The following is a 119,553-nucleotide window of genomic DNA, read 5'->3' as shown; positions in this document are numbered from 1 at the left end:
CTCCAAGTCTAACCATCTTTATTCCAACTCAAACCAACATCCTCGAAACATGACCATCAGTAGCCATTTTTAAACTCAGAAATGGTCATCAGTAACCATCTTCCTTCGATTTGTAACTCTTCCAAGGATATTCTTTCCAAACGAAATCCCCAGCCAACAAGTTTATGATTGTTCAACTCGCACCTAACCATCATTTTCCAACCGCTACCACTTGACACGAATCTCATCCTAAAAGGACATTTAACTTTCATTCTATAAATGCCTTATGAGGAATTATTGCTTTCATATGCATTCTTCCTTTTTTTAGTTTCCTCCTCTCTCACAACTCATAATCAATTTACCTTTCCTCCCTTGCTTCCCATTTCTAGTATCAGAACGAACAGTGACAACAATAATACCATTTTGTTTACCAATAGTATGTGTCCACGCTAATACTTCAGATCAGGATGGAAATATATGTCATTTACAACATATAATGAGTAAATTATCAATATCATAGAGACGGAAAAACCTTTAAATTTTGAAATTATTACATAGAAAACATATAACGCCAATGGTGAAGAACTATGTAAAATTTGTACATGAATCTGTTGAAGACCTTGTTGGTTTTGGACAACACAAGTAAAGTATCATTCTGCATTACCACAAATTATGAATATAGGCAAAGTTTCCGGTAATACCGAACAATTTGAATTTTCCAAAAGTTTTAGTTGTTAACTTGAAATTTCGAAAAATTGTCGGTATGTTTTTGGTTGTTTCTAGACAAATACAAGAATTTTCAAAATTATTGGTATTTCTTCATCAGCAATTATGGTATTTCTGGTAAAAATTTGTTTTATCTACAGGAAATTTTGAATTTGACAGCCTAGTAAAAGTGACTTTTTTTAATAAGTATAAATTTTCTCTAGGTCAATAATAACAAGGACATTTTATCATTAAGGAAATATGTGGAGGTGTCGGGTATAAATGGCGGGTGACAGGTTAAATCTTCTTTATTTACACAAAATGAGTATTGGCCTGATATGTTAAAATACTTAAAACATGTAGGCAATTTATTTTCGCACCCTGATAGGCGGTTATCGTTTCCCAGGCCCTTGACGAAATGTCAAAAATGCCCATATTTCAAGAGATACATCTCCGAACACACTATTTCTTCATTTTTGCCAAAATTTATTTCGAAGATGCATCTCCGAATTTTTCTGAGGCTAATTCGGAGATGTATCTCCAAAAACACACCTGAAGCCATGTATTTTGACTCTGGTGCTGGACCGCTAATATAAGGAATAAGAGCATCGTGAATTGCATCAAAATATTATTTTCCCGTATAACAATGTGTAGAATTCCTTATGTCGAGATAATTGATAGATCTTCGGATTTTTATCTTCTCGCATTTACATTATTAATCACTAATAACAGAAGGATATTGCTACCGTAATTTCTACAATGTTGTTTCTTTCTGGCATCACAATTATACTTCATGCTTACTTTGACAACCAACTTCCTTTAGTTCAAGTAAGCTCATTTGTGTATTTAGCACCGGCGTTCATTATATATGCTAAAGAATATCGTAATCTTATAGAACATGTAAGTTCCTACTTCATTAAAAACGGAAAATTTTAATTCATCAAAAACACTAAAGGCTTTTAATCCTTCTTATTTCAATAGTAAAAATTTAGGCACTTTATGAGAGAACTTCAAGGTGCTATAATAGTTAGTTCAATATTCTAATCTATCTTGGGATTTAACGGCTTGATGTTTATCCTACTCAGGTAATAAGAAGTTTTACGTCATACCTTCATTCTATCCATCTTAAATATCTTTCATCGTGTGTTCAATTTAGTACATTTATTCTTGTATTAGTATGATCATGATGTTTTGCAACCTCGTTTAAAAGTTACTATGTGTGTGCAGTAACATGTGAGATAAAGATAGGCTTGATATTAGTCAATGAAGTTATACAAAATACTTAACTTTCATAAAAAATAATTATCACGTTTTCAATCTCGAATATCAATTTTTTACGATTTTACAATTTGTTGTAGATTAATCAACCTAGTTGGGGTTGCGCCAACTATTGTTGTAGGTTTAGCGCTCTTCAGTTACGGCTTTACGCAAGTTGGTATTTGCTTGAAAATTTATGATCCACAAATAGTATTAGTTCTATTATTCCCTTCAAGTGTATTTTCCGAGATACATCTCCGAATTAACCTCTCAAAAATTCAGAGATGCATATCCAAATTAAATTTTGGCAAAAAATGAGATTTGGTGCGTCTCACACCATAAGGGTGGGAAAAGAAATTGTCAGAATGTATTGTTGTCTATAGTGTGTACTTGGGCCAGTTTGGGTTGGGTTTGACCAAACCCAATACGCTATCCATATAGGACACTCTGGTTTAAGTGAAGTAACATAACCACTTGTTATATCAATGATAGGGCGGTTTGGGAAATCCACTAATTTTCGGATTGGGTTGGGTTGAGTTCAGTAGTGGGATGCCCAAATAACTTCTCAGTTTTATTAATATTAAATGACTAAATGATGAGCCATTTTTTTCATAAAACTTACTCAACATTTCATCTTAAAATAAGTTAGATAACTTATTTTTACTATCTTTTAGCCTCATAAAATGATAAATGATGACATCAACTAATAAAAATTATCGTGAAATACTAGCAAAGAGTGAAACATTCAAAATTAATTAAAGTTGCATTTGTAGTTGATCTGAAAGATTTTGATTTGAGTTTTCCTCTCACGTTTCCTAAAGGTTATTCTATTGAGCTTTCCAAATTCTATCTTCTTCTGGGACGAAGAGACGAGAACTTCTACTTTCAGAAGACGGTGTTTTTCGTCATTGGAGTTTCAAATAGTTTTCAGGCACTGGTTCACACATATCCATCTTCCCAAGTGATTCTATAGTAAAACTTGTGTGCTCAATGTTGGCTTTGAAAAGTATGTTATATTATGTGTGTTTCAAGTCTAACACTCCCTACGGTCCTATTTATAAGAGACGTGATATTTTTTATATTAGTTGAATATGACTAATTTTGGAATGTACTATGATACTTATGCATTCACTTATTTTTGTCACTTCACGCTGAACTTGACTGTTCATTTCAAAAGTATTATAAGATTTTACAAGGATACCAATTGCTTCTATAAATATAGGCATGTGTTTATTTCTTGTCATCCTATGTTGGCTATGGACCATGGACCTGATTTCAGAAGCCTTATAAGATTTTACAAGGATACCAATTATACTTGCATATGTTTATTTATTGTCATACTATGGTGGCTATGGATCATGGACCAGACCAGAGAATCTATGAAATGATTAAATTATAGCTTTGACCGAGATTTCAATGAAATACTTGATTAAGGATATGTTACTTTCTCATATGGAAAGAGATTGAAAGATGTTTTTATTTTTGTTTTAAGTTTATGCTATCTGAGTTATCTTGGTCTTTCAGGCTAATCAGACTAGTAATATTCTTGTTGATCCTAAACTTGGTATTCAAACTAGTAGTATTCCATGATGCATTGCAAATATCTCTTGTTCACTATATCTGCAATTTTATTTAACTTTCTTTTATCACAGGACTGATTATGAAGAATTATATATTTTTTACACATTATTAACACTTTTGTGGGGGGTTTTTAATCTTCGAAAACAAAATCCTTGTAGTTTAAGTCAAATCTGTACCTTGAGCTTTATTGTAAAGCCGCGTCAACAAAAGTTAACAATTTTTAACAAAATTTGACGGAAAGGACTAAATCGTTAAATAGTGTCTACGTAACTTGGTCGGTAAATTAACAAGTGTACTAATTTGCCAAAATAGTAAATGAGAAATCCCAAAATGAGGATCTCAAGGATTGAGTGATGATATAGGTTTCTCGTCTCACTTCAGTCAAACAAAAGTAATTGGGGTGTTTTTATTGGAGTTTCATTTCAAAAGAGTAAATAAGAGTAAGTAAAGCAGAGCAATTTAATAGAGTATAAAATAATTTGGAAAAAGAACGTTAGGAATGGGTGTTTGAACCTGATTTACTCCTAAGGCCTTAGTGAATAAACTTTTAAACATTCAAATTAACTCATATATCCATAGTAAATTACAAATGAAGTTGAGCATTTAATTATCAAGAACATGTCAGTTTCTATAAGATATTCCTAGTCCTATGTGATATCTAATATAAAATACTTCAATCAAGCATTATTGTTCAAAGTCCTTTCTAAAAGATAACTATAAATGAATTCTCAATTAGACTGAAAGAGAAAGCATTAAGCTCATATAGGAGTAAATTAGATAAAGATAAAATAGAAGTCACTACAAGTTTCAATTTAGAGAAAACCAACAAAGTCAAGAACATGGACATGCCCTAGCTTTGGGGGTTTGAATACTCACAGTTATAATAATAAACATCATAAAATTGTTAAACATTACAGGAAGCGAAAGATGAAGAGTCTTCAATGGCAAAAATATGTTGATCTACTGTGTTCTCCAACTCTTAATTCTTACTGTGTCGTCAAAAATTAAGTGTAAAACCACAAAATATCACTTCTTAGCTTTTAATAATTCAAAATTAGGCTTGTTTCACTTATGGGCTCCCATAAGTGTTTTGGGTCCTTCATACGCATATGGCTTCATTTGACGTTGCACCGAATTGAGTTAACAATTGATTGTGTGATTTACCATTCTGCAATTTATTTCTGCATATTTTACAGTCTGGTTTATTAGGTTCTGTCTGTCAACAGATGTTGTAACATCTGTCTTGACATCATGTTTTGATGTTGGGACATCAGTAGTGACAAGTTTTAAAAGTGCCAGAATTCCATATACGTGTAAGGGTCTTCTTCATGCATCTAGTGATACACATATTGCCACTCCTATAGGCGTATGATCAAATACTGCTTCTTTTTGCCTAGATACGCGTAAGGCAACGTATAAGCCTACTGAGCTCCATGCATACGCGTATAGGCATGTCATACATGTATGGGTAGATGTGCCTTGCCTTTTTCTCCTTAGGCTTCAGCTTTTGTGTTTTGGCTCAGATTTTTATTTGATCGATTTTCTCTTTTTCTCCAAATCTGTGGAACACATGAAAACCATCCCAAAAAGGTAAAGAAAACATCAATAATTACGGAATTAAATAAACTAGCCACTAAACGACTTAAACCATATGAAAAGTGCAAATAAATCACATATTTTTTATGTTTAAATGATGATAAGTACAACAGAAATAGTGACTGATCATAACCCCAATCTCAGCTTGTTCTTTGTCCTCGTATTAACTCAAATAAAGTAAAAATCTTTAAGGGTTTTATACCTCTTAGGCCCACTGAGGTCGATTGATCTTTCACATTTTCACTTGATGACACCGCTTCACATGTCATCTCATTGCACGCTCTCACCAAATCTCTCGGGTATTTATGTGTTTTCACTCAAAATTCACAAAATGCTAAATTATATCATATGTTTGAAAAAAAATATTTTTGATAATATACATTATACACCCTTTCTAAGATATTTCAGGATTATGACAAGTTTGAGTTAAGGTGGAATATATTTGGAAAAGTTGGCTAAAGTTCAGAGTTAATACGGCTAATCAATATGCTTACTCAAAGAAACTAATGCTGAAATTATTTCTTATACTGGATCCTTGCAGGTTCAATTCTAAACATGGATAGAGGACAATCAACCATTTAGTCTTGGAGGGTGTGGATCATTAGGAAATCATCAAAATATATGAACTGCAATACTCAACAGACTAAATAAATGGCTCGCATAAAATTACTCGATAGAATTTTTAATGAAATTACAACTCAATAACTTAACAACATCGGGAAATCATCAAAATATATGAACTGCAATATACTCAACGGACTAAAAATTAACGACTTGCATAAAATTACTCAATATAAGTTTTAATGAAATTACAACTCAAAATAAAATTAAAAAAACTCCGCAAAATAACTAAAAATAGACCCTACACATCTGGCTAGCGGTCTTGAACCAGATGATTAAATGAAATCTATTGATCAACTCATCATTCCATCTTGCTGCACAAATTGAGAAAGCGGGGAAGGCTATGATTATGGAGACGACTGCAAAAATTGGCTCAAATTCTAAAATGGGCTTTGTGGGATTGAGGTTGTGACTGAAATGGGCCTCCAATTTGGAACAGAACACCTCACCCCAAATACTAATTAGGGGTGGCAAAATGGATGGATTGGATGGATATGGATTGGATTGTTAATGGATGGATCAAACCAATCCATTAATCCATTACAATCCACTAAAATCTCTTAATAAAAATCCAATCCAATCCATCCATTAAGAAATAAAATCCATCCATTAACATATTTCAAATGGATGGATATCCATCCATCCAAACAAATAATTAAAAAAATTCTTAATTGTTTTTTAAATTTCATAAAAAAAATTAAATTTCCCAAAAAAAAAATATTGTTAATTAATTTTTAAATTTCATAAAAAAATAAAATTTCACAAAAAAAAGTATTGTTAATTATTTTTTAAATTTCATAAAAAAATTAAATTTCACAAAAAAAAATATTGTTAATTATTTTTTTAATTTCATAAAAAAATTAAATTTCACAAAAAAAAATATTGTTAATTATTTTTTAAATTTCATAAATAAAAATTAATATACCCATTATTTTTAAATTTCTTTCAAAAATTTAAATTTCACAAAAAATAATTTAAATATTCTTAATTGTAAAAAAACTCTCTCTCTCTCTCTCTCTCTCTCTCTCTCTCTCTCTCTCTCTCTCTCTCTCTCTCTCTCTCTCTCTCTCTCTCTCTCTCTCTCTCTCTCTCTCTCTCTCTCTCTCTCTCTCTCTCTCTCTCTCTCTCTATATATATATATATATATATATATATATATATATATATATCTTTTAAGGTAATGGAAAAATCCATTGTTTAAGAAGTAAACTAGACATACACTAGTCTGAAATGACATAATTAATGTTAATAAGTTTAGAAAAAGTGATACAAAATTAGTACAAACCTTTCGATTTCAATTACATCAAGTTCTTGAATTACAAAAGAGAATTTCTAAGTGAAACAAGATTCAAATTCAAGATTACATACAGTACTAGACTACTAGCTACATATCCCAAGTTGAAACATGTTGAATTCGAGTTGTATAAAATCAAAGTCCTTAAGCTACAAGAGAATTCCAACTGATTTGAGCCACTCAACAAACTTTTCAAAACATTCCCAAGCCGTAGAAGTTTTTGCTCTTTTCAAACTAGGGACTGAACTGTCAACTGAATCCTCAATTTGAATTGCGGGTTCATCGCCTTCGATAGACATATTTCCTGCTTGCAAGTAAATAACATGATCAAACATAGTTTCTTCATAAATCTACAGTTTCTTCACAAAATATACAATTTCCCTATAAATCTAAAAGCCTGTTCTTTACAAGAATTCAGTTTCTCCAATTCAATAAATATATAAGGATCTATTAAACCGTTTCTTTTTCTACCATTCTATTACAAGAATTACTACTTCAAAATGAACATAGAAAATAGATTCATTCATAACAAGCAGTCTAAAGGTTCACAAATCATAAAACCTGTTCTAAAGATAATTGACATGAAAGTTCTACCATAGAAGTATGTCTGACAATTACATAAATTAAAGTGGAGCTGATAGAAACCAACTTATAGAGAAAAGTAAATAGGAAAAATCACTTTGATCACAGAATGATAATTGCAGAACTTCGAGGGTCTGCACCTTCTCAATACCAAAATGACCTCTTTCCAATCAAGGCTCATATCTAACGGGAACCAATTCCAAAATAATTGACATGAATACCTTGTAATTCAGAAGCCTTTGTATGTACTTTATTACCTCAGCATTTGGATAAAAGTTAAGTAGCCAAAAAAACAAAACCATCTAAAGGCAATGGAAGAATACACTTTAAAAAAACTAAGAATAGAAAACAAATGCACAAATGCACAAACATTCTATGCTAAACTATTCTTAGTTTTAAGATGGTTTCCAATATTTCACAAATGCACAAACATTCTATGCTAAACTATTAATTACTTAACAAATCAGTCACTATAACAGAAGCAAATCAGTCACTAAGTAGTGCAGGTGCGAGTTCAAGCTAATGTCTAGCACCTGGGCCCTGTAGCGGTTGTTTCTTAAAACAGCAGCATCAAATGTAGCTCACTGTCCCAAGCCAGTGATCAAGTTGCTTATCTAATCCTTATAGAAAAGTTGCTTATCTAATCCTACTAGTATGCCATGTGATGCAACCATGATGTATGTCTTCATAAAGTGATAAATGTAGTTCACTTTAATATTTGTTTTACTGATATATAGAAAAGTTGAATATAATATCACGATACAAATTAAGACATAAACAAATTATAATGGCTCTAACTATTTGCATATTTGAATGTCACAAGTTACTTTGAAGATATACATCATGGTTGCATCACATGGCACACTAGTAGGACATGAAGCAGGCATATGCAATTATTTATCAAGGAACACTCTTAATTTCTAACAACTACTTTGCTACACTAAATACTTGTTGTTATTGAACATCCATGTAGCCTAACCAATTAACTATTCTAACAGCTCACAAGGTCTGCCTCTCAACTAACAAGGTCTGACTAATTGGTTAAATGCTAAATAACTTCTATAAATTTTATTCATGCAAGTCAGCATTCAGTGCAAAGCAACAATAACAGTCAGATGTGGCAATTGGTTTATTTTATACAATGTTGAACTACTATTAAAGACAGAATTGTTTGAGAAGACAAAAGACACCTATCTCAAGTTTAACATAGTTTGAATTCGTTTTTCGGCCCAATCATTTTAGATTCAAGGACAATAACAAATAGTCAAGAATATGTGTGACTAAATTAATTTTATTGAATCTATTTTCGAATCCAAAACAATGAGAGCAGAAACTCATCTGAATAAAGTTTGACTATAAGCTCACCGTATAATCAACTCTTAAACCCAACTTATTAACAATCATCTAACACTATACAAGGCAAATAAAGTGATATAATCTAAAACAACAAAACAATTTAGTTGTGACCACAACATATAACACGGGAAATACCAATGATATCGAGTAAGAAGCCATACCAATGATGTATGTTGAAGCTCTCTTGATAAAACTTGATTATTTACACCTGAAGCCACAACCGAAAACCTTGATTCCACCTGAGCAAATCAGCCACAAGAACAACGTTGAAATACGAGTAACTATCAAATATTTTATAGTTGATTGCGTACCTACTCATTCATGGGTTTTTCAGAAAATACTATATGTTTACCTTTGAAGTAGAAAACGCGAAAAATAGATCGACAGTCGCCGAAGAGAAATCTTGAAAAGCTAAAGAGAGAATATCCAGCAGAAGAGACAACGATTACGAGAATACGAAACGTTGAGTTGCGATGCTGATTTGAATTTGCGATGCTGAGATGAATTGCGATTGTAGCACCGAAACGTTGAGTTGAATTGCAATTGTAGCACCAAAACATTGAGTTGAATTGCTAGGTAAATGGTTTCATCAAGAAATTGGGGAAAAACAAAATTAGGGTTTGTAACACCCGGTATTTAATTAATTATTTAATTAAATACTTTCAAATTATTTCGAATTTAATTATTGAATTTGTGGAGTGTTGAGAATTGTTGACATGGGTTTTATGATTAATTAGTCGATTAATTAATTAATTGATTAAGTTGTAGAAATAGTATTGAAGAAATACTAAATTTACTATATGGACTTAATTAAGTGATGGTGGTAGTAAAACGTGGGGTGTGAATGTTAGGCCCAATAAGTTTAATGAAATTAAGTTAAGATAAGGATTAGGCTAATTAGAAGAGAAAAAGTCTTGGGGAATTGGTCATGGGAAGTTGTAGAGAAGAGAGAAAATAGGAGAGAAATTCATTCCCGTTTTTCTTGCAGCAGTCTCACTAAATCGAAGATCCCCGATTCGTTAACCGTTGGATCGTCGCCAAATTTTGTGGGTAGGTTCGAAACACCTATAGCTAACTTTTGACCGTTGGGATCTTCAAAATAAGGTCTGAGTTATGAGATATGATCATCGCACTGTAGCTGCATGTTTGGGAAAATTTTCAGCTTTTGATTCTGATTAAAAGAGGCAATGGTTGGGAGCTAAGGCTAGATGGCTTCGATCGGTAGAATTGTAGAACGGACTCCGAATACAAGGTAAGGGGTGGGGTTCTAACTCTATAACCGGACTCATGATGAATGATATGTGGGGGTTAAATTTGTAGGAAATTATTCCTGATTATTTGTTGTGATTCTGTCGTGTTGATTCAATGAAATTAGTTGTTGTTGTGGTGATAATTGTTGTTGTTTTATGCGAAGTTGAAGAATGTTTCAGTGACGATGTATACCTCTATTTATTAGTATAGCGACGATATAGGCTTATGCCTTGTGACGATGATGTTGTTTGTTGTGTGTGTTTGTTGCATTCATATTCATATGCATTTTTGGCGACGGCCTGGATTGGCAAATTAGTGACGAAGGCTTATGCCTTGATGCCTCTGTTTAACTGGCAATTGGCGATGGGGGCTGAAGCCCTGGGTACCACATGCATGTGCAGTTGTAGAGTCTCATTGTGTGTGGCATGAGTGTGATTTAATTGTGACGTGATGTGACTTGAGTTGTTGTTAAATTGTGATAATATGGAGTTGTAATTATAAATTGTTATACTAATGACGTGTTGTGACAGGTATTGTCTGGAAGATGAGAAATAGTTTTTATAACTATTAATATGTTGTTGTTATTGAATTTTGTTAATATAACTGTTCAGGTTAATTGTTATTATAAATGTAGTCTGAAAGCTGTAACGTGGTAATTTCGTATGATTAAATTCTAATATATTGTTTATCATGCGTTTGTTTATATTGGTAGATATCTCACCCTTTCTGAATGATGTTTCCCTACCATGGGAAATTGACAGGTACTCAAGATAGCTGTGGAAGTTTGAAGTGATTTTATGAAGTCTTTAGTTGCTGTTAGTCGAGTTGGTGTCTTGCTCTGATACGTAGCACTCGGGGGGATAAAACGATTGTTTTATTTATTAATTCTTTTGCTGAATTTTTATATGGTTTTGGTTTAAATTGTAACTTAAAGTTACCGTGCAATGATGCTACGACTTGAATTGAATATTTATGAAGTTTGTTGATTCCGCTGCAAGTTAATTATTGAATTTAACCAAAGTGATTTTTAGTAATGATTTGATTATCGTTTTAAATTTTTGTGCTATGTATCTATGAGGGAAGGCAAATAAGCCGTAACTGTTTTTGAAATGACGAATATGTGATACCTCAAATGGACTTGTTTGAAATTTATACTCTGATTTTATTATATTTTTCGGGTAGAATTTGGGGTGTTACATTAGTGGTATCAGAGCAGGTCGGTCCGTCCGGCCAATTTGTCTAATGTTATTTATTCCTCTGTACGCGACAAGTGTGTGAAACACTGTCGGTACTTGTTGCTTTCTGGTTGTTGCAGTAATTAGTTTGAGCGAAGTGGGGGATAAGCTTTGCTTCTCGGATGTGGTTCAGTTGTAAGTTTGCAAAGAGGATTGTTGTCTTGGTGTTTCGAAAACTGAATTTCGACGAAAGAAGGTGTCTCTCGAGTTATAAAAAGTTTGGGAGTGAGGAGATATGTTAAGAGTTGTTTGGAATGTTTAAGTTGAAGAAAAACAGGTTTTGGAGTGGAAATTCCGTAAGCAAAACGCAGGAAATTGCTGAATGTTTTGTGAAACTTCAAAAATTCATAACTTGAGTTCTGGACATCCGATTTGAGTCCCGTTTGAAGCGTTGGAAAGCTAACGAGATGAAATTTATTTTAAAAATGGTTCCATCAGCTTTAATAGAATTATTTGTAACAAGATGATGTTGGAAAGAGATGAAGTTTGCGTTTACGCTTGTCCTTGGGACCAGACTTGTGCGTTGGTGTCGCGCTGAACGTTAGTGTCAGAGTTGAGTGAATTGAAGGAGTAATTAATAGGTCTGTTGAAGATAAATTTTAAGAATTAGTGTACCATTTGAAAAGTTTTGGAGATACCGTAAAGAGTGTCGCGGCATGGCGTCGATGTTCGCATTTTCGAATGGAGTTGGAATAGTTAACAAGTTAGTAACGGTTATGTTGAAGAAGTACCGGAATGGTCGACATATGTGTAATCGATTTGAGATGTGTTAATTGGTTGTTATGTTGGATGGTTGGACGTGGAAGTGAAGTTGATGATGGTTGTATCGGATAAATTTTCGAGGACGAAAATATTCTAAGTGGGGGAGAGTTGTAACACCCGGTATTTAATTAATTATTTAATTAAATACTTTCAAATTATTTCGAATTTAATTATTGAATTTGTGGAGTGTTGAGAATTGTTGACATGGGTTTTATGATTAATTAGTCGATTAATTAATTAATTGATTAAGTTGTAGAAATAGTATTGAAGAAATACTAAATTTACTATATGGACTTAATTAAGTGATGGTGGTAGTAAAACGTGGGGTGTGAATGTTAGGCCCAATAAGTTTAATGAAATTAAGTTAAGATAAGGATTAGGCTAATTAGAAGAGAAAAAGTCTTGGGGAATTGGTCATGGGAAGTTGTAGAGAAGAGAGAAAATAGGAGAGAAATTCATTCCCGTTTTTCTTGCAGCAGTCTCACTAAATCGAAGATCCCCGATTCGTTAACCGTTGGATCGTCGCCAAATTTTGTGGGTAGGTTCGAAACACCTATAGCTAACTTTTGACCGTTGGGATCTTCAAAATAAGGTCTGAGTTATGAGATATGATCATCGCACTGTAGCTGCATGTTTGGGAAAATTTTCAGCTTTTGATTCTGATTAAAAGAGGCAATGGTTGGGAGCTAAGGCTAGATGGCTTCGATCGGTAGAATTGTAGAACGGACTCCGAATACAAGGTAAGGGGTGGGGTTCTAACTCTATAACCGGACTCATGATGAATGATATGTGGGGGTTAAATTTGTAGGAAATTATTCCTGATTATTTGTTGTGATTCTGTCGTGTTGATTCAATGAAATTAGTTGTTGTTGTGGTGATAATTGTTGTTGTTTTATGCGAAGTTGAAGAATGTTTCAGTGACGATGTATACCTCTATTTATTAGTATAGCGACGATATAGGCTTATGCCTTGTGACGATGATGTTGTTTGTTGTGTGTGTTTGTTGCATTCATATTCATATGCATTTTTGGCGACGGCCTGGATTGGCAAATTAGTGACGAAGGCTTATGCCTTGATGCCTCTGTTTAACTGGCAATTGGCGATGGGGGCTGAAGCCCTGGGTACCACATGCATGTGCAGTTGTAGAGTCTCATTGTGTGTGGCATGAGTGTGATTTAATTGTGACGTGATGTGACTTGAGTTGTTGTTAAATTGTGATAATATGGAGTTGTAATTATAAATTGTTATACTAATGACGTGTTGTGACAGGTATTGTCTGGAAGATGAGAAATAGTTTTTATAACTATTAATATGTTGTTGTTATTGAATTTTGTTAATATAACTGTTCAGGTTAATTGTTATTATAAATGTAGTCTGAAAGCTGTAACGTGGTAATTTCGTATGATTAAATTCTAATATATTGTTTATCATGCGTTTGTTTATATTGGTAGATATCTCACCCTTTCTGAATGATGTTTCCCTACCATGGGAAATTGACAGGTACTCAAGATAGCTGTGGAAGTTTGAAGTGATTTTATGAAGTCTTTAGTTGCTGTTAGTCGAGTTGGTGTCTTGCTCTGATACGTAGCACTCGGGGGGATAAAACGATTGTTTTATTTATTAATTCTTTTGCTGAATTTTTATATGGTTTTGGTTTAAATTGTAACTTAAAGTTACCGTGCAATGATGCTACGACTTGAATTGAATATTTATGAAGTTTGTTGATTCCGCTGCAAGTTAATTATTGAATTTAACCAAAGTGATTTTTAGTAATGATTTGATTATCGTTTTAAATTTTTGTGCTATGTATCTATGAGGGAAGGCAAATAAGCCGTAACTGTTTTTGAAATGACGAATATGTGATACCTCAAATGGACTTGTTTGAAATTTATACTCTGATTTTATTATATTTTTCGGGTAGAATTTGGGGTGTTACAGGGTTCATCTTTGGAGAGAACGTGATTCGTGAAATTTAAAAATTGAATCTGAAATGTTTTTCTAATTTTCAAATTTTTTTTTCTTATTGTGTTTTAACTTTTAACAAAAGAAATTAAATGTAATATATTTTTATATTAAAAAGTTTAATTTAATAAATGATAAAATAATATCCAATGGATTTATAAAATAAGGTGGATGGATTGAATCCATCCATATGATTTGACGGATGGATTGGATAAATCCATTAAATTATTTTTTTGTTTAATGGATGGATCGGATGGATAAATTATAGGATGGATATTGTGTTAATGAATTTTATTGCCACCCCTAATACTAATAATGCCCGAACAGTGGAGGCAGAGGGTAAGCTGAAGCAATGTCTCTATAGCATTGTGCAGTTGCCCATGTATATACCTCGTGAGAAAGATAGTGTCATGCCATGCTGAAATGGGCAAAAATATTTTGCATAAAGCCAAATAATCGTATATCCTACTGATGATGTTACAACTACTCAATTTAAACCAAAAAACCACAGCTCCTATACTAATAACCCCAAAAGAACAGGGCTAAAGGGTCTATTGAAACACTATCTCTGTTACAATGTGCAGCCACCCATGTATCTACTTCATAAATAAGGTAGTGTCCTACCATATCAAAATGGCCACAAAAATCTTGCATAAAGCTAAAACAAACTCCATAACCTACCGATGCTCCAACATCCGGGTCTCACCTACTCCTCTTCCTGAGTCGGCCTCTGTCTCAGTATTTATTTTAGTACCCATGATCTCTTTAACCCACTCAACTAACATTCAAATAGTACTTAAAAAACACGAGTTAACTTTATGGTTATAGGTATTAAAGAAGTGAGAGGGAGCAAACTGAGATATGCTTTCCTAGTATGCATCAGTATGAGATCTAGAGATTAGTTGAACTTATTACGGATGATGAGGTCAGAAAGGCTTTGTTTGCCATAAAATCTTCAATCAAAAATCGTGGGAAGTCATACATGTTTGCGACTTTGTTAAGAAGGTTTGGCGTAAACTTGGGAGTATAGAAGAGGTTAACAAGACGGCATGATTTAAAAAGTTGAGCAGCCCCAAAATTGTTACCAAAGTTTCGGCCAATTTCCTTACACAACACAATTTATAAGATTGTTTCTCCTTTTAAAACGGTCCTGTTCCAGGCACACCTATTCATGAGAATATTATAATCCCCAAATAGGTTATGACTATTTTGCATAAAAAGAAAGGTAAGAAAGTTGCTTTCACTATCAAGATTGATCCCACAAAAGCTTACAATAAGCTTACTTGGGATTTCATTTAGTATGTGTTGAATGAGAAAAAAATACCCATACGTGGCTAATGTTATCATGCATGTTGTGTTGAGTATGGACACAGATGTTAATTGGCATGGAGCTAAAGGTGAATTCTTTCTTCGACCTCAACACGGAATAAGACAAGGTGATCTTATATCTCTGCATTGTTTTATTGGCATGGAGCTAAAGGTGAATTCTTTCTTCGACCTCAACAGGGAATAAGACAAGGTGATCTTATATCTCTGCATTGTTTTGTGTACATACAAGCTTGTTTATACAAGAAGTGATAACAATTGGAATGCGAACCAAAGTGATAACAATTGGAATGCGAACCAAATGAGAAAACATGAACCTAAGATATCTCATGTTTATTACTGTCAAGAGAAGCTATTGAAAGTAAGTCAGATGTTATGTTATAAATACTCTTAAATGGTTTTGTAAATTAGCAGGAAAAATAGCATCCTCCTTTCAAATGATGGGCAGCGTGAAGATCCAATGCTAGGTAAAGTTGCTTCGGCAAAGAGTGTCATTGAAGCGATCTTGACTTGAGCTATGATGACTATGAACTAACGACAAAATGTATTGAAGAGATTCACAGATTACAACACAAATTTGAGGAGACACTCCTATTAAGAAAATTCATGCAGTAGAAGCGTAGAGTGATTAGAGGCATTTATATTGATATTGAGTGCAAGATCACTACAAAACCAGATGAAAATACTATAGTTTATGGAGAGCATTGTATATTATGATGCCCTATATTAGGATGGCCGGAGTTTGGAAAATAAGAGATGGTTGCATATGAACGCTTGGAGGGACAGTTGACAGCTTAGTATTTGTATTTAAGACCTTAACATTCATATCCTAAAGAAAATGGATGAAGGTGAGGGAAAAGGTGAACAAGAATGGAGTAGAATTGGCAATATTTGCATTGCACGATATACTGATAGCTTTTAACATTAATGATCAGATGGAAGAGTCAACCTGGGATAATATTTAGTAATTGAAGGTTCCGAAAAGAATCATCTACTACCTGTGGTTGTTAAGGCGTGGGTACGTGAGTGGGTCAACGTGGCATAATTTGGAAATGGTGGTAGCTAGGATCTGATGTTCCTAGCTTCAAGATACTTGAGTTAATTCAACTCCAATGCTACACAACGTGACTCTCATGATGGCCCTAGTTGAATGGCCCTAGTTGAATTTGATTTTGAGAGTTGGAGTTCTAAGGTTACACGAATTCTGAGGATGAAAATTATCACCAAAGTATGCTTACTCATATTCATCATCCTTAGAAATCAAGTTCAAACTCAATTCAATCAACCCCATCACGAAAATTCAATTCAATTCAATCAAGCTGTGCTGCATTGCTATTGAAGTAGGAACATCCAACCCTAGTTAACACAATCTTTCCAAATTAAAAATTATTCGAACACAGAACACAAAAACTACTGCGTTACTTCCAAACTAAATGAAAAAAAATGTGTAAAATAAGCAAAACCATCTTAATATATATAAATGGAAGGTTGTCATGATGGCAACCCTAGCCACGTGTCATCATGATAATTATTCCATAGCCATGTGTCATCATAATAATCTTTCTTAACAAAAACCCTAATGTGCCATTTACTAAATTGACCCTATATTAAAAATAAATAATAATAATAATAAAATGTAAATAATAATAATATAATATTTTAACAATACTATTAATAATTTGTACCTCTCAAATATATATATATATATATATATATATATATATATATATATATATATATATATATATATATATATATATATATATATATAAGGAGGGTTATATTTACTCCAGGAGTAAGTTATTATAACTTACTCCAAATCTAGACCATTGATTCTTCTCAATCTAGTGGTTAAAAATAATAAGTAATTAAATGTGGAGTGAGAAAACTATTACTTATTATTTTTAACCATTAGATTGAGAAGAATCAATGGTCTAGATTTGGAGTAAGTTATAATAACTTACTCCTGGAGTAAATATAACCCTCCTATATATATATATATATATATATATATATATATATATATATATATATATATATATATATATATATATATATATATATATATATATATATATATATATATATATATATATATATATATATATATATATATATATATATATACTTCATCAATTTGTCAAATCGTTCATGACATGGATAAATGCCACAATTATAATTGCTAGCATTTTCATGATACAAAAGTTTTTATAATATTTAAAATTTTATTTTCTTTTTTTCACTCCATACATTTATTTAATATAATAATAATAAGTTATTATTTAATATTTTGTAACTCTCAAATATATTTCAATTTTAAAATTTACTTTTCTCTTTTTCACTCCATATATTTATTTAATATATTGATTTTTGTTTATATATATTTTATGTTTATATTTTTATACTAGCTCACAAGAATAAACTGTATGCATAAGATCAATTTGTGGTTTGTAGTTTTAGAAGGTATTCGCAATAATATGTATTTGGAAGATATAGTCATTTATTTTGGTTTGTGGTTTTAGAAGGTATATATACTTCTGCTAGCTCACAATAATATATTAAATTTTATTAATATATGTTATATATATGTGTATTAGATTAATTTTTTAAATGTCAATTTAAACAAAAATTTCTATATTTTTCAATACTTTATATAAAATCAAGCATATAAGTTAAACTTATACCTATTTATTAATATTTTAAAATTCAAAGAAATAAATATATACGTACAATTTTTATTCGCATTCAATTTTATTAGATACGAATATTGTAACTTAATAATTTTTAATAATAAATGTGTAACAACTCTAATATTAATAGCATGTCTGATAATAATTATTGTTTTTTATTTATTTTTAAATAAATTTATTACGTGAACCTTTAAAATACTATTTTTATATTATCATTTATATGTGACTACTCACTAACTTATAACATTGATAAAAAAAATTTAATTAACAAATTAATTAATTATTATTTTATTAATTGGAAATAAATTTATAACTTACTCCTTTAATTGGAAATAAATTTATAACTTAAACCTTTTATTAATTATTATTTATATGTGACCATTCACTAAATTATATATTAATGTAAAATTTTAATTAATAAATTGATTATTTATTATTTTCATTAATTGTTAATTTTTCATCCATGATTTTTATTGTATATATAAATATGTGATTCTGAGTCATCTTCACTTTCTTAAAAAAAAACACTTTAGTTTTTATTTTGTATAATATTCTTTTTGTTTCTCTTTGAAATGTTAAGGTTTTGAAGATTTATAAGGGATACCTATTGGAAGGTCGATTCATATGCAAAAAAAATTTTATCGCTTTTATGTTTTATATTCCTTATTCATTTTCTTTTGATCTTCGACATCATAATTTTGAATTACTCTTTTGAAATGGATTGTGTTACAGAAAATAGTTTGATGATTCTAATATTAATTATATATGAATGTTGTAGAAAATAGTTTAACGATTTTTATATCATATATAAACAACACTATTGTGAAGCTTCTTCAATAAGGTATGTACGTTTAAATATGAATTTTAATGTGTAAATTATAAAATTAATAGTTGTGTACTTCTCTTCAATCAAACGGTTAATCATAGATGTTTGAAGAACTCTGAAGTAGGTGTTGAACATAGAACATGATGAAAAGGTAGCCTTTGAAATATTTTCATTTAGAAGATCTAATGATCATGTCGTTTGTTAGAGGTAGTAAAGGATTGTTTTTATCTTAATGCTACTAAAAAAATTTTTCGTTATTGTTTTTTCTTTTCAATTTAACATGTGGATTAACAACAAACAATTTTTTTTAGATATTTTGGAATAATTTTATAAAGGTTCGTTGTTTAAGTTTTTTTTTTTTTTATGCTTTGGAGTTAATTTGGAAGATGGAGGTGTCTTTTAGGATTAAAAGCTTCGGTTGGAGATTTTTTGCGAATAGGTTTCTCACAAAAGATCAATTGATATGGAGATGGTCTCTTTTTTTGTTGAGATATTGCACATTCCAATTATAGTTTTTAGGAATTTAACAAAGACCCGGTGTCTTTTATGTCAGAAGTTTAATTGGTTTGTAATATCTTTCTTTGATGGTTTTATTCCGTTTCATGTGTATCAATGTTGGAGAACCCTTAGTTCTCCAATATATAAAATTCTTGCTTAAAAAAAAAGGTAATGAATCACAAAATATTATATTTGTTTTTCCCATAAAATCAATAATATAACATATTTTTACATTTCAATAAACAAAAAAATATATCATTCTTTCGGTTCAATGCCAAACTATCTAACTACAATATAATAAAAGACTAAAGTTTATTTATAATAGAAAATAAAATGCATTATAATATTTGATAAATATATGGTCTAAAAAAGAATTTTGGAATTAATACTATAAATTGCTTTTGTTAATATACATTATAAATCGGAATTATTTTATAAAATTTTCTTAAACATAGTCTACTCACTATCTCATATATTATGTATGGAAGAACTACTAAAATAACAACTTTAATAAAAAAAAGTTATTAATAATAAAAATTATAATATAAATACAAAATATAGGATTTTAGATAAAATATATTAAAATATTATATGATTTCTCTTTAAGGATCAAATTTGATATATCAAATTTAAAAATAATCAAATTTATAAGTTAAAACAATAAAAATTCTCATACTTCTAAATATTATTCTTAATTTTAAATAGATAAAAATTAAATATAATATATTTAATATATTTTAAAACATATTCAATCACTATATTAAATTATATATATTTGTATAAAATATTTAACCTATATGTTTTAATTACACCCGTGCAACGCACGGGTAATTTACCTAGTTGTTATAAAATTAAGGTACGGCACATGGCATGTGCCAGAAAAGTGGCAACATATTACAGCCAGACCAACAACAAATTATAAAACAAAAAATGCCTCAGAGATCTTGGTGGTTAATATTCATCAATTGGGGTGATCCCATCAAGAGTAGCAAATATTTACTTACATCATCGGCACTAAAACAGTATTAATTCGTATTATTTGTTTAAAAATGAACATTGTGAAACTTCAAGAACTAAAATCAGAAATAGTGAAAAATTAAGAAAATAAAACAAATTGAAATCAAAACAGTCATTATTGTAGTCAGAAGTAGCTGATTATGAAATCATATATGAAATAAATCATATCAATCGTAATCCGTCAAATTTTCATCCTTCTACACCTAACTATACAATTATAGTAAATAAATGACAAAATAATTTCAATTAAAATAATGTATCAATTTTATCATAGGGAAAATCCTACTAAGGAAAGAAACCATAGAGATAAAGTTCTGAGTTGCACGCATATTTAATGCGTCCAACACAAACATTGATTTGGCCTAATTATAGATTCATTGACAGACAATAGATCATCAATGAAATTGCAATATTAGGCTTAAACAGAAAATTCAGTAAAAAAAATCGAAACTATAATATGAAAGAACTGAAAAATTCGAACAGATAAGGACTCAGAGTGTTGCTTTATGTGCTCAAAGATGAATCTTTCGACTCATCTCATACAAGAGGTGTCAGAATATAGCTATATTCATCATAGTCCCTGTTCAAACAAAAAAAAATTGAAATATTTGAAGAATTTTGAAAGAAAAATATAAGGAAGCTGATGCAGAGTTAGTGCGGCTTAGATCTAGAAATTGAGAGGGGAAGGGAATGCGATTTAGGGTTTGTTGATTTACAAAGAGACGTGTGGTTTTTATAGGCTTTTTTGTTGGAGTTATACGTTTGGGCTTTTATGGAACGATTGTTATTGTTGGGTGTTTGTTAATTGCACCAATGTTTCTTTATTAAAACCCCCCATACTTCATTTAGTATTAAAAAGTTTTACCGTTTTACCGGTGACTATCTTAATGTCCAATGACTCGAAGCAATAATTTTTTTTAGGGTTTTGCTAATTTGTACTTTTTGTCCACATATTAAGCACATTACAAATAGATAAAAAAAAATTTGTTAAAATGAGATATTCTTAGTACGTTTAGGGTTGTTGTGTGTCTAAGACTAAATTCGAATTTAGGATATCTCATTAACTTGAAAAGGATTTTTTTATCATCTCATTTAAGTGCTCATAGATAATAATTAGACAAGGTTAGTTGAATAAATCGTGTTAAAAGTTTTAAAAAATTAAATGTATAAATTTCAAAACAATAAATAATTCATTAACATGTGCACTATTTTTTTATATGATAAGTATGATTGAATAATAATGGATAACATATGAGGTGAAGCGAATTAACCTATAAAGAATTTAAGCTTTATCGATAAATTAAAGAGTTTTCTTTTAGAAATTGAATATATTTTACACTATTCTCTGCATGTAAATTAAAGAGATGAATTTGAAGTATTCGATCAAAATTACAATTCAAAAAGTATAACAATAGTTTATGAATTTACTAATTTTTAAATAAATAATAACTAAAAATATGAGGAGAAAAGTTATAATTTATAGAAAATTGCTTTTGCGCAGGAGAAACCGGTTTCCAATTTTTAGGAAACTGGTTTCTTGAGTAAAAATTGAGATTTTTGCACTATTGGGAGTAGGGGTGGCAAAACGGGCCGTGGCCCGCCGGGCCGGCCCGCGCACCCGCCAAAAAATGGCGGGTTGAGTTGGGATTTTAGGCCCGCCACTCGTCAAAGTCCGCCCCGCCAAAACCCGCCGCCCGCCATACCCGCCCCGCCAAAGCCCGCCACCCGCCAAAACCCGCATCTCCTTCAAAACTCACTCTTTTTTTAGTTAATTCTAGTTATTGCAATTCTTGATGGTTTATTTTATACATTTATTTATAAATATATGTAATATTTTTTAAGTAAATTTGTTAAAAAGTTGTTTTTATAAAAAATTGTTTTAAAAAATAATTGAAAAGTTTAATTAAAACGTAAAAAAGTCTATTAATATATTAAAAAAATTAAAAATAAAAATAGGCGGGTAAGCCCGCCGCCCGCCATCTTGGCGGGGCAGGCATGACTTTTATGCCCATTTTACTTGGCGGGCATGCCCGCCCCGCTCTTTTTTTAGCGGGCATAAGGCGGGGCGGGCGGCCCGTTTTGCCACCCCTAACTGGGAGTGCAGAAACCGGTTTCCAGTTTTGAGAAAACTGGTTTCCTGAGTCTAACAGAAATATTTCTAAAACTTGAAAAATTCACAACTTTCAAACCGTAACTCCGTTTAGGTCCCCGTTCGAAGCGTTAGAAAACTAACGAGATATTATTTTCAATAAAAATGTTTCATGTTTTGGAAATAAACTTAAATAGTGTGTGAGTGTGATTAGTTGTTGTGGCATCGGTGTATTTCGTCGGTGTTTGTACCTTTGTTAAAACTTTGAAAATTCGTAACATGAGCTACGAATGTTCGATTGGCGCGCCGTTCGAATTGTTGGAAAGCTGGAAAATGTACTTTATTTTAAAATAATTCTAGTTCTAGAATTCCAATTATTCGATGCGGTGATGGTGTTTTGGCGTATTCGAGTTATGTCGCTTTTTGTTAAATACTTGAGGATGCCTCATGTGAATAATAATTTTGAATACTCTATTGGTACTGGTTATTACTGTTGATAATAATGATTTATCGTGATTTTGTATGAAATTACTATGTAATGTTTTGTGGATGACGATGCATTTGGCTTTGTTGTGGTCATGTTGTTACGCATTATACATTCATGGCATAAGAAGGACGTATGTCCAGTGATGTTATGACTGATGTCCCGTGTTAGCCTTAATCCCATTGTGCGGATTGAGTGTGTTTTATGTTGTGCTCCAGTTCTAAATGGGAATTGATCTTATGTTGGGGATCTTTGGAGGAAGATGACTATGTCATCAATGATGATGAATTTGTACCACTGCATGAGTCAGTGATGTTGCATTTCATGACCGTGTTTGCATATTGAGTGACACAAATGATGTTTTGATGATGTATGAACTGTAAAGAATTTTTTCAGTGATGTTGGGAATGAATAATTAAATGATGATATTGTTGTTGGTAATTACTATATTTATTTCGTATACTTTTTATAATGATTGTAATTACTCACCCTTTCTGTTTGAATGTTGCCTCCACGTGGGTAACGCGTAGGTGATCAGGATTAGTGTAGGAAGCTTAGAGGATAGCTTTGACGTGTGTTTTATTTGCTTTCAGTAGAATAAAGGGAGTCTTGCTCTGATATGTAACATCGAGGTTGGGGTCGTTTGATTTTGAGAACCTTGTGTTCCTTGAAATTTTATGAGATTTTCCTGTTAATTGTATGATTTTCCTGTTAATTGTATGGTTTCCGTTTGGCTTTGGATTTTGAGAATGTTGTTGGAAAATATTGTAACTTGAGTTCTGTGACTCTGTTTGATACACGATTTAAAGTGTTGGAAAGTTAATAATATTGATGCCTTAAGAGGTTGAATGTGAAGTAATAATAATTATAATTATTTAGTAATACATTGATCGTCGTAAATGCCTTAATTATTGTTATGGAAGTTGCTTACATGAAAGTTGCAATTGTCGATTATTCTTGGTTTTGTTAGTTGTTGGTTATAGTGAGCTACTGGTTTGGACTGTTTTGATGTTGTGTTGAGAATAAATGATGTGTTGTAATATATTAAGTATGTTATGATATATTGAGTATGTTAAGTTGTGATTAATTGTGACTGTATGGTAATCTGGAAAGTGGATTACGAGAGTTGTCAATGCTTTATGTTAGGATCATAATGGGGTATTAACACATTGATATTAATGATATGATCATGCATCATTGAGTTGTGTCAAGAGGCATGTTCGCTAGTTTAGAGAGGGGACTAGTGGCTTGTCCCAAGCTCAGATAGGGGGCTTGGAGCTCATAGAAAGGACTTATGGGTTAAGAAAAGGGACCTGGTTCATGAGAGAACCAAATATTGAGTTGGTACCACATACATATGTTTCGAGTTGCATTACATAAATAAATTGTATGCATAATATCGATTTGTGTGTGATTGTTGAGTTGTGTATGAGAATGGGTCGTGTGATGTTGTATGAAATTATCTGTAGAGTATGTATGTGTTTTATATCCTACCTTGAAGTATATACCGCTTACTTTATTAATGTGATTTCTCACCCCCTTTGTTATTATCGTAGTTTGTGATCCTCTTTGGAGTACAAATAAGCAAGTAACTGAGTAACTGCTCAGAGCTGGAGGATGGCGAGAGGTTATTTTTCTTTTAGTTTTGTTTTGTGTTTTAGTTTACCTGTTCGGATTTGGAATACTCGGCAGGATGAACAGTTGTTTTCCTTTATTTGCATATGTTATTTAGAGAGTCGAATGTTATACTCTCGTGGCTGTGATAACTATGTGGTTTTGAGAAGCTCTTGCCATATTTTATTCGAGTTTAATAGAGTATTTATGAGACTTGTATGATTTTGCATAACATATTTACCTTTTTAATTCTGTTGCGATCATACCCTAAGTGAAGGTGAGCATGAGATGACATGTGTTGTATGCTTTAAATTTTGAATTAATGTGTTACATGACAGGTTGTGCTTTGTGATGTGTGTGACATCCTAATATGTTGAGCAATTTTACTTTGTTTTCTAATGTATTATTGAGTGGGGAAATTTGGGGTGTACAAAATTAGACATGCATAAACGCCATGACCTATTTAATACATGAATATAATGACTACATTTATCCTTCAACTAAGACTTTTAGCTACATCTACTTATCGTAGTTGTATCCGTAATCACATGAAGTTTAGCTTGAAAGTTTATTTTCCTTATTACTTGAGTAGTGCTTCCGCCTTCAAACTCCCTCTACTATTTTTTGGTTGTTGACCAATGCAAACCTACTCCAATTCTATAAATGGGTTCGCCAACAAAGTTGATATGGAATTTCAAGGATGGGAACTCTAATTCAAGATGTCGGAAGTACCCATCTTTGCTAAACTAAGTATTTGTTGGATCTACTCCCAATATGATATTGTCAACAATGATGTGTATTCAAGTTTGTTGCAAAAAACATCATATTGCTAATGTAATATATTTTCCAAAAGAAGGAAAAACCATACATGGCCATAAAGAGCAAAGTCCTGATAACATGGAAGTTATGATTTAAAGAGGAAAATCTTCAACACTAAGTAGGGAAGTCTTTCGTTCACTGATTATTTTGGAGTTCTCAATGGTTTTTGGATTGAGTGGGTTCAATATCAGAATTTGAAGATGGAGTACAACAAGGATATTTCCACCTTGAATACTGTTGTATACTGGGATGGGATCTTTGATTTCTTAGCATGCCTTAATCTTGAATTTGACCCTATTCAGGTGTAGATTTTAGGCAAGGAAAAATTTCCTGATCTTAATGAATTTTTTATATTATTCGTAGCGAGGAGACCCGTCGTCAAGTTATGCTTCATGAACAGTCTCAGGATGTGTCAACATTAGTAGCTAGCAAATAAGTAAGACAAGGACCACCACCATCATCATCCAAGAATGAAGGACAGAAAAACACTTAGAAAGGGGGGGATTGAATAAGTGTGTCTAAAAAACTTAGAAGATAAAAACAATCAACACAATGATTTTTATCCTGGTTCGTTGTTAACCAAACTACTCCAGTCCACCCCTGACAAAGTGATTTACCTCAACTGAGGATTTAATCCACTAATCCAACTAATTACAATGGTTATCCACTTAGAAACACTCTAAGTCTTCTAGAGTATCCTGATCACAACTTGATCACTCTAGGAATCCTTTTACAATCAATGTAAAATAAAGTTTACAAGAGTTTGAATGCTTCTAATAAAGCTGTAATCACAACTGTGATATTTCTCTTAAGTTCTAAACTTAACACTCACTAAATATTACAAAGAGTTTGTGAGGTTGAAGATGAAGTTCGTAAGCTTTTGAATTTGACAGCGTTTCTGTATATTTTGCGCAAGTGTTGTTTTTTCAGCTTCTGATGAGAACTTCTATTTATAGGCGCTGAGAGAAAATGGCCGTTGGGATGCATTTAATGCTTTGCGTGAATAGTACAATGCGGCATTTAATGTTTCACACTTTTGTCAACTACCTCGAGCCTTGCTTTTGCTGCTTTTACTGACTTTGCCTTTTGTAGCTTCTAACGTTCCTTTTGTCAGTCAGAGATTAGACGTTTCAGCCTTTCATCTTGTACTTTCTTTCTGGACTCATATTTGTAGATAACAACGTTTGAATATCAGAGCCACCAACTTTGGTGCAATGCATCTTCTGTCTTCTGACTTTGAAGAGCTTGAGCATGATACCATCAGAACTTCAGAGCTGATTCTTCTGACTTCCATTCTTCTGATGCTTTCCGGTTCATGTTCTGATTCTGCATGACCATCTTCTGATGTCTTGCCAGAGCATGTTCTAATGAAGCCATCCAGAACTTTCTGAGTCAGTTGCTTCTGAGCGCTGATTTGTGCATACTCTTTATATATTTCCTGAAATGGAAAATGCAAAGGATTAGAGTACCACATTATCTTATACAAAATTCATATATAATGTTATCATCAAAACACATAATATTGATCAGAACATTTCTTGTTCTAACAATCTCCCCCTTTTTTATGATGACAAAAACATATATAATTGATATGAATTTGTATCCAGAATATCAGATGAACAGAGACAATTACACAGATATAACATAAGCATATAATCAGAGTGTGTGAATATGTCTCCCCCTGAGATTAACAATCTCCCCCTGAAATTAATACTAGAAGAATTTATAAATAAAAGACTTCCCTGAGTATTTTTCCATTTCAGTTGAGACTTTCACTTTGAATAGAACTTCAGAACATTCAGAGCTTCTCTTCAGAGCTTCCATTTGGGCAGCTTCAGAGCTTTGAATTTCTCTTTGTGATCACTTGTATCAGAGCTCTTATGTCTTCAGTCTTTTATGTTTTTGATCCATCAGAACTTTGAGACTTCGTGCATTAGAGCTTCTGGGTTTGATCACAGCATTTCTTGCTTCTGGACTTGAAGCTTCAGAGCATTCAGCTTGCTTCAAATCTTTAAGAGTTTTAGAATTGCTTTTCCCCATGTATTTGCTTCTCATGTTGAGCTTTATCCAGAATGTCACATCCCTGCAAAAACTATCAAAGATAGAAAACTTGCAATATAATTGTTAGGAATGTTGAGACTTAAGTCCAGCAACTAATATAATAAATCAATTCAATTATCACATTTCTCCCCCTTTTTGTCATAACATCAAAAAGCATAAAAGATTCAGATGAAAAGACACACAGAGTGAAGAAAGAAAAAGATAATATTTCATTGATTAGAATCAGAAGATAATACAGAAGCAGATGCAAGAAAAACAGATGCAGAAACAAAGAAAACAAACTAAGACAAAAGACAGACTTCTACTGGGTAAACCTAGAGGCTAAGGCGGCCAGAAGGTTCTTAATCTCAGAAGTATCCGCAACTTGCTTCTTAGTAGCTTCTTCTTGAGTCTTCATCCAAGATCTGATCTCAGCATTTGTGTCATCTTGCTTATCTAGACGACTAGCCAAGGTTGCTTGATTCTGTTGGAGCACCTTCATAGTGTTCATTAGAACAGAAACAAAAGAACCAGTAGAAGCAGTATCAAAGTTGTTATCCAGAACAGGATGATTTGCATCAGCTTCAACCATTAGAACATCTTCATGATTTTCCTCAACAGGAATATCTTCAGCAGGATGCTCTAGGCCTTGAAGAATTTCAACCAGATTCTCTGGAGGAGTTGGAGTCTCAGGTTCTGGAGGATACTCCACTTCTGGGTATACCATTTCAGGAGCCTTTTCTGAAGGGTTCTCCCTGAACCAGTTAAACAAAGCCTGAAAATCTCCAGTTAGAACTTTGTATGGATGTGGCTTCCACACAACAATTGCCAGAGGATTTTCTTCTACTAGCTCATCAACAAAAGGTTTCTCTTCCAAAGGCTTCCAGCTGGTGATGGGATGGTAGTATCTTCCATCATCATACTCCAACAAGAATCCAGAAGGACCAGGAGCAGCAGTTAAACACTCTTTCTGAAGATCCAGAAAGTCAGCCTGAACTTCCCTTCTAAAAGCTCTCCAGAGCTTCCCAGCAGCTACATGATCCATCTTGGAGTCATGAGCAATCTTCAGAGCATCTAACCCTGTTCGTACCTTATACTTTAATAATTCAAAACACATATCAACAGAGGGTTCCAGAGGGTTGCTTCTGAAATGGGTGATAGGGGAGTCTAGGTTAAGAATAAAGTAAGGTTCGGGTTCTCTAGAGAACAAAGCTGAGGTGGTAGAAGAGAATAGAGAGGATGAAGAATCTGCTGTGGAGGTGGTTGAAGGACCAATTAATGGTGAGATTACAGAAGGAATGGAGGTAGTTGAGAAGATATTTTTAGAAGGAATTAGTGGAAAAACAACATTTAGAGGTTGGGGGTCAAGAGTTGGTTCAGAATGAAGTGGACGGCTTCTTTTAGTGGTGGTGGAAGAGGATGGAAGATCAGAAGGTGGAGGTCTTTTCTGAGAGGGTAGGTCAGAGGTAGAATGTAAACTGAAGGAGTCTACATTATCAACATCTTCTAAGAGCTTCTGAAGCTCTTCAGAAGTTCTAGGAACTTTGAGGGACTCTGTTGATACGTATTCAGAACTATTGGCAGGTACAGAGTCATAGATAACAATACCTGAAGGTTTCTTCTGTTTCTTGACTTTCTTAGCATCAGGACCTTCTTCTGTGACCTTTCTCTTTAGCTTCTTCTGTTTCTTCTTCTTATCCTTTTTCTTTAACTCATCCAGGGAGGGAAGAGTCCTTCCACGAATCCAAGCAGAATCAACATCAGATTGTTCTCTAACACAGGATTCCAGATAGCGTTTAACTGATTTTGATAGTTCTTCTTTGAACATTTGAGAGAAACCAACAACTGGAGTTCTTCTGGTCAGAATATCAGGAAACACCTTTGGAGTGGTGGTCACCTTTTCAATCAACTGCATCCTTCTCAAAGACTGAGCAGTTAGAATACTCCCACGAACAACAGTCAGATATTGAGAAGAGTCAGCCGCTCTTAGAGTATCTATCAGACCACTCTCAATCAGAATATCAGATATCATTCTTCCAAAGGGAATAGTATTCTTCTTAAGCTTGGGATACTTCAGACGTTCTTCTTCCCTTGATTCTTCAACATTAGTCTTCAGATGTTGAAATAGAATATGAGGAAGGTTGACTCTCATACCTTTTCCAATGCAGAACAAAGTGAATTTCTGATCTTGACTGATGTAGGTTGCAGAGTTTGTTGATTTCCTGTGATAAAAAGATCCCAAAATGATCTTTGCCCAAACTCTGTAGGAGGGCTTCAAATCTGTAGTGTAACACCTCATACATATATGTCTAGAATAATATGTAGTGATGCTATAACGGGTACAAGAAACATACATAAGCAGTAAAGACAAGAAATTAAAATCATATACAATTCAAGTTTCCAAATAAGAGGTATACGATCGACTTGTCTTCAACAATGCACAGCAGAAAGATAACGTCTGACGAGGTCTTCCTGTCATTTGCTTGTCCACAGTCTTCAAAGCCATCCTTCCAGCAATCCGTCTACTTCTAACCTGTTCCTGAAAAATATTAAGAGGATTGGGGTGAGATTACTAAATCTCAGTGAGTTCCCCTATCTTATGGGTTTGCTCAGTTCTACAAGATGCATGCAATCAAACGGATCCTCCGTGGATCCAGGGTTTTCCTCACGGTCTGGTACAAATACACAACAAGGGTACACCGCCATTGGAAGTCCCATAACCATCCAATGAGGCAATAACAACAAACAAAAATCGGTTCATCGCCATCACAAGCAAGTATGCAGACCCGTAGCCGTGTACGAGGAATCCAGAAGTGGTAACAACCAATCTACTTAGGCTGCACACACACCCTCGGTGAGTAACCTCGTCAAGAAGACTCGCACAAGGCCCATCGCTAGATGAAACAGACAGATCCTATGTGGCATTCCATCCGTGACGAGTTACAGCGGTGACATTGCCTACACAGCGTCACGGCCTCATCATCATCCATACGTAATATGGTATCCACAAGTGCGACAACGCCTAATTGACTGTACAAGCCCATCAGGTTAGGAGCCTAGTGGTGTAGCCTATGTGGCACCACTAGAGGTGAGTTATCCAAGTGATATCGCCTAATTGGCATCACAACTCCACCATACCAAGCATGCCAAGTGTATTCTCCAAGTGAGACATGCCATAAAGACTCTCACAGGCACACTCGCAATGGCAGCTCTGGTGTGTTATCATACCAAGCACGCCAGGTGTATTCTCCAGGTGAGACACGCCATAAAGACTCTCACAAGCACACTCGTAATGGTATTATCGGAAACTAGTCCATACACAATAGTGCCTTACCACCTAGTAGTGGCCCACTTCGATTCTAGCATACCACACGCATAACAAGCGTCGAAACATACAATGCAAACAATCCGAATGTTTAACCGAAACATTGGACATCAATAATTATCCATAATCCACCACATAAATGTACTTCATTGGTATAGTCATAGAGTAATCATGCATTAATCTTCAATAGTTAAAAATATATGTTTTTAACTAACAATTTCATGACAATTCTCAATCCAAAACAAGAGGCTTTCAGTTCCCGATTCGGAACGAAACTGCATTAAAGGGGGAAAAGTATAAATTTTGCATCAGGCCAGTTCGCTACGCGAACTGCCAGCGAAGCCCCGATTTGCTACAGCGAGCAGTAGCGAGCTCCAGCGAGTAAATCAACTCAACCCCCATACTTATTCGCTATTAGTTCGCTACAGCGAACCATTTGCTACAGCGAGCCAAAGTTCGCTACAGCGAAGTTCTCAACTCAAGGAAAAGCTAGAATTTCTATAGTTCGTCTAAAATCCTAAAATACGACCAAGGGTTCAATACTCAGTTTAGGATGACATTATACAATCTAATAGTTAAGGTAACATCCTGGTCTAAGTTCAACACAAGGGTAACATCTTATTGACATATACTCAAGGCTAATCGTGCTTATTCTAAAACCAAGCAACACCTAATCATGTTCCATAATTTATATCTGCATCAAAAGCATGTTATCTAAGCAATATCGCATAAAGCACTGAAAGACTTTTCCAACGCTTCTGACGGTGCTCCGTTTCGAGTTGTAGAACTCAAGTTATGGCTGTTTTAATGAAAACACAATTATGTAGTTTGCAGGCATTCGCTGCAGCGAACACAGAGTTTGCTGTAGCGAACCTGACAGTACAGAACACGGATTTTGGGTTCTAACAGCCATTCTTTGCATTCCAATCCACCTCGATCAAATCCTAACATGTATCAACATATCAGGATATGCAAGGACTTCAAAAGAACACATTTTGTACTAATTGATCAAGCATGCAACAACAATCATCCAAACACTGACACATTCAAGCATGGTCTCACTAACCCATTCAACATGTAATTAATCCCCATTCTTACCCCAGTTATATCTAATGGAACTCACCTGACTTAAATGGAGATTAGAAAGGCAAGCTTGCTGCATTAGAACTCCCATCAAGGCCATAGCTCTTCTTCCATCATCACCAAATCCGTAGCACACCCCTATCCACTTCCAGCAATAATGCTCCATGTTCAAACATGTTTTTATCCATGATAAAGAACATGCAAGAGGCGATCCATATATGCAAATTGTAGAGAAATTTGTAAGCTTTCCAACAAGACCAGAATCAGCTCAATCGGAGTTACGAGTGAAGAGTTATTACCTGTTTAGTGAGGGTTGTACCATAGTTGCGAAAATGAAGATAATGATCAAGACTTCTTCCTTTTCTCTCTTGCCCCCAAGCTCTTCCTCTCTACTTCTCAAATTCTGAAATTATGCAGCCAAACATTCCTTAAGTCACTCATACTTAAGGTGGAAATGGCCATATTACCCTTCAACCATGCAATATTTACTGGTTTGCCATTTGGTCCAATACTAACTATGTCTTTACATTCCCAACTAACCTTTATTCCCATGCTTAGAGAAATTGAGATGTTACATGTAGTGTGAGGAGAGCCTTTTCCAAAAGTAAACAACTCTGAGTCAACTTTATCCCAATCAGTTCTACCAGGGAGAGCACCAGTGATTCCACCCATACCTTCAAGACTGTATAGTTTCCTTATCAGTTTCTCAAAGACAACCACTTCATGACCTAGCACGAAGGAGATGATAGTAGTTGGAGTAACAGTGGCATGAGTCCAGAATTCCTTAACCAAGAGAGGGTAAACTGGTCCAATTAAATGTTCAAAGAAGTTTGCCCATCCTTGTACCAACATTCCAGTTTTTATTTTGAAATCATGGGCTAGAAGATTTTCAAAATCCACCGTAGTTTCACAGAGAACTTCCAGTTCGTCGTAAGGAATCAAACACGTCTTTAATGGAGTAGTTACAAATTTCTTTTGTTGTTCTTGTTTTGAAGAAGAAACCTTGCGTTGAACATTTGATGAAGAAGCCATTGAATCACAACTGAGATTACTGAGTTACGTAACTTTAGGGTTTATGAAAAGAGAGAAAAGGAGGCAAAACATGCAGACACAATGAACAGTGAAGATGAATGGAAAGAGACGAAATGATAGAGAGATGCGTTTATATAGGCACGGACTTGAAATAATATGTAATAAGATTCTTAATGAGAAAGATTACAGAAATTGAATCAATTTGGATTTAATGTTGAATGACGTTAGGAGAAAACGTGAGATTTGAAATGATTTGCACAGTTGCCTAGGACGGCGTCTCATCAACTGCACACATGTTTGTCCCTTCAGAATGAACACGTGTTCATCATCTGGAATAGCTGGTGACAGCTGTATTGCTTTAACAGAAATTCTGAATCAACTTAGACACATGAAACGTTAGCAATAACAGAATCAGAATATCTAAATGATCAACAATTCCAGAACATCTGATAAGAAAATAAATGAACATTTCAAATCTAATCCATATATCAGATCTTCTCATCCTTTCATTCTGGGCATAAATCCATACTGATATTCTTCAGAATGAACTTAAACTTATCTTCAGCAAGGGGTTTTGCGAAGATATCAGCCCACTGATGTTCTGTATCCACAAAGTTTAAAGAAAGAACACCCTTCTGAACATAGTCCCTAATGAAGTGATGTTTAATCTCAATATGTTTAGCTTTGGAATGTAAGATAGGATTCTTAGATAAACAAATAGTAGAAGTATTATCACAGAATATAGGAATGTTACTCTCATATATTTGATAATCTTCTAGCTGACTTTTCATCCAGAGCATCTGGGTACTACATCCAGCAGCAGCAACATATTCTGCTTCTGTTGTAGAGAGGGCAATTGTGGCTTGTTTCTTGCTGTACCAAGAGATCAGATGACTTCCCAGAAACTGACAGCTTCTAGAAGTACTTTTCCTTTCAACTCTATCTCCAGCGTAATCAGCATCACAATATCCTACTAAGTTGTATTCTTCAGATCTTCTGTAGACTAAACCAACATTAGTAGTACCTTTCAGATACCTCAGAATTCTCTTAACAGCAGTTAAGTGAGATTCTCTAGGATCTGATTAAAATCTAGTACACAGGCATACACTGAATAAAATATCAGGTCTAGAAGTAGTAAGATATAAAAGAGATCCAATCATACCTCTGTAGATCTTCTGATCAACCTTCTTACTTACCTCATCCTTACCTAATACACACGTTGGATGCATAGGAGTTTTTGCTTCTTTGCTTTCTGAAAGATTAAACTTCTTCAGAAGTTCTTTCACATACTTGGTCTGATGAACATAAGTTCCTTCAGAAGTTTGATTGATCTGGATCCCAAGTAAATACTTGAGTTCTCCCATCATGCTCATTTCAAACTCTGCTTGCATAGACTTAGCAAACTCCTTTCCAAGTGTAGCATTAGATGTTCCAAATACAATATCATCAACATAAATTTGGCAAATTAAAATATCCTTTTTAAAGGTTTTACAGAAGAGAGTTGTATCCACTTGTCCTCTAGTGAAACCATTATCCAGAAGGAAAGAACTTAATCTTTCATACCAAGCTCTGGGAGCTTGCTTCAGACCATATAATGATTTCCTTAGTTTGAAAACATGTTCTGGAGACTTAGAGTCTTCAAAACCAGGAGGTTGGTGGACATATACTTCTTCATCTATATAACCATTTAAGAAGGCACTCTTAACATCTGTCTGATACAGAGTGATGTTATTTTGAGTGGCAAAAGAAATTAATAGACGAATAAATTCTAACTTGGCCACTAGTGCAAGGGTTTCTGTATAGTCAATGCCTTCTTGCTGACTATAGCCCTGAGCAACCAGTCTGGCTTTGTTTCTTACAACTTCTCCTTTCTCGCTTAGCTTGTTTCTGAAGACTCACTTTGTTCTAATGATGTTAAATCCTTTTGGTCTTGGAACCAGATCCCAAACATCATTCCTTGTAAACTGATTAAGCTCTTCTTGCATGGCAATTATCCAGTCAGCATCTTCCAGCGCTTGATCAACAGAAGTTAGCTCAATCAAAGATACTAGACCAAATTGACACTCTGCATTGTTCTTAAGGAATACTCTTGTTCTGATAGGATCATCTTTCTCTCCAATAATAACATCTTCTGGATGAGCAGAGTTGAGTCTAGAAGATCTTCTGGGTGTTGGCTCTTCAGATATTCTGAGATTCTCTAAAGAGGCAGCAACTTGATCTTCATAAACTTTGCTTCTGGGTTCTTCTTGATCTGAGTTAGAGATTTCTATATCTGCAAAATTCTCAAACTGCTTTGGCTTTTCAAGACCAAGCTTATCATCAAATCTGATATTGATTGATTCTTCAACTACAAGGGTTTCAGTATTGTATACTCTGTAGCCTTTTAAGCGTTCAAAATATCCAAGTAGAAAACACTTCTGAGCTTTAGAATCAAACTTATGCAGATGACCTTTAGTATTCTAAATATAGCATACACATCCAAATGGATGGAAATAAGAAATGTTGGGCTTTCTGTTTTCCACAATTCATAAGGAGTCTTATTTAGAATAGGTCTTATGGAGATTCTATTCTGAATATAACATGCAGTGTTAATTGCTTCTGCCTAGAAATGCTTAGCCATATTGGTTTCGTTGATCATGGTCCTGGCCATTTCTTGTAGAGTCATATTCTTTCGCTCTACAAATCCATTTTGCTGTGGAGTTCTAGGACAAGAGAAATCATGGGCAATACCATTTTCTTTGAAATAAATTTCAAAGAATCTGTTCTCAAATTCGCCACCATGATCACTTCTGACCTTTATGATTTTGCATTTCTTCTCAGATTGAATCTGAGTGCAGAAGTCAAAGAACACAGTATGAGACTCATCCTTGTGTTTCAAGAACTTTACCCACGTCCATCTACTATAGTCGTCTACGATGACTAATCCATATTTCTTCCCTCTGATTGATGTTGTTTTGACTGGGTCAAAAAGATCAATGTGCAGAAGTTCTAGCGGCCTAGAGGAAGAGACAACATTTTTAGATTTGAATGCAGGTTTTGAAAACTTCCCTTTCTGACATGCTTCGCAAAGAGCATCTGATTTATATTTCAGATTAGGGAGTCCTCTGACCAGATTAAGTTTGTTAATCTGAGAAATCTTTCTCAAACTAGCATGACCTAATCTTTTGTGCCAGACCCACTGCTCTTCACTAACAGACATAAGGCAAGTAACCTTTTGATTTTTAAGATCTAGAAGATCAATCTTGTAAATGTTGTTCTTTCTCTTGCCTGTAAATAGGATAGAGCCATCCTTCTGACTAATCCATCTACTAAAAGTACATTAGTTATAGAGGGGGAATTACCAATGCATATGGTTCAAGAACCAATGATCTTGTCTTTTTGGTTCCCTCCAAACTTGACTTCTCCAGCAGATTTAAGCTCCAGGTCTTGGAACATAGACCTTTTTCCCGTCATGTGTCGTGAGCACCCAGAGTCCAGGTACCATGACATGTTTGCCTTTGTCTTTTGAGCCTTGAAGGAGATCTGCAACGGGGATAATCTTTTCCTTAGGTACCCACATTCTTTTGGGTCCTTTTGGGTTCGTTCTCCTTAAGTTCTGATTGAACTGAGGTTTAGCAAAAGATTTATCATAAGATTTTCTTGTGTGTGCAACATATTTCTTGGTGTGTGTTATGTGGAAACTCTTAAAGTTAGATGTGTGCTTTATATAATGAGAATGGCCAAACTTGAACTGATCATACAGAGGTTTGTATGTGATAGTCATCTCATCAACAGGTTCAAGTTTATACGGGGTTTCACCCTCATAGCCTATGCCTATTATCTTGTTTCCACTTACACCATATATCATAGAGGCTAGTTGACTTCTACCAATACCTCTAGATATAAACTTCCTGAAACTCAAGTCATATTCCTTAAGAATATTGTTCACACTTGGAATAGACTTTTCTGAACTTGAAGATGATTCAACATCTTTAGATTGTTTTAAAACTTTTTCTTTCACTTCAGAATTTTCTACTTCAAGTCTCTTAGTTTCAGATGCAAAGAGCTTTCTCAGCTTTTTGTATTTGATACTAAGTTTAGCCTTGATTTCCAGAAGTCCAGTTAAGCTAGAAACTAACTCATCTCTAGAAAGTTCAGAAAATACCTCTTCAGAATCTGAGTCTGATGTAGATTCTGATTCTTCATCAGCAGTGCCCATCAGTGCTATGTTTGCCTGCTCATCTTCAGAGTTTGACTCTTGATTAGAAGAATCTGAGTCATCCCAAGTAGCCATTAAGCCTTTCTTCTTTTCAAATATTTTCTTGGGCTTTTCCCTCTGAAGCTTTGGACACTCATTCTTGTAATGTCTAGGCTCTTTACATTCATAGCACGTCACCTTCTTCTTGTCAGATCTTCTGTTTCCAGAAGATTCTCCCTTCTCATGTCTTTTGAAGTTTTTGAAGTTCTTGAACTTTCTCTGCTTTCTTTTCCAGAGTTGATTTACTCTTCTGGATATCAGAGATAGTTCATCTTCTTCTTCTTCTTCTTCTTCTTCTTCTTCTTCTTCTGATTCTAACTTTTCAGAATCTTCTTCTTCAGCCTGAAAAGCGATAGTGCATTTGTTATTATTAGATTTTAATGCAATGGACTTACCTTTCTTCTGAGGTTCATTTGCATCCAGCTCAATTTCATGACTCCTCATGGCACTGATCAGCTCTTCAAGAGACACTACATTCAGATTCTTAGCAATCTTGAATGCAATCATCATGGGTCCCCATCTTCTGGGTAAGCTTCTGATGATCTTCTTTACATGATCAGCTTTGGTGTAGCCTTTATCAAGCACTCTCAATCCAGCCGTCAGAGTCTGGAACCTTGAAAACATTGCTTCAATGTTCTCTTCTTCCTGCATCTTGAATGCTTCATATTTCTGGACTAGAGGTAAGGCCTTGGTCTCCTTTACTTGAGCATTACCCTCATGAGTCATCTTTAGAGATTCAAAGATGTCATGAGTTATTTCTTTGTTTGTTATCTTCTCATACTCAGCATGAGAGATATCATTTAGCAATATGGTCCTTGACTTGTGATGATTCTTGAAGTCTTTCTTTTGAGCATCACTCATGCCTTGTCTTGAAATAATGATACCTTGAGCATTTACAGGATGTGTGTAACCATCCAGCACTAGATACCATAAGTCACCATCTTAACAAAGAAAGTAACTTTCGAGTCTATCTTTCCAATACTCAAAATTTTCACCATCAAAAACTGGTGGTCTATTATAGCCATTGGAACTATTGCTTCCATTACCATTGTTGTTTTGTTCCGGAGTAGGAGTAGATGAACTTGTTTCAACCATTTTGAATTTGTGTTTTTCTCCCTGAATCTTTTGTCTAACACGGTTAAGTGCTTGCACCTAGAACCGGTGCTCTGATGCCAATTGAAGGATAGAAAAACATTTAGAAAGGGGGGGATTGAATAAGTGTATCTCAAAAACTTGGAAGATAAAAACAATCAACACAATGATTTTTATCCTGGTTCGTTGTTAACCAAACTACTCCAGTCCATCCCTGACAAGGTGATTTACCTCAACTGAGGATTTAATCCACAAATCCACCTGATTACAATGGTTATCCACTTAGAAACACTCTAAGTCTTCTAGAGTATCCTTATCACAACTTGATCACTCTAGGAATCCTTTTACAATCAATGTAAAATAAAGTTTACAAGAGTTTGAATGCTTCTAATAAAGCTGTAATCACAACTGTGATATTTCTCTTAAGTTCTAAACTTAACACTCACTAAATATTACAAAGAGTTTGTGAGGTTGAAGATGAAGTTCGTAAGCTTTTGAATTTGACAGCGTTTCTGTATATTTTGAGCAAGTGTTGTTTTTTCAGCTTCTGATGAGAACTTCTATTTATAGGCGCTGAGAGGAAATGACCGTTGGGATGCATTTAATGCTTTGCGTGAATAGTACAACGCTGCATTTAATGTTTCACACTTTTGTCAACTACCTCAAGCCTTGCTTTTGCTGCTTTTACTGACTTTGCCTTTTGTAGCTTCTAACGTTCCTTTTGTCAGTCAAAGATTGGACGTTTCAGCCTTTCATCTTGTATTTTCTTTCTGGACTCAGATTTGTAGATAACAACGTTTGAATATCAGAGCCATCAGCTTTGGTGCAGAGCATCTTCTGTCTTCTGACTTTGAAGAGCTTGAGCGTGATACCATCAGAACTTCAGAGCTTGTTCTTCTGACTTCTATTCTTCTGGTGCTTTCCAGTTCATATTCTGATTCTGCATGACCATCTTCTGATGTCTTGCCAGAGCATGTTCTGATGAAGCCATCCAGAACTTTCTAAGTCAGTTGCTTCTGAGTGCTGATTTGTGCATACTCTTTATATATTTCCTGAAATGGAAAATGCAAAGGATTAGAGTACCACATTATCTTATACAAAATTCATACACAATGTTATCATCAAAACACAGAATATTAATCAGAACATTTCTTGTTCTAACAAAGAATGGTCGTGACAAATTCTATTGTGAGAATTACAATCGATCAGGGCGTATAAAGGATAGGCATTTCAAACTATATGGAAGGGATCAGGTTCTTAACCGAGAAGGCGGTTCTCGCAACATGCACCAGCATCAGGCACATGTTGCTACACACACCCATGATACGGATAACTTTGAAAAAGGGGAACTGATATTTCCTCCTTCGTTCAGAATGATGTGGAACGGTTAAAGTCTATGCTTGACTCCATGAGTAAGCTTCTGGTTCTGGGTCTCTAGCAGTTACTGGTAAGAGTTTGTGTTCCCGATATTTTACTATTTGTGGTAATATCCATAGGAATGTGTGGATTATTGAATCTGGTGCTACTGATCATATGACATTTGATTCCACATTATTATGCCCTTATACCACACCTTCGAGTATTCCTTATATCACTGTTGCTGATGTGTCATACCCCAAAATTTGCCCACCACATTTTCATACTCAAACTCATTTGAATATCAATGTCTCAATGCTTGACTGAGTATACACTCTCCCAAACAACAACCCTCAAACTAGGGTATTGATCTTTTCAAAGTAAAATCAAGTTCTAAGACTGCAAACGGAACCATTGGTCTCTCATATGCCTTAAAGGATCCTCATGCCAAGTTGCAAACTCTAATTCATAAGATTGCTCAGTCAAAAGTTCAAATGGTCAACAGTCAACTAGTTTGACCCAAAAGTCAACTGTGGTCAAAGTACAGTCAAAACTCCTGACTTTTGGTCAACATCAACATTTTAATGTTAGATTCATCATTTGATCAAAGGTTGATCATGATTCATCAAGGAGAGCTCAGAAATCATCAAATGTCCAAGTTACTAATTTAGGGTTTTGAACTAAAAGTCAACCCAACTTTGACTGATCATATCTCTCCCATACTTTCTCAAAAATTACCTAACCAAAGCTCATTCTTAAGGAAATTTGGTTCTCTACAAATTTCATGTTGGGCCCAAGGTCAAGAAATGCTTCCGCATATGAGATATAAGTCAAAATATTACAGGTCCTTCTAGAAGACTCGCAAAAGTTGTTTTTTATCATAAGCCATATCTTCACGATAAAATCCTTAAATGCAAAAAAGATGCCAAAGTGGCTTGTAGAGGACATCTTGAGGTTTCCAGAAAGTCCTAAAACACCTCCATATGATAAATATTGAATGAGTTATGGCTTGTACAAGTTGGGCGATTGTGAGAAAATGCATAAAGGGCAAAGTAATGAAGTTTGATGTTTTGAGCTATTGGACCTAGCTTTTTGACTTTAAACTCATTCATGGACTAAGTCAAGACCTCTAAGTCTATTATTTTATTTTTATGACTTTTTATTTATATTTATATGGATTTTTATTCATTTAAATGATAAATAAATAAAATAAAATATAAAATAAATACATAAAATCAAAAAAAGATGGTTTGAATATTTTTTAAGCAAAAAAATCAGATTTAAGAGAGCAAAAACGTGTGGAGATTGATTGGTAGTTTGATTGGTCTTATTGAGTACCAAAATAGAAATTTTCAATATCTATCAATATCTTTGCAAAATCAACTACCAATCTTGTGATTTGGAGAGATTTGAATCCAAAATTCTTGACCTAATTTGTGTTCTATATATATGTAATTCGTGCCAAAGCAAAAGGGGGAGGATTGCAGACAAGAGAACACGTTCCAAGCTCAACAAATTCAAGAAAAATTTGAAACCGGTTTGAGAATTTAAGGGAGATTCAAAGGCTTCTGGAGATCACAACGTGTTCCTGGAGTATTGGTGATCATCTCCCAATCGAGCTTGAAGCCTAAGACACCTGGAATAGGCATCCACGAATTCACGGTTTGGCTAAATTTTGAAAAGTTTCGATTTCCTTCATACAAACAGTATAAACACCGTTTAATCGTATATTATTGTTCATGATGATATATACTATGTTTCTGGTTGGTTTAATTTAAGTGTAAATGCAGGGATTGTGGTTCGCCATTGTTAGGTTTTTAGAAGCTTTGTTTTAGGGCTTATTGTTGCAGGCACAATTGGATGAAGTCGATAATACCATTGCATTCAGGGGCTGATTTCGAATCATCCTGTACCATCACTGTCAATTTATATTGTGTATTCGTCTAATCTGATGATTGAAGGGCTATCCCAACGCAACAAAACCGTGGCTAAAAACGTTGTGTTTCCTAAAGTCTCACGGGGAAGAAGAAGGACAGGACGCGCGTTCCTTTTTTAAATTCTGAAAACGCTCTAAAATTTTGTTTATTTTGTTTGTGTGTAATTCCAATAGCAGCGTAGACATGCAGCTCCACTGGCAAGGCAAAGCGCGCGTGAAGTGCTGAAACGCGGGTTCGATCCTTGGATGGATCCCTTAAATTTTTTTTACTAATAATATGCGTGTAGATCCCACGCAGTTGGCCAAAGGCACGCACACCATACGCCTTCAATCATAGCCCTCAGATCTCCCCAGTATTCACAATCAAAGGATCAAACGTGCGAGTCCACTATAGATCATCAGGCCGAGGCTACACTGGATCGCTGCGCTCAGGTTAATCAAAGGTTCTTCAGCCACGCGCCATACCAACCGAAAAGCTAAGTTTCTAATCCTTTGCTTGTTTAATAATATTTTTATTTTTATATTCTGCTTTATGAAAATTAGGGCTTGCCTCACTAGTTAATGAATCTGTCTTACACTCACCCCCATTATTTTCTGTTAATTCTCAGATGATCAGAGTCAATCAAAGGTTCGAGGAAGATCAAGGCTCAAGATCAAGATGATAAAACTACTTATTGATTCCCCTTATTCTTCCACCTTTTAACTTCCCCCATCCCCGCAGGTGTTTATTGTAATAGCGTAGGAAATTTTATTTCTGCTTTTATTATAACTGTGTGGTTAGTAATCCTAGGGAGTGCAAGCCTTGAACTGAATCTAGAATCACCTAATTACAAGATAAATATCATCGAAGTTAACCACGTGATTGTTGCACCCACACACCTTTAGGGTAATCCCTCTTGTTGCCTTTGTCGCCTGCTGCCTAAAAATGACTATTATATCCTTCCCTTAGACTACCTGCCCTCTTTATGGCAAGGGACAGTCTTATAGCGAACGATATTTCGATGACCCTTCAAACATCCAATTGAAAGACTTCCTGCCCTCTTATGGTATGGATAGAACCTTTCGCCCAAAAGACTAAAAGAACAAATTTCTAAACTTAGGGTAGTTGCTTTTAACTGCTTGCTCTTTTTCAAATTCAAATTCAAAATCTTTTCCCACTAATTTTCAAATACTTTTCAAAAAGACTACGCTTATTTACAAGCTAAAGTTCTTCTTCAAAGTTTTTACTTTTCACACTTCCTTTTCAAACATTTCAAAACAAACAAGTGAGCTAAGCAATTAAGAGCCCATGGATAACCATGGATGCAAAGGGTGCCTTACACCTTCCCTTTGTATAACTTACCCCCCGAACTCAAAATCTTTAAAAGGTCTTTTTCTGTTCTTTTAGCCTTTCCAATTGGATAAAATAAAAGTCGGTGGCGACTCTTGCTTACCGCGACATTTCTTTAAAGTCAGTTCACTGTATTACATGATGGCTCTCATGCTTGTGTTGTTGGCACTAGAAATATTGACTTGCGACCTCCACTCCAGTTGCAATCTGTGCTTCATGTTCCTGCACTTTCCCACAAATTAATTTCCATCCATAAGCTTAATCGTGATCAAAATTGTAAAGTAACTTTTTTTACGTCCCATTGTGTTTTTCAGGACCTTACCACGGGGCAGACGATTGGAATTGCTAAGGAAAAGGAAAGGTTATCCTACTTCTCTGATGACCATCCAAAGGTGTTGTCCACATGTATCCATTCTCAGTCTTCTTCTTTAGCGTCACAAATTTGGCTTCAGCACAAGAGTCTCGGTCATCCTCCATTTTATATAATTAAGTCTATGTTTCCGTCATTGTTCTTACACTATTCTGTTGAATCTTTTAATGGTAATGTTTGTCAGTTGGCAAAACACAATCGTGTACCTTTTCCTTTCAGTTTTAATAAAAGTGATGAACCTTTTGATGTGATTCATTCTGATGTTTGGGGACATTCCCCTACCTCTAATATTTTTGGTGCAAAACGGTTTGTCTCATTTATTGATGATTGTACTCGAGTAACTTGGATTTTCTTGATGAATACTAAAATCTGAAGTACCACAAATATTTATCCAATTTTATAATATGGTAAAAACACAATTTGGGAAAGGTATAAAAAGAATTCATTTCTGGTAATGGTAAAGAATATGTCAATCATACCTTCTCCAACTTCACTAGTAAACACGACATTCTCCATGAATTCACATGTGTTGACACCCTACAACAAAACGGTGTCGCATAAAGAAAAAATCGTCATTTACTTAAAGTTACTTAAAGAAAAAATCGTCATTTACTTAACTAACCGGGTCCCATCTCGAGTGTTAGGTAATAGTAGTCCAGCTCAATTTACGCTCTCACGTTTTCCATTTGTTCATATCTTACATACTCTTGAGTCTCGCGTGTTTGGTTATGTTGCTTTTGTTCATGTTCACAAACAATATTGCAATAAGTTGGATCCCCGTGCTGTCAGATGTATCTTTATGGGTTATGCACCCAAAAAAAGAGGGTACAAATGTTATCATCCTCCGAGTCGAAAATTCTTTGTCTCCAAAGATGTCATCTTTCATGAAAATGTGTCATACTTCACTCGTTCTCAGTCTCCGGGGGAGAACATAAGTGACTTAGAGTCTGAATTCGAGTTTCTGATCCTTGGTCCTAGCCTCCCTAGAGAACCTATCAATGTTCCCTCTCTTGAACCCGAGTTTTCACCTAATTTAAGTTTGAGTCCTAGTTCAACACCTAAATTTGAGTCAGTAATTGTTCCTGGTCCTTCGATGCCTTCTGTTTCACAAGAATCAGCACCTCCAGCACCAACTCTAGTGTATCAGGGAAGAAGTAAATTTGACCTTCTCCAGAAACAAATTCAATCGTCTAAACCAGAGGTAAGTATTGAAAATGATTCCTCCAATGATGATTGTCTCATTTATGATACTTGTGACACTAATCCAGTTGATTTACCCATTGCTTTGAGGAAGAATAAAAGATTTTTCCCTCCATATATCGACACCATATCTCTCATTATGTCTCCACTAAACATCTTTCCACACAATATTAAAGTTTTATTGCAATTGTTGATTATGTGAAAATCCCATCATCTGTTTAAGAAGCATTTCAAAATAGAAATTGGGAGATTATTGAAAGGCAAAAAGAAAAAAAGCCAGTTGGATGTAGATGGATCTATACTGTAAAGCATAAATCGGATGGCACACTTGATCAGTACAAGGGAAAACTAGTAGCAAAAGGTTATACTAAGACGTATGGTATTGATTATGAGGAGACATTTTCCCCAGTGGCAAAGATGAACACTATTCAAAATTTACTATCTCTTACTGCTTCATGTGGATGGGAATTGCAACAGTTTGATGTTAAAAATACATTATTGCATGAGACTTAGAGGAAGAAGTGTATATGGAGATTCCACCGGGTGTTGGCATAACAAATGGAGCTAACAAGGTGTGTCATTTGAAGAAAGCCTTATATGGATTAAAGCAATCCCCTCGGGCATGGTTTGGAAGATTCTCAAAGGCAATGATGTGTTTGGGCTATAAGTAAGTCAAGGAGACCACACTTTGTTTATTAAACATTCACAAGGAGGAAAGTTGATTGTACTTCTTGTTATGTTAATGATATTATTGTTACAAGAGATGATTTGACTAAGAGACATTTTCTCAAAAATAAATTATCAGGCAACTCAAGTATTTTTTGGGAATTGAGGTAGCCTACTCAAAGCAATGCATCTTTATCTCTCAAAGAAAGTATGTGCTTGATATTTTGCAGAAAACTGGAAAACTTGGATGCAAACTTGCAAGTGTTCCCATTGAACAAAATCACAGGATAAACTTTGGGGAGGAACGTGAAAAAGTTGACAAGGGTTAATATCAGCGATTAGTGGAAAAATTGATTTAATTGGCACACACTAGACCATATTTGGCATATGCAGTCAGTGCGTTGAGCCAATTCATGCATGATCTAAGGGTGAGACATTTGCAGGCTATAGACAATGTTCTGCAATATCTTAAAGCAACTCCAGAGAGAGGACTTTTGTTTAAAAGAGGTGGAAATCTAACTATGGAGGCTTACACTGATGCAGATTATGCCGGCTCAGTGAGTGATAGAAGATATACGCCAGGCTATTATAATTTTCTGTTTGGTAACCTTTTAGCTTGAAAGAGTAAGAAGCAAAGTGTAGTTGCTCGATCAAGCGTTGAGGCCGAATTTAGAGCTACGACACTAGAAATTTGTGAACTATTATGGGTGAAACAAGTTCTAGAAGATTTGAAGATACAATGTAAAGGCCCTATGGAATTGTTTTGTGATACTAAATCGGCTATTAATATTGCTCATAATCTTGTTTAGCACGACAGGACTAAACACATTGAGATTGACCGATATTTTATCAAAGAAAAGTTGGATAGTGGACTGATAACTACATCTTACGTTCCTTTTGAGCATCAGCTGGCTGATGTGTTAACAAAAGGCTTACCAACAGAAAGATTCAGACAACTTACTTGCAAGTTAGGAATGATAGATATCCATTCACCAGCTTGAAGGGGAGTGTTGTAAACATTAGACCGTAAATAGTAATTGGTAATATTAGTAATGAGGCCCATTAGTCAAAGCCCATTAAGCATGAAGTTGCAACATTGTATATACAATTTTAATATATCAGTGAAATATTTTACAACATTAACCCTTGCAAAAATCATCCTTACTATCTTGAAAATGTTTATTCAATCTACCATGAGTAGATTTAACTATGTGATGATGTTTAATGAAGCCAAGCCGCCAACCAAGCCAATGCGCCATCCTATCCCTTCCCGATGAAGCTTCCACCAAAATGTCTAAGTGTGCGTTTAGTTCTACGGTGGAAAAAAAATAATTTTGAGAGAATTGATTTAGTAGAATTGATTTTAGTTAAAATTGAGTTTAATAAAAAGTGATTTATGTTTGGATATATTCACAACAAAAGTGATTTGTATGAAAAATGTTGTTTGGGTATTTTCATCAAAATTGTGTTTGGACGTGTAAATGATCAAAAAGGCACAAAAAAATGATGAGAGTTATTAATGTTATTCAATTTAAGGGCAAAAAAGAAAAACCGAAAAAGGAAGAATTGATTCCTAGAATTGATTTCAAGAAGCTAGGAATTGTAGCTTCATAAAAAATCAATTGTGAACCAAAAAAACACGGTGACAGTAGACTATTTGAAAATACCAAACACTCCATAATTGATTTTAAAGGTCCATAATTAATTCTAATGCTTCCTACCGAATAACCAAACATAGACTAACTTAATTAGTCCAACCACAAAACATTTTGAAAAAAAATTCAAATAACCAACTTTAAAAAAATAATTTACCCAAAAAACCAGGTTTTGGGGGAAATTACTTGGGTAACCAGGTTTGGGAGGTGCCCTACACATAGGAGCCACCTCCCATGGCGCCATAGTTCAAAATTTTCTTCATATGCGCCACCTGGGGTGGCGCCTTAGTACAACGGGAAACTTTTAAGCCACCCCAAGTGGCGCCTAAGTGCAAGCCTTCTTTTTTTAAAATATTTTTTTAAATAAAAAAAGTGTTAGGGTATTTTTTCACACATTTTCTTCCATATTTGCTGCCCTGGCTGACTTGCTGATTTTTAAGAGAGTTGGTCATGTGTTTTCTCTGCAGTGAAATCGCCGATTAAAAAGAAATTTTGGTACATTCACTCCATGAACTTAACCGGGTTGTTGTCACGGAAAAAATGATTTTAATAGAAAACATTCATTCATTAATCAAAAGGTACATTGAAAGTCACTAACAGAAAATAAGAAAACTAAAACATCTAAGAAATTACAACAGTTAAAACAATGTCATCTGTTCCATGCATCATTCGAGTGTAATCCACGTCGTATGCCACATTCTCCCACCAACGTTGCCTTTCTCCGATGACAACACCACCCCTTGTTCTAAGCCTCTTGATACTTCTTATCTCTTCGCCGGGTTGGAACTCCCCTTCCAAAAACCTCAAGAGAGTCCTCTTGAGTTGGGCCACGAAATTAATATTCCAAAACATTACCAGCATGAGGGGTTTCAGTGCAGAGTATATGACATGCCCGCTCCTTCTAGGGTAATCTAGTTCATAGTCGAGACGTTTCTTTGGTGGCGGGGGCTCTGATTTCTGGTGCGATCCGTCTGGCCTAATGCGAGCTTTCATTGTTGTGTTTGTGTTTGGTGTATGGTGTTTGTGTTTCTGTGTATGCATTCTGTAACAGCCCGATTTTATTAGTATTTTTATTAATTATATTAGTAATTATAGTATTTGGTGTTTTTAATAATTATTTATTTATCTAGTTATTATGTGATATAATAATTATTTAAATATTTAATTATATGTGTTTTGTGCTAATTTGATTTATTAGACTATTAGTGAATATTAGGAGATAAGTTATTGGGCCTAATTAGTAATAAGTGTTGGGTAATAATTGGGTTAAGCCCAAATTAGAGAGGAAGATAGTGAGAGAGTTAGGTCATTTGTCATAATTTTGTAAGAGAGAGAAAAATAGAAAGAAGAGAAAGATAGAGAAAAAGAAGAAGAACATAGAAGAGAGAAGAGGGGTTGTAGAATCATCAAGAGGGTGGACTAAGAGATAAGGTAAGGGTTTGAATCCAAGTTCTGATAGAATCTATGATTGGGAAAATGTTTGTTTGTGTATGTGAATCTCTTCATCTCTCAATTTCATAGTTTTGGAAATGTTAGGGTTTATGTAACTTTTGCTTATTTTATGAATCTCTTGTTGTTATGTTGTTATGTGGTGATAAATGATGTTATTGTTGCATGAATTGGATGTTTAACGAGTTGAATTGATGATTCTAAATGCTTATGTTCGTTTGGGTTGGATTGGGTATGATTTGAAATGTGTTTTGCTGTCAAAACTATTGATTTTTATGCTACTGTTATGTGGGAACCGATTCCCAAATGTGCCAATCCGGTTTCCCATAGTAAAAACCAGAAACGAGCTTTTTAGAAAGTCAGAACCCGGTTCCCACATGGGGAGGAACCGAGTTCCACTGTGTACTTTGGAAAAATGTTTGTAACTTAGAATTAGCATAAGTTTTGATCCGTAACTCCTTTTTATGTGCCGTTTTGATCCGTACTTTGAAGCTTAAATAACTGTCTATATGATAGTGTAGGATTGGTTGGCAATTGTTTAATTTAATTATGATGTTAATTGGGAATAACATGTAATTATATGTGTATGTTATGGATGAATTATGCATGATCAATGTTCATGAATGCATTATGTGATATGATAATCGTGAATTATGTGATTGATTGCTAAATGCTAATTAATGCTTGATATTGAGTTGAATGTCATGTTGTGTAATGTTGTGCAAAGTTGTAAAGATGTGGTTGTGTAGTTTAAGAGATATAGAGATCGTCTTAAATGCATGAGTCTTGTTTTGTTGCACACGTACACAGGCATGAGTCTTTGAAAGTGGCAATGTTGGGTAATCTCGAGAGGATTATTTACTTATCCCAAATCTAACGCCGAATGGGATTTGAAAGCTTAACGCCGAATGGAGCTTTGAGATGGTTATCTTGTCCGTAGAGAGTGGCAATCGGTTTACCGTAATGATAACTAGCAGGGATCCATATTTCATGTTGCATAGAGTCACACTTGAGTCGCACGTGTCGGTGTGAATGTGTTGTGTGATTATGTTATGTGTGTATGAGATGTGATAAGTGAATTTGGCGATTCATTTGATATGAATGATTGTTGTGTTATGATTGTGATATATGTGATTGAAACATATGTGATGTAGATGTGAAATTATATGTACTTAGAATCTATATGTTGGTGAAATATAATTATGTACATTGTTTAGTAATCATGTTTGATTATGTGGAATTGAATGAGCTATATTGTATAACATGAATATGTGAATCTTGGTTAATTGCATATGATGCATGTTATGGGAAAAGTGAATAATTGTGAAATGTATGCTTACTTATGTTGCATTTTCCCATTATTATATTTTCTATTTAGAATTTGAATTCTCACCCTTCTATTTGAATGTTATCCTTTGTTGGTAACGTGCAGGTTTCGTGGATAGCGATGCTTCGAAGGAGGCTTAGCTTAGAGATTTGGATCTCTTGTAAGGTGTCGTGACTAAGTAGTCACTTGTGCTTTGGTCATATGTAACACATGGGATTTGGGTTTATATTTTATAACTCATTGTTATGAGATAATTGTTTACTCATATTGTATTTTGTATTTGAATACGTTATTTTGTTGATGAATGGCCTTGAGCCGAAATATTGAGATATGGTGGATGATGTATGGGAATAATTCGATTTTACCATTTATTTGATGAGATGATTATTCCGCTGTGTTTTCGCATGTTGCTTTAAATCCCGTGTTATTCGGAAATGACCATTGCATGTTGTTTTATTTTGAAATATGTGTAAAGCCCTCGTGAGATGCATGCTTCTTTACTCTGATTTATGCGAATGTATGCCTTATTTATTTAGTATACAATTTGGGTGTTACATAGTGGTATCAGAGCACGGTCGGTCAGTTGGCCATGTCATTTATGTTTTCCTATCCCTTTTTGTATTGGATTTGTGTATCTGACACAATCAATACTGTTTGTCTGTCGGTCGTTGGATTTCTAGAGGACAATGGTTGCAGGAAGGAATGTTGACGTTAATGTTGAGGCGGTGATGAGGTGGACTGGTGCGATTGGACAAGTGCTGCAAGAGAATGTCGGTTATGGAGGAAAGGATGAGTTCTATGCTTTTGGAGACTTCCTAAGGTGCAATTGTAATACGGTGAACTGACTTTTTATCGATCGAAATGTCGCGGTTAAGCATGAGTCGCCACCGACTTTTATTTTATCCAAACTAAATCGGAAAGGCTAAAAGAAACAGAAAAAAACCTTTTAAAGAAATCCGAGTTCGGGGGGTAATTTATGCAAAGGGAAGGTGTAAGGCACCCTTTACATCCATGGTTTTCCATGGGCTCTTAATTGCTTTGCTTGCTCGTTTGTTTTTTAGAAAAAAGTAGATGAAAGAAAAAAAAGTGGACTTTAGCTCGTAAATGAGCGTAGCCAGTTTTCGAAGAATTGTGAGAAAGAATATTAAAGATGAGCATTGCAAGGCAATTAGGGGCAATTACCTTAAACTCAGATGATAGGTCTCTTTTTAGCCTTTCAGAATGAAAGGGTCTATCCTTGCCATAAGAGGGCAGGAAGCCTTTCGTTTGGAGGTTGAAGGGTCGTCGAAGCATCCTTTGCCATGAGACTGTCCCATGCCATAGAAGGGCAGGTAGTCTAAGGCAAGAATCAGAATAAGCCATTTTCGTTAGGCAACCAGAAGATACCTCAGCCTTTTTTCGTAGGCAACTTCCGAGGGTCGAGGTCATTTGTGTATCGAAGGCAGCATCATTTAGGGTCGTGACCTTTTTATCGAGGCAACATGGCTGAGGTATCCTCGTATTCGAGGGACTTGGCTTATTCTGCAAAAAAACACAAGGCAACAGGCAACAAGGCAACAGGCAACAAGGCAACAGAGAGGTTACCCCAAAAGCGTGCGTGTGTGCAACAATCACGTGATTATATTCAGAAAATTATCTTATAATTAATTATCTACATTGATTTAAGGCTTGCACTCCCTAAGATTACTAACCACACAATAATATAACAATAATAATGGGGAAGGGAAATTGTAACCAGCGGAGGAGAGGGGAATTGAAACCAGCGGGATATAATTAAAAATTAAAACAGAAAATATTAGAGTTAAGGTTTAGGGTTACCAATACACGTAGCTTTGGCAGTCGACAAACCCTGAAAATTGGAAAAGAAAGAATAAACAGATGGGTGAGTGCATTATTGGTTCGGAGGCAAACATTACTAACCCTAAAAATAAAAAGATAAAAGGAATTAAAATAAATAAATAAAAGGCACTTAGCTTTGAATTTGATCTGATATGGTTGACAGTCGGAGGAAGCCTGAAGCATTGACTCTGACCATTGAAACATTGACAATAGAAAAAGAAGTAAGTGTAGGAGGAGTTCATTGTCAGCGGGGATCAAACCCTAAAAATAAAAGGTGAAAGAAAATTTAAATAAGGAAAGGATAGAACTTAATTTTTGTTTGACGTGGCGCGTAGTCGGAGTGTACTTGACGAGTAACCCTGAAAAGGCACAAAGAAACAAATATTTTTCAGTGTAGGCACAATCTTCGTAAACCCTGATTAGGGTACGAATTAATAAAAATTAAAAGAAAAAATGATCGATTTAATTGATTATTGGTTTTTTAACCTAATTAATTAAGTCGATGGAAAAATAAATTTGGTTAAATATATGACATACCCATAATTAAAACAAAATAATTATGATTTTAAAGAGTTATTTGAATAAAAGAGGATAATTTTAAACAAACAAATTAAAATAGAAAATAAGAATAATAATAAAAAAATGTTAATGCTTATAAAAAAGGGATTTAATAAAAAAAAAACAAGTTTAATATATATCAAAAAAACTATAATTAAAATATATATAAGTAGAGAAACAAGTTGTATGAAAATAGTAAAAGAAATTAAATTAAAGGGAAGGAACTCAGCTGGGATTGTGTGAGGTATAGCTGGTGAGGTCTATGGTGTTCCTCATCTCCCAGATGCATTGGATCTGAACTTCTTAGTGATCCAATGGTGGACGTCGAGCGTGCATGGTAGGCATGCGTATGGTGGTAACGCAGGATCTGTTGGCCTCTTATAACATATGTTTTATCAAAAAATATATGACTCACCTGGGGTTCGAACCCACTCCCCCTTGGACCCATCGTTATGCCATTAACCAATTGTGCCAGCGATGCAAGCTGATAACAGACTGAGACACAAATAATATATTTAAAACATAAACGACCCAAAATTCAAAAGAATTTTGCCCGCGCCTGGTCTTCTTCTTCCCTGATTTTTCTGAAAAAAAGTTAATACTTTCAGCCACGGTTATTTTGTGTGGCTTTAACCTTCCTCTTTCGAAACCTACAAGTTATCATCAATCAACAACAAATAATAACCTATATTGGCTAAAAGGCACCCTCCGAACATGATGAGCCTATTAGTTTTGGCCAATTTCGCTTCTATTCAAAAAGCCCTAATTCGTGAGGTCGAACCCTAGCCATGGTGGATTCGTCAAACCTTAACAAAAATCGAATTAAAGGTCCAGAAAGTTTTAAAACACGATTGTAAACATGAATCTATGATCAAAATATGTTTATGTAATGTAAATCAATGCAATCGAATTTTTTTACAAGTGGAACAAACCGTACGAATCGTTGATGATTCTGAGTGTCTCAACTTTGGGGAATGATCGAGAATTGTTCAAGGATATCGTGGGAACACGTTTGAATCTCCTAATCACCTTGAATCAAGCTCTTTCACCAACAACCAGTTTGACTTTCTTTGAGTTTTTTGAAGGTTGGAGTGGTGTTGTTTTGCGGCAAAAAAATCCCTCCCATGCTTGCTGCAGTGTTTTGGAATATATAGGAGTGTAAATTAGGTCAAGTTTATGGCCTTAGATCCTTGATCATTGGATAGAAAAAAATTTGATTGAATTTATAATTATGAATATTTCTAATTTAGCCAAATTCAATCTTTCTCTTTCCAATATTTCTTGCATGAATTTTGATCAATTATTTGGCCCTTTTGATTGATTGAAACTAATTGGAAACCAAATCTTTGATTTAAACTAATTATTTTATATTTTGCATAATTTATTAGTATTTAAATGAACTAAAATTCAAATAAATAAAATAAATTAATTAAAAATAAAATAATTAATTTCAGGATGTTTACAAGGCCCATAGACACGTTTGGGATCCATTCTTTATGCCCATTAGTCCAAAATACCAAATTGTGCACTCAGGGTTTTGTGTTTTTTCTTGTGAATCGACCAACTTCTGAGCCTTGTATTTCCTCCAATTTTAATCATATGAACGTGCTCTTGAGCTTTGCATCTTGATTTGAATTGGAATAGGAAAAAATTTATGGGCAAATTTTGGGGTATGAGAGCAATCCCCCGACTTTTGAAGGAAAGTACTGACCGGACAAAGCACATGCATGGATGAGAGAAATGGAAAAGATTTTTCAAATCATGATTTGTACGGATGTACAGAAGGTGCAGTTGGGTACTCACATGCTGACGAAAGGAACTGATGATTGGTGGAGTAATACTGTGCGGAGATTTGAAAGAGAAGGTATTGAAGTCACTTGGAATCTTTTTTCGTGATGCATTTTTGGAAAACTATTTTCCCAGAAGATGTGCGTGGGAAGAAAGAAGTGAAGTTTCTAAAATTGAGACGAGGAAGAGGACAATCCAGTGGGAGACCGTATGATATCAAGAGGAAAAAGTCTGGTTTTGGCAAGAAGCTAAGTGGGGGAGGGACTCCTACTCCACTTAAGTGTTTCAAATGTGGTGTTGAAGGTCATCGTGCTGCTGAGTGTAAGAAAGAGGTTGCTACTTATTTCAAGGGTGGCAGGCTAGACCACATAGCTGCTAATTGAAGAGCGGGTTCGAGGTGACTTGCTACAACTGTGGAGAGCAAGGTCATGTTAGTACCAAGTGTGACAAACCGAAGAAGGAACAAGCGAAGGAAAAAGTACTTGCGTTGTCTGGTGCTAAGACCACTGCTAAGGATAAGCTAATCTGAGGTACGTGCTTTATTATTGATAATGGTGCAACGTATTCATTTATTTCTTTGGATTGTGCTAAGAGGTTGAATCTTGTGTTATCTGATATGCGTAGAAGTATGGTTATTGATACACCTGTTATGGGTTTTATTTCTACTTCTTATGTGTGTTTGAATTGTCTATTGAGTATCTTTGGTAGAGATTTTGAGAATTTATTTAGTTTATCTTTGTTAGAACAAGTTGATGAGAATTTTGGTATGAATTGTTTGGAGTTGAAGAAAGTAATTGTAATCTTAAGAGGGATTTGGGATCTTGGTGTTTTAAGTAATTTCGAGTGCGAGTTCTGAAGGAACACTATTATGGTTTAGTAACGATGGTTTATGTTTCATTATGATTGTCGACTGTCTATTGACAAATTGAGGACTTGATCACCTTTAATCTATTGTTGATAGAAAACGAGATCGTATTGGACGAGATAAACTTCTCTTACTAACTTGGTATTGTGTAAAGCAACTAAGGAGAGGTTGAAGAGTCGAATTGAGGAGTTGTTGAGAAGAGGTTCATTTGTCTAAGTGTATGGTCGTAGAGTTGCACTTGTTTTGTCGAGTAAGAAGAAGGAATGTCCTATGAGGTAATGTTTTGAGGATGTTTTGATTCTAAGAGTGAAGATGAACATACTGAACATTAAGGATTGTGTAATGGATGTTGAAAGAGAATAAGTTTGTGCGAAGCCTTCTGAATGTGAGTTTTGGCTGGAAGAAGTGAATTTTCTTGGATATAAGATTCGAGATGAGGTGAGTTGATGCAGATATCGACAAGTGGTAGTTTATACTTCGAGGTAATTTTAAGTTCATGAGAAGAATTATTCGATGTATACATTGGAGTTGTTTGTCGTTGTGTTTGTTTTGGAATATAAGAGGCATTATTGTTTGGATCGAGAATTGAGGCGTGTAGTGACTACAAGAGTTGAGAATGAGGTAAAGAAGATTGTTAGATTCTTGAGAGATTAGAACTTTGGTTTGAATTACCATCTTGGAAAAGCGAACATTGTAGCCGATGCATTAAGTAGGAAATCACTGCATATTTCTATGTTGAGGATTCAAGAGTTGGAAATCGTTGGAACAATCTAGAGAGTCGAGTTTGGTTGTGAAGCGACGTCTTCTTGCGTTAAGCTTAGTGTAACACCCCGATTTTTAACAGCGAGAGTGTATTTTTAAAAGGGACTATTTCTATAAGTATATCAATTAATAGTTTTCATTAAACAGAATAACATCCCTTTTTTTTTTACCAAAACACTACGGCGAATTTCGTATTTTAAAAATTATTTTAAGAACTCAAACTATGGTATATAAATTAACTTAGATAAACGAGATTTTTAGAACATAAAACAAATAGTGCATATAGACGACTACTCGTCATACGATATAGAGTGTAGATAGTGGTTATGATACAATCCAAAATAACAATGAAATGAAAGTCCTCGACAGACACTCACGCAGGAGAGCTGCCCCAAGGAGAAAATTTGAACCATGTGTAAGTACTAGAAACCTACTATCAGAAACTAACAAAATCCTACCATCCACAAAAGCTACGCTCTACCTAGGCTGACCGAAACCTATCGACACCCACAATACTCTCCTGCTCCGGCTCCATATATCCCACCACAAGCGCTCGATAGAGTGTGATCGGATCCATCCTCATAATCATGCTCTGATGGGTCTTCCTCACTGTCGTAATCCTCTGCCTCGCCAAGGACTGGATCAAGTGACGGCACTTGCACTGGATCAATATGGGGAAGCTCGCCTACAGGGAAGATATCGCGAGTGAAAGTCGATGATGGTCCTAGTGACATATCTAGATTTGAGGAAGGCATAGGTATCTCACGAAAAGATGGCCACCCTCCCCCATAACGATCAATCTCCCCTGAGAGAAAGCTGGAGATGATCAATGAGGGTGGGATCGAAAAAGGTCAGAGTTCGGCGAGAAATAGTAGTCTCCGGATCCTGTCCCATAATAGTCGTGGTCTCCATTACGCTCCCGGTGTATGACAGTTGTCCCAGGGCCGGGTTAAACCCCCAAGACACGTCCGTCCATGAATCAGGAAAGCTGAATTCCGTCGTCTTCGACGGCGTCATCTCCCAGTGCCTCGGAGTCGTCATAATCTATTGGCGTATAGCCCACACAATCCACTGAAAGGGTCATCAATCCAAAAATAACAAATATACAAGAGCGGAGCAATAAGCACAAACAGAGGATACATTATACATGTCTAGAGATCTCATTCTAACACATGTATATACACGTTTACAAATAATAATACATACAGCAAAATTAAGACTCATTCCTAATGCAATGTCTATATGTCGATGCACATGATTCCGGAATACCAATCCCTCCGCAAAGGGTCGTGGTATCGCTTCAGGATTTAGCGCCACTAAGGTGATAGGTATCTTACCCATCAATCAGACTCAATGATTCACTACGGGATAAGGTGGTTCCCTCTTGGACACACACCCCGTGCCACCTCTCTGGTGGGCACCTCGTGACTCCTCTCTGGTAGCCACGTAACCATGAAATGTATGAGTATATAATTCCCCATTTCAACATATGGGTACATCACCATAATTAATCACTTATCTCATGCATCAAAATTTTCACGAAACACATTTATATAGCATTTACTCACCTTCACAATTAGCCACCTTCAAAATAAACACTTAAGAAGATACAGAGCAGGTATATACAAAATATATATTTTTTTTTTATTCTTGAGAGAAGTATATAGAAATAGAGAGATGCCCTTACAGTTACGAGAGTTGTAGAATTGATGTTTTGTTTGGCGGGTCGTGCACCTTTATCCAGGACGAACTAAATTAGAACAACTAATAGAATGAACTCGTACGTTGTAAACTTCGTCGATATCTAATTTGTCATTTTATTTAAAACTTAAATTATAGTTTTCATTTTTAAAAAATAAACTCCTAAATATCCATCCTTTAATTTGTCTATTATTCTTCTTTAAGATAAAATTAATTATTATTTATTTAGAACTCCAAAGCTTATAAAAATATATTAAAAAATTATAACAACTAGATTAAGTTAAACTTTGTTATAGGATAGAACCAAAACATAGTTATAAACATGTTGTGAGTTATTTTTCTTTAGAAATAAGGCTATGAGAGTACAAGAGTTTTCCAGCACAAATCTAGAAACACGTTTACTTGGAAATTTCTAAAAACGCTTATGTACTGTAAAATAATCTTTTTTGATATTAATGAAATATTAAATATAAATGATACATCCTACATGATACCACCTACATGATACAACTTACATGATATAATTTTACTAAAGTTTAAATCATGCACTAGTGTTTGAATGAAATAGTCTAATTATTATACTTAAATAATATTTTGTATTTATTGTAGAAATTTTATTTATGACTTAACTTCATTTTTATTTAATCACAATTAATTGAACAACAAGGTTGTAAAGAATCTAAAGTATGAGCCTTATTTATTTATTTATTTAAAATAAGTAATTAATTTTAATTAATTAAATGGTAATAAAATAATACTGGAAATTTATTACAGAAGAAAAAAAAACAAAGTTTTAGCAATTATAACTATTTATGTATAATATATAATAGGTAAAATTTAAAGAGAGAGTGAGGAGGACTTACCTAAATGTGAAGATGAACTAGGAGTGTTGTTTTTTTTCTCTATTGTGTAAGACAATATGAAGAGAGAATAGAGAGTTATCAACTATATATTTCTTTTTCTGGTGTGTAGTACTAACACAATACTACCCTATTTATAGACCTTCTTATGTTGTTTTCCTTCAGCTATATTTGAGGGTTTCTTTCTACTTGCCAGCTGATCATCATGACCAATCACTTCTCATTAATACATGTTATGATGAATATTCTCTCATATCTACAAATATCTATCGTTATCTCTTCAGAATTTTTATTTTGTTTTATCTGTATAATTTTCGGTGTTATGTGACACTGATAAAAATGCCCGAAATAATTTTTTGCCGATAATGAAATTCTTTTTCGGGTTATTCTTTACTGCGTTATATAAAAATATCAGTCGAGAAAAATAAAATTTATTATTTTTATTATTAACATTTTATTAATCTACTAAAAATAATTTATGTTTTCATTGATAAAATTTTGTTATGAACAGAGATTATTTTAAAATTTTAAGCTGGTAAAACTACCATTTATTGGAGAGACCAGAAATTAATTTCAAGAGAAACTATTTTTATTTTTTAACTCTTTCATAAATAATTTTGTTATTCTATTACTAGAATCTCCTTATCAAACAGGGGTTGTTTTAAAAATTAAGGCGGCTAATTTTACCGAACATTAAAGAGACTGAAATCAAGATTTTTAAGAAACTTATGTCTTGAACTACTAATGAAATAAAATTCTAAGATTTTATTAGTATAAATACTATTTAACTATATATTTGATCAAAAATATATTATAGAGGTGAGAATATACTATAATTTTAAAATATTAATTTATTTATAAAATTACGGGTCTTACAATACTCCCCCCTAAAAGAGTTTCGTCCTCGAAACTACGCGTCTGTAAAAAATTCTGGGTATTTCTCTCGGATTGCACTTTCAAGTTCCCAAGCTGCATCACCAATGGCTTGGTTCCAAATTATTTTTACTAACGAAATTTCCTTATTCCTTAGCAGCTTCATTTTCCTATCCTCGATCCTAACGGGTACTACTTCAAATGATAAGTTGTCTTTAAGCTGAATGGTGTCTGGTTTGATTACGTGAGAAGGGTCTGGAATGTATTTCCGTAGTTGTGAGACATGGAACACGTCATGTATTCCAGATAGAAGGGGTGGTAATGCAATTCGGTAAGCCACCGGTCTAATGTTAGAAGTTATTTGATAGGGTCCAATAAACTTAGGAGTTAACTTTCGTGCCTTGATTGCTCTCCCTACCCCTGTGGTGGGTGTGACACGGAGGAACACATGGTCTCCTTCTTCAAAATCCAATGACCTACGCCTTTTTTCAGCGTAGCTTTTCTGACGATCTTGTGAAGCCTTCATATTTTCCCTAATGCTTTTAACCTTTTCTGTAGTTTGATGAACCATTTCTGGGCCTACAATCATACTCTCACCATCTTGATACCAACATAATGGCGTCTAACACTTTCGTCCATATAGAGCCTCAAATGGAGCCATTCCAATGCTAGTATGAAAACTGTTGTTGTAGGTGAATTCAATCAAAGGTAGTATATTATCCCAACTCCCTCTATCATCCAACACACATGCCCGGAATAGATCTTCCAACGATTGATTCGTTCGTTCAGTTTGTCCATTTGTTTTTGGATGATATGCCGAACTTAATCTTAACTTTGTTCCAAGTGCCTCATGTAATGCACCCAAAAAATGTGATGTGAATTTTGGGTCTCGATCTGACACGATACTAGAAGGTACCCCATGTAGTCTAACAATCTCGGGAATGTAAATTTCCGTTAACTTAGCTACATTATAGGTTGTTCTCACCGGTAGGAAATGCGAGGACTTGGTCGAACGATCAACAATCACCCAAATTGAGTCATGCATCCTTCGAGTTTTTGGTAACCCGGTGATAAAATCCATTGAAATGTTATCCCACTTCCACTCGGGAACATCTAAGGCTTGCAACATTCCTGCTGGTCTTTGGTGTTCTATCTTTGCTTTTTGGCAAGTCAAACAGGATGCTACGTAATCTGCCACTCCTTTCTTCATCTCTGGCCACCAATAATTTTGTCTCAAATCTTTATACATTTTTGTTGCTCCTGGGTGAAGGCTTAGTTTTCCCTTGTGGCCTTCCTCCAAAATTAGTTTCCTTATCTCTGCAACATCGGGTACACAAATTCTTCCGTTGCACCTTAAGATATTACCGGGCCCTACTTTAAAACCGGGTGCCTTTCCTTGTACCATCAATTCCCTTTTCTCTTCCAAGAGTGGATTGTTCTGATAGTTCCGAATATCTTCTAAAAGTCCATTAGAGATTTTAATCATCCCACAGTGAAGAGTTCCTTGGCCCAATTTTACGTCTAGGTGCATGTCCCTGAATGTTTCCCACAGTTCTTGTTGTTTTGCCATCAATGATGTTGTTGCAACTTGCAAGGACACCTTTTTCTACTCAATGCATCTGCCACCACGTTTTCTATTCCTGGATGATATTGTAATGTGAAATCATAGTCTTTCAAGGTTTCCATCCATATCCTTTGTCTCATGTTCAATTCCTTTTGATCAAACAAATACTTTAAACTCTTATGGTCGCTGAACACCGTGAATGTAGATCCGTAGAGATAATGACGCCAAATTTTTAGCGGAAAAACTACAGCTGCAAGTTCCAAGTCATAAGTGGGATAATCCCTTTCGTGGGTCTTTAATTGTCTCGAAGCATATGCTACCGCCTTTCGGTGCTGCATCAACATACATCCTAGTCCTTGATGGGATGTGTAATAAGGTGGGAGAACTGACTTTAAAGAAATGTTGCAGATAGCAAGAGTCGCCGCCGACTTTTATTTTATCCAATTTTAGAAAGGCTAAAAGAACATAAAAAGACCTTTTAAAAGAGATTGAGTTCGGGGGGTAGGTTATACAAAGGGAAGGTGTAAGCACCCTTTGTATCCATGGTTATCCATGGGCTCTTAATTGCTTAGCTCACTTTGTTTTCAAAAATGTTTGAAGTGTAGTGTGTGAATAGGAAAAAACAAGGACTTTAGCTTGTAAATAAGCGTAGCCTTGTTTTGAATAGATTTGAAAATAAGTGGGAAAAAATATTTTGAATTTGAATTTGAAAAGAGTAAGCAATCAGGAGCACCTACCCTAAGTTTTAAAGATTCTGTTCTTTCAGCTTTTCAGTATGAAAGGGCTATCCATACCATAGGAGGGTAGGAAGTCCTTTCATTGGATGTAAAGGGTCATCGAGGAAATATCATTCGCCATAAAACTGTCCCTACCATGTAGAGGTAGGTAGTCTTTAGGGAAGGATAGAATAGTCATTAATCTTTTTTAGGCAACCAACGAGGATACCTTAGCAATTGGGACAATCATCATAGTCCGAGGCAACTTCGAGGGACAAGATCATTTATTTATCGTAGGCAACTTCGAAGGGACTATGATCTTATGATGATGAATTGAGAGTACATTTGTTTTGCTTAGGTATCCTCGCATTCGAGGGACTTGACTATTTGATCGAAAGGCAGCAATAAGAGGGATTACCATAAAGGTGTGTGGGTGCAACAATCACGTGATTCAATTCAGATATTTATCTTTTAATTAGTGATCTAAGTCCAGTTATTAGTCTTGCCACTCCCTATGTTACTAACCACGCAGTTAATATTTACAATAATATAAAAATGTGGAAAATAAAGTCCTACGCTATTACAAGGCTTCGGGATGGGGGATTACATAGCCAAAAACCTGGGGAAGTGCGGAAAGGTAATGTGTAGAAATAGTAAAGGTGCGGAAAAGTAAATCCTAAAACTATTACACGGCTTTGGGGCAGTTACATAATAATTAATAAAATATGCGGAAAATAAAAAGCCTAATTACTATTACAGCCCTTGGCAGTTACATAATAATAAAACTACGAAAAATAAAATACGGAAATAAAAATCCTAATTACTATTACAACCTCGAAACAAATACATAATAATAATATGAATAAAATCGGAGGATCGAGAAGTAGGGATGAAAAGAAGAGAATTAGAAAGGATTTAATGTTAATTAAAATCTAAATCTAAATTATTTATGAAAATAAACTTAAATCTAATTAATTGATGAAAATAAATCTAATTATCTAATTATGTACAAATTAAATCTAATCTAATTAAACCTCTAATATATTTTAATTATTAAATCTAAAAAATCTAATTAAATCCTAGTTAATAAATCAATCAAAATTATGTTAAAAATAAAATAAAATTAACTATTAAAACTATTTTTTGTGATTTTAGGACTTTATGGAAATTAAATGAATTAAACAACCTAATTACTAAAATTAAATTAATTAAACAAAAAGGTGAAAGAAAAAATAATTAATAGTCTAAACCCTAATCCTAGACCTAATTAGTTATGAGTTGATTTTAATTATGTGGTTAAATAAAGAAAATTGTAGAGAAAGAAAAAAAGAAGAAAAAATTGACAAAAAGAAAGGGTAAACCTGGGGGTCGAACCCGAGTTGGGAAGGTGATTGGCGCTTGTATGCCACCAGCTTTGCCAGCGTGCTTTTGGTGTTAATGGATGGATCACCGGCGGTTAAGGCGTGAAAGAGTGATGCAGATCCGGTTGATTCGATGGTTCTGACTGAGTTCTACTTCTCTTTTGTTTTCCTCTTCTACGTCTTTGGTAGATTATTTTCCATGTGATTTCATATTCTTCCCCATATGTATTCTCTCTTCTCCATTCACACAAACAAAATCAAATCAAAAGAAAATAACACTTTCAGAACAATAATCATGGCCACCAATTGAACCAATAAAAAGCTAACAAAAATAAAAAAATAAACAACACCACCTGAGGGCTTCGATGGCGGTTTGTGGAGGAAATATGTGTGTTGAACCACTCGGTTCTACGGTGAGAGGAAGATGTAAGTTCTTGAGTTTCTTTTTGAAACTGTTCTTGATGTTCTTCAACGAGCTATGAAGTTGTTATGGTATTCATGAGAGAAAGTGAAGTTTGATCTTAGAGAGAAGGAGGAGAAAATAATTTTTGAGTTTGTGAGAAGAGAGAGAGAGAGAGAGAGAGAGAGAGAGAGAGAGAGAGAGAGAGAGAGAGAGAGAGAGAGAGAGAGAGAGAGAGAGAGAGAGAGAGAGAGAGAGTGAATAAGGGTTAGAAAATTGTTGTCAATAATGTGTAAAAATTAGTGATATTTATAGTGTAACTTAGGTCAACAAATATGAAATAAAAAAATCAAATATTAACTATTCATTAAAAGCTTAAATCAAAAATTATTTGATTGTGATCTTTTAAATGATTAACTAATATTTTCTTAAAAAGATCTTTACTTGTTACCCAAGTTGTAAAAAATGTTAAAAATAGAACAAATAAAATAAAAAACTTCCTTTTTTGGATTTTTTTAATATTTTATGATTTTTGGTGATTTTTTGACTAAAAAATGCATAAAAGTGAAAATTGACCATTTTAAAAATGCCTATTTAATTAGTGCGAAAATTAAATTAAAATAATAAAAAAATTGCAATTTTTATGATTTTTGAATAATGGAAATAAAGTTAGAATTAAAATTAGAAAACAAATATAAAAGGAGAAATGATAGAAGTGAGATTTGAGGCCGGGACCTCTCGCTCATGTACCTTTTAACCTCAAATCCTTACCAACTGTGCTACGTCACTTATTCGAAATAAAATGACGTTTGCAAATGTATGAGGGCAAATTTTGGGGTATGACAGCTGCCCCTGTTCAATCTTCTTAAACCTGAAGCTGTAGATTGGCCTGTGTGCCTATCGGAATCTGAAGGTAGAAGAGGATTGAACACTAGAATACCTAGAAATTTGCCCTTGTTGAGGCAGGGACTTTTGTCGGAGATGGGCTTAAAGATGCCATCCGGATATTGAGAGACTTGATTGAGATGGGTTTAAAGATGCCATTCAGCTTGATGGACTTGAGAGTCAGAATACGTCGTACGTTAGACTGTATCTGAAGGATATACTTAGGATGAGTCGTACATTAGACTGAATCCACTGTATTGAAAAGTGTCAAAGTAAGCCGTATGTTAGGCTATACTTTTAGGACGAGTCATACGTTAGACTGGGTCTAGTTGCATCGATAGATGTCTGGATAAGCTGTATATTATTAGGCTGAAGGATGGGTCGTACGTTAGACCGGGTCTGATTGCATTGATAGATGTTTGGAGAGTCGTACGTTAGGCTGAAGGATGAGTCGTACGTTAGACTGTATATAATTGCATTGATAAATGTCTGGAAAGCCGTGCGTTAGGCTGAACTTTAGGACGAGTCATACGTTAGACTGGGTCCAATTGCATTGATTAATGTCTGGAAAAGCCGTACGTTAGGCTATAGGATAGGTCGTACGTTAGACCAAGTCCCCTGTGTTGATAGTTGTCAGAATACACCATACGTCAGGTTGTATCCTAGGATGAGTCGTACGTTAGACTGGATCCTTTGTATTGAGAAGTACTAGAATGAGCTGTACGTTAGGCTGTATCTGAGCTCAGATGTATTGAGAAGTGTTTGTTGGAGGTTGATCGTGTCAGCACCGTTCGTAGTAACTGAATTAGATCTTGGAAAGATGATCGTGTCTACACCGTTCGTGGTGATAGAATTAGATCTTTGAATGTTGATCGTTTCAGTACCGTTCGTAGTAACTGAATAAGACCTTGGAAGGATGATCGTGTCTACACCGTTCGTGATGATAGAATTAGATCTTTGAATGTCTCTTGATTATCTCTGAACTATATCTGGAGAATACCCGGAACTAAGTATCAGAACTAAATCTCTGTCTTGATTATCTCTGAACTATCTTTGGAGAATACCCGGAACTAAGTATCAGAACTAAATCTCTGTCTTGATTATCTCTGAACTATCTCTAGAGAATATCCAAAATTAAGTATCAGAACTAAATCTCTGTCTTGATTATCTCTGAACTATCTCTGGAAGATATCTAAAATTAAGTATCAGAATTAAATCTTTGTCTTGATTATCTCTGAAATATCTCTGGAAGATATCCAAAATTAAGTATCAGAATTAAATCTCTGTCTTGATTATCTCTGAACTATCTCTAGAAGATATCCAAAATTAAGTGTCAGAACTAAATCTCTGTCTTGAATGAGTGTCAGAATTAAATCGTTGACTTGATTATCTCTGCACTATATCTAGAAGATAATGTTCACTTGATTTGTAGGAATAGACTGAAAAAACAACATTAGTTTTATGCAATATCGTGATGCATGTATTGTAATGTTTATTTTTTAAAATGAATGAGAATGTTATGCATATGCCATGAGGCGTATGTATGTTATGAATGCAAAATGTTGTTAATGATGATAGTAGATTGTAGTAGCGTCTGGCGGGGAAAATAAATCTCTGACTGTTGTGGAGAATACAAAGTACAAGTTGAAGGATAGAAAAACACTTAGAAAGGGGGGGTTTGAATAAGTGTAGTCTTAAAAACTTGAACGATAAAAACAATTTGCACAGTTATTTTTATCCTGGTTCGTTGTTAACTAAACTACTCCAGTCCACCCCCACGGAGTGATTTACCTCACCTGAGGATTTAATCCACTAATTGCAACAGATTACAATGGTTTTCCACTTAGCCCACGACTAAGTCTTCTAGAGTATCCTGATCACAACCTGATCACTCTAGGAACAAATGCTTAGACACAAGCTAAGACTTTCTTAGAGTATCCTGACCACCACGTGATCACTCTAATTACAACTGCTTAGACACAAGCTAAGACTTCCTAGAGTATCCTGATCAACACTTAATCACTCTAGTTACTTACAAATTAATGTAATCAATTCTAAGAGTATTACAAATGCTTCTGAAAAGCTATAATCACAATATTGATATTTCTCTTAACGTTTAAGCTTAATCTCACTAATATATTACAACAGCAATGTAGTGAGCTTTGATGAAGATGAAGTTTCTGAGCTTTGAGTTGAACAGCATTTCAGCGAGTTTTTCAGAATAAGTTCGTTCAGGATTAGTAACCTTGCTTCTCATCAGAACTTCATATTTATAGGCACTTGAGAAGATGACCGTTGGGAGCATTTAATGCTTTGCGTATTCCGTACAACATTGCATTTAATGTTTCACGCTTTTGTCAACTACCTCGAGCCTTGTTCACGCTGTGTCTACTGACGTTGACTTTAATAGCTTCCAACGTTCCTTTTGTCAGTCAGCGTAGCCTGCCACCTGTACTTTCTTCTGATCTGATGTTTATGTATACAACGTTTGAATATCATCAGAGTCAAACAGCTTGGTGCATAGCATCTTCTTGTCTTCTGACCTTGAAGTGCTTCTGAGCGTGATACCATGAGAACTTCAGTGCTTCTGCTTCTGCTCTCAAGTTCTTCTGATGCTTCCATAGACCCATGTTCTGATTCTGCCTTGACCATCTTCTGATGTCTTGCCAGACCATGTTCTGATGTTGCATGCTGAACCTTCTAAGACAAAGCTTCTGAGCGCTGATTTGTGCATACTCTTTATATATTTCCTGAAAGGGAAATTGCAATGTATTAGAGTACCACATTATCTCACACAAAATTCATATCCTTGTTATCATCAAAACTAAGAATATTGATCAGAACAAATCTTGTTCTAACAATCTCCCCCTTTTTGATGATGACAAAAACATATATAAATGATATGAATTTGCGATCAGAAAGAACGGACGGCTAAAGACAATTTACACAGCTATAGCATAAGCATGTGAATATGTCTCCCCCTGAGATTAACAATCTCCCCCTGAGATGAATAATCTCCCCCTGAAATTAATACTAGAAGAATTTTATAAATAAAAGACTTCCCTGAGTATTTCAGTAGAGACGTTCACAGTGCTTGATCTTCAGAACATTCATGACTTCTGATTTCTGCTTCCATAGGACAGCTTCAGAACATTGAATTTCTTTAGATCCTCAGAACATTCACAGCTTCTGATTCCTGCTTCCATTGGACAGCTTCAGAACTTGAATTTCTTTGATCTTCAGAACATTCACAGCTTCTGACTTCTGCTTCCATCGGACAGCTTCAGAACTTGAATTTCTTTAGATCTTCAGAACATTCACAGCTTCTGACTTCTGCTTCCATCGGGACAGCTTCAGAGCTTGAATTTCTTCTTACATCACTTCATGCTAGATTGTATCAGAACATTGTTGAATGTACCAGAGCATCATCAGAGCATCTCTACATCCTGAAATGTTACAGAACAAAACTAAACGACAAAAGTCAGCATGAATGAGTCAGAACATAGAATATGTTTCAGAACACATAATATGTATCAGAGCCATATAGAATGTATCAGAAAAAATAGACATAATGTTTCAAATCATATTCTGATTCTGAAGCTTCATAGCACTCAACTTGCTTCAAGAATCCAAGAACTTGATTCATCTTGTTGCTTTTCATGTTGATCTTTAATCTTCAATTCCTGCAACAACACAACTTAAAGCATAGAACTTTGCAAGTTCTGTTAGTAAAGCAACTGATTAAATCAAATCATTTATCACATATTTCTCCCCCTTTTTGTCATAACATCAAAAACATAAAAGATTCAGATGAAAAACAAAAAGAAACACATGGAAGAAAAAGATAATTTTCATTGAAGTTCAAGCAGACAAAAGTAACAGAAGTACAAGAAGATAAGGAAGAGAAGATGCACAAAACAGATGCAGCAAAAGCAAAAACAAAACAACTAAGACTCAATCTAAGATGACCCTAGCCTTGACAAGATCTTGGCCAGCATCTCTTGAACCCCATTGTTGTGCTCATTCTGCTTCTCTATGAAAGCTCTAAACTCAGCATTGACTGAGCTTTGCTCATCCTGGTTCTTCTGAAGAACTTTCAGAGTCCTTCCATTGATAGATCATTTGCAGGGATTTCCTCAACAGGAACTGATTCAGCAACATGATCTTCTACATCTGCTTCTTGCATAGAAGCATCTCCATACTCTGCAGCAGGAACCTCAGAATCTCCATTCTCAAGTGCCTGAAGAATGGCAGCTAGGTTCCTGGGGGCAGAAGGACCTTCAACTTCTGGTGGGTCAACAACTTCTGGAATGACCAAGCTTGGGTCTTTCTTAGAAGGGTTTTCCCTCAAAAAGTCAAAGAGAGTCTTGAAATCCCCAAGTAGAACAGGATATTGAGGTATCCAGACCACAATCTCCCTGCAAGGATTAGCTTCCAATGCAGCAGCCAGTCTTGCTTCTTCCAATTCATCCACAAACTGCTTCTCCTCAGCAGCAACACAATTTCTGAGAGGATGGTAGTATATACCATTATCACCCTCCAGAAGGTAACCAGGGGCAGCAGCCACTAGTCTTTTCTGTACTCCCATTGCTTCTACTTGAAAATCCTTGCGAAAGCTTTTCCAAAGATTTCTTGTAGAAACATCATCCAGACCATTTAGAAAGGCATCCTTCAGAAGGTCTAGACTGCTAATCACCTCATGTCTGAATAGTTCCAAGTAGGTATAGGGTTCAAGTTCAGGCGGATTGAAGGTGAATTTGTAGTCAGGGTAGAGAAGACAGTAGGGTTTGGATTTTCTGGTAGGTAAGGGATGGGATATAGAAGGTGGAGGTGCGGTGGATGAGGAAGAAGGGATATCTGAGAGAATGATTGATGAGGATGGAATATTAAAAAGGATAGATTGAGAAGAGGATGGAGTATTTGTAAAGGGAATTGGTGAGAAAGATTTATCAGAAGGAGTTGGGGGAAGAATACTTAGAGGTGTGGGGTTTAGAATGGGAGAGGAAAAAGATGATGGAGAAGGATTTGGTAAAGATAAGTTTACTTTTGGTTCAGATGGAGGTGATTGGAGAGATGGTTTAGGGACAGAAGGAGGTGGAGTAAAAACTTGCTTGGAGACGTGTTCAGAAGAAGTATGTGAAGATCTGGTTCTGTGAAAGGAGTCTCTGATCCTTTTCTCCCTTCGTTCTTCAGAGTCCACCTTGTCAGGATCATAGGTGACCCTCAACTTCTTGGCTTTCATAACCTCATCTTCTCGGGCCTTTCTTTTTAGCCTAGCCTTTTGTTCCTTCTGATCCTTCTTCAGAAGATCAGCTTTGGACGGAAGTACTCTGCCACGGATCCAAGCAGGATCAATATCTGATTGCTTCCTAACACAATCTTCCAGGTAAAGCTTGACAACTTGATGCAGTTCTTTATGAAACAAAGAGGCAAAACCTTCAACAACAACTCTTCTTGACAGGATGTCAGGAAAGCTTGTGCACATAGACGGTACATTTTGAATGAGTTCCAGTCTGAACAAATCCACACCATTGAAGATGGGACCTTGAACTACTCCAAGAAAATGGGACGCATTGAGTTTTCTGATGGAGTCCAGCACTTTGCTTTCAATCAGAATGTCTGAAATCATTCTTCCGAAGGGAATAGTCTTTCTTGAAATATGAGGGTACTTCGCCCTTTCATCTTCTCTTGACTCACAAATAGAAGTCTTCAGATTCTCAAACAGAATATGAGAGATGTTGATCTCTATCTTTCTGCCAATGTAGAAAAGAGTATACTTGTGATCCGGACTGATGTAGGAGGAGGAGAGCATCTTCTTTCTATGGTGAAGAGAACCCAGAATAATCTCAGCCCATACTTGATAAAACGGCCTTAAGGTGCCCGTGTTATGAGAATCAATTCCAAAAGCCAGAGAGATTTGTTGTTCAACTTTAGACCAGTCAACTGTTGCATGTTGAAGACCAGACCAACCTTCTTCATCATTCAGATTGTACAACTTCCTGATGAGCTTTTCAGTGATAACCACTTCATGCCCTAGCACGAATGAAATGATGGGAGTTGGAGTAACCGTTGCATGTTCCCAGAAATCCTTCACAAGTTCAGGATAAATTGGACCAACCAATCTATCAAGATATTTAGACCATCCTTGCTCAAAGACTCTTGCATCACACTTAAAGCCATTTGATTTTAGGTTGTTGATGTCCACAGCAGATTCACAAAGAAGTTCCAGTTCTTCCGTGGGTATTAAGCATGTTTTTAATGGAGCATACTCATATTTGCGTAGAAGGATTTGTGTAGAAGTGAGTCTTTCTTTTGAATTTGATAAACATGAAGATGAGTTCATGATGATTATGCTTTGAGATCAAATCAAAAACTAGGGTTTGAAAAACAGATGCAACGAAAGGGATGCACAAAAGAGAGAGAGAGAGAGAGAGAGAGAGAGAGAAAAAGAAGGAATGAAGGTGAAGCGGGTTATTTAAATGATTTGAAAATAACGAAATCATTATGCATTTAATGAGAAATGACATTAGGAGAGAGAACACGGTAAATGAAATGATTTAACACAGTTACCTAGATCGGCGTCTTTTCAACTGCACGCTTTTTACTAACCGTACAGACACGCGTTCATCATCCAAAAAAATAGATGACAGCTGTATTTTTCTGAATAGACTTTACGCCTACTGATTCTGATCACTGCTTCTGATTGTCATTCTTTAGGAATGATCTTGTTCTGATAGGATCATCTTTCTTCCCAAGGATCACATCTTCTGAATGAGCTGAAGCAAGTCTAGATGATCTTCTGATAGTTGGTTCTTCAGAAATTCTCAGATTTTCCAAGGATGCAGCAACTTGATCTTCTGATTCTTTGCTGCTTTGGTTTTCAGCTTCTGAAACTTTTCTTCTTGGTTCTTCAACTTCTGAGATATCAATATCAATATCTGCAAAATTTTCAAACTGCTTTGGCTTTTCAAGACCAAGCTTATCATCAAACCTGATATTGATTGATTCTTCTACAACTAATGTTTCAGTATTGTATACTCTGTAGCCTTTAGAGCGTTCAGAATATCCAAGGAAACACTTTTGTGCCTTAGAATCAAACTTACCAAGATGATCTTTAGTGTTCAGAATAAAACAAACACATCCAAAAGGATGAAAATATGAAATGTTGGGCTTTCTGTTCTTCCACAATTCATAAGGAGTCTTATTTAGAATAGGTCTTATAGAGATTCTATTCTGAATATAACATGCAGTGTTTATTGCTTCTGCCCAGAAGTGCTTAGCCATATTGGTTTCGTTGATCACGGTTCTGGCCATTTCTTGTAGAGTCCTATTCTTTCGTTCTACAACTCCATTTTGTTGTGGAGTTCTAGGACAAGAGAAATCATGGGCAAAACCATTTTCTTTGAAGAACTCCTCAAAGAATTTGTTCTCAAATTCACCACCATGATCACTTCTGACCTTTATGATTTTACACTCCTTCTCAGTTTGGGTCTGAGTGCAGAATTCAAAGAACACTGAATGAGACTCATCCTTGTGTTTCAAGAACTTTACCCATGTCCAGCGGCTATAATCATCAACGATGACTAATCCATATTTCTTCCCTTTGACAGATGCTATTTTGACTGGGCCAAACAGATCAATGTGCAAAAGTTCTAACGGCCTTGAGGAAAAGACAACATTCTTAGACTTGAATGCAGGTTTGGAGAACTTGCCCTTCTGACATGCTTCACAAAGAGCATCTGATTTGTATTTCAGATTAGGGAGTCCTCTGACAAGATTTAGTTTGTTAATCTGAGAAATCTTTCTCAAAATAGCATGTCCTAATCTTCTGTGCCAGACCCATTGCTCTTCAGAAACAGACATAAGACAAGTCACCTTCTGATTCTTAAGATCCTGAAGATCTGTCTTATAAATGTTGTTCTTTCTCTTGCCTGTAAATAGGATTGAGCCATCCTTCTGACTTACAGCCTTGCAAGACTTTTGATTAAAGATTATGTCATAACCATTGTCACTTAATTGACTTATGGACAATAAGTTATGAGCTAATCCATCTACTAGAAGAACATTAGAAATAGAAGGAGAGTTACCAGACTTTATAGTTCCTGAGCCAATAATTTTGCCCTTCTGATCTCCTCCAAACTTCACTTCTCCAGCAGATTTAAGCACCAGGTCTTGGAACATAGACCTTCTTCCTGTCATGTGTCGCGAGCATCCAGAGTCCAGGTACCATGACATGTTGTGCTTTTCCTTCTTTGTAGCCAAGGATATCTGCAATAGGAATAATCTTATCCTTAGGTACCCACATCTTCTTGGGTCCTTTCTTGTTAGTTTTCCTCAAGTTCTGATTGAACTTGGGTTTAGCATTATATGAAATAGGAGGAACAGAATGATAGTTTATGTTCTGAGTTCCATGATATTTCTTAGGTTTTGTCACATGCTTCTTGGTGTGTGTTATGTGAAAGCTTTAAGCATGTGATGTGTGCCTAATATCATGGGAGTGGCCAAATTTAAATTGGTTATACAAAGTACAAGTTGAAGGATAGAAAAACACTTAGAAAGGGGGGCTTTGAATAAGTGTAGTCTTAAAAACTTGAACGATAAAAACAATTTGCACAGTTATTTTTATCCTGGTTCGTTGTTAACTAAACTACTCCAGTCCACCCCCACAGAGTGATTTACCTCACCTGAGGATTTAATCCACTAATTGCAACAGATTACAATGGTTTTCCACTTAGCCCACGACTAAGTCTTCTAGAGTATCCTGATCACAACCTGATCACTCTAGGAACAAATGCTTAGACACAAGCTAAGACTTTCTTAGAGTATCCTGACCACCACGTGATCACTCTAATTACAACTGCTTAGACACAAGCTAAGACTTCCTAGAGTATCCTGATCAACACTTGATCACTCTAGTTACTTACAAATTAATGTAATCAATTCTAAGAGTATTACAAATGCTTCTGAAAAGCTATAATCACAGCAGTGATATTTCTCTTAACGTTTAAGCTTAATCTCACTAATATATTACAACAGCAATGTAGTGAGCTTTGATGAAGATGAAGTTTCTGAGCTTTGAGTTGAACAGCATTTCAGCGAGTTTTTCAGAATAAGTTCGTTCAGGATTAGTAACCTTGCTTCTCATCAGAACTTCATATTTATAGGCACTTGAGAAGATGACCATTGGGAGCATTTAATGCTTTGCATATTCCGTACAACATTGCATTTAATGTTTCACGCTTTTGTCAACTACCTCGAGCCTTGTTCACGCTGTGTCTACTGACGTTGCCTTTAATAGCTTCCAACGTTCCTTTTGTCAGTCAGCGTAGCCTGCCACCTGTACTTTCTTCTGATCTGATGTTTATGTATACAACGTTTGAATATCATCAGAGTCAAACAGCTTGGTGCATAGCATCTTCTTGTCTTCTGACCTTGAAGTGCTTCTGAGCGTGATACCATGAGAACTTCAGTGCTTCTGCTTCTGCTCTCAAGTTCTTCTGATGCTTCCATAGACCCATGTTCTGATTCTGCCTTGACCATCTTCTGATGTCTTGCCAGACCATGTTCTGATGTTGCATGCTGAACCTTCTGAGACAAAGCTTCTGAGCGCTGATTTGTGCATACTCTTTATATATTTCCTGAAAGGGAAATTGCAATGTATTAGAGTACCACATTATCTCACACAAAATTCATATCCTTGTTATCATCAAAACTAAGAATATTGATCAGAACAAATTTTGTTCTAACACAGGTCTTCCTTTTTAGTAGGAACTCCCGCTTCATGCTCGAGGATGCTCAGCTGGGGATTTTTTACTTCTGTTTGGGGAAAGAAGTAATTTGAAAGATCGACCTTGACGTACCCTGGCTGGAGATAAGAGAGATGAATAAACTTGTTTGGAGAAGAGAAAAGTGTAGGGGAACTGGCAATGTCAAAGATGTAAACTCCGTTGAGGAACTAAGTCCTTGTTGGGACAAGAACGTTTGAATATATCTTCTTGAGGATTACTCTGTGAGGATATGATCTTGTTAAGTCGACTCTGTGGGAAGGCATGGATTCCTTGAACATTGCCCCCAGTATTTATAGTAACTGCCATTCCTGGACTTGTATTAATTGAGACACACCAATGAGTATTGATCGAATTGTCAAACAGGCCTTGCATAGCTTTGCCCCAGCTATTAGGGAATTTGAAGAGATTTGCCTCGTGAGGACCTTATGAGATGTATACTATGAGTGACATGCCCCTAGTACATAGTATTATTCCCCTGACTGATTGGGAAGTAGCTTCAGACCCACTTGGGTACATGCCTCTGATTGATTGGCATTCTAGAGAGATTCTCTGAATCTTGACCTGATTTCCCCAGATCGACTGGATGAACTGTGTCATGCCCCATGTATACGTAGGAGACATTGCTTCTGAAATGATTTCATCTGTCGAGATAGCTTTTGGTCATTAGTTGTACCCTATGCAAATTCTTCCTTATGCTAACGTTTGAAATTATGTAGCAAAATATGTTTAATAATGAATTCATGAGATGCAATGCATATGTCTGTCTTATTTTTTTTGAAAAACATTAAAACAGGAGATGTAAAAGCGTGACGTTTATAAAAACGTGATGTTTGTAAAAACGAAATATCAACTCAGCATTTGTGGTAAACCTTAAGGAGTCAGGATACCTTTTTGGTGGCAGTATGCTTTCGAACTAACCATGCTTCAGTTAGGACTTTCAAGGGTTGTAACGTGACTTGGTTCACGGTTTAAGAAATAAAGGATAACGGCTCAAAGTTTATTTGTACCCAAACCCCATCTTCGTGATGTTCTTCGATCCTATGCTCAGTTAATCTTGAAGTCATACCACAGACATTTGATGATGGTTAAAAGTACCAGAAGTTTATTTGGACAGGCAGTCATCCTTTTCGATAATACTTTCTTTTTGTCGAGGATTTGTAGTGACCTCTTTTGAAACGTTTTCTTTTGTCGAGGATCTTTTAGCAACCTCTTTTTTTAACTTTGTTATCCCTAACTTTTGCCTGAACTGTTTATTTTGAGATTACACTCAGCGGGATGTTTTAGTTCTTGATAAGTCTCCTTCATAGGTTTTGACTTGACATTTTTTCTCATTTTTTTCTTTTTTATGGATATTGACTGCCTGACTTGAGAATTACGGGAATCCATCATCACTTGTGTAAAGCAACTGGTATAATTGAGTTAACTGAGAATCTACCCTGCCCCGGGTTATGATTAAGGGTTTTAATTTGCACGTGAAAAAAACTTCTACTCCTTAGGCTCAACGGGGTTGACGAGGGATTAACATCCTTATATCTCCACTGTTTTAGGAATTGAAACAATGCCTGTACATCGTCAGCATAGTCTATTCAAAAGCATACTATATGAGGTTGTGGTATCATTTTCGTCATCCTCCCTTAAAAGGCTTACAGCTTGGCAGGAGTTGAATATCACAAAACATATGCAAAGTAAAGACATAATTTAAAATGAGTGATAGCGAAATAATTTATTCAAGACAAACATATGCAATGCACTGATGATTATTATTAAAACAGATAATGTCTATCATAAGTCGAATGTTTAATCAAACAAAATAAAGATTGCAAATGAAAGTAGAGCTAATGAACCGATAGTCCATCCTTATAGACATTAATCAATCTTGTCATGATTAGGTATGAGAGCAATGATCACCATATGAGCCTTGGGAGGATTGAACTCAATTTCACCAGCATCAATCATGTCTTGGATCTTAATCTTTAGTGCCCATCAGCTATTGGAATGGTAGGCGCATCGCACATTTGGATTGTGCTTTAGAGGAGGAAGTGTTGATGTGTTGAGGCGGATCCCTTACAGTCATCATTCCTGCCTTTGACGGGTATTGCAGTGCCTGATCTACTGACATGTCAATTTTGGTGAATTAACACTTAGGTGCCTCTGGCTTACATCGTTGTTGTGGAACTGGTGTAGAGATTCAGAGTATCCGGGGTTCGAGATTTGGGAATGTATATCTGATTGGAATGTTTCAGAAGTCTGGGGGTCAAGCTTCCAGAATGTTCATCTGATTGGAATGTTTCAGAATGTCTGGGGTTCGAGCTTCCGGAATGTATATCTGATTGGAATGTTTCAGAAGTCTGGGGGTCAAGCTTCCAGAATGTTCGTCTAATTGGAATGTTTCAGAATGTCCGGGGTTCGAGCTTCCGAAATGTATATCGATTGGAATGTTTCAGAAGTCTGGGGGTCAAGCTTCCAGAATGTTCATCTGATTGGAATGTTTCAGAATGTCTGGGGTTCGAGCTTCTGGAATGTATATCTGATTGGAATGTTTCAGAAGTCTGGGGGTTAAGCTTCCAGAATGTTCATCTGATTGGAATGTTTCAGAAGTCTGGGGGTCAAGCTTCCAGAATGTTCATCTGATAGAGATTAATTTGTTGATGGTATTTGTCTGACCAGTTGGTCAACCTGAAAGGCAAAGTTAGTTCTATGTGATGTTGTGAATGCAAATGCAATCTTTTCAAGGATCTTTAGGAATTTAGTTAGCAACATTAGAAAATGATTAGGTCGCGTCTTTGTCTGAAGAATTCTGACTTTTGTTTTTTAACGTCCTTCTTTGAGAATCAAGCTCACCATATCGAGTGGGTCATCACCTCTGATTTGGGATACCTCCGAATTTGAAAGTATGATGTCATGATGTCATGGTGTTATGCGAATGTAATACAATAGGTAAAGCATAAGGTAATAAGGACGAAATGTCCTACAAGCAAATCCTGCAAGGAAATAGAAGGGTTAGTAGCACACACAAGCAAGTCACACAAATGTCCTTAGGTTTAAAGGCTTGCATGGAGTTTAACTAGGTAACTACCCTTCCCCAAAGGTACTTCTATGGATAAAGAGATTTCAGCAACGGGTTCTACCAGTGACCCAGAATTGTCAGCCCCTTCTAAAGCACCCTCGAACATGGTACATGCATACCATGCAATGATACTTTAGGAAGAAACCTATCTGAGCTGTAGTATCGAGTCGCGACCATAACTTGGCATGCACCAAGAATAGCCCTCACACTACGTTCCTAAAAGTTAAGATGGGTTAAAGGTGACTAAAGGTACTTGAGCTCTGACGCACCCAAAGATACATGCGTAAACCTCTCTCATGCAAAAGAGGTACACAATAACCAGTGGAGGCCTAACTCAAGTGCGGACTTCATATTGACCAATCCCAAGCATGCACAAGGGAGGTCTCCATGACTATGCCGCTCCTATATTAAGTGTACTTGAATCCGGGTGTAGGATTCGTCCTTCATTTAATTCCCAAAACAGCCCTGAAAATTAAAGCAAGCAAAGCAAACAATAAAAAACATTTTAAAGTGAATCCTAAACTTTAAGGTAACCCCTCTTTTATTCGAATATCCCCAGCAGAGTCGCCAGTTCTGTAATACGGTGGGAGAAAAGACTTTAAAGAAATGTTGCGGATAGCAAGAGTCGTCACCGACTTTTATTTTATCCAATTTTAGAAAGGCTAAAAGAACAGAAAAAGACCTTTTAAAAGAGATTGAGTTCGGGGGGTAGGTTATACAAAGGGAAGGTGTAAGCACCCTTTGTATCCATGGTTATCCATGGGCTCTTAATTGCTTAGCTCACTTTGTTTTCAAAAATGTTTGAAGTGTAGTGTGTGAATAGGAAAAGACAAGGACTTTAGCTTGTAAATAAGCGTAGCCTTGTTTTGAATAGATTTGAAAATAAGAGGGAAAAAAGATTTTGAATTTGAATTTGAAAAGAGTAAGCAATCAGGAGCACCTACCCTAAGTTTTAAAGATTCTGTTCTTTCAGCTTTTCAGTTTGAAAGGGCTATCCATACCATAGGAGGGTAGGAAGTCCTTTCATTGGATGTAAAGGGTCATCGAGGAAATATCGTTCGCCATAAAACTGTCCCTACCATGTAGAGGTAGGTAGTCTTTAGGGAAGTATAGAATAGTCATTAATCTTTTTTAGGCAACCAACGAGGATACCTTAGCAATTGGGACAATCATCATATTCCGAGGCAACTTCGAGGGACAAGATCATTTATTTATCATAGGCAACTTCGAAGGGACTATGATCTTATGATGATGAACTGAGAGTACATTTGTTTTGCTTAGGTATCCTCGCATTTGAGGGACTTGACTATTTGATCGAAAGGCAGCAATAAGAGGGATTACCATAAAGGTGTGTGGGTGCAACAATCACGTGATTCAATTCAGATATTTATCTTTTAATTAGTGATCTAAGTCCAGTTATTAGTCTTGCCACTCCCTATGTTACTAACCACGCAGTTAATATTTACAATAATATAAAAATGCGGAAAATAAAGTCCTACGCTATTACAAGGCTTCGGGATGGGGGATTACATAGCCAAAAACCCGGGGAAGTGCGGAAAGGTGAAGTGCAGAAATAGTAAAGGTGCGGAAAAGTAAATCCTAAAACTATTACACGGATTTGGGGCAGTTACATAATAATTAATAAAATATGCGGAAAATAAAAAGCCTAATTACTATTACAACCCTTAGCAGTTACATAATAATAAAACTACGAAAAATAAAATACGGAAATAAAAATCCTAATTACTACTACAACATCGAAACAAATACATAATAATATGAATAAAATCGGAGGACCGAGAAGTAGGGATGAAAAGAAGAGAATTAGAAGGGATTTAATGTTAATTAAAATCTAAATCTAAATTATTTATGAAAATAAACTTAAATCTAATTAATTAATGAAAATAAATCTAATTATCTAATTATGTACAAATTAAATCTAATCTAATTAAACCTCTAATTGATTTTACTTATTAAATCTAAAAAATCTAATCAAATCCTAGTTAATAAATCAATCAAAATTATGTTAAAAATAAAATCAAATTAACTATTAAAACTAATTTTTGTGATTTTATGACTTTATGGAAATTAAATGAATTAAACAACCTAATTATTAAAATTAAATTAATTAAACAAAAAGGTGAAAGAAAAAATAATTAATAGTCTAAACCCTAATCCTAGTCCTAATTAGTTATGAGTTGATTTTAATTATGTGGTTAAATAAAGAAAATTGTAAAGAAAGAAAAAAGAAGAAAAAATTGACAAAAAGAAAGGGTAAACCTGGGGGTCGAACCCGAGTTGGGAAGGTGATTGGCGCTTGTATGCCACCAGCTTTGTCAGCGTGCTTTTGGTGTTAGTGGATGGATCACCGGCGGTTAAGGCGTGAAAGAGTGATGCGGATCTGGTTGATTCGGTGGTTCTGACTGAGTTCTACTTTTCTTTTGTTTTCCTCTTCTACGTCTTTGGTAGATTATTTTCTATGTGATTTCATATTCTTCCCCATATGTATTCTCTCTTCTCCATTCACACAAACAAAATCAAATCAAAAGAAAATAACACTTTCAGAATAATAATCATGACCATCAATTGAACCAATAAAAAGCTAACAAAAATAAAAAAAATAAACAACACCACCTGAGGGCTTCGATGGCGGTTTGTGGAGGAAATATGTGTGTTGAACCACTCGGTTCTACGGTGAGAGGAAGATGTAAGTTCTTGAGTTTTTTTTTGAAAGTGTTCTCGATGTTCTTTAACAAGCTAAGAAGTTGTTATGGTATTCATGAGAGAAAGTGAAGTTTGATCTTAGAGAGAAGGAGGAGAAAATAATTTTTGTGTTTGTGAGAAGAGAGAGAGAGAGAGTGAGAATAAGGGTTAGAAAATTGTTGTCAATAATGTGTAAAAATTAGTGATATTTATAGTGTAACTTAGGTCAACAAATATGGAATAAAAAAATCAAATATTAACTATTCATTAAAATCTTAAATCAAAAATAATTTGATTGTGATCTTTTAAATGATTAACTAATATTTTCTTAAAAAGATCTTTACTTGTTACCCAAGTTGTAAAAAATGTTAAAAATAGAACAAATAAAATAAAAAAACTTCCTTTTTTGGATTTGTTTGAATATTTTATGATTTTTGGTGATTTTTTTGACTAAAAAATGCATAAAAGTGAAAATTGACCATTTTAAAAAAATGCCTATTTAATTAGTGCGAAAATTAAATTAAAATAATAAAAAAAAATGCAATTTTTATGATTTTTGAATAATGGAAATAAAGTTAGAGTTAAAATTAGAAAACAAATATAAAAGGAGAAATGATAGAAGTGAGATTCGAGCCCGGGACCTCTCGCTCATGTACCTTTTAACCTCAAATCCTTACCAACTGTGCTACGTCACTTATTCGAAATAAAATGACATTTGCAAATGTATGAGGGCAAATTTTGGGGTATGACAGCTGCCCCTGTTCAATCTTCTTAAACCTGAAGATGTAGATTGGCCTGTGTGCCTATCAGAATCTGAAGGTAGAAGATGATTGAACACTAGAATACCTAGAAATTTGCCCTTGTTGAGGCAGGGACTTTTGTCGTAGATGGGCATAAAGACGCCATCCGGATATTGAGAGACTTGATTGAGATGGGCTTAAAGATGCCATCCAGCTTGATGGACTTGAGAGTCAGAATATATTGTATGTTAGACTGTATCTGAAGGATATACTTAGGATGAGTCGTACATTAGACTGAATCCACTGTATTGAAAAGTGTCAAAGTAAGCCGTATGTTAGGCTATACTTTTAGGACGAGTCATACGTTAGACTGTGTCCAGTTGCATCGATAGATGTCTGGATAAGCTGTATATTATTAGGCTGAAGGATGGGTCGTACGTTAGACCGGGTCTGATTGCATCGATAGATGTCTGGAGAGTCGTACGTTAGGCTGAAGGATGAGTCATACGTTAGTCGTATCTAATTGCATTGATAAATGTCTTGAAAGCCGTGCGTTAGGCTGAACTTTAGGACGAGTCATACGTTAGACTGGGTCCGATTGCATTGATAAATGTCTGGAAAAGCTGTACGTTAGGCTGTAGGATAGGTCGTACGTTAGACCAAGTCCCCTGTGTTGATAGTTGTCAGAATACACCATACGTCAGGTTGTATCCTAGGATGAGTCGTACGTTAGACTGGATCCTTTATATTGAGAAGTACTAGAATGAGCCGTACGTTAGGCTGTATCTGAGCTCAGATGTATTGAGAAGTGTTTGTTGGAGGTTGATCGTGTCAGCACCGTTCGTAGTAACTGAATTAGATCTTGGAAAAATGATCGTGTCTACACCGTTCGTGTCTAAACCCGGAATCTCATTAGGAAACACATCCTGAAAGTCTCGAGCGACTAACATTTCTTCAATCTTAACTTCAGCCATAACCTCTGTACTAGCAAGTATTGAAAGGTCCAAGGCTCCACTCTTTCGAGAAGCTTTAAGTTGGTTAGCTGATAGGTATTTAACAACCCCCAGCTCAGGCAAAATAACCAACTTTCGAGCAGAATATAACATAACATAATGATATGACATCCAATCCATTCCGAGAATAATCTTGAGAGATTGTAGGGTCCAACATATTAGATTAACTAGAAATTCCCTCTCTTGAACCACTACTCTACATAACAAGCATGCAGTGTTCACAGTTATAACCTTAGCAGGGGTAGATACTACCAAGTCAAAAGGTAATGGAGTTACTATCATTTTCTATCTATCAACGCAATCCTTGGATATGAATGAATGCGTTGCCCCAGAATCAAAAAGTGCAGTTAAAATGGTACCTTCAATTTCACAATTCCCCTGGATCAAGTTGTTGGACGGAGATCTTCCTTCTGCACCCATGCAATACACTCTTCCTTGAGCAGTTGGTCGAACATTTCTGGCAGTATTCACGGCTAGCTCTACCGTTGGGGCTTTGCAGTCCTTTGCCACATGTCCTTTTTTGTTGCATTTGAAGCATATAGGACCCTTATTAGGACAATCGCTCGCATAATGTTCACCCTCACCACACTGGTGACAACGTACCCCTGAGGCAACTTGAGTTCCTCCCTCTCCTCCCCTAGTGTTATAGTTTTCTGTTCTTTGAGGTCCTCGGTTGTTATAATGTGGCCGTTGGTATGGTCTTATTTGTTGTTTATTACGTCCTTGATTCTGAAAATTTGAACGGCTAGGTCCTCCAGAGTTCTGGATCGTCCCGCGATTTGTCCTTTTATTCTTTGTCTCCTCCACCTCTCTGCATTTCTCCACCAATGGTTGGAATCGTTGTATCCCTAATGGTATCACCGAGTCTTGTAGTTTGTACTTGAGTCCTTCTTGGAAACGGTGACACATGTAAACTTCATCTACTCCTTCCCTAAAGAATCGGAAATACCTAGATAAATTTTCAAATTTGGCGGCATACTGACCTACAGTCATACCCCCCTGTCGAAGTTTCAGAAAATCGTCTCCCAATTTGGTCCTTGCACCTATGGGAAAGTATTTGTATAAAAACTTCGTTTTAAACGATTCCGAATTCACTTCTTCCTGTGCGCCCCCCATCATCAATCTAGTGCTCCTCCACCAATACTCTGCATCGCCTAAGAGAAGATAGGTGGCATACAACACCCATGCCCCTGGAGGGCAATTGATTACTTCAGAGATCTTTTCAATTTCCTGTAGTCATAAGTCAGCCTTCTCAGGAGTAACATCCCCTTGGAATTTAGGTGGGTCGTGGTGGCGAAAATCGGTTAATCCTCTTGATTCCTCGGCCCTTATCTCTCTGTCCCGCTTAGCAGCAGTTTGGGCAGTAACAGCGGCTGCCATATTGGCCATAGCTTGGGCCATTTGATCTACCTGATGGTCGTTAGTATTGTCACGTCTTGGAGGCATAGTTCTCCTACAAAATCAATACTCAATTAGAATTCTCATTACCTGTTTCAAGAGAATTTCCAATATCTTACTTCCTCACTTTCGTAATCCTCTGCCTCGCCAAGGACTAGATCAAGTGACGACACTTGCACTGGATCAATATGGGGAAAGCTCGCCTACAGGGAAGATATCGCGAGTGAAAGTCGATGATGGTCCTAGTGACATATCTAGGTTTGGGGGAAGGCATATGTATCTCATGAAAAGATGGCCACCCTCCCCCAATTGGGGCGTGTGCGGGTCCGAGCGGGGCTGAGGGGTAGGTCGATAGCCCATAACGATCAATCACCCCTGAGAGAAAGCTGGAGATGATCAACGAGGGTGGGATCAGAAAGGTCAGAGTTCGGCGAGAAATAGTAGTCTCCAGATCCTGTCCCACAATAGTCGTGGTCTCCATTACGCTCCCGGTATATGACAGTTGTCCCAGGGCCGGGTTAAACCCCCAAGACACGTTCGTCCAGGAATCAGGAAAGCTGAATTCCGTCGTCTTCGACGGCGTCATCTCCCAGTGCCTCGGAGTCGTCATAATCTATTGGCGTATAGCCCACACAATCCACTGAAAGGGTCATCAATCCAAAAATAACAAATATACAAGAGCGGAGAAATAAGCACGAACAGAGGATACATTATACATGGCTAGAGATCTCATTCTAATGCATGTATATACATGTTTACAAATAATAATACATACAACAAAATTAAGACTCATTCCTAATGCAATGTCTATATGTCGATGCACATGATTCCGGAATATCAATCCCTCTGCAACGGGTCGTGGTATCGCTTCAGGATTTAGCGCCACTAAGGTGATAGGTATCTTACCCATCAATCAGACTCAATGATTCACTACGGGATAAGGTGGTTCCCTCTTGGACATACACCTCGTGCCACCTCTCTGGTGGGCACCTCGTGACTCCTCTCTGGTAGCCACGTAACCATGAAATGTATGAGTATATAATTCCCCATTTCAACATATGGATACATCACCATAATTAATCACTTATCTCATGCATCAAAATTTTCACGAAACACATTTATATAGCATTTACTCACCTTCACAATTAGCCACCTTCAAAATAAACACGTAAGAAGATACAGAGCAGGTATATACAAAATATATATTTTATTTTTATTCTTGAGAGAAGTATATAGAAATAGAGAGATGCCCTTACAGTTACGAGAGTTGTAGAATTGATGTTTTGTTTGGCGGGTCGTGCACCTTTATCCAAGACGAACTAAATTAGAACTAATAGAATGAACTCGTACGTTGTAAACTTCGTCGATATCTAATTTGTCATTTTATTTAAAACTTAAATTATAGTTTTCATTTTTAAAAAATAAACTCCTAAATATCCATCCATTTAATTTGTCTATTATTCTTCTTTAAGATAAAATTAATTATTATTTATTTAGAACTCCAAAACTTATAAAAATATATTAAAAAATTATAACAACTAGATTAAGTTAAACTTTGTTATAGGATGAACCAAAACATAGTTATAAACATGCTGTGAGTTATTTTTCTTTAAAAATAAGGCTACGAGAGTACAAGAGTTTTCCTGCACAAATCTAGAAACATGTTTACGTGGACATTTCTAAAAATGCTTATGTATGTGTTCTGGACCGGCCCAATCACCCTTATTGGGCCAATCCAGCCTTCGGCCCAAGGCATCCTGGACACGCGCGTGATAGCCTTCCCCGGCCCGTTCCGGGAAAACACCAAAGACAACCGACCACGAGATAGACTCGTGCCCGGTAAGCGGCCAGCTCAGGCGTTACCTAAATTCACTCCTTAGAAAGAGGAGCCGATTTCGCTTAAGGATACTCTATAAATAGCCCTCTAATGACAGGAGGGCAAGGTAATATTTTCTTACCCCAAAATTCCCTCACTTTGTTGTACCTTGTGGAACATATACTTACTTTGGCATCGGAGTGCCTTGGAGGTACAACCTTTTTTTCCCTCTCAACCGTTCCAGATTTCAAGCCTTCTTTGTTGCTGGCCATCTGATCTGCTCGGTAAGATCAGTGGCAACGTCTGTGGGAACTCCAGCTTTCCCGTTCCTTTTCTTGCACTTTCTTGATCCGTTCTTGCCTCCTGCAAGAACCCAGGAACCAAAGCTCTAATCAACTATCATTCATGGCTGGCAATAACGAAGACTCCTCTTCATTATACGCTACGATACTCAACAAGAACGACATCTCCGTCGTCATACCTCCTCCCAGGAACACCGTCCCTCGGGACGGCATCACAGCATCTCCTTCTCCGAAAGATCTCCAAGAAGGTGCTCTCCACCATCTTGGGGAAACCAATGGCAGAGGCAGCCACGAAGAGGCCCTAGAAAACCCTTTCTCTTCCAAGGGCCAAGCTCCCCAGAACCAAACCATGACAGCCGTCCTGGCCGCCCTTGCGCAGACAGATGCACTTATTTAGCAGCAGAACGACACGATCGGGGCGCTCGAGCGGAAACACCGTTCGAAGACTCCCCGCGGCCACAAACCTTGCTCTCAGCGCGACGTGGTTCCCAAGTAAAGCCCTCGTTCACCCCCCCAGGGAGAACGCGGGTCCCGCTTCCATGAAAGGGTCGAGCGACCATCGCTCCCGACACCAATCACATTCCCCTCGACCAAGAAGAAAATCCCGGTCACCTCCGGCGCAGCACGACGATAACCGTAGGCGACACAGGTGGAGTCGCAGCCGATCCTCCACTCCTTCCTCCAGCGACGAAGAAGAGGAACGCCGGGGCCCTCTGTCCCACGCAATCTTGGAAGCACCCCTGCCGTCCGATCTTGAAAAACCCCCGCCGCTGGGCACATACGACGGGACCACCGATCCAGACGAGCACATAGAGAACATTGACGCCCTCCTAGATTATAGAGGGGTGCCTGGTGCAATCAAATGCCGTTTATTTCCGACCACCCTGCGCAAAGGAGCTATGACGTGGTACAAAAGTTTGCCCGACGAGTTCATCACTTCGTGGAAAGTGCTCGGTAAACTCTTCTCTAGGCACTTCACAGCCTCCCGGAGACACCCAAAATCAGAAGCGTCCTTGGGGCTATCATTTAAGGAAAAGACGAATCCCTCTGGGCCTACATAGAAAGATTCAACAAAGAGGCCGTGCAGGTGTCCACAACAGCCCATATGAAGAAGTTCCTACTTGAGCGAGGCCTCCGACTGCGCTCAGACTTCGCCAAAGCCGTCGGGATCGAAACGCCCGCCACCTTGGACGAATTCTTTCTCAAGGCTCAAGCGTACATACAGTACGAGGAAAAAGAGGCCACTCACGCAGTCCGCAACTCGAGACAGGAAGAGAGCACCAAAGGTGTTCGTCAGGACGATTCTCGCCGAGGGACTGACAAGAAAAAAGACGACAAAGGTCGAGACCCGAAATACTATAAAGCACCAGCATGGAAGTTTCAGGAATACACCCGCTGAACGCATCCCGGGAACATATCTTGAACGAGTGCGCCAACGCAGAGTTCCAAACGGGCAAAGTCCGCTTCCCTAAGACCATGCACGCACGGCCGAACATGGACAAATCGAAGTTCTGCCGATTCCATAAAGGCCACGGGCATAACACAGAAGATTGCATCCACCTGAAAGACGCGATAGAGATACTGATCCGAGAAGGACACTTGAAATAATATGCGAAGAAGCAGGAGGCCGCCAAAGAGGCCAAGCCAGTAACCGAAGAAAAACCGGTCGAAGATACGCCCGCCATGCAGGTGGCCATGAGTATCACCAGACCGAAAGACTTCTACCTCCCTGACTGGGCCGGGGCGTCTTTCGCCTTTTCCCCTCACAGCCCGTGGGAATTCCCCCCTTCGGCCATGGTCATCTCCGGGGGAGGATTCAGCAAACTCACCGTCGGATCCGGAAAACGAAAATTTGACGAACTAATCTCAACAAGTTCGAGCAAAGCCGCTACCCTCGACCTGGCCAGAGGTGGCTCATCCTCCATATCTTTCTACAAGGATGAACTACCCGGAGGAGCGCCCAATGCGACCATCCCACTCCTTATCCGAGCCCGGATGGCCAACTTTGACGTTCGCCGCATTTTAGTCGATCAAGGAAGCTCAGTGGACATCATGTACTCCCAGTTATTCAAGACGCTGCAACTAAACGACAGCCACCTCACCCCCTACGTAGGGTCCGACCTACAAGGTTTCAATGGCACCATGAATAAACCATGGGGATTCGCCGAGCTCATCGTTTCAATCGGGTCGGCAGAAACCTCCAGGGCCGTCAAAGTCCAGTTCCTGGTCATTGATTGCCCTTCAATCTACCAGTGCATCTTAGGGCGCCCGACGCTGGCCGAACTAATCGCAGTCCCCTCGACCGTGCATCTCAAGCTCAAGTACTACACAACCAAAGGGAAAGTAGCAACACTCAACGACGACATCAAAGCGACCAGAAGGTGTTTCGAAGCCTCCGCCAAAGGACTCAGCTCCATAAAAGCTGCCCAGGACAAAACAGCATGCATCGCGGGCCCCGAGCCCAGCAAACCTATGCCCCGCATCGACACCATCGACTTGTGTCATACCCCAAAATTTGCCCATCATATTTCAAGATATTTTGATCCATCTGACTTTCAATTTCTCAAGCACTGAGGATTAGGCTCACTTACCTGTCTCCTAAGCAACAAGCCTCCAACTAGGGTTTTATCTTTTCTCAAGGAAAAATCAACTTCTGATGCCTCAAGTGGAATCCATGGCCTATCATATGCTTCAAAGGATCCTCATGCCAAGTTTCAAGCTTTGATCCATAAGATTGCTCAGTCAACAGTTCAAATGGTCAACAGTCGACCAGTTTGACCTAAAAGTCAACTATGGTCAAATCACAGTCAAAACTCCTGATTTTTGGTCAACATCAATATTTTGAAGTATCATTCATCATTTGATCAAGGATTGATCATGATTCATCAAGGAAAATTAAGAAATTAACAAAACCTAAAGTTTCTAAATTAGGGTTTTTTGACCTAAAGTCAACTGAACTTTGACCAGCCATAACTTTCACATGGAACATCAGAAATTTCCCATCCAAATCTCATTTTGAAGGAATTGAATTCTCTACAAATTTGTCTCTCACATGCCAAGTCTAAAAATGCTTCATTTGGGAGATATGAGCCAAAACATTACAGGTCCTTCTAGAAGCTCGCAAAAAGCTGTTTTTTGTCAGGAGCAATATCATCAAGATAAAATCTTCAAACGAACAATATGTTCCAAAATGGCTTGTAGAGGACATCTTGGGCTTTCCAAAAAGTCCTAGATCATCTCCATATGATAAGTATTGAATGAGTTATGGTTTGCATAAGTTGGGCGATTTTGAGGAAATGCATGAAATGCAAAGTGAAGAATTTTGTGTTTAAGTAATGGGCCATGGATTATGGATTACATACGTGGTTTTAAGGTCAAAATAGGCCCAAGGACCATTTGGATTATATTTTATGGTTTTATTTTATTTATGTTGAATTTATTCATATAAATTCATTTTTAAATCAAATAAAATCAAATAAAATCCAAATAAATCCAAATAAAATCATGTGAATACCTCATTGACCAAATCAAGTCCAAATTCATCCAAAAATTCGTGGAAAAAGAAATTGGAAAGAGAATGAAGCTAAAATAGAAAGATTGCATCATATTTCCAATCAAATATTTTTTCAAATTTTCTCTCATCAATCACATGATTTGTTTCCAAATATCCAACCCTAATTCATCACATATATAAACACCAACATATGCAGCCATGGGGGGATAAAAAATCTTAAAGGAGGCTAGGGTTTCTAGGAGGAGAAATTCTTCAAGAAATAGGAGCACACTCAAAATCCTCTCTCAACAAGATTCAAAGCAAAACGATTGTTCTAATCGATTCCTGGGCATCCAAATAGCAAATCCAGGTAGTTGGTAGTGATCATTCACGTGTTGAACGAGTATGTCATGTTCATCCCTTGCATTCATATTTCAAACTTTCGTGCATCCTATATTATTGTGTTTAATGTGTCATGATGCTTTTAACGTGTTCCTGATGTTGTTTAGAGCAGATTGGAACCCATAGATCAGAGCTTTCACGTGTGAATACGAGTTCACCATGATTAGGGCATGAACGAACATGGCTTTCGTTTTTATGTTTTCAGGCGTTCCCAGGCCAAACGAAGGCCACCATTGAACTCACAAGAGTCGTTTTATTAAATCTAGACTATTATCTTTCTCGCTTGAATTGATTTTTGCAGGTTTTAGTTTTCAAAGGTTTTTCCGCAACAAAATTCGCAGGAAAAATCGTGGCAAATTTCGCAGCTAATGCTGGGAATTATTTGAAGAAGATGAAGACCAGCGTGGCAGACCATGGGCCATGCATGCAACCTCTCAATTGAACGGTCAACAAAGATAATTCTTCTCCCCCAATCCGATTGGCCGGTCAACAAACTTGCATCCTCTCCCCATTCGCGATTGGTTGTGTGTGCGACAGCAGGACCCACAGTTGACTGAACTCTGAATTCTTCTTTTTAATTTACGTTTTTATATTTAATCTTTGTAGTGTATCTCAATATCAGCGCAAACAAACAGCCCAACTGGCAAGAGGAGGGATCCTGTCACTAACATGTCCTGGGTTCGATCCTAGGGTTTATAATTTTTTTTTACTCTTTGTTTGTTCACAGATCCAATACACCTGCCCTTCACGTCTATATGATGTGCCCTCACATATCCACCATCAGATCTCTCCAGCGATCAAGATCTAAGGGCCACACAATCTGCAGACCACCATGGACTCTCCTTAAGCAGCCACACTGGATAGTACGCCCCAGGTTTTTTTAATTAATTTCTTTTTCTTTTTTTCTTTTTAATTTAGTTTTAATTATTAAAAATAATTATAAAAAACCATAAAAATATTTCTTTTATTCTAAAATCTCAATTTTTCTTTAAATTCCATAACTTCGATTTTATTCAGAAACCTTCGATTTTATTTTTTGTGCATTAATTACCCTTTTCTTTTTTTTTAATATTCTTATTTAAGCAAATAATTGTATTCTTGGGCAAATTTTTTCCTTTGGCTTTCTAACCCTTATTTGGTTTATGGCTAATATTATTTTCCCTTCTACATGATAACTAATCACTGTGCTCAATTTCTCTGGTATTCTCTAATCCTTATCATTTTTTTTTTTATATTTTTGTGGCTAACCATTTAATTCATTTTGGTTTTCTAACCCCAATATTATTACTTGTGGCTAACCCATTTTTCTTCTCTTATTATCACTGTTACTATTATTGTTATATATTTGCTCATAATTATTTCCCCCTTCCCATGGTTTTTATTATGTAATTGCTTCCCGGTTGTATTGTTTGGCCATAAGGCTTACTTTTCTGCATTTATTTTTTTTTTTGCCATAAAACTTGTGCTATTTGTTTTGCCATAACTGCATGGTTAGTAATCTTAGGGAGTGCAAGCCTTTAATTAACCTAGAATAATTAATTACAAGATAATATATCTGAATCAACCACGTGATTATGCACCCACACATCTTTAATGGTAACCCCTCTTGTTGCCTGTTGCCTTATTACTGTTGCCTGTTGCCTTAATTTGTGAAAATAGTCAAGTCCCTCGATTCCGAGGATACCTCAAGCAAGGTTGCCTTAAAGAATAAAAATCATCTAGTCCCTTCCTCGATGCTGCCTCGGAAAAATAAGATGATTGTCCTATTGCTAAGGTATCCTCGCATGATGCCTAAAAAGATTAATGACTATTATATCCTTCCCTTAGACTACCTGCCCTCTTTATGGCAGGGTCAGTCTTATAGTAAACGATTACTTCGATGACCCTTTTCAAATCCAATGAAAGGACTACCTGCCCTCTTTATGGTATGGATAGCCCTTTCCCATTAAAGTCTAAAAGAACAAAATCTTAAACTTAAGGGTAATTGCTTTTTAATTGCTTGCTCTTTTTTAAATTCAAAATCAAAATCTTTTCCCACTTCTTATCAAAAATCAAATTCAAAAAGACTACGCTTATTTACAAGCTAAAGTTCTTCTTCAAAATCTTTTCTTATTCACATTACAAACATTTTTTGAAAACAAAGTGAGCTAAGCAATTAAGAGCCCATAGATAACCATGGATACAAAGGGTGCTTTAAACCTTCCCTTTGTATAACCTACCCCCGAACTCAAAGTCTTTTCAAAGGTCTTTCCTGTTCTTTTTGCCTTTCCAATTGGAAAAAAATAAAAGTCGGTGGCAACTCTTGCTTACCGCGACACTTCTTTAAAAGTCAGTTCACCGTATTACAGAACTGGTGACTCTGCTGGGGATTTTCGAATAAAAGAGGGGTTACCTTAAAGTTTAGGAACACTTAAATGTTTTCTATTGTTTGCTTTGCTTGCTTTAGTTTTCAGGGTTGTTTTGGGAATTAACTGAAGGACGAATCCTATACCCGGATTCAAGTACACTTAAGATAGGAGTGGCATAGTCATGGCGACCTCTTTCACATATGTGGGAGATGAGTCAATATGAAGTTCACGCTTGAGTTAGGACTCCATAGATATATGCACACCTTTCTCAAATGAGGGAGGTCTATGTATGTAACTTTGGGTGCGCCGGAGCTCAAGGACCTTTAGTTACCTTTAACCCATCTTGGCCTTTAGGAAGTAGTGGGGGGCTACTCTTGACAAATGTTGAGGGCCTAGTCGCTACCCGATACTACAACTCGTATAGGTTCTTTCTTAAAGTATCATTGCATGATGCGAATGTATCATGTTCGAGGGTGCTTTAGAGGGGCTGACAATTCTGAGTAACTGGTAGAACCCTGTTACTAAATTCAATCTTATCCATAGAAGTACCTTTGGGAAGGGTAGTTACCCGATCAGACTCCATGCAAGCCTTTAAACCCAAGGACTTTTGTGTGACTTGTTTGTTATCTAACCACCTGATTTCTTTGCAGGTTTTGATTGTAGGACAAACTTGTCCTTATCACCTTGTGCTTCGCCTAATGCATTGCATTCACATGACATCATGACATCATAACATCATAACATCACATGTTAACTAACCCTTTCAAGGATCTTAGGAATTTAGGGCGCACAATTTCAGGTGCTCTTATCAAGGACTGAATTCCTATCAAGGGGCAAGAGGATTTATTTTCCTCTGGCCATATACCTTCCAATTCAGAGACTCGGTACCTATCTAGGGGCAAGAGGATTTATTTTCCTCTAGCCATGTACCTTCAGATTCAGAAGTATCCCGAATCAGAGGCGATGACCCACTCGATATGGTGAGCTTGATTCTGAAAGAATGACGTTCAAAGACGAAAGTCAGAATTCTTCAGAAAAAGACGCGACCAAATCGTTTTCTAATGTTGATAACTAAATTCCTATAGATCCTTGAAAATATTGCATTTGCATTTATAACATCGCATAACAGGTTTCTTACAACAGGTCTCTCATCCTTCCTCGCTATTTATTTCAGCATCATAAATCTCGAGCAATCAATCAAAGACCTTCAGGCTCAGAATGCTGAGTTCCAAGCCCTGATTCTGAACTTAGCCAAGGGGCAAGAAGAGCTGAAAACCATGCTGACTAAAAAGAAGAAGAAAGGCAAGAAGACTCTGGGGAAAAGGCTTAGAAGACCGTCTTGCAACTCAGGGAAGCCGAAGTCTCTGAAGACAGTAACGACGATGAACAAGATGATGATGCTAGTATCAAAACTGATGCAAAAAGTAACCATAATTCTGCCAAGCCCTCTGAAGAAGAGGACCATTACCATGAGGATGAACATCCAGACGAAAAATACAAGTTGCTGGAAGAACGTATGAAAGCCATGGAAATTCAGAAGGTACCTGGGCTAGATTTTGAGGAACTAGGACTCATCTCAGGGGTTGTCGTTCCTCCAAAATTCAAGACTCCGACCTTTGCTAAGTATGATGGGGTCTCCTGTCCTAAACTGCACTTAAAGTCCTATGTGAGGAAGATTCAGCCTCATACTGCTGACAAGATGCTATGGATCCACTTTTTTCAAGAGAGCTTATCTGGAACTCAACTGGAGTGGTACTATCAGTTGGATGGTGCCAACATTCATACATGGGAAGATTTGGCAACTGCTTTCTATAAGCAATACTAGAAGTAGCGTGCCACCACCTGACGATCGATACTGCGTGCAAAGCCGTCGCCCAGAGGAGGAGAAAGCAGTCACTAGAAAAAACGGCTGCAACCGAACTAGCTGTTAGGGACCTCTTAGAGGCCAATTTCATATCGGAAGCCAAATACACTACTTGGCTCTCCAATGTTGTACTTGTGAAAAAATCTAATGGAAAATGGCGCATGTGCATTGACTATACCGATCTTAATAGGGCTTGCCCTAAAGACGCTTATCCTCTGCCTAGCATAGATAAATTAGTCGATAATTCTGCAGGTTTCAAACTCTTATCATTTATGGACGCGTATTTCGGGTACAACCAAATACCCATGTCATAAACGGACAAAAAGTATACGGCCTTCATGACCAAGTCGGGCAACTACTACTATAACGTAATGCCCTTCGGTCTAAAAAACGCCGGAGCTACGTACCAACGAATGGTGAACAAAGTATTCCAGGCTGAGATCGGCGACATGCTCGAAGTCTACATGGACGACATGATCGTCAAATCCCAAGAGGAGATCGACCATGCCGCCCATCTCAAGAAGGTCTTCAAACAAGCCCGGAAATGCAAAATGAGATTCAATCCCGAGAAATGCACCTTCGGAGTCCGAGCAGGAAAATTCCTCGGGTTTTACCTAACCGAACGGGGGATCGAGGCAAATCCGGACAAGTGCATAGCCTTTTCAGAGTTCCCAACGTCGGACTCTAAAAAATCCATTTAATCCCTGAATGGCATGCTCACATCATAGTCTCGATTCGTAGCCAAGTCAGCCCAACACGCCCTCCCACTCTTCAAACTCCTCCGAAAAGAGACAACTTTCGAATGGACAGACGAATGCGAACACGCTCTGACTCACCTCAAACAAGCTCTCTTGCGCCTGCCCGTACTCTCGAGGCCCGAATCCGGAGAAATCCTCTATCTCTATCTGGCCGTTGCTACCGAGGCAGTCAGCACCGCTCTCATCAGAGAGACACCGGAAGGCCAAAGACCCATTTATTTTACAAGCAAAGCACTCCAAGGCCCAGAAATCAGGTACCAGCAGATCGAGAAAGTCACCCTTGCACTAATCATAGCAGCCAGGAGACTAAGGCACTACTTCTTGGCACACACCGTGGTCGTGCGCACCGAACAACCCATAAAACAGCTCTTAGGTCGCCCCGACATGGCCAGAAGAATGCTCCGCTGGTCCCTAGAACTCTCAGAATTCGACATAAAGTACGAGGGGAGGAAGGCGCTAAAAGCACAGGTCCTAGCAGACTTCGTAGCTAAGATGGCTTTCCCGGACACGACGACATGCAGCGCTCGGAAATGGACCCTGTACGTGGACGGAGCCTCCAACCCGTCTGGAAGCAGGGCAGACATCATCTTGGAAAATGGAGAAGGAACACTAATAGAAGTATCGCTATCGCTCTCCTTTCCAACCTCCAACAACCAAGCAGAATACGAAGCAGTGCTCGCAGGGCTACGCCTCGCCGACGACTTGGATGCCGAGGAAATCGAAGTATTCACCGACTCTCAACTGGTAGCTTCGCACATCTCCGGAGAATACCAAATCAAGAGCGACCATCTCTCCGGATACCTGAACCTCGTGTGCGAAAAGATGGCCCGGTTCAAGAGCGCCATAGTAAAACATATCCCCAGGGAGCATAACACCCGAGCGGACGTTCTGTCGGAACTCGCCAGCACAAGGAAGAAAGGGGGCAATAAGTCCGTGATCTAGGAAATACTGCCCAAACCCAACACCGAACCCCCGAACGGGCTAACGCTCGTCAGCGCGATCGGAGACGCGTCTTGCTGGATGACCCCCGTGTACGACTATCTCACGAGCGACCTCCTGCTGAGCGACCCCAAGGAAGCCTCCACAATCAGGAGAAGAGCCTGCTCGTACGTCCTAGTCGAAGATCGGCTCTACCAACGAGGGTTCTCTATACCCCTCCTCAAATGCGTCGAAGAAGGCACCGTCCCCCACATACTTCGAGAAATACACGAAGGCATCAACTCCCAACACCTAGGGGGAAGATCCCTCGCCAGGAAAGCGCTCCGAGCCGGATACTATTGGCCCACCATGCAGCATGACGCCAAAGAATACGTAAAGAAATGTGACAATTGCCAACGCTTTGGTGACATGCACCTCGCACCCCCCAGCGAACTCAAGTCTTTGTCATCCCCCTGGCCGTTCGCGTGGTGGGGCATGGACCTCCTCGGCCCATTCGTGACCGGGAGCAATCAGAACAAATACCTCATAGTCGCAGTCGACTACTTCACTAAATGGATCGAAGCCGAACCATTGGCCAAAATCACGTCTTTGAATGTACTACATTTCTACAAAAGGAACAGCCTCGCCCGGTTCGGAATACCCCTGGTTATCATCACCGACAATGACACCCAGTTTATCGACGGGCGCTTCTAGGAATTCGTGACAAAGTTAGGAACTAAGCAACACTTCGCGTCAGTCGAACACCCCCAGACGAACGGGCAAGCCGATGCCGCTAACAGAGTAATTCTGAGGGGCATAAAAAGAAGACTGGACGAAATCAAAAAGGGGTGGGTCGAGGAGCTACACAACGTCCTCTGGGCCTACCGCATCACCCCCCATTCCACAACCGGGGAGATTCCCTTTCGACTTACTTACGGGACAGAAGCCGTGATCCTCGTCGAAGTGCCTGTGCCCACTAGGCACACCGAGGAACTCCTCGAAACGGAAGGCAACCTCGAGGCGATTGGAGAAGAGCTCGACCTGGTCGAAGAAATTCAAACAGGAGCCGCTATGCGTGAAGCTTCATTCGAACAAAAATTGCCCTAAGACACGACGCAAAAGTCATTAAACGAGAATTCGAGGTAGATAGCCTAGTGCTCAAAAGAAACCACAAGGACTCCCAGGAAGGAAAACTGGCCGCAAACTGGGAGGGCCCCTATCGCGTCCGAGCGAAGACCGAAAATGGAGCATATTACTTAGAGAACTTGCAAGGAGAAGAACTCGCTCGACCTTGGAACGCCGAAAAACTCAAGCAATATTACAGCTAAAACACAGGTGCGGCCCGGGTACACGCCGAGCACCTAAAGAAATGAGACAAAAAGACAGAAGTCCGCTCTCTTAATCGAGCAGACTCATTGTCCTTCGAGGACACGAATACTGTGCACTCCCGTCGTAAACAAGTACCATGATAGCAGAACACCCCGCTCGCGAGGGGACCGTTCACGCTATGAGGCTCAGAACTCAGCATAACGAGACCCGAGACTCACCCTCGCCAGGCACATGTCCCCGGCAATCGACCACAGTTCCACACACTGGGCGATCGATACACTACAGTGGAGCAAATCTTCTAATTAAACAAAAACAAACATACACGCGAAAAGCACAACAACAATACTTTATTCATCATCCATGAGAATTACAAAGTACAAATCAAATAAAAGAAAAACGCATTATTCTGCCTGACGAGCGAACTCCTCCGAATGGAGATACTGATACCAATCCTCGTCCCACTCAGTCTCAAAACCATCAGCATTGACCACGACTCTCACACCTGAAGATTGAGCATGCGCGTCCGAACTCTGGGCCCTTCGGCAATGAGAAGCAGATCCAGTCGAAACCTTCTTCTTCTCCTTCACCTCCTTCACTCCGCGGGAACATGAGGTTGAAGAAACTTTTCCTCCCTTAGCGCCACCCATTCCTGCGTAAAAATGAAGAAAGAAAGGTCCATGAGACCTCCTTTTATAGAAGAAGAAAGGGGATAGAAACGCTTGGGAAACGGAAAAAATAATTAAAGGACAAAGACGTTGGAAACCAGCGACACGCTGTCCAAGGGGTCAAAACACATGCACACAGACTCTAAGAAACGGGCACGACAAATAATAACGTTAAAAACTAAGTACTTGCTGATTAAAACGGGCAAAAAGCCCGGAAATATGCCCATCTACGGCCATGAAAACCGAGCTGGTAATGTATTTACAAAATCAAAATGGGGGGCATACCCCCAGAATAGCATTACAAAACAAAGGCTCGCAGGCCAAATACTTAAACAGAGAAAAACCCTCATACACCTTCTGCCATCTAGACGTCCTCGACCTCCTGAATCACTGGATCTTACCCAAAGTTCGGAGAGACGATCTGGTCCCCCTCCACGCAGTGATACGACCCAGTCCCCTCGGTCAGCAAATCCACCCCAGGATTCTTCAATTTAAGCTAGGCCACGGCAGAATTATAGGTGTTCTCGGCAACAGCGACACAATCTCCCCCCAAGAATCTAATGTACTGGATCAAATCCGCCCGGGTCAAGAGAGCCCTCTCCTCCCCCGTCTCATCCTCAGCAGGAGCCTGAGACCGACGAAGAGAAGCCTCCTTCACCGAGGAAGACAACATCGCTCCATACAGAGTCTGAGAGAGCAAAGTGTACTGACCCTGCACGTCCGCCAGAGCATCCTCCTTCGCAGTCAGCCGAGCCTTCACGGTCGCCAGCTCCTCACCCTGCTCCTTCAGCATCTGGTCTCGTTCCGCCAGAGCAGACGTCTTCACCTTAACATCCTCCTCGAGCAGCCTCACCGCTTCCGCAGACAAGGGCACCGAACGAGCATAAAGGGTAGCAGCTCGAGCACCCGAACCACAGCTGAAGCATCTTGCACCAGAAACCTTTGCCGAACAGAGGGCTCCAAACCTTTGATATGGAGAGATTCAACACGAGGAATGGTCAGAGAAGGCCCTCCCTCAAAGAACCAGGGCTGGACGAAGCATGAAGGGATGGTAAAGATATCGCTGACCTCCTCCTGGGTCAGATCCCCGGCCTCAACCCTCTGCCGCTTGTGACGAACCAGTGCATCCGGATCCGGCTGCTGACGAAGAGGAGAAGGAAGCACCGTCACCGGCCTCAGGGATTCACCCTGGTCAGAAGCCCGCAACGGGGAACCAACAGCAGATGGGGAGGAAGGGGAAGTGCCCGAGCCTGCCGCTGGAGACCTCTGCACAGCAGCCAACCTAGGGTCAGCACTCTTCTTGACAATCCCTTTGGCCTTGCTCGCCTGTCTGAGCATCCGATCATGAAGCGTCCGATCCATTGACTCTGCAAAGAAAAATACTCAAAAAACATGAGAATCATCCCGCCATAAGATCATTACCAAAAACTACAACAACAACAAAAATGACAAGTTAAAATAGCGAAATGAAAGAAAGGGGGAGGGGAAGATACCCAGATAGGCAAATGCACCCTCATCAGTCCCACTGACCAGAAGTTCCTTTATACTAATCACGCCCAGTTCCCTGATGATCTCCCCATCGTCATCAACAACAGGCTTCCCCGAACGATCCACCTTTGCGACCGTGGGAAGGCCCTGCACGAAGTTCTAAAGGAGGGCATAATCCCCCTGAGTGTCCTCATCCAAATCTGAGAGTTTGGTGATGTACTAGTCGGTACCATACTCGAAATGATCCCGATACCAGAAAAACCTAAACTTATGTCTCCGAGTAGTGACAGGCTCCCCAATATCGTTAAGTACCGGACGACCATTGACATCCACGGCCGGAATCCGAGCGAAGACACTGTCACAGGCCTCCCGGGACTGAGGGCGGATGAGGAAGAAGCGAGGCTTATAATTTTTCAAGGAATCCGAGTAAGACTTAAAAATCTTCCTAGACTGCTTCAAAGACACTCAACCGAAACGACCTTCCCTCACCGTGCGTTGCATGCAGAATATGTAAAAGAACAAGGGAATTGTCGCCGCTATCTTCAGGTGAGACAAACCAGCTCGAACGCCCGGATGAAAGCAATCGAATTAGGGTGAAGCTGTGCAGGGGCCACCTCCAGGTGGTTGAAAACAGCCATCTGGAACTCAATGAAAGACACACGGAATCCTATCTCCCGGAATACCACCTCGTACATTAGGAGCAAATCGGGGGTGTACACGTCACAAATGCGATCCTCTTCGACCGGGATAAGAACCGACCACCCATTCCTGGAGGTATTCCCGGCAGGATCCACGTAACCCCCAATCTCTGTAAAAATATCTGAATCGTCCTCCACAAAGTAACTCTCAATGTCGAGCGCTTCTTGGAGCACCCAGGCCGACAGAGGCACTTCCTACTGGGCCGGAGGAGAAGAGGACGACGAACCCGATGCTCACGAACGCCCCGCTTCGGCCATATTCACCTGCAACACAGGGGAGAACAGTGAATTAGACAGTTAAATCAAATCCACCCTTCCACCACCGTTCAGAGTGAAAGGGCGCACCAACGGTCTAGGGACCGAACGACCCACGACCTTGCCCTTCTCCAAAAAAACAGAATCCGAGCAAAAGGAGATTCGCGCCAAAGGAAAGGGCAAAAACGCATGCTACGTCATAGTAACCTATTTTCCTAGAGAAAACGCTAAAAACATATTTACACATAACCAAAACCCCTAAACCGCAATCAACAAGCTAGAAGGTAGTCATAAGCGAAAGATTCAACCATACACCACCACCAGCGGCGGAGAAATCATCTTTCTCCGCTGCCTACCACCAGCTTCATCCTATATCTTTGTCAGAATCATTCCTAAAGATCTACCCTAATCACATGCAAACGATTTCTAAAAACAATCAAAGCATAATAAGCTAAAAGCGAAGGTAAAAACGAACTTACGAATGAGATTCTGACGGAAGAAACGAAGAATAGAAAGAAGAACACCACAGCGAAGCTCACGGTCGGCGGCGGAGGGAAGAGAACGAAGCAAAAGAATATGAAAAGTTTGGGAGAAGTGGCGAACCCTGATATTTATAGGCTACTGAAGACGTCACGTGCGCCGCACATGGGGCTCTGTGAAACTGCATGGCGATCATTAACCCTAATAGCCTACGAATAGGGTAGCCATCATTTCGCATTAAATGCGACACGTCCCCCAACTGACTTTTCTGAAACAACACGCCTCCTAGCTCCCGGCCTAACCTTTCTTCTCCCCGAAAGCTTCAGGCCAACCCTCCTCAGATACACAAGGCATATGTCCCCGGAAGATCCCCCGGATCAAAATTCCTCTAAGTCGTCGCTCCCACGAGCAGAAGCAACGACTTGGGGGGCTCCTGTTCTGGACCGGCCCAATCACCCTTATTGGGCCAATCCAGCCTTCGGCCTAAGGCATCTTGGACACGCGGGTGACAGCCTTCCCCGGCCCGTTCCAGGCAAACACCAAAGACAACCGACCACGAGATAGCCTCGTGCCCGGTAAGCGGCCAGCTCAGGCGTTACCTAAAGCCACTCCTTAGAAAGAGGAGCCGATTTCGCTTAAGGATACCCTATAAATAGCCCTCTAATGATAGAGGGCAAGGTAATCTTTTCTTACCCCAAAATTCCCTCACTTTGTTGTACCTTGTGGAACATATACTTACTTTGGCATCGGAATGCCTTGCAGGTACAACCCTTTTTTTCCCTCTCAACTGTTCCGGATTTCAAGCCTTCTTTGTTGCTGTCCATCTGATCTGCTCGTTAAGATCAGTATATACTGTAAACTAATCTCTTTTGATATTAATGAAATATTAAATATAAATAATATATCCTACATGATACCACCTACATGATACAACTTACATGATATAATTTTACTAAAGTTTAAATCATGCACTAGTGTTTGAATGAAATAGTCTAATTATTATACTTAAATAATATTTTGTATTTATTGTAGAAATTTTATTTATGACTTAACTTCATTTTTATTTAATCACAATTAATTGAATAACAAGGTTGTAAAGAATCTAAAGTATGAGCCTTATTTATTTATTTATTTAAAATACGTAATTAATTTTAATTAACTAAATGGTAATAAAATAATACTGAAAATTTATTACAGAAGAAAAAAAAACAAAGTTTTAGCAATTATAACTATTTATGTATAATATATAATAGGTAAAATTTAAAGAGAGAGTGGGGAGGACTTACCTAAATGTGAAGATGAATTAGGAGTGTTGTTTTTTTCTCTACTGTGTAAGAAAGTATGAAGAGAGAATAGAGAGTGATCAACTATATATTTCTTTTTCTGGTGTGTAGTACTAACACAATACTACCCTATTTATAGCAAGAGTTCACCTTCTTATGTTGTTTTCCTTCAGCTATATCCGAGGGTTTCTTTCTACTTGCCAGTTGATCATCATGACCAATCACTTCTCATTAATACACGTTATGATGAATATTCTCTCATATCTACAAATATCTATCGTTATCTCTTCAGAATTTTTATTTTGTTTTATCTGTATAATTTTCGGTGTTATGTGACACTGATAAAAATGCCCGAAATAATTTTTTGCCAATAATGAAATTCTTTTTTGGGTTATTCTATACTGCGTTACATAAAAATATCGGTCGAGAAAAATAAATTTTATTATTTTTATTATTAACTTTTTATTAATCTACTAAAAATAATTTATGTTTTCATTGATAAAATTTTGTTATGAACATAGATTATTTTAAAATTTTAAGCGGGTAAAACTATCATTTATTGGAGAGACCGGAAATTAATTTCAAGAGAAACTATTTTTATTTTTTAACTCTTTCATAAATAATTTTGTTATTCTATTACTAGAATCTCCTTATCAAGCAGGGGTTGTTTTAAAAATTAAGGCGGCTAATTTTACCGAACATTAAAGAGACTGAAATCAAGATTTTTAAGAAACTTATGTCTTGAACTACTAATGAAATAAAAATTCTAAGATTTTATTAGTATAAATACTATTTAACTATATATTTGATCAAAAATATATTATAGTGTCGCACCCCAATTTTTGACCCGCATATTTCATTCATCATTGGCTTGTCCCATTTTATTTCATGCATATTCATCATTTAAACATCGCATCGTTGCATATTCTGAAAAAAACAGACTTTTGATAAAGTCGATAAAAATAGCTTGCATTTTCACATCTTTGCATATTTTTATTCGAGTCATTATTTTTCAAATATTTATTTTAGATTCCATAGATTTTAGTTTTTTATCATCATCATTTTAAATAAAATATAAATTTGTTTAGATAATTGTAGATTAATTTTTGTTATTATTTTATTTTAGGTTTAGATTTTATTTAGGTTTTTTTTATTAATCAAAGAATATATACAAACAAAAAAAAAAAGAAAAAATAGCGTAAGTGTTTTAGGCCCATTTCTTTCTTTTCTTTAGGCCCATCTTCTAAGTCAAACAAAAAATTACAAATTTTGTCTTCACTTCCTGCTTTTACCAACTTTTGTATCCTGTAGCCTGCATAATTGTCCAAATCTATCACCAAAATGATCAACACAAATTCTGCACACAAAAAGCACAAAAACAGTTGCCAAAATTGTTCAAACTCATCCCATTTTCCCCCCAATTTTCATCCAAACCCTAATCTACTATTCTATATAAACACCAAGAATCAGCACACACAGGGGGGGCAGCCACGAAATTCACAACAAAACCTCAACCTCACCTTTCAACTCACTCCTTCATCAATCATCCGCAAAAAAAAACTTACTCACAGAAAACTCTCTCCAAATCCTGAGCATATCACGCAAACGACCTCACAATAACCTTCAAACTCATGACCCTCACACCCTCGTTTTCCGACGACACCACAAAACCAGCTCTGGCGAACTCCCTTCAAACCTCGCGGCATCACCATCTTACTTCTACCCACTAACAACAAGCTCAAGCCACCGCACAAGGAGATTTTCGTCAGCTCACCATAACAGTAACACAACCAAACTTGTTTCCGGACTTTCACCTCATCTTTGACGACGACATCATTGTAGGTACGTCGTATTTTTTTTTCTCTCGACCTTGATGAGTATGTTAACTTTGGTTTTTGTTTGATCATGTTTTGATTTTGTTTAAGTTTACTATTCTTGTTTTTGTGTTGATAAAAAACCATGGTTACTTGAGAACAAAAGAAGATGGCTTGATATCTCTCTATTCCATATCCTTGTGGATTTTTAATTGTCGGTTACGGTTACTGTGCTTGACCATTTTGTTAATATGCATTAATATATATCTTGTTTTAGTGTACATGTATTAAAATATTCAAATATGTATTGTTCCATTCCCTTGTTTTATTAGTTAGATGCAGTCACCTGTCATGATATAAGTGGTTGTATTAAGAAATGTTAATTACTTTTTGTTTGGTCCTTAGCATCAATTTGTTACGGTTCGATGGAGACAGCTAACCATTAGCTTATGTATACATTTTTTATTTTATAATTTATTTTATTATTCATTTAAGAACTAAATTTATTTTTATAAAAACAAAAAAAAATTAGTTAGATCTATTTTATTTTATTTCATTTCATTTAATGTTGTTAAAAATCTAAATTTTTCTTTTATTTTCATAATATATTTAAAAATACAAAATATTATATTAGATTAGTCTCAATTCAAAAATAAATAAACCTTGGTCCAACGCCAAGTCGTTATAAATAATTTCTCGATCTAACGTCGAGTTTCTTCTTTTAAAACTTTCTTTAAACCATACCGAAAGATCGAGTGACAAGAAGTGTACACCTCTTGAATACCTCGATTCTTTTGGATTAACACCCTTTTTTAAAATCTTTCTTAATCAAATCAAAACGATCAAGTGACAAGAAGTGAACACCTCTTGAATACCTTGATCTTTTGAATTAAAATACATTAATCAAATCAAAGTGATCAAGTGACAAGAAGTGAACACCTCTTGAATACCTTGATCTTTTGAATATAAATACATTAATCAAATCAAAGTGATCAAGTGACAAGAAGTGAACACCTCTTGAATACCTTGATCTTTTGAATTAAAATACATTAATCAAGCCGAAAGATCTTGTGACAAGAAGTGCACACCTCTTGAATACCTTGATCTTTTGAAACAAATTAATTAACAAGGACAACAAGTGACAATGGGGCTCGCTCCTGTTCAATACCTTGGGTAAAGACGCGCTAGGTGCACACCTATGCTCAATCCTTTGCTAAACGTCCGCAAAAACATCCTTTAAAACACAACTTCAATCTCATTCAACCTTTTTTGCCTTATGGCTTTTAAAAATCTTTTCATAAACGAGACTCTTAATCAATTTTCAATACGAACATACTTCCACATGTGAAGATCGAACATCTTCCACTCGAATGCGATGATGGCCAAAATCATGTCTTATCTTGATTTAGTCATCCATTCTTGTAGTGATATCATATCCATGTGCGCGTAGTATTTCCATTTGAAAGCGATCGAGTACCTCTCGCTAAAATCAATTAACAAACTTTCGTGGTTCTTAGCCCGAACTACGATTGCTCTGACTTTCCCATTGCACTAGGGAATATGTAGGCACAAGATACAAACGTCTTGGCGAGCATAATAATAAAAAATCTTTTCTTTTTTTTCATAATAATAAAAACCCTAAAAAACATTCTCTTTTATCTTTTAATAAGCTAAAGAACACAAACATTACGCTAACACTCAAACACTAAACTAACTAAATGGGTCCCATCGAGTACGATGGAAGTGAGGGGTGCTAATACCTTCCCCTTGCTTAACCGACTCCCGAACCTAAAATTTGGTTGCAATGACCATCTTATCCGTTTTCTTTTTATCCGTGGGTTTTATCGATATTTTCCCTTTCCTTTTGGAATAAATAAAGTTCGGTGGCGACTCTGTTGTAATTCGAATGCGCGAAAACGCGTCGAGTATTTTTTGCCGCTACATATAGAGGTGAGAATATACTATAATTTTAAAATATTAATTTATTTATAAAATTACGGGTCTTACACTTAGTATGTTGAAGCCTACGTGTGATGTTCTTAACGAGATTAGAGAGAGTCAGAAATTTGATTTGCAATTGGTTGACGAGGACATTGATTAATCAAAGTAAAGGTAATCACTTTCGGATTGACAAGATTAGAGTCATGAAAGATCATGATCGAGTTTGCATTTCTGATATTTCGAAGTTGGAAAAGAGAATTTTGAATGAAGGACGTCGTAATGATTTGAGTATACATCATAATGCTATTAAAATGTATCAAGATTTGAGGAAAATGTTTAGTGGTAAAGTATGAAGAGAGATATAGCGAAATTGTGTATTTGAGTTGGACTTGTCAGAAGCCGTTTAGTTGGTGCAACAATTATCCTATTAGAGTGGAAGTGAGATAGTATCTCTATGGATTTTCTTTCGGGTTGCTAAAAACATTAAGTAGTTGTGAAGTGATTCGAGTTACTATGGATAAGTGGACGAGATGCACTTATTTTATTCCAATGAGGATGGATTATAGGATGAAGAGACTTGCTAAGTTTTACGTTGAGAGAGCTATGTGTGGCATGATATTCCATTCGGGTATTGGAGTGGTATCTTTTACAACCTTGTATAGTTGAAGACGTGGAACGTTTTGTTTTGGTGTGAATCTGGAGGGAGCAGATGTGGTTTCGGTGTTGAGATGGCTGTATCGACTGCATTTTCGAGGACAAAAATCTTTTAAGTGGGGGAGAGTTGTAACAACCCGATTTTATTAGTATTTTTATTAATTATATTAGTAATTATAGTATTTGGTGTTTTTAATAATTATTTATTTATCTAGTTATTATGTGATATAATAATTATTTGAATATTTAATTATATGTGTTTTGTGCTAATTTGATTTATTGGACTATTAGTGAATATTAGGAGATAAGTTGTTGGGCCTAATTAGTAATAAGTGTTGGGTAATAATTGGGTTAAGCCCAAATTAGAGGGGAAGATAGTGAGAGAGTTAGGTCATTTGTCATAATTTTGTAAAAGAGAGAAAAATAGAAAGAAGAGAAAGATAGAGAAAAAGAAGAAGAACATAGAAGAGAGAAGAGGGGTTGTAGAATCATCAAGAGGGTGGACTAAGAGATAAGGTAAGGGTTTGAATCCAAGTTCTTATAGAATCTATGATTGGGTAAATGTTTGTTTGTGTATGTGAATCTCTTCATCTCTCAATTTCATAGTTTTGGAAATGTTAGGGTTTATGTAACTTTTGCTCAATTTATGAATCTCTTGTTGTTATGTTGTTATGTGGTGATAAATAAAGTTATTATTGCATGAATTGGATGTTTAATGAGTTGAATTGATGATTCTAAATGCTTATGTTCGTTTGGGTTGGATTGGGTATGATTTGAAATGTGTTTTGCTGTCAAAACTATTGATTTTTATGCTACTGTTATGTGGGAACCGGTTCCCAGATGTGCCAACCCGGTTTCCCATAGTAAAAACCAAAAACGAGCTTTTTAGAAAGTCAGAACCCGGTTCCCACATGGGGAGGAACCGAGTTCCACTGTATACTTTGGAAAAATGTTTGTAACTTAGAATTAGCATAAGTTTTGATCCGTAACTCCTTTTTGTGTGTCGTTTGAAGCATGATGAAACTTAAATAATTGTCTATATGATAGAGTAGGATTGGTTGGCAATTGTTTAATTTAATTATGATGTTAATTGGGAATAACATGTAATTATATGTGTATGTTATGGATGAATTGTGCATGATCAACGTTCATGGATGCATTATGTGATATGATAACCGTGAATTATGTGATTGATTGCTAAATGCTAATTGATGCTTGATATTGAGTTGAATGTCATGTTATGTAATGTTGTGCAAAGTTGTAAAGATGTGGTTGTGTAGTTTAAGAGACAGAGAGATCGTCTTAAATGCACGAGTCTTATTTTGTTGCACACGTACACAAGCATGAGTCTTTGAAAGTGGCAATGTTGGTTAATCTCGAGAGGACTATTTACTTGCCCCAAATCTAACGCCGAATGGGATTTGAAAGCTTAACGCCGAATGGAGCTTTGAGATGGTTATCTTGTCCGTAGAGAGTGGCAATCGGTTTACCGTAATGATAACTAGCAGGGATCCACATTTCATGTTGCATAGAGTCAGGGCCGTCTTTGAGGGCGTGCAAAGCGGGCTACCGCACAGGGCCTCAAAATTTCCAATGTTAAACTATAACTAAATAGGGCCTCATAAAATATTTGGTAGGTTAAATCATGAGTACATAGGGCCTCTATTAGATTTTTATGGTTAAACGGTGACGATTCTACACAGGGCCTCCAAAAACTTGAGACGACCTTGCATAGAGTCACACTTGAGTCGCACGTGTCGGTTGTGAATGTGTTGTGTGATTATGTTATGTGTGTATGAGATGTGATAAGTGAATTTGGTGATTCATTTGATATGAATGATTGTTGTGTTATGATTGTGATATATGTGATTGAAACATATGTGATGTAGATGTGAAATTATATGTACTTAGAATCTATATGTTGATGAAATATAATTATGTACATTGTTTAGTAATCATGTTTGATTATGTGGAATTGAATGAGATATATTGTATAACATGAATATGTGAATCTTGGTTAATTGCATATGATGCATGTTATGGGAAAAGTGAATAATTGTGAAATGTATGCTTACTTATGTTTCATTTTCCCATTATTATATTTTCTATTTAGAATTTGAATTCTCACCCTTCTATTTGAATGTTATCCTTTGTTGGTAACGTGCAGGTTTCGTGGATAGCGATGCTTCGAAGGAGGCTTAGCTTAGAGATTTAGATCTCTTGTAAGGTGTCGTGACTAAGTAGTCACTTGTGCTCTGGTCATATGTAACACATGGGATTTGGGTTTATATTTTATAACTCGTTGTTATGAGATAATTGTTTACTCATATTGTATTTCATATTTGAATACGTTATTTTGTTGATGAATGGCCTTGAGCCGAAATATTGAGATATGGTGGATGATGTATGGGAATCATCCGATTTTACCATTTATTTGATGAGATGATTATTCCGCTGTGTTTTCGCATGTTACTTTAAATCCCGTGTTATTCAGAAATGATCATTGCATGTTGTTTTATTTTGAAATATGTGTAACGCCCTCGTGAGATGCATGCTTCTTTACTCTGGTTTATGCGAATGTATGCCTTATTTGTTTAGTATAGAATTGGGAAACCCCTAATTTATAATAGTAGTGGGTAGAAAAGGAGTAATGATGCGTACTGTTTACAAGCACGCCTAAATTGAATGATAAATGCTAGCACACTGATCAATGTCTGACTTGACGTGACTAGACGAAAGCATGCGTATTTGACTGTCCAAAATATAGACTGATAGTATGGGTCATGAAGACAGCTTCACTACAAGACAAATACATGAGTAGTTGATTTAATTAAAGATACTAAAAATACATAACTAGTTGGTTTAATAAAAGATAATACAAATACATAAGTAGTACAAACACAAATATAAATACATAAGTAGTACAAATACAACTACAAAAATATTAGCAGTACAAACACATGACATACAACTAATTGTTGGTGGAGGTTGCTCCACGATTATTGTGCCCGACTTCACGACATATGCCACACTTTCGTACCATTTTCTCATGATCATCCATTTCGGTTCTGATGCGTGTGCTGTTTGGTCGACCTCTTTTCTTTCGCCGCATGTTGTCATTATGCCAAACCACGTCCCCCTCATACGCAGGTCAATAGTCCTCCTTTGCCATCACTTGAAATACATTATTGTACACTCCGAGCAAGGTCTCCGCCTTGTAAATGGGAGATAAAAGTGCTAACAGATCTTGGTGCGCATACGAACATACTGCTATTACATGAGAGCATGGCATGCGAAAGGCTTGAAACTTTCCATAGTCGCACCACCCTTCGTCTGTAAGAACCCTGTATTGTTGTCTCGGAATGCCCTCGTTATGGTCAATTGTTTCTATGACAATGAAGGTCCGGTTGAATCGTTCGAAAGATGTAACATTGTGGTTATTGGCTTTGGCAAATTGTTCTTTCATGAATTTGACGTAGGTTTCGCTAAATACTTGTCTGGATTCTAAAACTGCACTCCAACGCTCACCTCTTTGTGCGAAAAGAGAAGTCATCCTATAGTAGGTGAAGGATAGAAAAACACTTAGAAGGGGGGGGGGTTTGAATAAGTGTAGCTTTAAAACTTGTAAGATAAAAACAATTTGCACAATGATTTTTATCCTGGTTCGTTGTTAACTAAACTACTCCAGTCCACCCCCTTGGAGTGATTTACCTCACCTGAGGATTTAATCCACTAATCACACGAAATTACAATGGTTTTCCACTTAGAAACACTCTAAGTCTTCTAGAGTATCCTGATCACAACTCGATCACTCTAGGAACAATCTGCTTAGACAACTTCTAAGACTTGCTAGAGTATACTGATCAACAACCTGATCACTCTAGTACTTACAACTTAATGTAAACAAATTCTTTTAAGAGTTACAATGCTTCTTATAAAGTAATTATCACAACTGTGATTTTCTCTTAAGTTTAAGCTTAAATCTCACTAAGATATTACAACAGCAGTGTAGTGAGTTTGATGATGAAGTTTGAGAGCTTTTGAATTTGACAGCGTTTCTGTATATTGCGCAAGTGTTGTAATTCGTAAGTTGTAACCTTGCTTCTCATCAGAACTTCATATTTATAGGCACTTGAGAAGATGACCGTTGGGAGCATTTAATGCTTTGCGTAATCCGTACAACATTGCATTTAATGTTTCACTCTTTTGTCAACTACCTCGAGCCTTGTTTTCGCTGTGTCTACTGACGTTGCCTTTAATAGCTTCTAATGTTCCTTTTGTCAGTCAGAGTAGCCTGCCAGTCTAGTACTTGCTTCTGATCTGATGTTTGTGTAAACAACGTTTGAATGTCATCAGAGTCAAACAGCTTGGTGCAGAGCATCTTCTTGTCTTCTGACCTTGAAGTGCTTCTGAGCGTGATACCATGAGAACTTCAGTGCTTCTGCTTCTGAACTCAAGTTCTTCTGATGCTTCCATAGATCCATGTTCTGATTCTGCTTGACCATCTTCTGATGTCTTGCCAGACCATGTTCTGATGTTGCATGTTGAACCTTCTGAGTCAGTGCTTCTTGCGTTGATTTTGTGCATACTCTTTATATAATTCCTGAAATGGAAATTGCATAGTATTAGAGTACCACATTATCTCATAAAAAATTCATATGCTTGTTATCATCAAAACTAAGAATATTGATCAGAACAAGTCTTGTTCTAACAATCTCCCCCTTTTTGATGATGACAAAAACATACATAAATGATATGAATTTGCGATCAGAATATCAGACGACTAAAGACAATTTCACAGCTATAGCATAAGCATATAAACATAGTGTGTGAATATGTCTCCCCCTGAGATTAACAATCTCCCCCTGAAATAAATACTGGAAGAATTTTATAAATAAAGGACTTCCCTGAGTATTTTCCATTTCAGTTGAGACGATCACATATGCTTTGATCTTTCAGAACATTCACAGCTTCTGATTCTTGCTTCCATAGGACAGCTTCAGAACTTGAATTTCTTCGATCTTCAGAACATTCAGCTTCTGATTCTTGCTTCCATTGGACAGCTTCAGAGCTTGAATTTCTTCTTGAATCATTGCATGCTAGATTGTATCAGAACATTATTGAATGTACCAGAGCATCATCGGAGCATCTCTACATCCTGAAATGTTACAGAACAAACTAAACGACAAAAGTCAGCATGAATGAATCAGAACATAAAATATGTATCAGAACATATAATTATGTATCAGAGCAAACACAAGTAATGTTACAGAGCATATTTTATAACTAAAAACATGCATCAGAACATATAAGAAGTAAGAATGTGTTAGAGCATATTCTATCATTAGAATATCAGAACATTCTTCCTTCTTGCTTCTGATCTTGAAGCTTTGTAGCATTCAGCTTTCTTCAAGTTCCATGAGCTTGTTTCTATACAGAATTGCTTTTCCCCATGTCTCTGCTTCTTATGTTGAGCTTTAAAGAGGATCTTCAATTCCTGCAAAAACACTCAAAGACATAGAACTTTGCAAGTTCTGTTAGAAATGTGGAGCCTTTCTCCCAGCAACTGATAGAGTAAATCAGATCATTTATCACATCTTTCTCCCCCTTTTTTTCATAACATCAAAAACATAAAAAATTCAGATGAAAAAACAAGACAAACAGTATGAGAGAAGAAAAGATAAATTTCATTGATTTTCCAAAGAGAGAAATTCATCAGAAGTACAAGAGGGATGCTAGGAAAAACAGATGCAGCAAACAAAGAAAATAACTAAGACTCAAAGACTAAGATGACCCTAGCTTGGACATGATCTTGGCCAGCATGTCATGAATCCCAATGTTGCTCTCAGTCTGCCTCTCCATGAAGGTGCGGAATTCAGCATTGATCGTGTGTTGCTCATCCATGCGAGAAGATAGCTCAACCTGGTTCTTCTGAATAACTTCCAGAGTCCTTGCGAGACGAGAAGGTTCATCAGAAGAAGCTTCACAACTTCTGTCTAGAGGGATAGCGTTCTGAACCGCAGCTTCCATGATCAGATCATCACCTTGATTTTCCTCAACAGGAATACTGTCAGCAGGATGATCTTCAGCATCTGCTTCTTCCATAGAAGCATCTCCATACTCTGCAGCAGGCACCTCAGAATCTCCACTCTCAAGAGCCTGAAGAATGGCAGCTAGATTCCTTGGAGCAGAAGGACCTTCAACTTCTGGAGGATCAGCAACTTCTGGAATGATCAAGCTTGAGTCTTCCTCAGAAGGATTTGCCCTCAGCAAGTCAAACAAGAATTTGAAGTCTCCAGTCAGAACTGGATACTGAGGTCTCCAAACCATAATATCTCTGCAAGGGTTAGCTTCCATTGCTGCAGCAATTCTTGCTTCCTCAAGTTCATCAACAAAATTCTTCTCCTCAAGGACTCTCCTGTTTCTGATGGGATGATAGTAGATACCATTATCACCCTCAAGAAGATAACCAGCATAGCCAGGAGCAGCAGCTACTAGTCTCTTCTGAACAGCCATAGAACCCACTTGAAAATCCTGGCGAAAGCTTCTCCAGAGGTTTCTTGTGGAAACATCATCAAGACCATGGAAGTAAGCATCCTTCAAAAGGTCCAGCCTACTGATCACTTCATTTCTGAACATCTCCAGGTAGATATGGGGTTCAGGTTCAGGTGGATTGAAGGTGAATTTGTAGTCAGGGTAGAGAAGGCAGTATGGATTGGATTTTCTGGTAGGTAGGGGATGGGATAGAGAAGATGGAGGTGCAGTGGTTGAAGAAGATGGAATATCTATGGGGATGATTGAGGAGGAAGGAATATCTGTGATGGGAGTTGATGAGGATGGTATATTTATGACGGGGATTGATGATGATGGCATATCAGAAGGAGTTGGGGGATAGATATTTAATGGTGTAGGGTTCAAGACAGGTGTAGATAGATATGGGGGAGGTGGATTTGGTATGGTGAAGTTGTTTTGTGGTTCAGAAGGAGGCGGTTGGGTAGAAGTTTGAGGTTCAGAAGGAGGTGGTTGATATACCTGCCTGGAGAAGTTACGAGAACGAATTTCTTGGAACGAATCTACTTTAAGAGGATCATAAGTGACCTTCTGCCTCTTAGCTTCTTTAGCAGCTTCTTCTGCAGCCTTTCTTTTCAACTTTGCTTCTTGCTTCTTCTGATCCTTCTTCTGAAGATCAGCAAGAGAAGGAAGCACTCTACCACGAATCCACAAAGGATCAACGACAGATTGAGTCCTAACAAAGGCTTCCAAGTAATGCTTTACAGCCTTGTGAAGTTCTAAATGAAACATAGTAGCAAAGCCTTCAACAGGAACTCTTCTTGACAGAATGTCTGGGAAGCTTGTACCAACAGAAGCTACGTTCCTGATGAGATCAATTCTGAACAGATCAACACCATTGAAGACAGGACCTTGAACAACTCCAAGGAATTGGGACGCTCCAGTGGTCCTTATAGAATCCAACAAATTTCCTTCTATCAGAATATCAGAGATCATTGTGGCATAAGGAATAGTATTTCTTGGAATGTGAGGACACTTCGCACGTTCTTCATCTCTAGACTCAACAATAGAAGTCTTCAGATTCTCAAACAGAATGTGAGAAATGTTGAGTTCCAATCTTCTTCCAATGCAGAAGAGAGTGTATTTGTGATCAGGACTGATGTAGGCGGAGGAGGAGAATAACTTCTTTCTGTGATGAAGAGAGCCCAGAATAATTTCAGCCCACACTTGATAAAATGCCCTCAAAGTACCAGTTTTATGAGATTCAATACCGGTAGCATGAGAGATTTGATGTTCAACCTGAAACCAGTTAACTCTTCCAGGAAGAGGACCAGTGCAGCCTTCTTCATCCTCCAGGTTGTATAACTTCCTTATCAACTTTTCAGTAACTACAACTTCATGCCCTAGCACGAAGGAGATGATTGCAGTTGGAGTAACCGTTGCATGAACCCAGAAGTCCTTCACCAGGTCTGGATAAATTGGTCCAACCAATCTATCAAGATAGTTTGACCATCCTTGTTCTAAGATCCTTGCATCAGGTTGAAAACCATTTGCTCTTAGATTTTCAAAGTCCACAACGGACTCACACAGAACTTCCAAAACTTCAGTGGGTATAATGCATGTCTTCAACGGAGCATACCCATGCTTTCTAAGAAGTATTTGAGTGGAAGTGAGTCTTTCTGCTGGGCTAGAGGAACTTGATGAAGAATTCATGACGATTTCTTGGTTACAAATCAAAAACTAGGGTTTGAGAGAGAAATGCAAAGAGAGGGAGAGAGAGAGAGAGAGACACAGGAATAGAGAAAGAGAGCGAAAAAGAAGAAATGAAAGTGAAGCGGGTTATTTAAACGGTTTGAATAAAAGAAAGTAACATAAAAAATAAAAAGAAATGATTACAGAAAAAAAACATGACATTAATATGCATTTAATGAGAAATGACGTTAGGAGAGATAAAGTGACAAAATGAACTGATTTGCACAGTTACCTAAGGCGGCGTCTCCTCAACTGCACGCATGCTTGTCCAAAAATAGTGAACACGTGTTCATTTTTCAGGAAAGACTGGTGACAGCTGTTTTGCTTTAAAAGAGCTTCTGAATCAACTTAGATAATGAAACGTTAGTAGTAACAGAATCAGAACTTCTAAATGATCATTATCAGAACTTCTTATAAACAAAGAAATCCTAACGCATTTCAGAAGATACCCATACATAAGATCTTCTCATCTTCTCATTCTGGGCATAAACCCATACTGATATTCTTCAGAATGAATTTAAACCTATCTTCAGCAAGGGGTTTTGTAAAGATATCAGCCCATTGATGGTCTGTATCCACAAAGTTCAAAGAGAGAACACCCTTCTGAACATAGTCCCTCATAAAATGATGTTTAATCTCAATATGTTTAGCTTTGGAATGTAAGATAGGATTCTTAGATAAACATATAGCAGAAGTATTATCACAGAAAATAGGAATGTTACTCTCATATATCTGATAATCTTCTAGCTGACTCTTCATCCAGAGCATTTGTGTGCTACACCCAGCAGCAGCAACATATTCTGCTTCTGTTGTTGATAGTGCTATGGTAGCTTGCTTCTTGCTGTACCAGGAGATCAAATGACTTCCAAGAAATTGACAACTTCCAGAAGTACTCTTCCTTTCAATTCTATCTCCAGCATAGTCAGCATCACAGAATCCTACTAAGTTGTATTCTTTAGATCTTCTGTAGACTAAACCAACATTAGTAGTACCTTTCAGATACCTCAGAATTCTCTTAACAGCAGTTAAGTGAGATTCTCTAGGATTTGATTGGAATCTAGTGCACAAACAAACACTAAATAGAATGTCAGGTCTAGAAGCAGTTAAATATAGAAGAGATCCAATCATACCTCTGTACAACTTCTGATCTACCTTCTTACTTACCTCATCCTTACCTAGAACACACGTTGGATGTATAGGAGTTTTGGCTTCTTTGCTTTCAGAAAGATTAAACTTCTTCAGAAGTTCTTTCACATACTTCGTTTGATGAACATAAGTTCCATCAGAAGTTTGGTTGATTTGAATCCTAAGGAAATACTTGAGTTCACCCATCATACTCATTTCAAATTCAGCCTGCATAGACTTAGCAAACTCCTTTCCAAGTGAAGCATTAGATGTTCCAAAGATAATATCATCAACATAAATTTGACAAATTAAAATGTCCTTCTTAGACGTTTTACAAAAAAGAGTCGTGTCCACTTGTCCTCTAGTGAAACCATTGTTCAGAAGGAAAGAACTTAATCTTTCATACCAAGCTCTGGGAGCTTGCTTCAATCCATAAAATGATTTCTTAAGTTTAAAAACATGTTCTGGAGACTTACAGTCTTCAAAACCAGGAGGTTGGTGGACATAGACTTCCTCATCTATATAACCATTTAAGAATGCACTCTTAACATCCATCTGATACAGAGTGATGTTATGTTGAGTGGCAAAAGAAATCAATAAGCGAATAGATTCTAACCTGGCCACTGGTGCAAAGGTTTCTGTATAGTCAATCCCTTCTTGCTGACTATATCCCTGAGCCACCAGTCTGGCTTTGTTTCTTACCACTTCTCCCTTCTCACTGAGCTTGTTTCTGAACACCCACTTTGTACCAATGATGTTGAATCCTTTTGGTCTAGGAACCAAATCCCATACATCATTCCTTGTAAACTGATTTAGTTCTTCTTGCATGGCAATTATCCAGTCTGGATCTTCTAGAGCTTGATCAACAGAAGTTGGCTCGATCAAAGAAACAAGACCTAATTGACATTCTGCATTGTTCTTAAGGAATGCTCTTGTTCTGATAGGATCATCTTTCTTTCCAAGGATCACATCTTCTGAGTGAGCTAAAGTAAGTCTAGAAGATCTTCTGACTGTTGGCTCTTCAGAAATTCTGAGATTCTCTAAAGATGCAGCAACTTGATCTTCTGATTCTTTGCTTCTGAGACTTTCAGCTTCTGGAGCTTTGCTTCTTGGTTCTACAACTTCTGATATGTCAATATCTATATCTACAAAATTCTCAAACTGTTTGGCTTTTTAAGACCAAGCTTATCATCAAATCTGATATTGATTGATTCTTCTACAATCAATGTTTCAGTATTGTATACTCTGTAGCCTTTAGAGCGTTCAGAATATCCAAGAAGAAAACATTTTTGTGTCTTAGAATCAAACTTACCAAGATGATCTTTAGTATTCAGAATAAAGCACACACATCCAAAAGGATGAAAATATGAAATGTTGGGCTTTCTATTCTTCCACAATTCATAAGGAGTCTTATTTAGAATATGTATTATAGAGATTCTATTCTGAATATAACATGCAGTGTTTATTGCTTATGCCCAGAAGTGCTTAGCCATATTGGTCTCATTGATCATGGTTCTGGCCATTTCTTGCAGAGTCTTATTCTTTCGCTCTACAACTCCATTTTGCTGTGGAGTTCTAGGGCAAGAGAAATCACGGGCAATACCATTTTCTTTGAAGAACTCCTCAAAGAATCTGTTCTCAAATTCGCCACCATGATCACTTCTGACCTTTATGATTTTGCACTCCTTCTCAGATTGGATCTGAGTGTAGAATTCAAAGAACACTGAATGAGACTCATCCTTGTGTTTTAGGAACTTTACCCATGTCTAGCGGCTATAATCATCTACGATGACTAATCCATATTTCTTCCCTCTGACAGATGCTGTTTTGACTAGTCCAAACAGATCAATGTGCAGAAGTTCTAACGGCCTTGAGGAAGAGACAACATTCTTAGATTTGAATGCAGGTATGGAGAACTTGCCCTTCTGACATGCTTCACAAAGAGCATCTGATTTGTATTTCAGATTTGGGAGACCTCTGACCAGATTTAGTTTGTTAATCTGAGAAATCTTTCTCAAACTAGCATGTCCTAATCTTCTGTGCCAGACCCATTGCTCTTCAGAAACAGACATAAGACAAGTCACCTTCTGCTTCTCAAGATCAGAAAGATCAATCTTATAAATGTTGTTCTTTCTCTTGCCTGTAAATAGGATTGAGCCATCCTTCTGACTTACAGCCTTGCAAGACTTTTGATTGAAGATTATGTCATAACCATTGTCACTTAATTGACTTATGGACAATAAGTTATGTGCTAATCCTACTACAAGAAGTACATTAGTTATGGAAGGAGAGTTACCAATACTTATGGTTCCAGAGCCAATAATCTTGCCCTTCTGATCTCCTCCAAACTTGACTTCTCCACCAGACTTAAGCAGCAGGTCTTGGAACATAAACCTTCTTCCTGTCATGTGTCGCGAGCACCCAGAGTCCAGGTACCATGACATTTTGTGCTTTGCCTTCTTTGCTGCTAAGGATATCTGCAACAAAAATTATCTTCTCCTTAGGTACCCACAATTTCTTGGGTCCTTTCTTGTTAGTTTTCCTCAAGTTCTGATTGAACTTGGGTTTAGCATGATAAGTGACAGGAGGAACAGCATGATATTCTTTGGGTTTGTTAGCATGATATCTTTTAGGTTGTGTCACATGCTTCTTGGTGTGTGTTGTGTTAAAACTCTGTGCATGTGATGTGAGCTTGATATCATGTGAGTGGCCATATTTGAACTGATCATACAATGGCTTGTATGTGATTTTCAAATCATCAACAGGTTCAAATTTATGTGAGGTATCACCCTCATAGCCAAAGCCAAACCTTTTGTTTCCAGAAACACCATATATCATAGAAGCAAGATGACTTCTGCCAATACTTCTAGATAGGAACTTTCTGAAGCTCGAGTCATATTCTTTCAGAATATGATTGAGACTAGGAATGGGTTTTTCTGATTCAGAAGGAGATCCACTATCTTTGGATAATTTTAAAACTTTTTCCTTCAATTCAGAATTTTCCACTTCCAGCTTCTTAGTTTCAAATTCAAATTGCTTTTTCAGCTTTTTGTATTTGATACTAAGATGAGCCTTGAGTTCCAGAAGTTCAGTTAAACTGGAAACTAACTCTTCTCTAGATAGTTCAGAAAATACCTCTTCAGAATCTGATTCTGATGTAGATTCTGATCCATCATCCACTGTAGCCATCAGTGCAAAGTTGGCTTGCTCTCCTTCAGAGTCTGATTCTGATTCTGATTCAGAATCATCCCATGTTGCCATAAGACCTTTCTTCTTATGAAACTTCTTCTTGGGATTCTCCTTCTGAAGTTTTGGACATTCATTCTTGAAGTGTCCAGGCTCATTGCACTCATAGCAGACGACCTTCTTCTTATCAGATCTTCTGCCACCAGAAGATTCTCCTCGTTCAAACTTCTTTGAACTTCTGAAGCTTTTGAACTTCCTTTGTTTGCTCTTCCAGAGTTGGTTTACCCTTCTGGAGATCATGGACAGTTCATCTTCTTCTTCTGATTCTGATTCTTCAGAATCTACTTCTTCAGCCTGAAAAGTGTTAGTGCATTTTTTAATATTATATTTTAATGCAATAGACTTACCTTTCTTCTGAGGCTCATTTGCATCCAGCTCTATCTCATGGCTTCTCAAGGCACTGATTAGCTCTTCCAAAGAAACTTCATTCAGATTCTTTGCAATCTTGAATGCAGTCACCATTGGACCCCATCTTCTGGGTAAGCTTCTGATGATCTTCTTTACATGACCAACCTTGGTGTAGCCTTTGTCCAGAACTCTTAATCCAGCAGTTAGCGTTTAAAATCTTGAGAACATCTTCTCAATATCTTCATTGTCCTCCATCTTGAAGGCTTCATATTTCTGGATTAGAGCAAGAGCTTTGGTCTCCTTGACTTGAGCATTTCCTTCATGTGTCATTTTCAATGACTCATATATATCATAGGCAGTTTCTCTGTTAGATATCTTCTCATACTCAGCATGAGAGATAGCATTCAGCAAAACAGTCCTACATTTATGATGATTTTTGAAAAGCTTCTTTTGATCATCATTCATTTCTTGTCTTGTAAGCCTTACGCCAGTAGCGTTGACTGGATGTTTGTAACCATCCACCAGAAGATCCCATAAGTCACAATCTAGACCAAGGAAGTAACTTTCAAGTTTATCTTTCCAGTATTCAAAGTTTTCACCATCAAATACTGGCGGTCTAGTGTAACCATTGTTACCATTTCCATTGTATTGCTCAGCTGAGCCAGATGTAGATGTAGATGTAGATGTAGATGTAGGTGTTGGAGTCTCAACCATCTTGAATCTTTTCGTTGTGTCTACTGACGTTGCCTTTAATAGCTTCTAACGTTCCTTTTGTCAGTCAGAGTAGCCTGCCAGTCTAGTACTTGCTTCTGATCTGATGTTTGTGTAAACAACATTTGAATGTCATCAGAGTCAAACAGCTTGGTGCAGAGCATCTTCTTGTCTTCTGACCTTGAAGTGCTTTTGAGCGTGATACCATGAGAACTTCAGTGCTTTTGCTTCTGAACTCAAGTTCTTCTGATGCTTCCATAGACCCATGTTCTGATTCTGCTTGACCATCTTCTGATGTCTTGCCAGACCATGTTCTGATGTTGCATGCTGAACCTTCTGAGTCAGTGCTTCTTGCGCTGATTTTGTGCATACTCTTTATATAATTCCTGAAATGGAAATTGCATAGTATTAGAGTACCACATTATCTCATACAAAATTCATATGCTTGTTATCATCAAAACTAAGAATATTGATCAGAACAAATCTTGTCCTAACAGTAGGTTGCTTGCACCAAGGCAGTAATCGGAAGGTGTCTGATGCCCTTAAACACTCCGTTCATAGACTCCACAAGATTTGTAGTCATGTGCCCCCATTGCTGCCTGTTGTCGTATGATCTGGTCCATTTCTCTCTAGCTAGATTATCTATCCATCTGCCTGCATCTGGATTTGACGATACAATTTCATGTCAATAATATTGGAACGTCGGTTGAGTCAATGCATATCCAGCATTGACAAGAGTCTTCTGAAGAACCTTATCCCTTATCTCTCGCATGAAATTTTGTCCGATATGTCGAATACAGTAAACATACGTTGAAGGTGGGTTTTGCCAC

At 37.0% G+C, this 119,553-nt stretch overlaps 1 protein-coding gene, 3 non-coding genes and 1 pseudogene across 4 annotated transcripts; all 5 read right to left on the bottom strand.

Annotated features, from left to right (window-relative positions):
• Positions 1-20,452: 20,452 nt before the first annotated feature.
• LOC131615279 (small nucleolar RNA SNORD24) lies at positions 20,453-20,535 on the bottom strand. The gene has a single exon (XR_009287703.1). It is a non-coding gene; the product is annotated as a small nucleolar RNA SNORD24 (small nucleolar RNA).
• Positions 20,536-20,657: 122 nt separating this feature from the next.
• On the bottom strand, positions 20,658-20,740 carry LOC131615406 (small nucleolar RNA R12). Its single transcript, XR_009287820.1, has one exon. It is a non-coding gene; the product is annotated as a small nucleolar RNA R12 (small nucleolar RNA).
• Positions 20,741-21,026: 286 nt separating this feature from the next.
• LOC131615413 (small nucleolar RNA snoR1) lies at positions 21,027-21,117 on the bottom strand. The gene has a single exon (XR_009287826.1). It is a non-coding gene; the product is annotated as a small nucleolar RNA snoR1 (small nucleolar RNA).
• Positions 21,118-56,433: 35,316 nt separating this feature from the next.
• LOC131613542 (uncharacterized) lies at positions 56,434-59,459 on the bottom strand. The gene is made up of 2 exons (XM_058885201.1): positions 58,970-59,459; positions 56,434-56,525 (listed from the first exon to the last, which is right to left on the bottom strand). Exons 1-2 carry the CDS (start codon positions 59,457-59,459, stop codon positions 56,434-56,436), a joined length of 582 nt encoding a protein of 193 aa, XP_058741184.1.
• A 998-nt stretch (positions 59,460-60,457) lies between these two features.
• Positions 60,458-82,241, bottom strand: LOC131613540 (uncharacterized; annotated as a pseudogene).
• Positions 82,242-119,553: the final 37,312 nt, after the last annotated feature.

This window comes from Vicia villosa, linkage group LG6, assembly GCF_029867415.1.
Source record: "Vicia villosa cultivar HV-30 ecotype Madison, WI linkage group LG6, Vvil1.0, whole genome shotgun sequence".
Lineage (NCBI taxonomy): Eukaryota > Viridiplantae > Streptophyta > Magnoliopsida > Fabales > Fabaceae > Vicia > Vicia villosa.
This window is presented reverse-complemented; position numbering and strand designations above follow the sequence as displayed.

Excerpts from the sequence above, each read along its gene's own strand:
- LOC131613542 (XM_058885201.1), bottom strand. The coding sequence starts at position 59,459 with ATGGTTCATCAAACTACAGAAAAGGTTAAAAGCATTAGGGAAAATATG. Across the intron at positions 56,526-58,969 it reads TGCAGCTTGGGAACTTGAAA|TGGATTGTGTGGGCTATACG; the intron begins GTGCAATCCGAG and ends TGACCCTTTCAG.